General features: G+C 40.2%; 1 protein-coding gene across 3 annotated transcripts; it reads right to left on the bottom strand.

Annotated features, from left to right (window-relative positions):
* Positions 1–30,703: 30,703 nt before the first annotated feature.
* Positions 30,704–114,804, bottom strand: LIN54 (lin-54 DREAM MuvB core complex component; the record flags this gene model as incomplete). Of its 3 annotated transcripts, XM_080698102.1 has the most annotated exons (13): positions 30,704–30,905; positions 34,217–34,419; positions 49,365–49,502; positions 49,666–49,768; positions 51,153–51,224; positions 51,887–51,978; positions 52,668–52,865; positions 53,022–53,095; positions 59,887–60,103; positions 73,854–73,996; positions 81,630–81,753; positions 88,955–89,663; positions 114,668–114,804. In XM_080698102.1, 12 exons carry the CDS (start codon positions 89,630–89,632, stop codon positions 30,704–30,706), a joined length of 2,244 nt encoding a protein of 747 aa, XP_080554228.1. The 3 variants fall into 3 exon arrangements, with proteins under 3 accessions (XP_080554228.1, XP_080554230.1, XP_080554229.1); XM_080698104.1 differs by lacking the exon at positions 114,668–114,804 and having other exon boundaries at positions 89,612–89,632; XM_080698103.1 differs by lacking the exons at positions 73,854–73,996; positions 81,630–81,753; positions 114,668–114,804 and having other exon boundaries at positions 88,955–89,632.
* Positions 114,805–134,024: the final 19,220 nt, after the last annotated feature.

Here is a 134,024-nt window from a genome sequence, read left to right as displayed (position 1 = left end):
GTTTCAAAAATATAAAATAGGTCTGGGAGCGTAGCCCGGAGGTAGAAGGGCTTCCAGGAACCCCAGTACCACCAAAAAAAAAAAAAAAAAAAAAAAAAAGAGACATACAAAAATGAAGGCACAGATGCCAAGCTCCTAGCCTAGTTTTAGTTAACTCTTAAGGCAGCTGCTGGCTTAAGTCTACTTTAAGCCAGGCACAGTGTTGCACGCTTGAAATTCCAGCCATTTGGGAGGCTGCATCAGGAGGATTACAATTCGAAGACAGCCTCAGCTACTACTTAGTGAGGCCCTTTGCATCAGTAAGACCCCATTTCAAAATAAAGACTAAAAAAATAGGGCTTGGAGTGTAGCTTGGAGGTAGAATGCCCCTGGGTTCCATCCCCAGTACTGAAAAAAAAAAAAAAAAAAGAAGTCTGCTTTACTAAAGGCATCCTCTCTCCAAGTCCCGTTAGGCTTTCTTTCAATGTAGCAACTTTGGACTGACCATAATTCAAATTGACTGGGATTTCTTATTAATCTTTATTCAAGTGATTCTTTCTGTTCCTACTGTACTTTATTATTTTTTTTTTCTTTTTGGGGGTATTAGACATTGAACCCAGAGTCATTCTACTTCTAAGCTATACCCCCAGCCCAGCCCTATTTTTATTTTGAAACAAGGTTTCACTAAGTCTATGATAATCTCACTACTTGCTGAGACTGTCTTCAGAGCTATCCTCTCAACCTCCCAAGTACAGGGATTACAGCCATGCACCACCAATGTAGCTCCTACTGCAATTTAAACTAAGATTTTGAAGCTACTTTACCTTGTTTTTAATATTTACCAGACTTTTTCAGTATAGTACTTTTTCAATATACATTTTCATAATGCAACGTCCTGCCAGCCATGGTATAGACTATATTTGATTTGTGGTTGCAATTTTAAAATCCTCAACTCAGTTTAGCACTTTTTTGTCTTTGCTGCCCTATCAATGTTGTTAATTCCTTTTTTGTGGTACTGGTGATTGAACCAGGGGCATTCTTTCTCTGAGCTACATCCCATTCTTGCTTTTGTTTTTGAAACAGGGTTTCACAGGCTCCTGAGTGTCTCACTACAGAGCTGAGGGCTGACCTCAAGCCTGCAATCCTCTTCTCTCAACCTCCTAAATACTGTGAATATAGGCATGCTTCATCACACCCACCACCTTTGATTCCTTCTTTTGATAATGCATTTTTGCAAATAGTCAAAACCGTACTTTGCTATCCGTGCATGAACTGAATATGGCAACCAATAATCACCAGCAGATTTTGAAATAAGTGATATTGTTGGTTACTGATTATGAAGTACATCTCTTTGCATAATGATCTGTGAACTAAAGAATTAGGAGAGTTTATAAAACTATTCTCAGTTAATACTGTGATAACTGAAATTCTAACCTTGTTTTTGGGGGACTATATTGTTTAACTAAATGGTGGTAAATGGTACTCATGTGTATTGAAAAATTGCAAAGCAACAATTACCTAAAAACTCTTGGCAGGAAGACACTTTCAATCCCAGTACTTGGAACACTGGGCCAGGAGGATACCAATTTCTAGTAAAAAAAAATAAGGCTTGTGATATAGCTCAGAACCCCCCGTTTTAAAACTAGCATAATTTGAGAGAAGCTTTGTATTTATTTGATCTAAGACAAGCCTTCACCAAATAGCCAACTTTTAATCCATTTTGGTGGATAAGTACTAACCAAGCCTTGAATTACTCATTGAAGCTAGAAAAATGTTTGGAGACAATTTAATGAAGAATACTTCAAATTACAATTTGCAAGTAGTCCAAAACATTCTTTGCAGAATTCTGATTCCTCTTATTTCAGTTATCTTAAAGTCTCTAAAAAGTTCTAGACAAAATAACTATCACAGTGCACAAGATGGAATACTATGCCATTTGTTCCATAATAGCCAATATCATGCTTACTGCGCAAAACAGCATCGTGTGTGTGTGTGTGTGTGTGTGTGTGTGTGTGTGTGTGTGTTTTTTTTTTACTGGGGATTGAGCTACATCCCCAAACCTTTCTATTTTTTAATTTTGAAACACTCTTGAGAAGTTACTGTGCATGGCCTCGCAAATCTATAAACTTCCTATCTTAGCCTCAAAAATACTGGGATCACAGGCATGTGTGCATCACCATGCCCACTTAGTTTTACTTATTTTTAATGCATTTATTTCATACATTTCCTTCAGGCCTGTAAAAATGGTTACCAACTTTTAGGTTGGTATAAGTTTAAGAAATAGAAAATTAAGTCGACATAAGACTTTTTCCTTTTTTTCCAGGGTACATATATTCCTCAGATTTGAAAAATATATAACATGCCTAAATGACAGAAATGATAACAGATTTGAGATTCCCAGCTATCTACCACTTTCCTATCTATTGATGTCCATTGGCATTATCTATGATCACAGAATATCAAATAGTAAGCAAAACAAACAAACAAACAAACAAACAAAACAAACAAACAAACCTTTTGCTACTGGGATGGAAACCAGGGGCATTCTACCTCTGAGCAACCCCTTGCTCCTACCCTCTGCATTTTGATACTGGGGACTGAACTCAGAACCTTTCTATACTATACCTGCACTACACTCCCAGCCCCAATTTTGAAACAGGGTCTCACTAAGTTGCACAGGGCCTAAATTGCTGAGGCTGGCCACAAAGCTACAATCCTCCTAGCACTTGGGATTACCCCCCAGCCCTCTTTCTTGTGTGTGTGTGTATGTGTATGTATGATACTGAGGATTGAACCCAGAGGCATTCTACCTTTAAGCTACACCTCCAGGCTGATTTATTTGGAAACAGCCTCACTAGGTTGCTGAAAGTCTGTTTCCCGAGTCTGTCCTTAAATTATGATCCTTCTGACTCAGCCTCCCAATGACTAAGATGGCAAGTGTGCACCACCACATCTGACTTCAGTCATTTTTTTTTGGTGTGGTACCATGGATTGAACTCAGGGCTGTTCTACCTCCAGTCCTATTTTTTTTATTCTTTATTTTGAAACAGGGTCTAAGTTGTAGACGGCTTCACTAAGTAGCTGAGGCTGTCTGCGAACTGCAATCCTCCTATTGGGGTTATAAAGTGTGGGATTACAAGTGTGAGCCACCACGCTCCACTCCATTTTGTTTCCACAATGACTATTAAAGTCCTTCCTTCTGTTCCTTGTCATTTTAAAATATTATTTTTGGCCAGGTATAGTGGCGCATACTTGTAATCCCTGCGATTGGGAAGCGGAGACAGGAGGATAGTGCGGGTTTGAAGCCAGTCTCACTGGTTTAAGAGACCCTGTTTCCAAATAAATATAAAATAGGTCTGGGAGTATACCCCAGAGGTAGAAGGGTTCCACCCCCAGTACCACCAAAAAAAAAAAAAGAAAACTAAAATTAACAATGTTTAATTCAGTGTATCCATACAATGCTTAAATAAAGGTCAACTTTGTTTACACTTAAAACTCCCTACCTTATTATATGAATCTTATATGAATCTTCAAAATCTTATATGAATCTTCAAATTCTTGATCAAATGAATCTGACAAATATTGTTCTTTTAGAAAAAGACCCTTCAAGTTTCATCCTACAAAGAAAAACATTCAGACAGGCAAATCAAAGTACAGAAATTACATCACATACCTAAGTCTCGTTATGTTCTTTTTCTAATGTCCTCATCCACATACTTTAATCACAACGAATCATGATGTGAACAGCAGTGGGAAAAGTTTAATCATTGGACATTTATATTTCCTTATTTTTGAAACTGTATTCATATGGTTTTTTCATTGTTTAACCCTTTAAAAATACCTAACAATTATGTCAGTTCTCTAATATAGAACAGGTAAGACTTCCAACTTTATTGTGATTGAAAAAAACCTAGAATAAAGATTATTTTGATTATGTCATATTATCTTTGTACATGCTATTTCATGTTCCTTTGGAGATACCTTCAGCATTAAGCATGATTAAAGGGTAACTCTACCTTAATATATCCTAAAACTGTTTATTTTTTGCTTTATTGTAATGCTATGTTAGACAAGAATGTTTCCAACTATTACAAGAACTATACAGTAAAAGGGAAAGGATTGTTTCTAACAAGGAAGAACAGCAATGAAAGAGAAATATGCAAATAATTACAAATCCAAGGACCTAATTAATACTCTACTGATTAGAGATATTCTGGTTGCTTGCAGTGGTCTCTATTAAAACCGCCTTCACCCCTCCTCTTTTTATATAGCCTAGCACACAGTAATCATCAATAAGCATTTTCTGTTATTCTTTCTCAAGTGGCCAATTAACAAGATTCCCAATCATAAAAGGTAATCAAATTTCACAAAAACCTTTATAAATTCATTTATTTTCCTTTATTTTGAAACTGGGTCTGAGATGCAAAGAGCCTCACTAAGTAGATGAGACTGTCTACGAACTCGTGACCTCTGTTCTCAGCCTCCCAAATGCTGGGATGACAAGTGTGCGCCACCACACCCGGCCCGTAAATCCATTTTTTACTTGCACAATCCTCCATGTCTAAGTCACTGCTATAGTTCCAGGACTACTTAATACATTTAAAACAGAAAAAAAAAATTACCTTCCCTCTATTTTCAGAACTATTTTTCAAAATCCACACTTCTTTTCCTGACATCTCCAAGTGTAATTCCTGAAAAAGGCACATATATTTTACGTTATTCTGCAATGGTCAATGCCTTTTGCAATAACACTATCTTTAGTAAAACTTACATATCCTCATTTAAATATTCAATAATCACAACGGTTCATTATGTGAACAGCAGTGAAATAGTTTAATCACTGGATATGTAGTTATTAGAGAAAGCAAAACTATGATCAAATTAAGAACCTCAAAGTCATCAATAAAAGGCACAAAGAGTTATATGCCACTATCTCTACATCTTAAGATTATCTACAGCAGTAATCCCATCTGGCTTTGTAAAGTGAATTGGTTGTGTTTAATTAATGAAGCCTGTGACACTTACTGGCTCCCTCCCCAGCTGCATCTACTCCCTCCATGCTTTCAGTAGGTTCCACTATCTCTAAACCCATATTAGCCTAGAACTCCACTTCTATCCTTAGAGTCTCAGTGCCTACCAGCTAACTCCATGAATGCCTCCTATGGCCATCTCTCTTTAAAGTTACCTAAGATGGGAAAGGAAGGCATAAATAAAAGTACTCTTCAGGCAATACTGTTTTTCTAAGTGACTATAATTTGCATAGGCTTTTAGTCTACCATAACCTTATTTTTCTTATAACCCTTCTTTTTTTTTTTTTTTGGTGGTACTGGGGTTCCCGGAATCCCTTCTACCTCCGGGCTACACTCCCAGACCTATTTTATATTTTATTTGGAAACAGGGTCTCTTAAGCCAGTGAGGCTGGCTTCGAACCTGTGCGATCCTCCTGTCTCGGCCTCCCAAGCGCGGGGGTTACAAGCCTGCACCACGATGCCCAGCTAGCCCTTCTATTAAATGCATAATTTTACTGAACACATGTCCTTTTTTTAACCCAGGGACATATACCACATAGCCAGGGATTGAAAAATCACCTTAAAACTAATCTCTCTACTCAAACAACTTTCTTAGCAGGCTCCCTACAAACTTCTGAATCCTTAAAGGTGAAATATTACTTTACACTTAGAAAAATGTGGCAAAAATTGAACTGTCATCCTCTGCTAGTGGAAATGTAAAATGGTTTTTCTGAAAACAGTCTGGTCGTTCCTCAAGAAGTTAAATGTAGTTGCCACATGACCAAACATTTTCACTTTAGTTATAGTCATATGGAACAAAAACTTATGCATTAATGTTTACAGCAGTCATTTCATAAACCCTCCCCCAAAACCTGCTAACAACCCAAATGTACACTAACTGATAAATGGATTAAATCAAATGTGGGCTATCAATACAATAGAATTCAGTAATAACAATAAGTGCTGATATATATTATAATAATATAGATAACTGAAAATATTCTAAGAAGCCAGGCACAAAATGCAATGTATTAGTTTGTGATTACATTTGGGTCAAGTATACAGTACAGGTAAATCAATATACACAAAAAGTATATTAACTGTTTCTAGGGATTAGAGGGAGAGAAATACAGCTAATAAGAATAACGGTTTCCTTTTGGGGATGATGAAAATGTTCTGAAATTGGCCAGGCACAAGCACCTTGCACGCCAGGAAAGAGGATCCCTCGAGACCAGCCTGGTCAACATAACTAGACCTTTAGCAAGACCCTCAGTAACTTAGCAAGACCTTGTTTAAAAGTAAAAAATAGAGACAAGAGATTCAGCCTGGAAGTAAAATGCCCCTAAATTCAGTTCTCAGTACCACAGAACATATAAATAATAAGCCGGGTGCGGTGGCACACGCTTGTAATTCCAGCGCTTGGGAGGCCGAGACATGAGGATTGCACAAGTTCGGCCAGCCTGGGCTACATAGTGAAGCTCTCAGCAACTTAGACCCTGTTTCCAAATAAAGTATAAAAATAGGTCTGGCAGTTTAGCCCGAAGGTAGAAAAACGCCCCTAGGTTCCACTCCCAGTACCACACACACAAAATATATATATATATGTATAGTGCCAATTTTCCCAAAGTTCAGACTCCTCAGGACAGAGGCTTTTAACAAAATATAAGCAAAAAACTGTTAACTTCACTCATTTAAGATATAATCAAGCCAGGTGTGGTGGAGGCTGAGACAGGAGGATCGCGGTTCCAGGATAGATTCGGTTACTCAGTAAAGCCCTTTGCAACTCAGTGAGACCCTGTTCCAAAATAAAGTTTCAGCGGGGCGTGGTGGCGCACGCTTGTAATCTCCGCGCTTGGGAGGCAGACAGGAGGATCGCACAGGCTGGAAGCCAGCCGCGGGCGCTGGCTTAGGAGACCCTGTTTCCAAATTTTTAAAATGTAAAAATAGGTCTGGGAGTGTAGCCCGGAGGTAGAAGGGCTTCCAGGAACCCCAGTACCACAAAATAAATAAATAAATAAATAAATAAATAAATAAATAAATAAATAAATAAATAAATTCAAAAATAGGGTTGGGAGGTAGCTTAGAGGTAGAATGCCCCTGGGTTAAAAAAAAAACCATTTAAAAAAGACATAAGCATTTCATAATGGAAACTACGTGTGTATAATACCTGGATATGGATCTTTCTGGCTAGAATCTAAACAAAAAGAGGGGAGAGAGCCGGGCGTGGTGGCGCACACTTGTAATCCCAGCATTCGGGAGGCTGAGACGGGAGGATCGCGGTTCACGGACAGCCTCAGCTACTTAGTGAGGCCCTCTGCAACTCAGTAAGACCCGGTTTCAAAATAAAGAATAAAAAATAGGGCAGGGGGTGTAGCTCAGAGGTCAAATGCCCCTGGGTTCCATCCCCAGACCCGCAAAAAAAAAAAAAAAAAAAAGAGGGGGGAAACAATCTGTTAGGACTGGAGACTTGGATTTATGTGAGCTAAAGAGAAACGAAATTAAAAACTATGCCCTAAATTGGTCCGTTTTCTCTTCTATGAAAACGAAAATCTCACTCCGTAAATAATGAAGAGCTAACGTAAGACATTGTCCCCAAATCTTCTCAATCCTGAGGCTATCCGTGATGCCCTTTCCTGCCTCTATTACTAGTGAGTCCCCAGTGCAGCTTAGGCTTTCGAGAACCGCGAGGGCTTTACCTTATTTCCACACCGTGGCAGTCTTCCAGGAGAGGGTTCTCTGAAGTAAAATTCAGCGCATCCTCGAATCAGACGCTCACTGAAACCCCTCCGGACTCGCACACTAACCGCCAACCACGCCGACAGCTCTTCCATTCTCTCCGCATGAGAGCTACAAGATAAAATACAGAAAGTGACTCGCGTCTCGGCAAATCATTTGCTTTTGGCCTGACTTTTGTTTCAACATTTCTAGGGGTACTGCGTTTTATCCCTCCCCCCTTCGTGACCCTTCATCCCGATATCCCCCACTTCCAGGGCTCGTACCCGGATACTCATCCGTTTGCGTCGAGTTCGCCTCGATTTTGTTTTTTCTGCTTCGCATTCTCAGGCTCGACCTCACATAAAGGAGGATGGCGCCAGATTTCACCAGAGCACTAAACCCCGGAGGAAAACCACGCACAGACAGCTAAGCCATCAGCCACCCTGCAACCGAGAGGGAGGAGCGGCAAACAGCGCGTTTTACTGCCTCAGGCATTCCCGATTGGCTGCTGGTACAGGAAGTGGTCAATGATTGGCTAAAGCATCAAGCGCTGCGCCTCTAAAGCCCGCCTTCCGGAGTAAAGGGGAGGGGATCTTAGCCACAGGGGACAGGGGCGGAGCTAACTCTATCGCGACCCCCCCCAGCTGTCGCGAGAACCCCAGACGTGGCGCCCCACGTAACGAGAAGACTCGAAGTTGCTCCGCAGTGGGCTGCGGCACCCGGGACACCGTGCAGAGCCGGAGCGCGGCCTCTCCTTCCACCAGTGAGTGCGAGAGCAGCCCCGGAAACCCCGAGGGGGGCGGGGGCGCGGGGCCGGTGCACGTGACCTGCGCGGGGCGGGGGCGTGGAGCGGCTGAATTTCGGGTTCTTCCCGCGCCTCCTGCTGGTTCTTTGCCACTGCCTACCGCTTACCTAATGGCTTTGAATGAAGTTACTCCAAAGGAGTCCTGCTTGCTTTTGATGTATCTAAAATTGGGCGACCGCGGGGCGTGGTGGCGCACGCTTATAATCCCCGCGCTTGGGAGGCTGAGACCGGAGGATCGTACAGGTTCGAAGCCAGGCTCCGCTACTGAGTGAGGCTCTCAGCAACTTAGTGAGACCCTGTTTTCAAATAAAATATAAAATGGGTTTGGGAGTGTAGCCTGGAGGTAGACAGCCTCTGGGTTCCATCCCCAGTACCACCAAAAAAAAAAAAAAAAAAAAAGAAAGTTGGGCGACCGAAAGGAGGGCAGTTGGGAGGAGTGTTGTAAGCTGGCGCTCTCCCATTAGAGTGCATGGCTTCGTCGAGAGCAATAGTAACAGTTCAGTTTTCCCCTGTAATGCCGGAAATTGCGATTCGTTCTGTATTAGGCCTGCACGATTCAGGCTGGAGTTTCACTCGGCTCAAAAGTGGGGTCAGAGCCCTGCGCAGTGACGCATGCCTGTAATCCCAGTATTTGGGAGGCTGAGACAAGAGGATAGCAGGTTCAAGGCCAACCCCCGCAATTTAGCGAAATACTTCTTTTTAAAAATGTAAAAGAAGGGGCTGGAGGGTGTATTTTGGAGGTAGAATGTTCCTGGGTTCAATCCCCAGTGTCCCCTCCCCCAAAAGGGGGGCAGAATTTCAGACCAGCCTAATCCCAACTCACATTTAAAGTCCAGGTGGGTATAGGTTACTCAAATCAGTGTTACTGGCACTCTGGAAAGAGAAGACTTGTACCCCCCAAAGAGCTAGCCTTTTAAAATACTAATGAGATGTGCTGAGTTAAACAATAAAAAGTACTTTTAGGACATTAAAAGAAAAAAGCTTTATGGGTGGGAGTGGGAAATTTCTTCCTTTTTTTGTGTGTGGGTCCGGGGATGGAACCCAGGGGCATTCGAACCCCAAGGTACACCACCTGCCCTATTTTTTATTCTTTATTTTGAAACAAGGTCTCATTAAGTTGTAAAGGGCCTAAGTAGCTGAGACTGTCAGCTAACTGATCCTCAGCTCTCCTCTGAATGCTGGGATTACATGCATTGACCACCACTCTCAGATGGGAGCCGAAATTTCTAATGGTTCAAGGTAAATAATGGGCAGTACAGATAAAAAGCCTTTTGGTAACAATTACAAAACAATTGAACTGCCTTGTTTTGAAGTTTTGACTCTGTATGGTTTCTCTTTGTAGTCATTGTTTTCTCAATGGGACTGATTTCTTCACCAAATCTCTTTTGTGTCCTTTTCTGTGTGGTTAATTTTGATCTTCAGTTCTTTTTTTTTAATTAATTAATTTATTTTTTAAATTGGTGCATTGTAGTCATATATCAAACACATTGGAGTACAAGACTTGAGAGGATATACAAGCACACATCATCCAATTAGCCCTCATCCAGTCCCCATCCCATTCCCTCCCCCTCCCTCGATCCCATGCTTATTTGGTGATTAACTTTGATACATTTATGTACCTCCTGTTGTAAAGAGGCTTCCTCCTCCACTATTCCATACCCTCTGATTGGTCACATTAGTTGCTTCACTATAGGGCCCTTTCTATAGCTCAACCTCTTCCTATTGCCCCCTTTCTCCTAGTTATTGCTGATTAGGGGAAGCGTCTGATTTATATTTTCTGCGATATTTCTCTGTGCATGCTGCGTTGCAAGTACCGATCCCACTCTTGACAGCCCCAGTAGTGGCCTGGCTACTCAGTGGACTGATCCAGACCTCACTGGCTCAAGCAGCGGCCTTGCCTCATGGGAGGCCCCGGTTCTGGTCTCGCTGGCCCCCATACTGGCCTAACCCCTCAGCTGGCTTCCAACCCGGCCTCGGAGGCCGCAGTAGTGGCCTTGCCTCACGGCAGGCTCCGATGCTGGCCATTGGTCCCGGTACCGGCCTAACCCCTCGGCAGGCTCTTATCCTGGCCTTGAAGGCCCCAGTACCGGCCTTGCCTCACGGCAGACTCCAGTGCCAGCCTCGCTGGCCCCAGCACCGGCCTAACCCCTCGGCAGGCTCTGATCCCGGCCTCGGAGGCCCCAGCACCGGCCTTGCCTCACGGCAGGCTCCAATGCTGGCCCCAGCACCGGCCTAACCCCTCGGCAGACTCTTATCCTGGCCTCGGAGGCCCCAGCACTGGCCTTGCCTCACGGCAGGCTCCGATGCCGGCCTCGCTGGCCCCAGCATCGGTCTAACCCCTCAGCAGGCTCCGATCACGGCCTCGGAGGCCCCAGCACCGGCCTTGCCTCACAGCAGGCTCCGATGCCGGCCTCACTGGCCCCAGCATCGGTCTAACCCCTCGGCAGACTCCAATCCCTGCCTCGGATGCCTCAGTAGTGGCCTTGCCTCACGGCAAGCTCCGATGTCGGCCATTGGCCCCGCTACTCACCTAACCCCTCAGCAGGCTCTGATCACTGTCTCTGGGGTTATTATTTCAAAGGTTCCAGGTGTAATGTATCAGATCTCTGCCTCCCCTGAGTACTGGCCACTGCCATTACCACTGCCTCCACCATTTCAAATCCTTCCCAGGCTCTTTTTCCACTCTGAATGTTGTCCAGTGTTCCTAAGCATGCGTGACGGTAGCATTCAACATTTGGTGTAATTTCTCCAAAAGAATAAGGTTGGTAGGATCCGGTTTCTGCTTCTCCTGAATACAAGTTTCCATGGCCATCGCGGAGACCGCTTTCAACACCGCCTTTCTCCTTGGTCTCCGCTAAACTCTCTCCTTACAGGTGATGTCTGAGATTCTTAACAATATAGAGAAACAGCAGTCCTCCTTCACGGGGAATTTTTCCATAAATTCCAGTGCGTTTAGATAAGTTTTGTCTGCATCTCCAGTGTCCTGGCATCTGCAACGGCTTTCTTAACTTCCTCTCCGATATTTTTCTTTTTCTTTTTCTTTTCCTTTTTTTTTTTTTTTTTTTTTAATAAGAGAAGACAGTATATGTGGTTTGAGGAGGTAGTGGGATCAGGCACTCACTCAGTAGCACTGTAACCCGGTCGGTTTCCCCATGGGTCCAGAGTGCTCCGCACTACTCCGCCTGGGGCCCAGGGTCCCACGACCCGGGCCCCCGCTGGTGTGCCCTATGCGACCCCCACCCGGAACCCAGCGTACTGGGCGCGTTTCTCCAGCGGTCTGGCGTGCTACGCTTGTTCCGGCCCAGGGCCCAGAGTCCCGCGACCCGGGCCCCAGCTGGCGTGCACCTTGCTACCCCCACCCGGGACCCAGCGTCTTACTGGGCCCGGTTTCTCCAGGGGTCTGGCGTGCTACCTGATCTTCAGTTCTAAGATTGTGATCTGGTCCCTAGTTTCCTCTCCTGCCCATTTACGACCACCTCTACCCTTACTCCCTTTTCAATGTATAGGTTCCATATTAATTTCTTCAATACTTGACTAAACAATAATAACCAAGTAGTTACTTAGTCTCCCTGTATTTTTGCATTTGCTTTGCATAGTCACGATCTGCATGGCTAATTTTTTTTTTGGGGGGGTGGTACTGGGGATAGAACCCAGGGGCTTTTCTACCTTCATGCTATATTCCCAGACCTATTTTTTTAATATTTTTTATTTATTAATAGGGTCTCACTAAGTTGCTGAGAGCCTCACTAAGTAGCTGAGGCTGGCTTTGAACCTGTGCGACCCTCCTGTCTCAGCCTCCCAAGCGCAGAGATTACAAACATGTGCCACTACACCCCGCTTGCATGGCTAATTTCTATTAAAGCCTCAGTTCTAGCTTCATTATTTCCTCTGAGCCTTCCTCAGTTTCAGCACAATCACCAGAGTTTTGAAAGAAGTTACAAGGCAAAGAACCCTGACTTAAAGGTATGGAGACTATTGCAAGACCATTAGTGCTGTGTTAGGGCTGGGGTTGTAGCTTGGAGGTAGTACTGGTTCCATCCCCAGTATTGCAAAAAGACCACAACAACTAAAAATAAAAAACAAGAGTCATTGAATGTGAAGTGGGATTGGCAATTTAAAAAGCAAAGGGACTATTTCATTCACTTCTCCTTTGTGTCAGAAATTGAGAATTTCTTTTATACCAAAGAAATGCTTGTGTGATAACTGGAGGAATTGATTGCCTACATTTAAAAAATGTATTTTTAAATTTTAGTTTTGCAGTATTTCAAACATACTTACTGGGAGAAAGCGATATATATAACATCTTGTGTACCCATTAGTGGGATTAAACAAATGTTAATGTTTTACCTTGTTTCATTTTTTTCTCCCCTTTAGAATTGTTAGAGTAACAATTCAGCCTTACTCCTCAACCTTTCTCTCCTACCACAGAGATATCCACTGTAGAAGGGGTTAGCCACTCTTTTGGGAAATATTTGATGTTGAGGGGTCTAAAGGTAAATTTTTACAAGAAGTGTAAAAAAAATGCATAATCAACAGAAGGAAAAGTGGATTCTATTCAATTTTTAACCAATTCATTGTATATGTGAGATAATAATTGGTTTATGTTTTTCTTCCATCAGATGTGCTTTTATATTAGAAAGACATGAATTCCAATTTCAGCTGTTTGCAAGTGGCTGTACTTAGTCTTGAGTTTATCTTTTGTAAAAGGATAAAAACTTGCCTTGCAGAATTTTTTAAGACTAAATCTTTGAGACACAGACACACATACATAATATTGCAAAATAAATGCTTTTAATGTAGAATTAAGTATTGTTACCAATTTAATTTTGTTCAGAACTCAAACTAGTTAGTCCTGCTGAATAACAACAGTATATCCCAACTTTTCCACGATACTTTATGCATAGGAAGTACTTTTACAATACTTATGAGAGCAAACCTACAAAATTGTTTGGGGTTGGTCGGAGATAACTGCTCTGGGCTCTAAGTATCCCAAGCCACCCATGGCAGGATTGATAGCTGCACTTGCCAGGCCTACAGGTGAGAAGTTCCTTGCCATGCATCAGGCAGTAAGTCTAATAATATAACTTGGTAGACCAGCCAGGATGGTTCCTTTTATGGTTAGATTATACCAAATCTGTCGAAAAGCTGCAACACTAACAGGCACCATTAGTTAAGAATTGAATGAAAAGAAATAAGATTTCCTCACCTTATTAAAAAAAAATTTTCTGCTATTCTTTCTTCCTGGAATGGTAAAATGAAACTCCCCAAAATAGAATCAGTTGTTCCTAGAAAAGAATGAATTTTGAATAGTACCTTACAGTTTACAAAGTGCTTTTGAGTGCATTATAGTGCACAGAGAAGCCGGGTTTGGTGGCGCACACTTGTAGTCCCAGTACTTGGGAGGCTGAGACAGGAGGATCGCACAGGTTCAAAGCCAGCCTCAGCTACTTGGTGAGGCCCTGTTTCCAAATAAAATAGAAAATAGGTCTGGAAGTATAGCCCGGAGGTAGAAAGCCTCTGGGTTCCATCCCAGCACCACAATAAATAAATAAACAATAAATAAAATAGAGTACACAGAGACATATAGCTACTTATAAACCTCTCTCCAAGATAAGTCAAACAAAAGGGTACAGAAAGACTTGCTAAGGTAAGTACTATGTTGGGAGCTATTAAGGCTTCCCCTAGATTGGTGTCTTTGACTCAGCTGATTGTCTTTCGCCCAGAGTCAACAAGGTTTGGGGTTATGGAAAGTTCAAAGAGGTCTGAGAGAAGATCAGGTGGTGATGACACAAGGGTACTGCTTGACCTATCTGTAATGTGTGTGTTTTTTATTGGTCTGTATTGTATTCCGGTGGTGATAGCATGAGAATGTTGATTGACCTGTAGCTGTGTATAAATACCTCTGGAAAAAGAAGGTAGGAGGCATCGACCCAATAAAAACGAGATTGACCCAGAAGCTGCGTTGGCCAGGAGTGTCCGCGCAATAGAGAATACTGACCCAGGCATAGTCGCCGACCCATAGGAAATACTGACCCACAAACAGGGGTCGACCAGTAGAGATAGTAGGCTGGCGGCTCCCCCACGCCTCACTTCAGAACCCCTACTCTTGCCGGCAGGCTCCGGCAGTGCTATCACTGAGCTATGTCCCCAGCCTGCTTTCTCCTCACCTTGATCCCATGGCCATTCTACCTCTAAGTTATACCCCCAGCCCTTTTTATTTTTTTATTTTATTATTATTGGGGGTGGGGTGGTACTGGATTTCCTGGAAACCCTGCTACCTCCGGACTACACTCCCAGACCTGTTTTATATTTTTATTTGGAAACAGGGTCTCTTAAGCCAGCGAGGCTGGCTTCGAACCTGTGCGATCCTCCTGTCTCCATCTCCCAAGCGCGGGGATTACAAGCGTGTGCCACCACACCTGGCCCTTTTTATTTTAAGAGAGGTTTTCTCTAAGTTGCTAAGGCTGGTCTTGACCTTGCAATCCTCTTGTCTCAGCCTCCCAAGTACTGAGTCTACAGGTGCATGAGCCCACACTCCTGAACTTTTTTTTTGAGACAGTCTTGCTGAGTTGGACAGGCTTTTTTTGAATTTGTGACCATCCTACCTCAGCCTCTGGATTAGCTGGGATTATGGGTATTTGCCAATATACTGGGCTAGGTTTGTGGTTTTTAATCACATTAATTTTACAAGTTTCAAAATATAATTTGGCTAAGATTGAACTGCAGAAATGCAAGGTAATTTTTATACGCAAGACTAGAAAGTAGTGCCTTAAAAGGGATTAAGCATAGTAAATACGTTTTTCTACTGCTTTATAGCATGACCTCAAAATTCAGTGGAAGCATCTCACACATTGAGAATTAGAAATTGAGTAGATTAGCTGGATCCTCCTGTTTCAGCCTCCCAAATGCTGAGATTACAATTGGGTGCTACCACACCCATCTTATTTTTTATGACATTGAACTTCACAATTATTTCTTGGATGTAATAATGGCCTAAAGCCAGGCACAGTGTTACACTCCTATAATACCTGTAATGTAGTAAGACTCTCATCAACTTAGAGAAACCTGCTTCAAAATAAAAATAAAATAGGGATGGAGGTGCAGCTCGGGGTGGGGGTGGGGGGGACAATGCCTCTGGAGTTCAATCCCTGGTACCACACAGATACACACACAGCCTAGATGGCCCAAAATAAATAAATAAGTAAATAAATAAAAAAGATCAACTGTACTTCACCAAAATTTAAAATTTCTAGTTAGGCGTGGTGGCGCATGCTTGTAATCCCAGCATTTGGGAAGCTGAGACAGGAGGATCGCAGTTAGCAGCCTAACTACTTAGTGAGACCCTGTTTCAAAAAAAAAAAAAAAAATTGGGCAGGGGATGTAGCTCGGAGCTCGAATGCCCCTGGGTTCCATCCTCAGACCTGCCAAAAAAAAAAAAATTTAAAACTTCTGGCTGGATATGGTGGCCCATGCTTGTAATCCCAGTACTTGGGAGGCTGAGAGAGGAGGATCTGGGTTGGCGGCCAGCCTTAGCTACTCAGTGAGACCCTGTTTCAAAATAAAGGAAAAAAAAAATAGGGCTGGGCATAGTTTGAAGGTAGAATATCCCTGGGTTCAAACCCCAGTACTGAAAAAAAAAAAAGAAAGAAAGAAATCACACCAATTTTAATTTGCATTCCCTTCAACATGGTATTTTTAATTAACTAACAAATACTGAGTATTTTAGTTATGGAATATCTGGGTGGCTTAAAACTGCCTGGGAAAAATGTAGCCCTAGTTCCATAATGGTGAGTTGTCTTAAGTGGTTTTTTTTGTAAGACTATTTTAGGTCTTCCCACTATCTTTTTCAATATCAGTATAGAAAAAATTAAGACAGGTGTCTGATGAAGGAAAGCATAAAAAAAAGATAGATGACAATTAGGAACTAAGGAAGGAGATACCCCTAAGCCAAAAGTTCTTAGAAATTCAACATTGGGGTCTCATCTTCTGTTAAACATCTACTTGTTTTTCTTTTATTACAGAAGGAGAAAAAACTAAATGTTTGGATCATTAACATTTTTACATTTTAATTTTTGATGTCAAAAATAGTTTAAACATCCAAAAAGTAATCCACTTACGTTCTGAGGATGGAAGAGTGAGGCAGCTTAAGAATCTTTCTTACATAGTCATAGACTTTGCTACTACATAGGTAGAGCATGCGTGCAAATTGTTTCATTTCAGTTGAGTACCGGGCTGTTTCTCTCCAGTTATAGACTCCCACCTAAAATCTGTTAAGAATAATATCTATTTACTTGTATAATAAAAAATTGGATAGTAACATCTTCACAGTATTTGCATATAAAATGACTGGCCTTGAAAAGTAAAATACAAACACAGCTACATTTTAACTGATCTTGTTCAAAGATTACTGTTCACTTAGGTCCCCTTGGCCAATTTATCCTGTTCACTTTGGACCCTCCTTCTATAAGAGGGAAGAAAAAAATGTTTCAACTTGATCATATCTTATTAGTAACAGCCTAAAGATAAAATCACTGGATCATATTAAGCCTTTAGATTACGAGGACTTTTTGTTTTATTGTTTCCTGATTGCTATTTATCTGAGAGTAAAAATTTGATATGAGAGACATTTCTGGGAATTAGCATATTATTCAGATTCAACAGACCATCTTGCCTATCATTGAGAGAAAAAAAAAATCTATTCTTGTGGGGAAACTGCTATTTATCACCTCTGTTCCCTTCTTAGAAAAACAGAATATTCTTCCCCTTTTGAGATGCTTTTTTCTAAAAACAGAACATGCTTCTCTTTTCCAAGAATATAAACCCCAAATCTCTGTTGTTTTCAAAGAATAAGTTGGCAAATCTTATTTTGTCTCTCTTTCTGGATCATGTAGAAGACTCATTAGTCTTTCCATGTTTTTACATATATACTCTATAGAATATTTTAGAAAAAAATTGGAGCCTTATACAATTTCCAATCTCAAAGGGATTTTGCAAATTATTTAGTTCAACTCTACGACAAAGAGACTTTGGCAATAACTTACATTGCAAATAAAACTGCTTATAAAGAATCTGTAGTATCATGGGTCACAAGCTATTATAAAAAGTCAGAAGCTGGACAAGGTGGTATCAGCTGTAATCCCAGTATTTAGGAGCCTGAGACAGGAGGATCACAGGTTTGAAGCCAGCCTCAACAATTCAGTGAGACCCTGTTTCAAAATAAAGAATAAAAAGAGGGCTAGGGTATAGCATGGAGGTAGACTGTCCCTGGAGCTCAATCCCCAGTACCCCCCCCCCACACACACACATACACAGTAAGAAATACAGAAATCTATTTAAACCATATGACCTCATTTCTGGGTAGTGGGATTATGCTTTGTGTGTGGGGGGGGGGTACTGGGGATTAAAATCCAGGGGCATTCTACCTCCGAGCTACATGCCCAGCCTGGTTGGTGTGTGTGTGTGTGTGTGTGTGTGTGTGTGTGTGTGTGTGTTACTGGGGATCGAACCCAGGGGCATTCTATCTCCAAGCTATACCCCTACATTGCCCTGTAGATTGTACATTTTAAAAATTCAGAGCCAGGCATGGTGGTGCCCTTTGCAACTCAGTAAGACCCTGTTTCAAAATAAAAAATAAAAAAAAATACGGCTAGGGTGTAGCTCAGAGGTAGAATGCCACTGGACTCCATCCCCAGTACCGCCAAAATTAAATAAATAAATAAATAAATAAATAAATAAATAAATAAATATAAGGCTGGCAATATAGATCAGAGGTAGAATACCCCTGTGTTCAATTCCTAGTACCAAAATATATAAATAACATGTTGCATTATGTTTGCATCTTAAAATAGTATTTTGTTCCTCAGTTTCTCTGTTATTTCTCTAGTACTATTCTCAGTTTATTATTTTCTTGTAACTAAGCTTATGTTTTATATTTTTCACTTTTTCTGTTTTCTAGGTGGTTATCCAAATATAAACCCGGTCCAGGATTCAACAGCAACATTTTTTTCTTTTCTTCAACAAAGAGTAGAGAATGGAAACCAGCAATACAAGTATTGTTCACTGATAATGAAAGGTCTGTCTCTCAAGCAACAACGTCAGTGGGATCCCAGAAGGTACAGTTTACAAGGGTTTATGGACTTTGGTCTTGGAACACTTGATGCTGATGAAATACCACTTGCCTCAGAATCTATTTTATTAATGGCAGTGGGTATTTTTGGTCACTGGAGAACACCTCTTGGTTACTTTTTTGTAAACAGAGAATCTGGATACTTGCAAGCTCAGCTGCTTCGTCTGACTACTGGCAAACTGAGTGACATTGGGATCACAGTCTTGGCTGTTACATCTGATGCTACAGCAAACAGTGTTCAAATGGCGAAAACATTGGGGGTACACATTGACGGAGACAACATTAAATGTACATTTCAGCATCCTTCATCTTCTAGCCAGCAGATTGCATACTTCTTTGATTCTTGCCACTTGCTGAGATGAATAAGAAATGCATTTCAGAATTTTCAAAGCGTTCAGTTTCTTAATGGCTCAGCACGTTGGCAGCACCTTGTGGAGTTAGTGGCCTTGAAAGAACAGGAATTGTCAAGCATGAAGGAACCCCAAGTTAACCTACAAATTTGAAAAATCATGTACTGAAAATGAATTGTACTGCTCAAATCTTTAGTGAGAGCGTAGCCAGTGCGTTAGAATATTTGCTGTCATTAGGCTTGCCTTTTCAAAACTGTATTGGAGCCGGGTGTGGTGGTGCACACTTGTAATCCTCACGCTTGGGAGGCTGAGACAGGAGGATCGCGCAGGTTCGAAGCCAGCCTCAGCTACTTAGTGAGGAGGCTCTCAGCAACTTAGTGAGACCCTGTTTCCAAATAAAATGGTCTGGGAGTATAGCCTGGAGGTAGAAAACCTCTGGGTTCCACCCCCAGTACCACACACACAAAAAAAAAACTGTATTGGTACCATTGATTTTTTACGCTTAATTATCAGTCTGTTCGATGTTTTTAATAGTAGAAACTGTTATGGAAAGGGACTCAAAGGGCCTATGTTACCTGAAACTTAAAAAAAATAATAAATCACATACTAATTGAAGCCAAGACTATTTTTCTTACATTATCTGACAGTAACAAATCATTAAAGGTAAACGAAAATTAGGATTCCTGGGATTTTTGCTTAATGCAGAAAGCTTGAAATGGCTCTACCAAAATTATGTTTTCCCAAAAGTCATGCCTTTTCCATATCTTCTGACTTACCAATTCAATCAAAATCATATGGAATTATTTCTAAAGATGCTTAGACACTTAAAAGTAACCAGTTCTGGCTTTACCTGCATGGCATTCCAGAAAGCTTACCATAATTTGTTGACCAGATACAGATTTCAAGATGAAGTTTTTCTAAGTGAAGTCAGCATTTTTGACATTTCAATTGCTCAAAGAAAGGACTAGATAGGCCCTTTGGACAATTCAGCGTCAGCATGGTGTCAGCATTATAAAGTCTGTCTTTCAAAAAGAGGACATTTACCAAGGCTGGTCTAATTTAGGTGAGACATTACTAGACTTGTCTGATTGTAGGCGCAGTCTCACCTATTACACAGGTAATGTTGCCAGTAGGTTATCAACTCTTTTAACATGTGAAGACTGCATCAGTGCACTGTATGCATTGGATCTTAAAGCTTCTAAAATTGGGTCGCTATTATGTGTTAAAAAGAAGAATGGTTTGTATTTTCCCTCAGAAAGTCTATGTCGGGTCATAAACATTTGTGAGGGAGTTCTAAGAACCCATTCAAGAATGGCAATTTTTGAACTAGCTCCTAAAGAGAGGGAATTGTACCTTCAGGAGAAAATTTTTCATGAGCTTTCTGTGCATACTTACCTTCTTGCAGATACAGATGAGCATCTCTTCAGTGGAGAAGTTTGTGCCACCAATCACTTTGTAAAATTGCTAAAGAATAACATAATCTGTTTCCTAAATATCAGAGCTAAAGATGCATTTCAGTACTCCTTAAAACATTATTCAAAAAGAATAGAAATGAAAACCTTATCACTGAAACACTGTTCATCTTTACAAGATTACTAACATTCAAGTTCTGCTAAAATCAGTAAATTTAGGCATTTTCTAAGCAATGATGGATGTCTAGTCAAATGAGAGCCCTAAAATATATTAACATTTATGTTAAGAATAATTTGGTCAGCTTTTTTTTGCGGGGGGGGGGCTACTAGGGATTGAACCCAGAGCACTCTACTTCTGAGTTATACCCTAAACCTTGTTTATTTTGAAACAAGTCAAACTAAGTTGCTGAGGATGACCTAGAACCTGGCATCCTCCTATCTCAGCCTCTGAAGTGCTGCTATTATAGGCATATGCCACCATGCCTGGCTGGTCAACTTTTTTTTTTTTTTTTTTTTTTTTTTTTGGTAGTACTGGGGGTGGAACCAGGGGCTTTTCTACCTCTGGGTCATACTCCCAGACTTATTTTTTATACTTTATTTGGAAACAGGGTCTCACTAAGTTGCTGAGAGCCTCACTAAGTAGCTGAGACTGGCTTCGAACCTGTGCGATCCTCCTGTCTCAGCCTCCCAAGCGCTTGGATTACAAGCGTGCACTACCACACCTGGCTAACTTTTTAAGATCACTTTACCATATTTTGTAAATTGACCTTTCTACATAGTGGAAAGGTTTGCACTTATGACTTACTTCTTATCATAAACTGCTCATACTTAGATATGACCTGCAGCATTTAGCAGTTTTCCAAAATGTACAAAAGCTATAGGAATAGACCACTAATAAAGATACTGTCTTTGAAGTTACTCATACAAAACTGAGCAATTTAGCCGGGCCCACTTTTAACTTGTTCATAGATATAACAAGAGCCACCTAAGCACTGACTTTTCATAGACTACATTTCCTAAAAGTTTTGGTTTATGACTCTTAGAATGTTGACAAATTACCTATAAAACTTTCAATATAATTTTTACTTAAAAAGTTGTGATTTGAACAATAAGCTAAAGTAAGATAGCAAATTCCACAAAGATCCCCATGTCTCAGAGCACCCTAAAATAGAAACAAATTTTCAGGCAAAAGGTAAGTACATGCACCAACCATGAGATTGTTCCATGTGTACCAGCCAACCTGGAGAGTACATTCTGGGGAGAACAAAGGTGATGTGGTTTTCACTATCCAAGTCCACAGGCATTAGAGTTTTACATTTAAATGTAACAGAGTAGATGCTTAACTTGACTCTTGTTGAAAGCCCAGTAGTGCTCATCAGATAATGGGGAGAAGCCTTTATTTCAACTTCTGTTTTTTCTGGAATCTACCTGTGTTTGCAGGTAGGCTAAAATAATGAAAACATTCAGTACTGAATAAGAATATAGTTCCTTGTGTTTAATCGGAACAAGGTTAGGCAATGGATAGGAGAATTTTATCTCTGTGTGTGTGTGTGTGTGTGCGTGCGCGCGAGCCTGGGGATGAAACCCAGGGGCATTCGACCTCTTTTTATTCTTTACTTTGAAACAGGGTCTTATTGAATTGCAAGAGCCTCACTAAGTAGCTGAGGCTGTCCGCAAACCGCCATCCTCGATCCTCCTGTCTCAGCCTCCTGAATGCTGGGATTACAAGCATGTGTCACCACGCCCAGTTTAGGAGAATTTTATCTTAAGTTATATATAATAGGGCTCTTTTTTTTTTTTTCAAAAATTTAGAAGTTTACATTTGAAGGTAGAAGCATAATACTAAAGACAATTTTCCCCACTCTCACATCTACCTTTGAAAAGAATAGAAAAGCGAATGGGTACAATGGGTACATACACTCTCACAGATGGAGATAAGCTAATAGGCAAAACAAGAAACAGCATATTATTAACTCCTATTTGTAAAACATGTCCTTTTTTAATTGAATTGAGTGTTCACAAACTAGTTAATCCTAATATGAAACCTTAAGATTACAAAATATCAAGGCAAAAGTCATATATATATATATATCATACATACATGGAAATTCCCCTTAAAAAGTCTATTTTGATATTTTTTCTACCTCAAAGGCTTATAGTTTTAAATATATTCAAGTGTATTCAGTCCTTGTACTGTATTTTATATAAGACCTATTTATGTTCAGTATTTGAAGAAATTAGTATTTTGCATTATTCCCTTCAGTGCTGGATAAATTGGGCAAATGCTAGAGATAATATTTCTCCCTCCCCCACCGCGGGTTTGGGGATGGAACCTAGGGGCATTTGACCTCCGAGCTACACCCTCTGCCCTATTTTTTAATTCTTTACTTTGAAGCAGGGTCTCACTAAGTTGCGGAGGGCCTAAGTAGCTGAGGCTGTCCGCGAACCATGATCCTCCTGTTTCAGCCTCCCGAATGCTGGGATTACAAGCCTGCACCACCACGACCGGCTTGGAGATAATATTTCTGATATTGCCTGTAGCTCAATTATTTGTTCCCACACTTATGAAAGGGTTTGTAACTTTTTATCAGCTTTACCTGATGTGAGATTCTTTACACTGAAACATTCATATTTTATTAGGGTAACTGATTATATTTTCTACTTCATATCTTTTATTTTCTGTTCAAAGAAAAACATTCTCTTTAAAAATTTATTGCCAGGCATGGTGGCACACACCTATCATTCTAGTACTTGAGACAAGAGGATCTCAGGTTCAAAAACAACCTCAACAACAACGACATCCTAACAATATCGTTTCAAGATAAAAATAAAACAGGTCTGGGACTAAACCAGAGGTAAAATGCCCCTGGGCTCAATCCCAATCCCTAGTACCACAAAAATAAATAAAATAAAACACTTCTTTCAAGCAAAGTACTAGGACAGCTAGATGTCCACATGTAAAAGAATTAACTCAAAATTAAACCTAAATGTAAGAAAATTGAGTAAATCATTGAGGCTTGGATTAGGTGTTAGTTTCCTAGTTAAGATAAAGCAACAAAAGAAAATAAATTGGTCTTCATCAAAATTAAAACCATGTGCTTCAGAGGGATGCCATGGAAAATGAAAGAAACTACTGAATGAAAGAGAAAGTTTTAGTAATCATTTTAAAAGAGTTGATTCAAGAATATACAAATAACTATTACAACATAATGGACAAATAGTTATTTTTATTTTTATTTATTTATTTATTTTTGGTGGTACTTGGGTGGAACCCAGAGGCCTCCTACCTCCGGGCTATACTCCCAGACCTATTTTCTATTTTATATGGAAACAGGGTCTCACTAAGTTGCTGAGAGCCTCACTAAGTAGCTAAGGCTGGCTTTGAACCTGTGCGATCCTCCTGTCTCAGCCTCCCAAGCGCGGGGATTACAAGCGTGCGCCACCACGCCTGGCCTGACAAATAGTTTTTAAATGGGTAAATATTATAGACATCACCAAAGGAGATAATCAGATGGCCACAAAACATTAACTATACATTCATCCCATTAGTCCCAGAAACGCAAGTCAAATCACAGTAAGATGTCTCTTCAAACCAACTAACAAGGCTCTAATAAAGAAGGCAACAAATGCTGGCAAGAATGGAGAGCTTGCAGCCCTCCTTTACCATTGGTGAGAATGTAAAATAGTAACAGCCTGGCTGGCCAGTTCTCAAAAGATTAGAAACAATTGCCTGAGAGCCAGAAGTGCTTAAAAGAAATTAAAAGAAATTAAAATGTCCACACAAAAATTGGTACACAAACTTCACAAGAGCCAAAAATGGAAAGAAAAATTAAATGTTTATGAGGAAGTAAATAAAAATGCTACAACTTTACTAGAGTGATGGTATTTTAGACTCAATGTATTAAAGTTCCAGTGTCTGTACAGCCTTCCCAGCCCTTGGTATTGTCAGGTTTGTTTTACTTTGGTATAGTGATTTGAAGTTCATACTTTTACTTACTTTTTTGATACTGGGAATTGAGCCCAGGGACATTACCTCTGAGCTATACTCCCAGCCCTATTTTTTTTTTTTTTTTTTTAATTTTGAAACAGTTTCACTAAGTTGCTGAGGGCAATTTAGTTGCTAATTTGCTCTGGCTGACCTAGAACCTGTACTCCCCTCCCCTCAGCCTCCCAAGTACTGGAATTTATGTTTATTTTGCCATACTGGAGGTTGGACTCAGGCTAGGCAAGCACTCTACCACTGATCTACCCACCTAGCCCTTCTTATTTTGAGACAGGGTCTCAGTAAATTTCCCAGGTTGGCATTGAACTTGTGATCTTCCTCCTTTAGCTAGGATTATAGGGTTTTTTTCCAGTGAGCTACCTTTGCACCTTGTAAAAATTTGACAGTATATGTATGTGTGTCTTATTTGTGCACTGTATTCTGTTCCATTGATACCTGGACTGTCACTTCAACACCAGTCTTGATTCCTCTGGCCTTACATAAATCTCTAAATCAGGTGAGAGTCCTCCAGCTTTATTGTTTTCAAAGATGTCTATGCTATTCTGTTTTTTCCATGTAGATTTTTATAATCAGCTTGTTTACATCTACAAGAATTCCTGTAGGGATTTTGATCAGAGTTCTGCTGAATCTAAATTATTAATTTGGGGAGAGTTACATCTTAATATTGAATCTTCTGATTCAAGAACAAGGCATAAAATAATTTATGTCTTTGATTTTTACCCATATTTTCTATTTTCCAGCATGCAAACTTTATACCATGGAGAGGGGTCATGATTTTAGGTGCTATTATAAATGATAATTTTAAAATTCTAGTTTCTAGCCGGGTGTGATGTTGCACGCTTGTAATCTCAGCACTTGGGAGGCGGAGACAGGAAGATCACACAGATTTGAAGCCAGCCTCAGCAACTTAGTGAGACCCTGTTTCCAAATAAAATATAAAATAGGTCTGGGAGTATAGCCAGGAAGTAGAAAAGCCCCTGGATTCCACCCCCTGTACAAAAAAAAAAAAAAAAAAATTCAGAATATTAAAATAAAATCCTAGTTCCTCAGCCAGGTATGGTGACATACGTTTGTAATCCCAGTACTTGGTAGGCTGAGATAGCAGGATCACAGGTTTGTGGCCAGCCTCAGCTACTCAGGCTCTCCACAACTTATTAAGACCTTGTTTCAAAATAAAGAATTTAAAAATAGGACTGGGAGCTGGGTGTGGTGGCGCACATTTGTAATCCCAGCATTTTGGAGGCTGAGACAGGAGGATCGCAGGTTCACAGACAGCCTCAGCTACTTAGGCCCTTTGCAACTCAGTGAGACTCTGTTTCAAAGTAAAGAATCAAAATTAGGGCTGGGAGCTAGGTGTGGTGGCACACGCTTGTAATCCCTGCGCTTGGGAGGCTGACACAGGACAGGTTCAAAGCCAGCCTCAGCTACTTAGGCTGTCAGCAACTTACACCCTGTTTCCAAATAAAATATAAAAATAGGGCCGGGCGTGGTGGCACACGCTTGTAATCCCAGCATTTGGGAGGCTGAGACCGGAGGATTGCGGTTTGTGGACAGCCTCAGCTACTTAGGCCCTTTGCAACTCTGTGAGACCCGGTTTCAAAATAAAAATTAGGGCAGGGGGTGTAGCTCGGAAGTCAAATGCCCCTGGGTTCCATCCTCAGTACCACCAAAAAAAAAAAAAATTATATGTGTGTGTGTGTGTGTGTGTGTGTGTGTGTGTGTATATGGCTGGGGGTTTAGCTCAGAGGTAGAATGTCTCTGGGTTCCATCCCCAGTACTGCAAAAATAAAAAATAAATAGGACTGGGGGTGCAAATTGGAGGTAGAATGCCCCTGGGTTCAATCCCCAGTACTGAAAAATTTAAAAATAAAGTTTCAGTGCCGGGTGTGGTGGCACACACTTGTAATCCCTGCATTCAGGAAGCTGAAAGAGGAGAATCTTGTTTCACAGACAGCCTCAGCTACATAGGCCCTTTGCAACTCAGTGAGACCCTGTTTCAAAATAAAAAATAAAAAATAGGGCTGGAGGTATAGCGGAGGTAAAATGCCCCTGGATCCCATCCCTAGTACCACACACAAAAAAATAAAGTTCCAGTTTCTCAATGTACAGTTGACTTGCATACTGACCTTGCTAAACTCACTTGTTAGTGTAGTACCTTTAATTCTTTGTTTATTCTATATAGGCAACCACATTATTTAGAAATATAATCTTTTTCATTTCTAATCTGTGGGCACTTATCCCAGTATTGAATTAAGAATGTTCTGTTCCCAGTCTTAGAAAACATTTTAGTATTCACTACTTGTATGATACTAACACTTTAGGGTTTTTTTTTTAATATTTTATCAGCCGGGGATATTGGTGAATGCTTGTAATCCTAGTACTTGGGAGGCTGAGACAGAAATATCATGGGTTTGAGGACACCCTCAGCAAGTAGTGAGAGTAGTGAGATTCTTGTCAACCTAGGGGCACCCTACTTCCAAATAAAAGTAAAAAATAGGGCTTGAGGTGTAGCTTGGAGGTAGAATGCCCCTGGGCTCAATTTCCAGTGCCACAAAAAAAAGTAAAAATTAAACAAAAAAATTTTAATGTTATCAATTTTATTCTTAATTTTCTACACCTTTAATTTCTTCTTTATTTTCATACTATAAAGTAAACTCAGGGGCATTCTACCTTTGAGCTATATCCAAACCTTTGTTCTGAAAAGGTCTTGCTAGGTTATCAAGAATCTTGCTTTGTACACTGAGGCTGTCTAACCTGCAATCCTCCTGTCTCCGCCTCCCCAGTATTGGGATTACAGGTGTGTGCCACATGACCAGTTTTTCTGCACCTTTTGGGAAACTTTTTCAGTAGTGGGGATGGAACCCAGGGTTCTTGAGTTGCAAAGGGCCTCACTAAGTAGCTGAGGCTGTCTGAACACCGCAATCCTCCTGTCTCAGCCTCCCAAATGCTGGGATTACAAGCGTGTGCCATCATGCCCTGCTTGGGAAAAATTTTTGAGATATAATTCACATTTCACAATATTCATCCTTTCAGAAGTTTTTCTGTATGTGCAAAGTTGTTTTCTACATTTGAAATGACCATTTAGCTTTTCTCTGGTCACTGATTCAGTGAATTACATTGTTTTTGCATGTGGGATCAATCTTTTATTCCTGAGGTAGATGCCACTTGGTTGTAAAGTATTTTTATATACTGTCAGATTTCACTTCCTAATATAAGTTATAAAGTCCCTGTGACCCTACAATAAATAGTTCCTTGAATATAATTTTCTTATTGCTTTTAAGTAGAAACCATGAATGTTTTAAATGCTCTTCCAAAACTTAACATTTAAGAAGGAAATATTTAATTTTTCTAAAAGCCATGATAGGCTTCATCCTATAAAGTGCTTTGGATAGGGCTGGGGTTGGTTGAGTCGTAGTGGCTCGCCTAGTATTATGCAAGGCTATGAATTCCATTCCCAGCACAGGGCAGGGGAGGAAGGGGTGGACACTGGTTATGTTTTCTCTACAGATTATGATAGTATATTAAAGAAGCCTTAAGGAAAAAAAGCTTTAAGTAATTTATATAATAGGAAATAAGTCCCAATAGTTTAGACTTTAGCAGATTAGCTTTCCCTTGGCTCTGAGTGGCTATTCCAGAGTTCCTATGTAAAAATGCTTGAGGAAAGCACTATGACCACAGATAGGGCTGGAGATCCTGGCTTGAAGTTTCAATTACATAACAAATACTCATTTTCTTATTAGTGTAACAGAAAAATAAAAATAGAAAAGTTTTCCGAAAGTATTTTATTCACATTTTACATAAAATTGAGAAAATGTCAGTCACCAAATATGAAAAAAATGGGGATGCTAAAGCAGCACACTCCTCCCCAATTGCTCTGCTTACTTTAGTACCTGGAACATTAAGGTCTGTTTCCCAGATATAAGACCTACAGATGGTTAGTTCTTCAGAGACAAGGAAACAAAGAAAGGTAGTCATTCTAAGAACATTATTAAAAAAGAAACAAAGTAGATGGAGTTTCTGCTCTTAGAAAAGAACAGAAAAGGGAGAAGACACATTCTCATTTTAAAGCAATTTATGTTCATGATAACTGGGCCAAGTGATTTTTTTTTTCTAGTTGTGTTTTCAGAATATCAAATTTACTTGAAAATCAGGTCATTTAAAAGGTTTCTTGCATGTTAACTGGTTAAAAGTGGTGTTATTAAAGAAAAAATGCAAAACCTTTTTTTTACAGAATAGTATAAATGTTTATTTTCTGTATGATTTACTTTCCTATCCTGTTTTTACAATATAGAAAAGTGAATTTGAATAGCTCTAGTAAATATAAATTTAATCTTTCTACTTTGGGATGTAAATAGAGCTAGAAAATTATATGCCCAACCCTCCCCAAATAGTCTTTTAAAATTGTTGAATTAATGTGGCTATTAATTTTGTTCAGCAATTTGATGCAAATGCCTAAATACAAAAAAGTTGTTTAGTAAGTACTACACAGGAAGAAAAAGGCTTAATACTTTAGATAGCTTCTTAAAAATCAAAAACTAGTAGCATTTGATTGCACCTTCAAATTTATACAAGCAAAACATTCTTAAGCAATGCCATCATACATAATCTACAATTGTAATCAAAATTTCACAAACATTTTCTGCACACTGTATATAAATACACATCACAATGGTGCAATTAGAATTAACACAGAATATATACAAAATGAACAAAGTTTAGGTTTAGACCAAAAACTTATTGCAATCTTTTGAAAAATAACTTGATTAGATATTATTTTATCCTCTTACACTAATTTACATTTATACAAATTTTAATTAGACATACTAGATTGAGGTGCTAAGAATGTCTGCACTATCTACATTTAAAGTTACTGTACTATAGTTTTATAAATCCAAATTTCAAAAGGAGGATACTTTCATGAATAACGGAATCCTCTTTTAGATTACTTAATTTCTATTGCCTATATCTTGCATGTTCTTATGAACATATATACACACTTAATACATACAACTATAGAGTCCTTGGAAACGTAATAATCATATGCTAATAATTACTGAGGATTAAGGTACCAAACAAAATGCCTGAATTCCAACATGGTTTTTTCTTGTCATAAAATCAAGAGTCCTATTAAAATAGGCTCTTAAATTCATAGTTTTTTTTTAACAATTGAAAATGATTTATTTTAGCAATTATATGAAAACACACATACCTTCAGCTTACCAAATCACTGGCTAAAAATAATGCCATATTAAACTTCCTTTATAAAAAGAAATCCCACTACAATTTTGAAAGCTTCGTTAGGGAGCCCATTTCAGTAAATCAAGTAAGAGTCAAGTATTGGTTTGAAACGTTCAAAAGCCTACAAAGACAACTATGTAGATGAAAACTCTTCCCCTAAATTCATTTTTTATTGCTTTGATATTCCTTATTTCTCTATCCAAGCCAAATTTTATACTTGATAATTATGTGAAATCCTATATTATTACCACATGTTTACTTCAATTCACACATACCTCTTTTTAATAGTACCCAGTAATCACTTTGACAATTTATTATTTTAAATACATACCACTTCTTTGAAGGAAAATGGAGATATCCTGAGCATTTGTTAGCCATTCCTCATAGAAACAAAGCCCATCCTCTGAACATTACTTTTAATGTCCCTTAATATTTTGTTTTTTGAAAGAGAACTTTTAATTTTAAAAGTGTGCCTGGGGATTGCTTCCCCTCCTGATATTTCCAATGTGACAACAGGATATTATTTCAGAATCCACCCTAAAAACGCTGATTTTTTTTTTAGAAAGATAGTGCTTTTCTAAACACAAAATGTCATTTGAGTATGTTTCATAAGAATTTGTTTATGTAGACATTCTATCTATCTGCGTATATTCTAGACCTAGAACCAAAGAATGACTATGTAATAATACCAACGCTGCTTTGGCTTTTTCTACTGAACAAAGTCATACAACGCCATATATTATAAATTACAGCAATTTATAAATGTTCTTTGTCAATAGAATCAGAAGGATAGAACATCTAATTCTTAAGAAACCCAAGCAAATTAAAAATCTATAATACAATAAAGAAATTTTTAAAAAGTAAATTTAGAGGGGTATAAGGAGAATTAACTATTTAAAATGTATTAATTTCCTTATTTAAAATTTCTTCTCTTTCAGTATTATAATTTCAGGTCTCTTAAAACAAGAACTGAATTAAAATACAGTAATTGTTAAACTATCTTCCAGAAAATCAAGTATTCTTCAATTTTCTGCACAGTTCCATTTATCAGTCTTTTCTGTAAGAATTAGCAATTCATGGCACAAGGGTCACTTTTTGCTTTTCCTGCAGAGTTGATGACACTCATCAAACATCGTCCGAATTCTTCAAGTATCATCCGTTCTGCTGCTGCTTTTGATTTTCCTTTCTTGTCTGCCTGCTCTGCCTGGGCGAGAAGGCAGTTACATGTGGCTTCAGCTACTTCTTTAGTTACAAATGTAAATGGCAATCTGAAAGGGTTTGGGGGAGAAAGAGAGAATGATGGGATTGAATAACAATAAAAGTAGCAACAAAGCCAGGCATGATGGTACATGCTTGTAATCCCAGCATTGGGGAGGCTGAGATAGGAGGATCTTGGTTCCAGGACAGACTCAGCTACTTAGTGAGGCCCTTTGCAACTCACTGAGACCCAGTCTCAAAGAATAAAATATAGGGCTGGGGGTGTAACCTGGAGGTAGAATGCCCCTGGGTTCCATCCCCAGTGCCGCAATCAATCAATAAATAAATAAATAAATAATAAAAGTAGGCAACATCCTTTCATCTGGGATCTCTACTGACTCTTTCATGATCCACCAGCAACAATGAACATCGCAATTTGTACAACCAGCACAAGCACAGCCTAAAGAGCTTTAGTTGGACTTAGGGTTATCGTTGGGTGTATTAAAAAATACTGTTTAGGAAACAGCATTCAACATAAAACATGTGATTTAGTAACTAAAATCCTCCCAATTCATGAATGTCAGCTCTCTGAGTGCAGTCTTTATTTACTGCTATTTCTCCAGGGCCCAGACCAGTTCCTGATGCCCAGAGACAGTTCCATGAATATTTGCTAAATGAATGAATTAATAATACTGGGATTGAGTGCACTTATCTTTTAGACAGCTTGAAAATAAAGTACGTTATCACATTCCCTCAGATTGCTAAACTAATAAAAAGCAAAAAATCATAACAAAATTCTGTGTTGTCTTCCAACAAAACAAAGGGAAAACCAAGTGCTATTCTGTATAGTTTCTTTCATTAAGACCTAAACTACTGAGCAGTCCATCCTGAGGCTGGCCACACTGTAGCCAAGTCTTAAACCTGATATTAAATCAGGCAACCTAATCTAACCACTAACTCAACAACCTGGAAGTATGCAGTTATGAATAGGACATTCCAAGACTAAATAAACGTCTGAAATTAAGGCCCACCATGACAGGTTGCCACAAAACTGAACAGGAATCTTTAATGTACAAAAGAGCATTTTAAAATATACTAATATAAAAGTAACCTAGTATAATTAGTAATACTATGTAATAAAATGCACATTATAAAATATTAAAGAAAAAAGAATCTCAGTTTTTGTTTGTAGTACTGGGGACAGAACCCTGGGGCATTCTACCTCCGATCTACACCCCCAGCCCTATTTTTGATTATTTTTTTTTGCGGGTCTGAGAATGGAACCCAGGGGCATTCGACCTCCAAGCTATACCCCCTGCCCTATTTTTTATTCTTTACTTTGAAACAGGGTCTCACTAAGTTACAGAGTGCCTCACTAAATAGCCGAGGCTGTCCACGAACCATGATTCTCCAGTCTCAGCCTCCCAAATGCTGGGATTACAAGCGTGTGCTACCACGGCCGGCTCTGATTCTTTATTTTAAAACGGTCTCACTGAGTTGCAAAAGGCCTCAGTAAGTAGCTGAGTCTGTCTGCGAACCGTGATCCTCCTGTCTCAGACTTCCAAGTACTGGGATTAAAAGTGTCCGCTACCACACTCAGCAGCTTGACCTGTTTTTAAAAAGCATATTCTTTCAATTAATTGTATCTCATTAAAATAAAAAGGAACACTTTCTTTTTATTTTATTTTTTATTTTATTTATATGAATATATATCATTAAAATAAAAAGGAACACCTTCCTTTTTGTTTTATTTTATTTTATTTATATGGGGTCTTGCTACGCTACCCAGGCTGGCCTTGAACTCTTGGGCTCAAGTGATCCTCCTGCCTCAGACCTGAACTGCTGGAACTATAGGTGAGCTCCTCTGCACCCAGCTGCCTAAACTAGGGTCAGGCGTTTCTACTCCAGAGCTCAATAGTGTAGTCAAAGAGATAACAAACAATATTATAGTGTGATGAGTGGCCTGATAGAATGTAAAAGTGCTCCAAGAAGCCGGGTGTGGTGGCGCACGCTTGTAATCCTCGCGCTTGGGAGGCTGAGACAGGAGGATTGCGCAGGTTCGAAGCCAGCCTGAGCTATTTAGTGAGGCTCTCAGCAACTTAGTGAGACCCTGTTTCCAAATAAAATATAAAATAGGTCTGGGAGTATAGCCCGGAGGTAGAAAGCCTCTGCCCCCCCCCACCAGTACCACCAAAAAAAAGAAAAAGTGCTCCAAGAACATGGAAAAGGCAAAAGAGAATAAGAAAATGCAAAAATTGAGTAACTATACTCTGTGAAAGAGGTATTAAAAAGTTTGGTTTTCAGCCAGGCGTGGTGGCTCACACTTGTAAACCCAGCGCTTGGGAGGCTGAGACAGGAAGATCGCACAGGTTCAAAGGCAGCCTCAGCTACTTAGGCTCTCAGCAACTTAGTGAAACCCTGTTTCCAAACAAAATATAAAATAGGGCTGGGGGTGTAGCCCGGAGGTAGAAAGCCCCTGGGTTCTACCCTCCTAGTACCACAAAAAAAAATTTTTTAAAGAAGTTTGGTTTTCTTAGGGGTTTTTAAAACTACATACTTTACTTCATCTTAATAGGGAAGAATCCTATTAAATTAAGAACACCAATCTAAAACATTACTGTGCATTTTAGAATTACACAATATATTTGACAGTGATTTTCCCTTTAAATGCCTTTAAAAGCAAATGTAGATGGAAAGAAAATAGAAAATTCAAGTTTGTAACAACCAAAATAGTGAACTCAATTTTGCCCTTCCATAAAGAAGCTTCACCAAAAGTGAATATTCAAGAACCACTACAGCCAAGTACAGCGATGCACACCTGTAATCCTAGTACTTGGGAATAAACAGAATGATCTCACATTCGAGGTCAGCCTCTACAAGTTAGTGAGACCCTGTTTCAAAATAAAAAGGGTCGGTCTGGGTGTGGTGGTGTACACTGTAATCCCAGCATTTGGGAGGCAGAGACTGGGGGATCGCGATTTGCGGACAGATTCAGCTATTTAGTGAGACCTTTCGCAATTCAATGAGACCCTGTTTCAAAAAATAAAAAGACTAAAAAATAGGGCTGGGGCTGTAGCCCGGAGGTGCAATGCCCCTGGGTTCCATCCCCAGTACTTCAATTAAGAAAATAAGTAAATAATAAAATAAAAGGGTTGACCTGGGCAGATGGTACACACCTGTCCAATTCTTGGGAGGATAAGACAGGAGAATCACAGGTTTGAGGCCAGCCTCAGCAATTAGGAAAACCCTTAGCAACTTATGGAAACACTATATCAAAATAAAACATATAGGTCTGGGGGAATAGCTCAGAGGTAGAATGCTCCTGAGTTCAATCTCAAGTATAAAAACAAAACAATGTAAAAAGATAAAAGTATTGACTTACTTTCCTCCTCCACTATTCAAAGCTGGTGTTGGCCTTGTAAGCAGGTCTGAAATCTGAGATGATAACTTGGTCTTAGCTGCTGTTTGTTGCTGTACCCTTACTTCAGCTGCATCTGCCAAGTGCATCAATGTTTTTCTTTCTGGGCTTTCTTCAAAATTTTTACAGCCAATACATTTGCATATTGAGGAACACATTATTTTTGCCTAAAAAGATTTACAAAAGAAAAGTTTCCAAATCAAAACAAAAAATCATTAAATAAGTAGATTCCACAATCAATCAACAATAAGAGCCCAACCTGGTCAACAGAAATAAGATTAGATAGAAGCATCTTTTACAGAGACTAAATGGGCTAACTGCATGTGGATAGTCAGATATTCTAAAGTCTAAAAGTGGCCCAACAATGTTTGTGTTCAAGCCCTTTCATGTCACTTTTCTCCTGCTATGAATATAGATTTTCCTTCTGATATGAACAGCACATATTCTTCACAAATAATATGAAAGAGTGGACACAGTGGGCACATGCCTGTAATGCAGAGTATTTGGGAGGCTGAGACAGGAAGATCACAGGTTCCACAAGCTCAAGACCGGCCTCAGCAACCTAGCAACACTCTCACCAATCTAGAGAACCTATTTTGAAACAACAACAACAAAATGCTAGGGGAGCCAAGCCTGGTGGCACACACATGTAATCCCAGTTCTTGGGAGGCTCAGGCAGGAGGATTGCATATTTGAAGCCAGCTGCAGCCATTTAGCAAGACTCACAACAACCTAATAAGACTCTGTTCAAAACTAAGAAATTAAAAAAAAAAAAAAAACAACTAGGGGTATAGCCTGGAGTTAGATTATTCCTGGGTTCAATCCCCAATACTACCAAAAAGAAGGGATGGGGGTATAGCTCAGAGGCAGAATGCTTCAGGGTTCAATCCCTAGTAGCACGTGTACATACACATGCAAAGAGTGTATCAGTGATATGGTACAATATTAAGAATAAAAATCATGCAAAATCCAACCACCCCAATCAAATCACTGTTAAACTTTACAGTGACCCCACATTTACATAAACATACAACACATCTTACATTAAAGGGACTGCATGCATGCTGATTTTTGTTTTTGTTTTTTGCCAGTACTAGGGATTGAACCCAGACTGGCCTCAAATTTGAGATCCTCCTGCCTCAGCTTCTCACGTAGCCAGGATTACGGGCATGTACCACCACTCTGGCCATAAATGCTATTTTTATTTTATATTTATTTATTTTATATTTATTTATTTATTTATTGCAGTACTGGGTGTGGAACCCAGGGGCATTGTACCTCCCAGCTACACCACCAGCCCTATTTTTTATTCCTTATTTTGAAATAGGGTCTTACTGAATTGCAGAGTGCCTCACTAAGTAGCTGAGGTTGTCCATGAACTGCGATCCTCTGGTTTCAGCCTCCCGCATTACTGGGATTACAAGTATGCGCCACCATGCCCAGCAGCTATTTTTATTTTTTATTTATTTTTTTGCAGTACTGGGGATGAAACCCAGGGGCATTCTACCTCTGAGCTCCATTCCAAGCCCTATTTTTTATTCTTTATTTTGAAACAGGGTCTCACTGACTCGCAAAGGGCCTCACCAAGTAGCTGAGGTTGTGTGCATACCTTGATCCTCCTGTCTCAGCCTTCCAAATGCTGGAATTACAAGTGTGTGCCACCACGCCCACCTTGCTATTTTTAATTTTTATTTTTTATTGGTGCACTGTATTCAAACATCATAGTGGGATACAAACTTTTGTAGACATACATGCACACATCGCCCAGTCAGCCCCCACCCGATCCCCACCCCATTCTCTCCCCATCCCTCCTTCCCATGCTTGGCTTAGTGGTTGACATCTAGTATTATAGCAATTTATCCAAAATTAAAAATGATAATTTCACATAACAGTTTCATTTGTCTGATACCAAGCTTTTGATGACTTAAAGATAACATTTCAATATTTCTTTTTGCTTTCTTTCTTACCAGAGAATATTTTTTTTCTATTTTTTAGGTGAAACTATCATATATTTATATATTTATTTTTCAGAAAAAAATCTATCCTAATATGGAAAATGGACTCTAGATACCTAAAACGATCTTGAAAAAAAACAAAGCTAGAAGATATATATTTTCTGATTTCAAACCATATAAAGCTACAATAATTGAAACAGTGTAGTACTGTTCTAAAGGCAGATATATAAAGCATTGAAGTTAAATAAAAGCCTAGAGCTAAATTCTTCCCTATATTATCAAGTTATTTTTGGCAAGGTTTCCACGAACATTTGGTGGTGGAAATAATAATCTTTTAACTAAATATTGTTGAAAAATAATACTTACATGGAAAAGAATAAAATTGGACCCTTAACTAATCCCATATACAAATATTAACTAAAAATAGATAAAATATTAACTCAAAATAGATAAATATTAACTCAAAATAGAAAACAGATTATATTATAGTCTTAAATCTTAAGACTATAAACTTTTAGAAGAAAATCTGGGTCATAAAACCTCACAACATTGAAATTGGCAGTGATTTCTTGGATATGATTTCAATGGCACAGGCAACAGAAGAGTATACAAACTCCCTAAAAAATAAAAAAATATTGTATATCCAAAGACAATGTAAACAGAATTAAAAGTTACTAATAGAATGGGATAAAATATTTCCAAATGCTATATCTGAAGGTATATTAATATTCCAACTAGACATCCTAAAAATTAGCAACAATAAAGGCAAACAATACCATTTAGAGATAGGTAAAAGACTAACATAAATAATGAATCTCCACAGATAACCAATCTTAGTTGTCTGTTGGATGGAAAATCTTGTTTCTCTGGTTCTGGTGTGTGTTACCTATTTCTTCTTTGTAGTTAATCTCTTTGAGTATTTTCTCTAGCGCTGGTTTTGAAGACATAAATTCCTTCAGTTTCTGTTTGTCATGGAAGCTTCTTATTTCTCCATCTAATTTGATAGAAAGTTTTGCTGGGTAGGAAATTTTTGGCTGGAAGTTGTTTTCTTTCAGAGTTTGGAATATGTTACTCCAAGCCCTTCTGGCTCTCATGACTTGGTTTGGGAAGTCTGGAGTGATTCTAATTGGTTTGCCTCTGAATGTCACTTGGCCCTTTGTTTTTGTTGCCTTTAAGATTCTCTGCTTGGCTTCCACATTGGTCATTTTGACAATTATGTGGCGTGGGCATCCTCTTCTCCGATCCTGTCTAAAGGGAGTTCTATAAGTTTCCTGGACCTGTGTATGAACCTCTTGCTCTATGGTTGGAAAATTTTCTGCTATTACTTCCTTGAAGAGATTGTTGATCCCTTTGGTTTCACTTTCTTTTCCCTCCTCTATTCCAGTTATTCTTAGGTTAGCTCTCTTAAAATAGGCCCATATTTTTCAAAGTCAGATTCCTGCTGTTGGATATTTTTTTCTAGATGAGAAACTATGCGTTCATTTTTGGATTGCTCATTTTCTAAGAGTGAGATTCTGTTCTCCATGTGGTCTAATCGGTTGTTTGTGCTTTGAATTGAGGCCTTTACTTCATTAATTGCATCCTTTATCTCTTTTTGGCTCTCTGAATTCTTTTCGAAGCACCTCTATTATTTCTACAGTTATTTTCCTGATTTGATCTTCTAGAAATCTCTGATTTTCTGTTTTATCGGGTTCTGATGTTGTAGGGTTGTGAGCATTCATTGCTCCAGTATTATTCCTCTTTCCCATGATTTCGGAAGTTTGTGCCTTCTCTAGCTTCTTCCCTTGGGTCACTATGACTTCCCTTAAGGTGCTCTGGATCTCGAGTCTGTAGTATCTCAGACCCCACTGCTCCTTTACTGGGTTGTATCACAGAGTCTCCGACCCAGAGAGTCGATAGAGGCTGCTTTAGACTATGGGGGGTGCTAGGTTGCACGTTCTCCTATGGTGTGATATCTCTGCCACCGCCACTCCCCCACTGGGTCAAGTCCCAGGGAGTACAGTACTGGGATTTCTCCTCTGTGGCCCGCAATTTGACTCACTGTTCTTGAGTACGCAGATGTAGCTGTACTGGACTCAGTGAATTCACTGATGCTGCTGCCGGTGGCAATATGGTGCCACTGCCACGCCCTCGGCCGTGAGGCTGGCGTATTTTTTCTTCTCTGGTTTTGAATTCCACTCTGAGTCCCTGTAGCGTGTGCTGAGCTCAGCCACTGGGAGCTTTAGATGTTCCCTGCGCCAAAAGATCCCGCCTGGCTGTTCCGCAGCTGCTCACCTCGGCTTGCTGTAGCAGTCCGGTGAATTTGCCGCTGCCGCCGGCAGTATGGCGCTGCTGCCGCGTCCTCGGGCGTGAGGCCGGTTATCTCCTCTGTGGCTCTGAGATCTGTTCTCAGTCCGCTTTCTCTCTGGAGCCTGGTGATTTTTTTGTTTCTCTGGTGGTGATGTTTTCTGGCTATGAAAGGCGCTGATTTTGTGGTAATGGAGATTGGTTGTTAGCGGGGCTTTTAAGCCCCACTTTTCTCGGTCGCCATCTTCCCGGAAGTCGCCTCGCTATTTTTATTTTTGATGCTTCACCAAACTCCCTTTCCTCTTCAGATTTCACAAACCTTTCAATAACCCATGAATCCATAAACTATTATGTCCTTCCATGTAAAAATATAAAATATATTTATATGAAAACACAGACCTATATAAACATACCAACTAACAAATACAGAATTTTCTCTGTTTTTTTTTTTTTTTTTAGTTTACAAAATCAAATTCATACTGTAACAAGTGGTGAGATACCTCCCTCCCAGTCATCTGGCATAGCTGGAATTCATTTAAATTACTGTTACTGGCTGGGTAGTAATGTCTGGTATGATATGCCACATTTTATTGGGCATTCATTCCCTTATGGATGGATGTTTGTTTTGTTTACAGTTCTTCAGGAACCAAGCAAAGCATACAAAAATGGGAGGGGTTGTAAAAAGTATGCTTTTATTTCTCTGAGCTAGATATCTAAAATGGAGCTCAATGGCCAAAGGTGTGTATATTTTAATTTTAAAAGAAGCTAGATTGCTTTTTTCCAGGTATAGCACCTCACATCTCATCAGCAATGTAAAAATGAAGGCTTTCCTACATTTTCCTCAATATGGCTATTTTAACTCTTCTTAGTGTCTTCCAATCTGACTGGGGAGAACAGAACATGAAATCACATTGTTCTTTATGTTTCTCTGACTCCCAGTGAACTTGAATTATCTTTCTTCAGCTGCATTTTCTTTAAGAAACCCATGTTAATTTAAACAAATAGGACTATGGCCCCTTTTCTCTGTAATGCCTAGTAAGATAACACATTATAAACACATTTACTCTACTCCTGTTTTATAATACACTAATAAGTTCAATTTACCAAAAGAATAATTGACATACATTTGGATTAACGAGGGTACTCCCAATTAATGGGACTATCTGAGAATCCACTGAAAGTGGTACTTAGTAATGATCTAATCGGGAAAGAAAATCCCTGATCTTGGAGCAGGGAAAACATATTAATGATAATTTGGATTATGTTTTAAGAACCATAGACAAATTAATAATACTAACAAGAGCTCAAAGAGAGAAGTAAAAATGGCAAGGCATCCACTTAGCTTTGTTAATTCAACTTCCCCAGTAGCCAAAAGGGTGGGAGGGTGATAAGAAAAGATGCAACCATTCAAATAATGTAGACAGCAACTCTTCTGGTTAACCAAACCTCAAGGCTTGTGAAAGGAACATGAATGTGTTGTCTGGATGCAAACCAAGTGGAACGAAAAGCCAATTCAATGAAATATCAAACAGTCAACAAATACTAAGACAATTTCAGACAAAATTCTGACAATACAAACTGCCAGACAGCATCACAACATCACTAATTCACAGTGAGCCAACTAGCCACTGCTGTGTGAATGACAGATGAGTTGCCTGTTCTTACAGTTTCGTTAGAATAGATAAGGCATGCCTGGTGTGGTGGTGCAGGCTTGTAATCCCAGTACACAGGAGGCTGAGACAGGAGGATTGCAAATTCAAGGACAGCCTTAGCAAGTAGTGAGACTCATCAACGAAGTGAGACCCTGGGTTCAATCACCAGTACTACAAAAAATTAGAATAAAAAGAATAGATAAGGCACATTTCTCTAATACTTTTCAATCATCCCACTACCTTTTCTACTTCTATTAATTCAGATTTATTAAACCCTTCAATTAGATAACTAGTTTGTGTATATTTGAATTTCACATGACCAGCATGTATTGATTGTTCAATGTCATACACATAAAAGGATTTTGCTCTTCTGACACATCTTCTTTCTTTTTGTAGACTTGGTTTGATAGCTCCCCCCAAAAAATTATCTTTTGTATCATGTGGATTATAAACACAAGACAACTATTTTTACCAGGTATTCAAATAAAACAAAGAGTCAAAAACTTCCAACAGTGGATGAGAAACTGGCTTGTTGGACTTTAAAAGACTTAGAAAAATAATTATTTAAAAGACTTAGAAAAATAATCTTTTTTGTGTATGTGGTACTGAGGATTGAACCCAGAAGCTATTTACCTCTAAGCTTTATCTCTACCCTTTATTATTTTTTATATTAAAACAGAGTCTTATTAGGTTACTGAGAGTCTCACTACATTGTTGATGCTGTCCTCAAACCTGTCATCCACCTGTCTCAGCCACCCAAGTACTGGAGTTACAGCCATGTGATAACATGTTCAGCTTCAAAAGTAAACTTGACATCATGTACTTTTTACTCATATTGACTATAGAACTAAACAAGATGCTGCCCTACTACCTTACTTTACTTCTTAAAAGAAGTACTTCACCTTGTAAATATTAAGTTCACAAAGAACTAATATAGGATGCTGTACATAAAATCTTTACTTTGATACATTTTGTATGGGAGAGAGCATTGAACCACAAGACATACCTTAGGCAAGGCAGAGTGTAGCTACTGGTGGTATTTACCAAGTGTAAGGTTAGGCTTTCTGCCAAAACTAAAAAAAAAAAAAAAAAAAAGTCTCCCTCTGAAAATGACATTTGAAAGAATGAAAATATAATGGATGAGAAAAAACAACTGTAGGAATAATTCAACCTAAAAGATTATCAATAAAGAGTTTCAAGCATACCAAGAAACCAATTATAGTAAACCAAGGGTTAATCTCAGGCATAACTAGATTGTTGTATTTAAGATTTAAAAATAGAGACTTCCAGGAAGAAAGCAACCGAGAAAAGCAGTGTTTCTGAGTCCTGCTAACAACTGATCTCTATTGCCACAAAATCAGTGCTTTACATAGCCAGAAAACACTATCAGCAGAAAAATAAAAGTTATAAATACAAGGGACAAAGAAAAAGAACACCTGAAGAACAGCCAAAGAACAGAAAAGAAACCAGCCCACATTGTGGCAGCGGACACCGTGCCAGCACCATCTTGCCTCACAGCACCAGGCTCCAGAGAGTAAAGGTAAACAAGGAGCTGAAGTGAACAGCTGTGCATAATTCGGGTGTAACTCAGCAGTTCTGTCAGCGCAATGACCGTCTAAAACTTCCAGCAGCCAAGCTCATCACACACTTCAGAGATTCATAGGAAAGATCAAAAACAGAAAAGAAATACACCATACTCATGGCCGAGAGCGTGGCAAAGGCACCATATTGCCAGAAGCAGCAGAGAATTAACCACGCCCGCAACAGCTCCAGATCAGGGTTCACAAAAACCGTAAGTGAAATTGCGGCCCCTACAGGAGAAATCCCAGCACTGCACCCCCAGGGACTTGCACAGCTTTGATAAACTCCCTGGGCCTGAGATCTTGTAGACCAACCCAGTGAAGGAGTAGCAGTGGCAGAGATTCCCACACACTAGTCACAGCTCCTCGTGGGAAAACGCCTACCCTGGGGTCCCCAAGATCTCACTCAACCTCGACTAACTCCCTGGGTCTGAGACATTGCGATACAACCCAATAAAGGACTACAGGCGGCTGAGATTACCACAAAATCCAGAGATCCAGAGCACCATAAGTGAAGTCGAGGTGACCTGGAGAAGAACTGAGAAAGCACAAACTTCTGAAATCATGGGAAGAAGGTACAACAATGGAGCAATGATCTCCCACAAACCCACAATTTCAGAACCTGATAACACAAAAATACAGAGATCCCCAGAAAATCAAATCAGGAATGTAACTGTAGAAATAATACAAGACTTTCTAAAAGAATTTAGAAAGAGTCTGAAAGAAATAAAGGATGCAATCATTGAAGTAAAGACATCAATTCAACCTATAAACAATCGATTAGACCACATGGAAAATAGAATCTTGCTCCTAGAAGATGATCACTCCAAAAACAAACGCATTGTTTATAACTTAGAAAAAACAACTCGACAGCAGTAATTAGACACTGAAGAAATATTGGCCCATTTTAAGAGAGCTAACCCTAAGAATAATCGGAATAGAGGTGGGAAAGAAGGAGAAACCAAAGAGATCAATAATCTTCAAAGAAGAAATAGCAGAAAATTTTCCAAACTTAGAGCAAGAGGTCGATACACAGGTGCAGGAAACTTATAAAACTCCCTTTACACAAGATCAGAGGTTCCACACACCACATAATTGTAAAAATGAACAATATGTAATCCAAGGAGAATGTTAAAGGCAACAAAATCAATAGGCCAAGTGACATTCAGAGGCAAGCCAATTAGAATCACTCCAGACTTCCAAACCAAGTCATGAAAGCCAAAAGGGCTTGGAGTAACATATTCCCAACTCTGAAAGAAAACAACTTCCAGCCAAAAATTTCCTACCCAGCACAACTATCTATCAAATTAGATGGGGAAGTAAGAAGCTTCCATGACAAAAAGAAACTGAAGGAATTTATGTCTTCAAAACCAGCCCTAGAGAAAATACTCAAAGAGATTAATTACAAGGAAGAAATAGGTAATATACACCAGAACCAGACAAACAAGATTTTCCATCCAGCAGACAACTAAGCAAAGAAGAATAAACAGTATTTCAAAGAGAAATAAAATCTTAACATGTTAGGAATTAAAAATCATCTCTCAATAATCACACTGAATATAAATGGATTTAGCTCCCCAATAAAAAGACATAAAGTGGCAAAATGGATTAAAACCCAGAACCCATCCATCTGCTGCTTACAAGAAACATACCTTAGAAGTAAAGATAGTAACAATTTAAGGTAAAGGGATGGAGCAAGGTAATCCATGCTAATGGAACTCAAAGGCAAGCAAGAGTAGCAACTATATCAGACAAGTTAAACTTCAAGCCCAAGCGAATTAGAAGAGACAAAGGTCATTTTTTACTGTTAAAAGGAACAATCCAGCAAGAGGAAATAACAAAAATCAACATCTATGCCCCAAACATAGGTGCAGCTATTTTCATAAAAAAATTTTTTTTTTTTTTTTGGTGGTACTGGGGTACTAGGGTTCCTGGAAGCCTTTCTACATCCGGGCTATTTTATACTTTTTTATTTTGGGAAACAGGGTCTCCTAAGCCAGCGCAGCTGGCTTCGAACCTGCACGACCTTCCTGTCTCTGTCTCCCAAGCACGGGAATTATAAACATGCGCCACCACGCCCGGCTAAACAAACTTTTTATGACATTAAGTCACACAAAAATCCCAATATAATAATACTGGGAGACTTCAACACCCCTCCCACATCATTAGACCGATCTTCCAGACAAAAGGTCAGTAAAGATGCCTCAGACCTAACGAACACCATTAATCAAATGGACCTGTTGGATACATATAGAATATTTCACCGAACTACAGCGGAGTTCACATTTTTTCTCAGCTGCTCATGGAACCTTCTCCAAAATAGATCATATCCTGGACCACAAAATGAGCACTAGCAAATTCAAAAAATGTTACATACTTCCCTTTGTCATTTCAGACCATAATGGAATGAAACTTGAAATCAACTATAAGAAGACCCAGAGAAATCACATAAACATGTGGAGACTGAACACCACACTTCTGAATGAACAATGGGTCATAGAAGACGTAAGAGGTGAAATCAAGAAATTTCTAGAAACAAACAAAATAGAGATACAACATATCAAAACCTCTGGGACCAGCCAGGCGTGGTGGTGCACCCTTATAATCCCAGCAATCGGGAGGCTGAGACTGGAGGATCGCGATTCACGGACAGCCTCAGCTACTAAGTGAGGCTCTGTGCAGCTCAGTGAGAACTGGTTTCAAAATAAAGAATAAAATATAGGGCAGGGGCTGTAGCTCAGAGGTCGAATGCCCCTGGGTTCCATCCCCAGACCCGCAAAAGAAAAAAAACAAAACAAAAAAAACCTCTGGGACACTTTGAAGGCAGTATTAAGAGGAAAATTTATAGCACTGAGTGCTCACATAAGAAAAACAGAAAATCATTAAATAAATATCCTAATGATACACCTCAAAGCCCTTGAAAAACAGAAACAATCTAACCCCAAAGCCAGTAAAAGACAGTAAATTATTAAAATCAGAGCAGAAATGAACGAAGTAGAAAATAAAAATACAGAAAATCAACAAAACCAAAAGCTGGTTTATTGAAAAAATTAACAAGATAGATAAACCACTAGCCAACCTAACTAAAAAAAAAAAAGGAGAGAATCAACCCAAAGTAGATGGTAAGAGATAAAAAAGGAGACATTACTACTGACAGTGTAGAATTCCAGAGGATTATCAGAAACTACTTTGAAAAACTATACTACAACAAAATGGAAAATCTGGAGGAAACTGACAACTTTCTAGATAAATTCAACCTTCCTAAACTGAGTCGGGAACATATAGAAAATTTAAACCAACCAATAGCAATCAAGGAAATTTCAACAGCAATAAAGAGCTTACCATCAAAGGAAAAGCCCAGGACCAGATGGTTTTCCAAGTGAATTCTATAAAACCTTTATAGAACAGCTAACCCCAATACTCCTCAAACTATTTTGTGATATAGAAAAAAGTGGGACTCTCCCAAATACATTCTATGATGCCAACATCACACTAATACCAAAACCAAATAAATAGTTCAAGGAAGGAAAACTACAGGCCTATATCTTTGATGAACTTGGATGCAAAAATACTAAACAAAATACTAGCAACACACTTTTAAAACCACATAAAGAAAATCATACACCATGACCCAGAGATGCAAGGCTGGTTCAACATATGAATATCAATCCATGTAATTTATCATATAAACAGAATCAAAGACAAAAATCACATGATCGTTTCAATAGACGCTAAAAAAACATTTGATAAAATCCAACATCCACTTACGATAAAAACATTGCAGAGAATTGGAATAGAAGGAACATATCTCAACATCATAAAGGCAATCTACAACAAGCCCACAGCCAACATCATATTAAAAGGGAAAAAACTTCGAGGATTCCCCCTAAAAAAAGAAACAAGACAAGGATGTCCTTTATCACCACTCCCCTTCAATATAGTACTAGAGACTCTAGCCAAAGCAATAAGGCAAGAAAAGGAAATCAAAGGGGTACAAATAGGAAAAGAAGAACTCAAACTTTCACTATTTGCAGATAACATGATACGATATTTAGACAACCAAACAAACTCAACCAAAAGGCTAATAGAACTGATCAACAAATTCAGCAAAGTGTCTGGATACAAAAATCAATCTTAAAAAATCAGAAGTTTTTCTGTACACCAACCATAAATCCACTGAAAAAGAAATTCAGAAAATGCTTCCACTCAGGATCTCCCACAAAAAAATAAATACTTAGGAATAAACTTAACCAAGGAGGTAAAAGATGTCTACAAAGAAAATTATAAAACATTGAAAAAAGAAATTGAAGAAGATCTTAGAAGATGGAAAGATCTGCCATGTTCATGGATAAGCAGAATAAATATCATTAAAATGGCCATCCTTCCAAAAGTGATCTACAGATTCAACGCAATGCCCAATAAACTACTAAGATCATTCCTCACAGACATAGAAAAATCAGTCCTTAAATTTATTTAGAATAACAAAAAGCCCAGAATAGCCAAAGTAGTTCTCAGCAACAAAAACCATGTAGGAGGAATCACAATACCTGACTTTAAACTATACTACAAAGCCACTGTAATAAAAACAGCATGGTACTGGCACAAAAACAGATACAGAGACCAATGGAACAGAATAGAAGACCCAAAAACAAGTCCACACACTTACAGCCAATTGATTTTTGACAAAGGGGCCAAAAACATCCATTGGAAAAAAGATAGCCTGGTTCAACTAATGGTGTTGGTTGTTACCACTAAGGGAAAAGTGGAAGATATTGAAGAGAAAAACAAGGAACTTTGCAAAGAAAACCAGGAGCTGAAGGATAGTCTTGCCAGCCTCCAGAAGCAGAACTCAGGCATGCAGGCGGAGCTCCAGAGGAAGCAGGTATGGCTGCTGATCAGGGTGAACCTGGAGCATGGAGACCAAAACTGGACGATGCTTCTCTTTTGAAAAAAATTGACATATTATAATTGTACATAAGCCGAGCGTGGTGGCACACACTTGTAAGCCCAGCATTTGGGAGACTGAGACCGGAGGATCACGGTTTGTGGACAGCCTCAGCTACTTAGTGAGGCCCTCCCCAACTTAGTGAGACCCTGTTTCAAAATAAGGAATATAAAAAAAAAAATATATATATATATATATATATATATATATATATGTATATATATATATATATATATATATATATGGCAGGGGGTATAACTTGTGGGTCAAATGCCCTGGGTTCTATCCCCAGACCCGAAAAAGAAAAAAGAAAAAAACTTTCTCAACAAGACCCAAAAGGTACAACAAATTAAAAGGTGAATAAACACGTGGGATTACATGAAACTGAAGAGCTTCTTTTCACCAAAGGAAACTGTCAGGAACCTCAATCGAGGGCCAACAGAATGGAAGAAGATTTTTGCCACCTACACCTCTGATAGAGGACTAATATCTAAATTATAGAGAGAACTCAAGAAATTTAACACTAAAAAAAATAATCCAATCAAAAATTGGGCAAGCGAACTAAATAAACACTTAACGAAAGAAGAAATTCAAATAGCCAATAAATGCATGAAAAAATGCTCAACATCACTGGCAATCAGAGAGATGCAAATCAAAACTACCCTGAGATTTCACCTAACTCCAACTAGAATGGCAATCATTCAAAATACAAACAACAAAAAATGCTGGTGAGGGTGCAGAGAAGTGGGAACTCTAAAACAGTGTTGGTGGGACTGCAAATTACTGCAACCGCTTTGGAAAACAGTATGGAGAATCCTCAGAAGAATGGGAACAAATCTACCATTTGATCTAGCAATACCACTTCTGGGTATCTACCCAAAAGATAGGAAACCAAACTACCAAACTAATGCATGTGTATCTATGTTCATAGCTGCACAATTCACCATAGCTAAACTATGGAACCAGCCAAGACCTCCATCAACAGATGACTGGATTACAAACTGTGGGATATGTACAAAATGGAATTTTACTCAGCCATTAAAAAAAAAATTATATATCATTTTCAGGGAAATGGATGGAACTGGAGGACATTATGCTAAGCCAGATTATTCAGTCATAAAAAATAAGAAATCGGATGCTTTCCCTAATATGTGAAAGCTAAGGAGAAATGGGCCATAGGAGGAATGCTAGATGAAAAAGGAAATCCTTTAGAGGAGCAAACAAGACAACCTAAATGAGGGGATGGGAGGGGGGAAGAAGGAAATTCTCTAAACCACACAATGTACTTAAACATATCAAAGTCAACCACTAAGCCAAGCATGGGAAATAGGGATGGGGAGGGAATGGGGTGGGAATTGGGTAGGGCTAAATGGGCAATGTGTACATGTATGTCCACATAAGTTTTTTACCCTAATATGATGTATGAATACAATGCACCAATAAAACATTTTAAAAAAGATTTAAAAATAAAAACAATAAACTGTGTAATATTCTGTTTGAAGTAAGAAGGGGAGGATTTACTTGGCATCTGTCAACTCCATCCTCCAGAGAAGATGGCTCACTCATCAACAAGTGAGCTGCGTGTGACAAAGAAACTATGAAAATGGACATCATCAGCACCCAGGAACGCCAGATGGTCTTCTTCAAATATGGGCCTCAGACTAACTGGGTATTTTCAAACTGTAATGGTAAAGTGATTTTTTTTTTTTGGCGGTACTAGGGTTCCTGGAAACCCTCTACCTTCGGGCTACACTCCCAGACCTGTTTATATTTATTTTTTTATTTAGAAACAGGGTCTCTTAAGCCAGTGAGGATGGTTTTGAACCTGCACAATCCTCCTGTCTCTGCCTCCCAAGCGCGGGGATTACAAGCATGTGCCACCATGCCCAGCAATATATATTCCTATTTTAACACTCATGAAGCAAACTGCTTCAAATAATTTATTTTTCCATAGAGCAGTGTTTTTTTTGTTGTTTGTTTGTTTTGTTTTTGGTGGTACTTGGCTTCCTGGAAACCCTTCTACCTCCAGGCTACACTCCAAGACCTATTTTTATACTTTTTATTTGACAATAGGGTCTCTTAAGCCAGCGCAACTGGCTTTGAACCTGCGCGATACTCCTGTCTCCACGTCCCAAGTGCAGGGATTACAAGCGTGCGCCACCCCCCCCCAGCGTCTAGAGCAGTGTTTTTCAAGGTGACACTACTAGAATTTTGGTCAAGATAACCTTTTTAGGACCACACACTGGAATACAGGTTATTTTGTATCCATATACATTTCTGAAAAGACCTTGGAGAACAGTAGAAAGTACTGTCCCTCAGTGTACTGTAGTTTCTAAACCATTTTAAAGTAACTATTTCTATTTTTTAAAAAATCAATATTTTGGTGCTCTGATGTGCATACTTTCAGGTGTGTGTGTGTGTGTGTGTGTGTGATTTTGATCAATTAGTTATGAACTAGTATATCAGCTAATGAGAGCCCAACCTATAAAGAGAAGTCCAAGGTATTATTCCTCCAGAGCCCTGCTTGGAACGCCAGATGGTCTTCTTCAAATATGGGCCTCAGACTAACTGGGTATTTTCAAACTGTAATGGTAAAGTGATTTACCATTTATTCAAGTAAACTTTTGCCAGTATGTCCTTCCTAAGACTGTTTTCAAAAGATGGTTAGATTATTTTCCCTAACCACCATCTCACCTCATAGCATTCACAGTAGTTTTTAAGACATCCCGATCGTTTGCAATTACATCCTTTGCTATGACGTCGGTCAGATTCTCCCTCCTTTCCTTTCCCTATTTTAGGCTTAAAAGCTTCTGGATTTCTGTCAAGGCATGCCTATCAAAACAAGACCACATATCAATTGAAGTTGAAATCATAGTAGATTAAATGTTAGCAATGCAAAGATAATTAATATTTTTCTTTTAAGACAACTGAAGTTTTTAAAAAAAACAAGTGAAACTGGAGATTTTTGTCAGTTAAATAAAATAGAAATAATCACCTTTATTGCTTTTTGCCTTTCGTTTTCATGTTCCAAATTGTTGTAACAATTAGTACAATTACAGTTGTTGCAAAATTCACCATTTGCAAAGCAATCACAGTATCTGGAAGGTAAAAATATCAGTATACAATAAAATGTCATTATCAAAGAAACCTAGTCATTATCTGATTATGTGGTAAAAGTGTGGTAAAGCATTTTAGAGATGTATTCAGAGCTATCTAGTTAGAGTTAACCACATGTATGGATTGTCTACCACATACTGAGGTTCAAATTTTAAGTCAACAACTCCTAGAATTTCAGCCTAGAAACTGAGTCCAACTATTGACTGCTGTCAACACAAGAGGTATATGATTTTATGTCCCCCCAACATTATGTCAAAATCCTGAGAAAAAGGGAAAATTCTATTAATGGAATCTACTCACTTATACTAAAGTAGTGATTCTTTGGATTCTATGAACCAATGCTTTGCACTGTACTATTTCATGTCAAACCTGTTAGTTTAATGCTAATAAGCAAATTAATCATGCAGAATTTTTAAAACTACTCCAAGTATCACCTCACTTAGGAAAACAAACGCAAAATTCATAAATACAATCAAATTTATTATTGTTGGGGGAGGTAACAGGATTGAAAAAGGGGGGATTCTGCCTCAGGTCGACACTCCTAGCCCTTCTTTTATTTTTTATTTTGAAACAGGGTCTTTCTAAGTTACTGTGCACTGGCCTGAAACCTGTGATCTTCCTGTCTTTTTTTTTTGTGTGTGTGGTACTGGGGTTTCTGGAAGCCCTTCTACCGCTGGGCTACACTCCCAGACCTATTTTTATATTTTTATTTGGAAACAGGGTCCCATAAGCCAGCGCAGCTGGCTTCGAACCTGCGTGATCCTCGCCTCTCAAGCGCGGGGATTACAAGCTTGCGCCACCACGCCCGGCTGATCTTCCTGTCTCAACCTCCCAAGTAGTGGGGCTTGTGGACATGTACCACTGAGACCAACTTTAAACTTTTAATAAGAACATAAACTATGTCTGTCTCATGCTTCTGTGTCCCTTTATCCCTACCCCATTTGTGTATGGCAAAGACTCTAAAATTATTTCCTTCTGAATCAATGAAAGATTAATTTTGTACTGCTATTTGTGCTCACTCATTTATATTATTTATATTGCTTAGACTTATGCAATTGGCCTATTAATTTTTTTTTTCAGTACTGGTAATGGAACCTAGGGGCATTATACCTCAGAGCTACACCCACAGCCCCATGTTTTAGTCTTTTTATTTCTTGAAACAGGGTCTCACTGAGTTGCGAAGGGCCTCACTAAGTAGCTGAGGCTGTCCCACCACGATGCTCCAGACTCAGCCTCCTGAATGCTGGGATTACAAGCGTGCGCCACCATGCCCGACTGGCCTGTTAAAAATTTTTAATCGGCTCCATTTATTTTTAAGAAAATTTCTAGATTTATCAAGTAATAGGCAATAACAAAAACACTTACAATTTCAAACACAGTGATTTTGTACAATTGCAGGGCTTCCTGGGCCGACTGGCAGACTCTGATGGGATTATGCTATACAGATACAAAAATATATATTTTTAATCAATTAATGATAACTATATAAAACTAAAAAAGTATCCAATCTATAAATTCCACCTAAAATAAAGCCTTAACAAATATACACATCTCTAATTTATATATATATACATACATATATATATATAATTTTTTTTTTTGCGGGCCTGGGGATGGAACCCAGGGGCATTTGACCTCCAAGCTACAACCCCTGCCCTGTTTTATTCTTTATTTTGAAACAGGGTCTCACAAAGTTGCAGAGGACCTCACTAAGTAGCTGAGGCTATCCAAGAACTGCGATAATCCAGTCTCAGCCTCCCAAATGCTGGGATTACAAGCATGCACCACCATCCCTGGAACATATATATATATATATATATATATATAGGTATAGTCTTCTGGCATCATTTTAAAAACATATTTAGAATGAAAGAGAAAGAAAATAATAATGTGGCAAAATCAGAGAATTTTGTGTAAAGAAAATTTGGCAATTCTTTGACTATTTTTGTAACCTGTTCATTTCAAAAGAGAAAGCACTTAAGAGGAAGGCTTATGGTTTTAAGGAGGAAAATCGAATGGGATATATTTTAGAATAATGTATTTAATTTTCCATTTAAGTTACTCAAACAACTTAACTTACATATTATCAAAATACTCACCCATTAAATGGTAGCCTTGCCTGGGTCTGGATACTAGTTGTTCCAGTAAAGTTAGAGTTGCTTGCTATAGACACATATGAAGACTGCTGTAACTACACGTAAAGAAAAGTAAGTTTAGTCAGATATATATTTCCAAAAATGGACAAGGATTTGTAGCAGATATGAGTATCAGTAAGAAGCACAAATTTATTTACTAAAACAGAAAAAACATAATGGAGAATTTCATAAAAACACCTGCCTTTTAGAGAACCAAACCAATACTAACGGTAAAAATAGCCTAAGTGTTTTACAGTACTACATACTACAAATATAAGAGGTTATTTCATAAAGGAGTACATCAAACTTATAGGAAATTCTAGGTGAATACCCTGAAAGTACTAAAATAACCTGTACTGCCTAGAAAAATGCAATGTGCCTACTTATAAATAAAACAGGTACTATACTGGTCATTTATCATATTTTAAATCATAGTGAAAAAGAAGTTACATGGATAATTGAGTTTGTATTTTACACTGATTTCTTAGACTCAATTATAATTTTGTGTGTGTATGTGCTAGGGATTGAGCCCAGAGGCCTTATACCTCTGAACTACATCCCCAGACCTTTTTATTTTTTATTTTGAGACAGCATCTCAAAGTTGCTAATGGACTTGCTAAGTTCTGAAATTAGCCTCCATCATCTTGCCTCGTTCTCCCAAGTACTGGGATTCCAGGAATATGCCACCACTCCTGCTGCTCAATTATCATTTTTCAAACACAATGACTTCATTTTCCCCACATACCTGAGTAACGTACTGAGCTGGAAGCACTGCATAACCCACATTCCCTGTTCCTGGAGCCGGTGCCAAGACAGTACCTGGTGGCAGGTTAGTGAGGTTGGGCTGGATCTGTGGCAGTGGTGTGGCAGGCATGATAAGCCGTTGCTGTGGTTGGCTAGTAGTTACTATTTGTGAAGTTGGATTGATTGGTTTTGGAACAACCTAAAAAAAGAGGAAGGCTTGTTATCAGTGATTACAAAAATAAATTTTACAACTTCTAATTCTGTGTCAGTCTCTTGTGCCAAAATCTTAACTTTGAATTTAAAAAGAAAATTGTCATTTGGGAGAAACAGAGAAAAGAAGTTATGTGATACTCACTTGTTTGACAGTCTGAGCTTGGACAAATGGAACTGACATCCTCACTGGGGTTGTATTAACAACCACTGGCTTTGCTTGTTAAAAGAAAAAAAAAATGAACAATTTATTTACAGAAAAAAGCACACATAATTTTTGAGAATACTTAGCTCTCCCAAGTATCACATGAATAATTTAAATAATCTTTAATCAAGACCTTTCAAAATTGCTTACTTCATTGAGCAGAAGACTTTTATCTAAGGTGGCTGTAGTTTATATATTTTATGAGGGAATATTTGTAGGCTTGAGATATTCTCTTGAAAATATTTCAATACATACTGCTTTAAATCCAGTCAAATAAAATGTCGTGTAAATAAAAGAATGGTCATTCATAAGCCTGGGTAATAGCACTCTTGTACATACTAATTGCTGTGTTTCTATTAAAACTAGGGAAAATATTATTCTTGTACAATTCAGTATTTACAGTATAAATAATACTAAGGCAGCATGGCAAAAAGATTAAGAATATGGGCTCTAAAGTCTTAAGACTAAGAAGGTTTAAACCTCAGTTCTGACACCTTCTACCTACTTTGAACTCTCTTGGCCTATATAGCCTCATCTGTAATACTAGGAATATCTACTTATGGGATAAAGAAATAAGTTAACCCATGAAAACTGAGTGTAATAATCTAACAAACAATAAGTGCTCAATAAATGCTAGTTTCCCTTATTGTTATTACTGTATCCATTGCTCCTATATAAATGGCATCATGGCCAGTATTCTAGGAAACTAAAGAGTATCTTCAAGGATATTACATTCTAGTAGAATAGATTAGGCAAATACCCAACTTATTTAAATAAATACTGTTAAAGAAAAGCAAACTGCCATGAGAGATTTTTTTTTTTCTTTTTCGGAAGTGGGAATTGAAACTAGGGACATTCTACCTCTGAGCTACATCCCAAAACCTTTTATTTATTTATTTATTTATTTATTTATTTATTTATTTATTTGCCAGCCTGTGGTTGGAATCCAGGGGCATACGACCTCCGAGCTACACCCCCAGCCCTATTTTGTATTCTTTATTTTGAAACAGGGTCTCACTAAGTTGCAGAGGGCCTCACTAAATAGCTGAGGCTGTCTGCGAACCACGATCCTCCTGTCTCAGCCTCCCAAATGCTGTGATTACAAGCATGTGCCACCATGCCCGGCTTATTTTTTATTCTTTATTTTGAAACAGGGTCTCACTGAGTAGCTAAGGCTGGCCTTGAACCTGAGATCTGCTTGTCTCAGCCTCCCAAGTACTGGGATTACAAGTATGCACCACCATGCCCAGTGTGCACCACTATGCCAGGCTTGTCATGAGATTTCAAAGAAAAGAGAATATACATCTTACTGGCAGAAAATAGGAGTATGGAAAGTGCATGGAGGACATGATATTGAGATGGAACTCATCAATGAGCAGATGGCAGAGAGGCCACACAGCCTGAAACTAGGTATTCCATGCCAACTGAAACGTGAACAGTGGAGCTTTGATCCCGGGACGCTACAGAACACATTCTTAACACACTGATGAACAGACCAGGTTGGCTAGATCCTAGAGTTACAGTAGATAAACACATGCAAAAAGGCAGACTTTTAGACATTGTGATGATGACCTTGAATGTTGAAGTTGGTTTTTTTTGTTTGTTTGTTTTTGCAGTACTGGGGATGGAACCCAAGGGCATTCTACCTCCAAGTTACACCCCCAGCCCTATTTTTTGTTCTTTATTTTGAAACAGGGTCTCAATGAGTTGCAAAGGGTCTCACTAAGTAGTAGCTGAGGCTGCCCGCAAACCGTGATCCTCCTGTCTCAGCCTCCCTGCTAGGATTGTAAATCCTGCTAGGATTACAAGCGTGCGCCACACATCCAGCTGAAAAAAAAAAAATTTTTTTTGGTAGTACTGGGGATGGAACCCTTCTACCTCTGAGATACACTCCCAGACCTATTTTATATTTTATTTGGAAATAGGGTCTCTTAAGCCAGCAAGGCTGGCTTTGAACCTGCTGATCCACCTGTCTTCGCCTCCCAAGCGCAGGGATTACAAGCGTGCGCCACCAACGTCCAGCAGCCCAATTCTTTTCTTCCATTATCTCCTTAACCTATTCCAATCAGGCTTTAACTCTCGAGTTTCATCAAAATAGCTCGTTAAGGTCACCAATGGCCTTCATATGACTAATGCCAATGGTTAACCTTCACTCCTCATCAACAACATATCTGGTAATTTGTTCTTTGGGGGGGGGGGTTCGGGGAATGAGAAGTTTTTGAGGATTTATAAGTAAAGAAATATTATTGAAATAGCATAAGAGGAAACAATATTTGGTGGCAATGTTTAAAACTTGTTGCAAGAGAGCTGGGCGTGGTAGTGCATGCTTGTAATCCCAGCATTTGTGAGGCTGAGACGGGAGGATCCAGGTTCGCAGCCAGCCTCAGCTACGTAGGCCCTTTGTGAACTCAGTGAGAGCCTGTTTCCAAATAAAGAATAAAAAATAAGGCTGGAGGTATAGTTTGGAGGTAGAATGCCCCTGGGTTCCATCCCCAGTACTGAAGGGAAAAAAAAAAAAAAAAGAAAAAGAAAACTAAAAACTTGCTGCAAGAAACAAGGTAGAAGAGTGAAAAAAATGAGGGTCTGGAGTGACAGTACTGGATGACAAAGGAACCACAGACGTAGGGGGCCTGGTGGAGGTGAAAGGACTTGACTCACCAGCCACCAAATGGAAGGAACTGCAGGTGCAAGGGAAGAAAAAGAGACTTCAAAAGAACAGAAAAGGCTGGGCGTGGTGGCACACACTTGTAATCCCAGTACTTAGGAGGCAGAGACAGGAGGATTGCAGGTTCAGGGCCAATCTCAGCTAATTAGTGAGGCCCTCTGAAACTTAATGAGACCATTTCAAATAAAAGAATAAAAAACAGGGCTAGGACTGTAGCTTAGAAGTACAATACCCCTGAGTTCAATTTTCAGTACTGCAAAAAAAAAAAAGGACCAGATACTATACTATAGGTATTAGAACTAAATAGGTATTAGTTCTAATACTATACATATTAGAACTAAAAATTCGAGGATGTGCTGATTTGGAGGGGGGATGAAACCTGACATGGAGAAATTATGTGATGAAACTCAGGAAAGCGGTTCACACTAGACCAAAGAGTAGGATCAAACCAAAACCAAAGACTGTACTGCCATGACCACAGTCTGAAAGAGGCATTTAAGAAGATAGAAAATAAACCCCTTTGGTTTAATTTATGCAAAAGTAAGGCCTGGAGCCTGGTTGTAAAGAGAGATTGAGATAATAGGATACAAACTACTCTGAACAATAAATGAAAAAGAATAAGCTTCATTGGCTAGAGAGACTATTATAGTAGTAACCGTTTTTGTTTTTTTTTAACTTTTGGTGGCAACTGGAAGGCTGATGGCTAAAATCAAAATATAAAATGAAATAAAATAAAATTTGCCGGGCGTGGTGGCGCACGGTTGTCATCCCAGTGCTTGGGAGGCTGAGACAGGAGGATCACACGGGTTCGAAGCCAGCCTCAGCTACTTAGTGAGACCCTGTTTCCAAATAAAAGTATAAAATAGGTCTGGGAGTGTAGCCTAGAGGGAGAAAAGCCCCTAGGTTCCATCCCTAGTACCACAAAATAAGAAAATAAATAAATAAATAAATAAATAAATAAAATAATATGTGAGAGCTCTGGAAGAGAACTTTAAAGAGATCTTAACTAAAAGAGAGCAAGCCACTGCAGCAAGGTGACCAGCTAAGCAGAAGGGGGAGGGAGGGAGACTCCCAGAAAGTGTATGATCAGCGGTGACGGGTACACAACTCTGAGCATATACTAAGATCCAGTAAACTGTATGTTTAAAGAAGTCAATTTTATACTACAAAAACTGTATCTCACAGAGTTTTACAAGGAGTGCCTGGCTATGAAATAAAGAAAGAGTGGCATCTGATAATCCATATAAATTTACTCCTGTGCTGACTGGATCCTCCTCAGTAACACTAAAGCATTAGTGGAGTGATAACAGCCATTATAGATTGGACTCAGCAATCTAAAAGAAATTACAAACTGAGTTTGAGTACGTGCTTGGGACACAGGAGAGCAGACATCCTCCACTGCCTACTCCTTGGAGAGGGCACGATGGTCACTGTTTCATGAGCACACAGAGCGACTGTAAAGCCAGATCCAGTAAGGATCTGACCTGCCCAGCCACATCAGATAGGGGGCTGACCTTGCCCTTCCCCACGGACATGCATGTGCACACAAGTGCACACACACACACCCCTAGGAAACAGAAGCAGTCACGTTTACAAAGGTTTAGGACCTGCATAATGAGTTTTAACTGAATCCTGGGGAATAAAAACAATACAAAATGAAGAGGTCTGAAAATAGAACACTATAAGACACTCAGAGAAGAAGATATAATTAAGTGAATAAAATAGAGTTTGTCGTCTCCTCCCCCTTACCTTGGAGTACATTACTAATTACTACTGCACTCTTCATAAAAGCTGGCAATTTGGGGGCAAGAGGGTACTGGGGATTGAACCCCAGGGCATTTCTACCACTGAGCTATATCCTCAGCCTTATTTTTTTTTTTTTTTGAAACAAGACCTCATTAAGTTGCTGAGAGCCTGGCTAAGTTGCTGAGGCTGGCCTCAAAGTTATAGTTCTCCTGTCTCAGCCTCCCAAGTTCTGTGATTACAATCAGGTGCCAACATGTCCACTTTGACATAATCTAGTTTTTAGTCTTTAACAGGAACTCTAAACAATCATTTGGAATAGCTTCCTTCCAAACTTGAGAAACCATACCAGCAAGTGTTTGAGGCTTTGTAATTTCTTAAATTGGTTTCTTCTCTCACCAAGATGAGGTGTTCCATCTGAAGAGGTTAGCCAAGCATTCCCCTGATGCCACACTGCCTGTCCCTGAGCCAGCAAATAACACAATGGGACCTTGGGATATTGACTTTTTGTAAAGCTTTCTGAGGGAAAATGTACGAGATGAACTTAATTCCCTTTGGTATTTAAGTAAATCCTTGATTAAAAATTAGACCCTTAGAGCCGGGGGTGGTGGTGCACACTTGTAATCCCAGTATTTGGGAGGCTGAGACAGGAGGATCGCGGTTCGAGGACAGCCTCAGCTACTTAGTGAGGCCCTCCGTAACTTAGTGAGACTTAGTGAGACCCTGTTTCAAAAAATAAAGAATAAAAGTAGAGCAGGGGCTGTAGCTTGGAAGTCTAATGCCCCTGGGTTCCATCCCCAGACCCGCAAAAAATAAATAAATTAATTAAATAAATAAAATTAAAATTAGACCCTTAGAACGACACACTAAAATATTTGAAGAACTATAGCAACTATTTAGTATATCTCTAATAAAATTTGTAAATTCAACTCATTAAGCCTGTAAAATAATATATACTATATATGCCCAGATCTTTCATGGCACAGGAGAAAAAGACAAAAGGAGAAAAAGTGGCTATCAATCATACAGATGGCTGTATATGTGAATGGGCTGGAGAGATGGAGAGAGGAAGATGAGAAGGCAGGGCAGAGCAAGGATGCAGCACCAACACTGCAGGTGGAATGCAAGCGGGAGAAGCCAGGCAGGCCGCCAGGAGGGTGAGAGGAAAAGGTAGAGGCACCAATCAGGCCTAACAGCAGAAAAGAGGGTACCACGTGACAACTATGAAATGTCCGACCTATCCCTCCGCCTCCCTGATCTTCAGCTCCCTTATTTAATTACACCAAAGGCTTATTCTTGCTGATGAGTAATCCCAGTACTGGGGAGGCTGAGACAGGAGGATCACGTAGGTTTGAAGCCAGCCTCAGCAGTTTAGTGAGGCTCTCAGTAACTTATTGAAACCCTGTTTCCAAATAAACTATAAAATAGGTCTGGGAGTATGGCCTGGAGGTAGAAAGCCCCTGGTTCCTCCCCAGTACCTTAAAAAAAAAAATGCTATTTATAAAGATGTTCTTTCAAAATCAGTTCAAAGAGAGATTACAAAGTATAACTGCATAATGGTGTTACTTAGTAGAACACATACTAAAACACTGCTTTTCTATTTGTTCTCTTCAGTAATTTGAAAAGAAATAGTATTTTTTTTCCTTCTATTTTCCTTCAGGTAAACTACCAGCAATAGGTAGCATCAAACTTCTGATCTCTTAATAAAAGAGAACTAACTAGTCTTTGATTCTTTTTGCTTCTGTGTCCTGCTTTTGCAGTGTTGGGGACTGAACACTAGGCCTTGGGCATGCTAGGCAAGCACTCCACAACTCTATTTACTTCTAATAAACAATTAATCATTCACTAGCCATCAACTGCTTTTGACACTGCTGGAATACAAAGCAGCCTTCTAAAGAAAAATTTAGGCCCTAAACTTTAAAATAATCTTTTCACATCTTTTGATACATATATATGTGTCTGTCCATGTGTATCAGTTGGTAGAAAGGTTTAAACAGAAACACAGAAAACAGAAAGGCAACAAAGAGGAATATATTCCAAGAAAATACAACCAAGCAAAAGAAAAGAACATTTTAATCATCACTTTTTATTAACAGTTATAGATTCAAAATAAGCACTACTCAAAATAAGAAAGCAATAATTAGTTCTTACTTATTTATATCTTGTCTACTTGTCATTTCAATGCTATCAGGAGACTGCATAGTTTCACAGCTCTAGCTACCAACTTCTTACAGAATGAAATACTACAGTTATATTTCACTGCCTTCTGCAGCAGCAGATTCAAACTGAAATGCCATATTAATCTAGATTTCAGCAAGGAAAGGAGCAATGTTCTTTTAGAATGTTAAAAGCATCCATCACTATTTATTAAAAAAAAAAAAAAAAGCAAATACTAACCTTGCTGAAGAGGCTGAGTGTTTGTACTGGAATTCTGACTAACTGGTTGTGTTGAGCTACTGGCTGTTGTGGCAGTAACAAGTCGGACATAATGAAACTTGCTTCCAGGCACTTGAATCTGCTGGACATTGGGAGCAGTTGCTAGAGGAATAATTGTCTTAAATTGTGATGTGCTCACTCCTCCAACAGTGATGGTCTGTACAGCTGATTTCACTGCCTATTAAACAATACAACACAAAATGGCTATCATTAAACTGGAATTCAACTTTCCTACTCTTTTTAATACATGACATTGCTCAACTTATAAAGCATGCTCTTGTGGTCCATCAAAATCTGTTAAAAGAGGCCAGGTGTGGTGGCGACACTTGTAATCTCAGCACTTGGGAGGCTAAGACAGGAGGTTCACACAGGTTCAAAGCCAGCCTCAGCTACTTAGTGAGGTTCTCAGCAACTTAGTGAGACCCTGTTTCCAAATAAAGTATAAAATAGGTCTGGGAGTATAGCCCTGAGGTAGAAAAGCCCCTGGGTTCCATCCCCAGTACCACCAAAAAAAAAAAAAAAAAATCTGTTAAAAGAACAACCTGTTAAAAAAAATGAAAAAATAGTAATGAATGTAGGAGTAAAACCAAAACTAATGAGTTCTACCCTCCATCTCTGGTAGTTAATTTCCTTAATACTCTAGGTCAATTTGCTATAAATAATTACTTAATTTTCAAGAACTTACACAATTTTGTTATTATCAAGTAAAATTTATAAGGACTATTTTTTTCAATTCCCAGAATTAAGTCTCATATTCAACAAAGAAAAGAAGATATAGATTTTCCACCAATATTAGCTATAACAAGTTTTATATTTAGATGTTTTAAAGGAGAAAGAAACCCAAAAGAAAAGCCCATCTTGCAACCTTATTTAGTCTAGTCAGTTCTAAAGGGCATATAATCCTCCCACCCTATACATAAGTACCCACGAGCATATGGACAGGATGATAAATTCAGTCAAGAGAAACTAACCAGTTTTGGATTAATCAAATCTAAATCAATACAATCATTTTAACTCTTTCATCAGTTAGACAGAAAGAAATGAGACTTGCCCAAAAGATAAACAAAATATCAAAGGCAAAGGGAGCTAGTCTAAGCTGGGCATGGTGGCACATACTTGTGATCCTAGTATTTCAGAGGCTGAGACAGGAGGATCACGGGTTCAAAGCCAGCCTCAGCAACCTGTGAGGAGCTCGCAACTTAGTGAGACCTTGTTTTAAAATAAAAAATAAAGTAGGGCTGAGGGCTGAGGATGTAGCTCAGAGGTAGAATAAAAGTCTCTGGGTTTTTCTAGAGACAGAGACAGACAGACAGACAGAGAGAGAGGGAGGGAGGGAGGGAGGGAGGGAGGGAGGGGAGGGGAGGGGAGAGGAGAGGAGAGGAGAGGAGAGGAGAGGTAGGGAGGGAGGGAGGGAGGGAGAGAGAGAGAGAGAGAGAGAGAGAACGAACTAGTCTTTTGAGATGTCCCTAATTTACATACAACTAATGAATACCACACTTGTCATCCAAAGCAAAGGTCCAAAAAAGGCTAAGTATATAGTATTATTATCATTGTTTTATGTGTGTGGTACTAGGGGTGGAACCCAGGGGCTTTTCTACCTCCGAGCTATACTCCCAGACCTATTTTATACTTAGAAACAGGGTCTCACTAAGTTGCTGAGTCTCAGTAGCTGAGGCTGGCTTCAAATCTGTGCGATCCTCCTGTCTCAGCCTCCCAAGTGCTGAAATCACAAGCATTCACAACCAAGCCCGGCTCAGAATCACTTGTTTTCTCTCTTCTGTCAGTAGTCAGTATACCTGCTTTCTCCGTGGTTTTGTGAAGTAGGGCTAGAGGTGTAGCTTGGAGGTAGAATGCCCCTGGGTTCCATCCCCAGTATGACAAAAAGAAAAGAGAGGAGAGAGGAGAGAGGAGAGAGAGGAGAGAGAGGAGAGAGGAGAGAGAGAGAGAGAGAGAGAGAGAGAGAGAGAGAGAGAGAGAGTGTCAGAGATAACTGTCTGTAATGGGCCCACCAGTATACTTTATGCCACTGAGAAAACAATCAAGAAACTTAAAAAACTTAAACTTAAAAACTTAAAAAGATTGTTTTCTCTTTTTAAGTTAAAGAGTTAAACTTAAAAAGAGAAAACAATCAAGAAACTCAAAAAGATACATCATACATCAGTAGAAATTATACAAGCCGGGAGTGGTGGCACACGCTTGTAATCCTAGTACTTGGGAGGGTGAGACAGGAGGATCTCAGATTCAACACCAAACTCTGAAATTTAGGGAGGTTCTCAGCAACCTAGTGAGACCCTATTTCCAAATAAGAAATCAAATTGGTTTGGGGTTATAGGTTGGAGGTAGAATGCCTCTAAGTTCAATCCCTAATACCAAAAAAAAAAAAAAAAAAAAAGATTATCCAAAGTGAAAAGCAAAAATTAAAATAAGGGAGGGATAGAGAATAGAGCATCCAAGAGCTGTGGAATTATCTTAAAATGTGTAACATCTTTGAAATTGGTATTTAAGCCCATTTTGGTAGTGGATGACTGTGATCCCAGCTATACCAGGAGGTTGAGGCAAGAGGATCACAAGTTTGAAGCCAGCCTGAGGAACATAACAAGATTTATAGAGAATAAAACTTATAAAAAGGGTCTGGGGATATAGTTTGGTGGTAGAGTGCTTGCCTAGTATGTGTGAGGCCTTGTATTCAATCCCCAGTACAACCAAAAGAAAAAAGAAAAAGAAAAAATAAAGAAAGAAGGAAAGAAAAAGAAGGGATGGAGGGAGAAATTGGTGTCCCCAATTAAGAACAAGGCAGAGAAAATATTTCACTAACAGCCAGGTATGGGGCACACCTGTAGTCCCAGTACCTGGCAGGCTAAAACAGAAGTATCAAAGGTTCAAGGCCAGCCTCAGCAATTTGGTGAGGCCCTCACGAAACATAGTAAGCCCTCGGCAACATACTGGAAAACCAATACCACAAAACAAAATAAAATTAAATATTACAATGTACTTCTTGTCATACAATTCAGAAGGCAATGGAGTGACACTGTTAAAATCTATGTGTGGAGCTGGGCATGGTGGTACATCCCAGTATTTGGGAGGCTGAGACAGGAGGATCGTGGTTCGTGAACAGCCACAGCTACTTAGTGAGGTACTTTGCAACTCAGTAAGACCCTATTTCAAAATAAAGAATAAAAAATAGGGCTGAGGTATACCTTGGGACATAGAATGCCCTGGGTTCCATCCCTAGTACCACACACACACAAAAAAAAATCTATGTATGTGCAGTTAGGGAGAAGCATATACAGACAACTATGGGACAGAATGTCAACCCAGAATTCTTTGAAAAGCCAGTGAAATAATCCTTTTTAAAAAAAATAATAATGTTTCAAAGAAAAAGTGGGAAAATCTACCATCAAAACTGCTTCATTAAAAGAAATATTAAAGCTGGGTGTGGTGGCGCATGCTTGTAATCCCAGCATCTCGGAGGCTGAGACAGGAGGATCATGGTTCACAGACAGCCTCAGCTACTTAGGCCCTTTGCAACTCAGTGAGACCCTGTGTTCAAAATAAATAATAAAAAAAAACAGGGTGGGGGTACAGCTTAGAGGTAGAATGCCCCTGGGTTCAATCCACAGTACTGCAAAAAGAGAGTGTGTGTGTGTGTGTGTGTGTGTGTGTGTGTGTGTGTGTGTGTGTAAAAGTTCTTTAGAAAAGAGTTTGATTCTAGTCTGAGATTTTTTTAAACCCATACAAAAAAAAGAAACCAAGTCCAGGGTGATAGTACGCATGTTTAGTCCCAATACTTGAAACACTGAGACAGGATTGCAAGTTTAAGGCCAGCCTCAGCAACTTAGCAAGACCCTATTTCAAAAAAATAGCTCATAGGTAAGGTTCAATCCCCACTATAAAGGGAAAGAAGAAAGGAAGAAAAAAGAAAGGAGGGAAAGAAGGAAAAAATGAAAATTAAAGGAGCTGTTTTTCCTAATCACTTTAAAAAATAATTTTGTTTAGCCGGGCGTGGTGGCGCACGCTTGTAATCCCAGCATTCGGGAGGCTGAGACCTGGAGGATGGCGGTTCGCGGACAGCCTCAGCTACTTAGTGAGGCCCCCTGCAACTCAGTGAGGCCCGGTTTCAAAATAAAGAATAAAAAATAGGGCAAGGGTGTAGCTCGGAGGTCAAATGCCCCTGGGCTCCACCCCCAGACCCGCAAAATAATAATAATAATAATAATAATAATAATAATAATAATAATAATTTTGTTTTATAAAATAAAAACAGGACAGCCAGGCATGGTGGCAAACACTTGTAATTCCAGTATTTGAGAGGCTGAGACAGGAGGATTGAGGTTTCAAATCCAGCCTCAGCAAATTAGTGAGACCCTGTTTCTAAATATAAAATAGGTCTGGGGGGTATAACCTGGAGGTAGAAGACCCCTGGGTTCCATCCTCAGTACAAAAAAAAAAAAAAAAAAAATACAGTGGATTATAGATTTTCTAACAGTGTAAAAGTAAAATGTTTAACATCTATAGCACAAAAGATGGAAAGAGGAATTAGGAATAGTCTATAAAAGTTTTTAACCTAGATGAAATCATACAAATCCGAAAGTGGACTATGAGTAGACAAAAATATATGTCTCAGCCAGGTGTGATGGTGCATGCCTCTAATTGCAGTACTTGGAAGGCTGAGACAGAGGATCACAGGTCTGAAGAAAGCCTCAACAATGCAGTGAGACTCTCAGCATCTTAGTGAGACCCTTTTCAAAACAAAAATAAGAAAAGGACTGAAGACACAGCTCAGAGGGTTTAATCCCCAGCAGCAAACACCAAAAAAAAAAGTATATCTCACTTGAGCAACCACTAAAAAGAAATTTTAACTATAACAAGCCAATAGTTGAAATTGAATACCATAAAAATATCCAACTAACTTCCCAAAAAAGGCAGAAAGAGTTAAGAACAAAGTACAGAGAGTTGTCTACAAAGAAAACTAGTAAAATGGAATTTTAAATACAAGCATACCATCAATTATATTAAATATAAATGGCCAAGAAAATGGCTATACATAAAATCACCTTGCTAAGTTTATACCTTAATTCTAATAAATAGCAATTTTTAAATAGTACATGTATATAGTTATGTAATATTGTAAATGTGACGGTTTTTTAATTTCTTTTGAAGCCCCACATATTTTTTTACTTGTCTTTTATTAACTGCAAGAGAATAAAATAAACATTGAAAGTGTGTATCCCTACTCAACATTGCACCATTACATGAAGTTCTTTTATTCTCCCTGTTAAATATGAGTGTCCTTCAAGTTTTGTTGCAAGTTTTTTGTTTATTTGTTAAATGCTACTGGGGATTGAACCCAGGGACATTCTACCTCCAAGCTACACCCCAAGCGCTTTTTATTTTTTATTTTGAGACGAGGTCTCACTAAGTTACTGAGAGTCTAACTACATTGGTGAGGCTCCTCCTGTTTCAGCTTCCAAGTATGCGTGGCTTGTTTTAATTATTTTTTAACCAAAATGGAAGTTGGCCATTATCAGGATTTTCATGCATTTACTAGAATTGTCATTAAATTATTTTCTTTTATTCTCCCAATATTATGAATTAGATAGATAGGGGGTTTTTTTGCATTGTTAAGGCACAATGTATTTCTAAAATTTATTCAAACATAGCATGAATAAGATAATGCTAAAAGGAAAGAATAAGATTATAGAACAAAAGTTAAAGGCCAGCCTGGTGTGGTGGCGCACACTTGGAATCCCAGTACTTGGGAGGCTGAGACAGGAGTATTGCACAGGGTTGAAGCCAGGCTTAGCTACTTAATGAGGCTCTCAGCAACTTAGTGAGACTCTGTTTACAATAAAATAGAAAATAGGTCTGGGAGTGTAGTCTGGAGGTAGAAAGTCTCTGAGTTCCATCCCCAGGACTACACACACACACAGACAAGTTAAAGAAACCAAGTCCAGGGTGATGGTACACGCAGGTAACAGTGCTAAAATCTAAAGCAAAAAAAAAAAAAAAAAAAAAAAAAACATACCAAGCAGAAATAAATTTTAATTACACATCTAATAAATATTTAGGAAAAATTCAATATTACTCTTTTTAAGTTTGTTTTGTTGTATTGTGTGATGCTAGGGATGGAACTCAGGGCTTTATGTATGCTAAGTAAGTGCTCTACCACCAAATCACTTGCCCAGCCCTTAACATTACTTTAGAAAATAAATATAAGCCAGGCATGGTAGCACACACTTGTAACTCCAGCATTTCGGAGGCTGAAGCTTCAGCAACAAAGCAAGACTCTTAGCAACCTAGTGAGATCTTGTTTCAAACCAAAAAATAAAAAGGACCTAAGCTGGGCCATGTGCACACTTGTAAAACCAGTACTTGAGAGGCTGAGACAGCAGGATCATGGTTTTCATACAGCCTCAGCTACTTTGTGAGGCCCTTTGTAACTCAGCGAGACCCTGTTTCAAAATAAAGAATAAAAAATAGGGCTGGGGGTGTAGCTTAGAGGTAGACTGTCCCTGGGTTTCATCCCCAGTGCCAAGAAAGAAAGAAAAGAAAAGGAAAAAAAAGAAAATAAAAGAAAGAGAAAGGAAGAGAGAGGGGGAGGGAGGGAGGGAGGGAGGGAAAGAAAGAGAGAGAGAGAGAAATATAGCAAAATAAGTCTGTACCACAATAAAAGATGACTATAATTTCAGGAAATTGAGAAAACCTTGGACATGCTTGATTTCCCAATGAATGTGGTAACATAAAATTAATAGAGGGTGAGAATGGTCTGAAATTGTAATGAGAAGCAAGAAAATCACCTATCCTTCTACCTCCCCTCCCAGTCCTGACAGCATAAGGGTTGAAAGAGAAAAACAGCTATCACTTAGAGATCTAGAGGGAAAGGAGTATCCACAGAGAGTCAGGTATCTATTCAGGCAAAAAGAGAAAAGGGCCTTTTTCAATAAAAAGGCTAAGGATATAGGTCTTTTTTTTTTTTTTTTCAGTACTAGAGATTGAACCAAGAGGCATCCTCCAAGCTATACTCCCAGCCCTATTTTTTATTCTTTATTTTGAGACAGGGCCTCATTAAGTTGCAGAGGGCCTAAGTAGCTGAGGCTGACTGCGAACCTGTGATCTTCCTGTCACAGCCTCTCAAGTACTGGGATTACAAGTGTGCACGTGGCCCAGCTTAGGTCCTATTTTATGGGATTCTTTTGATTATGAACTCCAGATAGGGCACATTAGAAGAAGGATTTCAAGAGAGAAATAGATAGAAAAGGGGACACAACACACTAAGAACCTTTAGGGTATTAGATGAGGAACTGAAAATCTAGAATTAGGCATGGAGATGGCACCCAATATAAACAGAGATAAATAATAAAAAGTTCTGGCAGATTCAAGGCAACCAGGGATTAGGTTGTGAGTATAAGCAAAAGGTAAGAATGAATGCCTGGGATTTCTTTGGACTTCTTCAAAATCCTTTCACTTTTTAAATTCTTTATTTCTCAGCCGGGCATGGTGGCGCACGCTTGTAATCCCAGCTTTCAGGAGGCTGAGACCGGAGGATTGCCATTCGCGGACAGCCTCAGCTACTTAGTGAGCCAGCCCCAGCTACACCTCCAGTCCTATTTTACTTTTTATTTTGAAACAGTATCTCACGAAATTGCTGAGGCTGGCTGCAAACCTGCAATCATCCTGTCTCAGCCTTCCAAGTACTGGGATTACAAGTGTATACCACCATACCCAGCCAATTGTCTCCTTCCTTCCTTCCTTCCCTCCCGTGTGTGTGTGTGTGTGTGTGTGTGTGTGTGTGTGTGTGTGTGTTTTACTTTTTATTTTGAAATAGAATCTCACTAAATTGCTGAGGCTGGCTGCAAACCTGCAATCATCCTGTCTCAGCCTTCTACGTACTGGGATTACAAGTGCATACCACCATATCCAGCCCTCCCCTCCCTCCCTCCTTCGGGTGTGTGTGTGTGTGTGTGTGTGTGCGCGCGTGAGCGTGCTGAACCCAGGAGCATTCTACCTCAGAGATACTCTTCCAACCCCTTTTTAATTTTATTTTTATTTTATTGAAACAGGGTCTTGCTAGGTTGCTGAGAGTCTCACTAAGTTGCTGAGGCTAGTCTCATACCTGCGATCTTCCTGTCTCAGCCTCCCAACTACTGTGATTACAGGCATGTGCTCCAGCTACCTGGCTCCAGCTGTCTTTTTCTTAATTGACTCTTCTATTTGAAGTTGTGGCCATTACGTTCTTGAAATATCTTTCCCTTCACTTTTTTTTTGGTACTGGGACTTGAACCCAGGAGTATCTACCTCCAAGCTAAACCCCCTATCCCTTTTTACTTTGAAATAAGGTCTTACTAAGTTGCTGAGGTAGACCTCCAACTTCGCTCCTCCTGTCTCAGCTTGCCAAGTACTGGGATTACAGGAGTACACCACCATACCAGGCTCCTTCACACTCTTCAGTTTCTCCTACTACCTCTCTTATTACTCACTGTCTTCATTAGGTCTTTTCTTCTTCCTCCTTAGTATCTGTCCTATTTCCCTCTTTACTCTACATACAACCTAATGATCCCAAAGTGATCCCATCCATATCCACAGTGAGTCACAGCCTCCACTCAGCTTCCCAATGGACAATCTCCTCTATGATTCCAATGACAGAGAACTAAACAGCTTTTTGCCCATGCCAGCAATTCCTTCTATATTCCCTCTCTAGAATAAGAAATAAGTATGGGATGTTTCCTTCTGTCTCCGCATATGGCTGAAGTGAGGCCCCAGAGCTGAAAACTACAAACCATAAATTTCTATATACTCTAGAAGGAATGGCATGGCACCCATAATAGCTAAGACAGCATTCCTATCACCTACTCTTATTAATAAAAATTTAGAAATAGAAGAGAATTCATAAGCATACAAAATGGTAGAAAGGGCTTTATAAATCCAGAACAAAGGCAGGGGTTCTGCAAGAAAACCTCTAGGATAAACTGGTAACTACCGAGAGGGGACAGTGAGGAACCGTGGCTAGAAACTTACTAAGATAAAGAAACTGTGTGTGTCAGGGAGGAGAGGTGACCAGGGTTGAACCCAGGTGCACACTACCTCTGAGCTACACTCCCAATCCTTTTATTTTTTGTTTTGAAACAAGGTCACATTAGCTTGCTGAGAGCCTCACTACACTGCTGAAGCTGTCTTCGAACTTGCGATCCTCCTGTCTCAGCCTCCCAAGTACTGGGATTACAGGTATGTGCCACCACAACCAGCTAGGATAAGGACACTCCTAGCCTATCTTGGTCTAACCACTCAAACTAACTGTAGTGAGAGTCCTAAAAAGGACCTAACACATATCCTCAGTAGTTCAGGGGCTACATGAACACAGAAACTGGGTTCTCAGCCTGGAAAAGTCTGCAGAAACAAAGATGTTGGAGCTGTCACAGGGAGACAGGGAGATTAAGCAGGTAGCACACATTCTTCTACCACTGGGTTCTACAAGTTTTGTTCTTGCCAAGTAGTGCTACAAAAGGACTAACGCATCTTTGCAGGACCCTGACCAAAGCAGGTGCTTTCTAGAGTTAAACATGCTGTAACAGACTGTAGAGTGGACCCCAGAAGGCAAAAGCTAAAGGGAGACTGCAAAAGGTGTCTGGAGTACATGTCATTTCCTAAAAGGGAACTGGGTAATGTGAACATACCCTGAGGGGACCTTGAAAATAACATCCTGCCTGCACCTCCCTCTAAGTCCCCACCTGGACACCTGCCACACAGATGGCACTCGCATCTGGATTACAACGCTGTCCTTTCTCTTCTAATCTTCCTCCTAAGCAAAAGCCGAAAGTATCAAGAAAGTAGAAGAGTGAAGGAACACATCACACTCTTCTTCTCCACTACAGATCCCTGAGCCAAAAGCAGGCTAAGTTGAAAGGAAGAGAAGCTTTAAACTGAATGTAAGCTTCTGACTAGATTTTCCATAAATTGAATCTTGATCAAAATAAGGTTTGTTGTTATGTTAAAAGTGGACTCTTCTCTTTCTGCGCTTGGCTAATCTCACTTAACATAATGTTCTCCAGGTCTTTCCATCTTCTTGCGAATGACGTGATTTTGTTCTTCTTTATAGCTAAGTAGAATTCCACTGTGTGTATTTCCCATAATTTTGCCTCCCAAGCACTGGGATTACAGGCTTATGTCACCATGCCCAGCTCACTTTGGAATTCGAACCCAGGGCTATTTTACCTCTAAGTTATTTCACCCCCAGTTTTTTTTTTTTTCTTGTTGCTGTTTTGTTTTGTTTTGAAACAGGGTCTCAGTAGGTTGCTGAAGCTCTCACTAAGTTGTTGAAGTTGACCTTAAACCTGCAATTCTCCTGTCTCCACCTCCCAAGTACTATAATTACAGATGTGCACCACTTGGCTGCATCCCGGATTCTGATTTCAATGGACCTCAGGCAGAGGTCAACCATTTGTTTCTTCAGGAGGATCCCAGGTGCTCCTAAAGTATAGCCAAGGTTAAGAACTCCTTAAGAACTGGTCTCTCCCAGAATCCAGGTTTACCTTTCCCCAATCATCTTTCTCAATGTAACAAAAATCTTCTTTTTGAAAATACAAATTTCAGCCCAGCATGGTAGCACACACCTATAATCCCAGGATTTGGGAGGAGACAGGAGGATCACAGGTTCAAAGCCAGTCTCAGCAACTTAATGTGGCTCTCAGTAACTTAGGGAGACCCTATTTCCAAATTAAAAAATAAGGCTATGTGTGCAGCTTAGAGATATAATGCCCCAAGTTTAACCTCCAGCACTACAAAACTAAATAAATGTTTTAAAAATATAAATCTCAGCCAGGAGTGGTAGTGCATGTTTGTAATCCCAGTACTTGGAAGGCTAAGACAGGAAGTTCACGACAGCCTCAACTACTTAGTGAGGCCCCTTTGCAACTTAGTGAGACTCTTTTACCTCAAAATAAAGAATTAAAACTAGAGCTAGGGATGTAGCTCAGAGGTAGAATGCCCTGTTCAATCCCCAGTACCACACAAAACAAAACAAAAATCTCATAGTATTTAGAGCAGTGGCTCTCAATCTAGGCTACCATTAGACTCTCTCAGGAAGCTTTAAAATAAATCCTGATATCAGGAACTGGGCACGGTGGCACATACATGTAATCCTAGTACTTGGGAGGCTGAGACAAGAGGATCACAGATTCAAGGCCAGCCTCAGCAACTTAGTGAGACCCTCTACAACTTAATGAGACCCTATTTAAAAATAAAAATAAAAATAGGGATGGGAGTGTAGCTCAGAGGTAGCAATGCCTCTGGGTTCAATTCACAGTAGTGTGCGAGCACACACACACACACACACACACACACACACACACACACACACACTCACATTAGGCCAAACTCCAGACAGAATGAAATGGAATCTCTGGGAATGAGAACTAGGCATCAGTACTTATTAAAATTTCCCATGTGATTCCATGTGCAGCCAAGGCAAGAACCCTGTCCTAAACACAATGGCAAGCCAAAGAAAGACTTTACATCAAGAAAAATCCAAACTCCCCTGAAGACAGCAAGCTTTTCCATCTAACCTTAGCACTCTCGGCTCTCACACTATCAAGTATTGACTCAATCCAGAAAGTCCCCTGTATTTGTTCAATTCACATCTAAGTCTCACTCACCATTAAAGTTAAGATCTTTTGACAACAGCCTTGTGTAAGGCCCCCTCCCCACACGCACACACACGAAATCTGTGATTCTTATCATTCTGTGGGTTGATTTTCATGTTTCAGACTAATTCCTGATTATCTCCAGTGCTGATCAGCACGCATAGTTCACAGTAAGTACTCAGATATCTGCTGAATTCACTCCATGACAAAAAAAAAGTGCCTATGTTATTAGGCAGGTATATGCCCATTTTTATAAACTTTAAATTTAATAAACATTATATTCAAGTCTCATTAAAACAGAATTTAACAGCTGAACTATTAAAAATGGAAGGTAAATGTTTAATGTTTGTTCTATTTATAAGTAGCTACAAATGAAGGTACAAAGGGCAGTAGGTTACCAGCGTCAGAGGGTGGGATGTTACAGAATCACAATGCTGGCTTTGCACTCGAATGACTTTTAAAATAAACCTTAATTAACCTTTTGATATACTGGTACAATGACATCTGTATGTTTCAGGAAAATGAGTTCGACTATTTAAAGTAAACTAATAGACTTTGTCTCCTCAAAATGAAAGCTTTTGAATGCTTTGAATAAAATGTGCTTAAACTTCAAAAACACTAGTATTATGGTTACCAGCATCTAATAGTGATTTCTACTACTCTGGGTCCTGTTAGCCAACAAAAGTTCAAATCTCCATAAAAGTTACTTTAACACTTATATATATATATATATATATATATATATATATATATATATATATATATATATATATGTATATATGTATATATATATATATATGTGTGTGTATATATATATATATATATATATTTTTTTTTTTTTTTTTTTTTTGTTTCCCTTGCGGGTCTGGGGATGGTACCCAGGGGCATTTGACCTCCGAGTTACACCCCCTGCCCTATTTTTATTCTTTATTTTGAAACAGGGTCTCACTAAGTTGCAGAAGGCCTCACTAAGTAGCTGAGGCTGGCCGAGAACCATGATCCTCCTGTCTCAGCCTCCCAAGTGCTGGGATTATAAGCATGTGCCACCATGCCCGGCAACACTTTATATTTAAGTAGTCACCATATATGTGCCTTACTCAAAGACAATTTTGCTAAATATTAACTGAAGAGGAACTAAGCACTTATATAGCATACTTAATTCAAAAGATCTGTGTGTGTGTGTGTGTGTGTGTGTGTGTGTACGTACGTACTAGGGATGAAACCCAGGGCATTCTACCTCTGAGCTACACCCTCAGCTATATGTTTTTATTTTATTTATTTATTTGTGATACTGCAGATGGAACCCAGGGGCTTTTCTACCTCCAGGCTATACTCCCAGACCTATTTTATATTTTATTTGGAAATATGGTCTCACTAAGTGGCTGAGAGACTCACTAAGTAGCTAAGGCTGGCTTTGAACCTGTGCCATCCTCCTATCTCAGCCTCCCATTTATTCTTTATTTTTGAAACAAGGTCTCACTGAGTTGCAAAGGGCCTCACTAAGTAGCTGAGGCTGTCCATGAACTGCGATCTTCCTGTCTCAGCCTCACGAATGTTGGGATTACAAGCGTATGCCACTATGTCCAGCTTCAAAAGACTGCTGTACCCATATGGGCCATGGACATCATCTTAACATGCAAAATGATCACTATTTTACCATGTGTTTAAATAAGTTTTTTTGGTATGGTACTGGTAATTTAACATGGGCATGCTACCTCTGAGCTATATCCATAGCCTTTTTAATTTTTTTTTTTCAAACAGACTTGCTAGGTTACTGAGAGTCTTGCTACACTGTTGAGACTGGTCTTGAACCTGCAATCAGCCTGTCTCAGACTCCCTGGGATTACAGGCGTGTTCCAACATATAAAGCGTAAATAAATTTTTATCTGTCAAAAGTTGTTTACTAAGCCGGGGGTGGTGGTGCACACTTGTAATCCTAGCATTCAGGAGACTGAGACTGGAGGATCACAGTTCACGGACAGCCTCAGCTACTTAGCAAGGCCCTTAGCAACTCAGTGAGACCCTGTTTCAAAATAAAGAATTAAAAAATATAGGGCAAGGGGTGTAGCTCGGAGGTCGAAAGCCCCTGGGTTACATCCCCAGACTCGCAAAATAAATAAATTAATTAATTAACTAATTAAATAATAAAGAGTTGTTTACTAAATTAATCCAGTATTCAGTGAATGCCTATTACCTGCTTGGGAATATATGAAAACGGAAATAACTGAATTGACTAGTAAGAAAATAAAGGTATAAACCACAATATTTGGCATTTGTAGATTTTTTTTTTACCTTATTTGGTGATTTCAAAGGTGAGATGGCTATTTTATTTGGTGTCTGTGTTGTAGAATTTAAAGTTGATCCAATCACACCACTTTCAGAAAATGTTATGGTCTTTGATGGAGTTCCAGGGGTAGACTGTGAAAGAACCCTACCTGCAAATGAGAGGCAGCAAATCAGTTTAACTGCTTTCAATATCACAATAAAAATGTATGTGAAGCTGATGTACACTCACGAGGATTTCAGTATATGTTAACCCCTTCATATGTAATCAACACCTTAAATACATCCCTTAATCCCTAATAAACTATGGTAAACCTAGGCAGAAACAAACAAAACAATGCTTCTTAGTAATACTTAATACCTATTTACATTAACAGTATACAAAAACAGTTCCACTCATAGTCTCATCAATATTGTTAAATTAGAGCCATCAAAAATCAAGCTCAAGACAAGTAAGCAGCTTGCCCTATGTGATGCAGCTACCCAAAGTCTTAAAACTTCAATCTCTGTATGTCACTATCCATAGCTGTCTTCTACTTGAACTTCAATCAGGAGTGTACAATATTGTGAGGAGGGGGATGTAGGGAGCTAAACTCAAGGATGGGTGTTCTAACATTAAGCTATACCCCCAGCCCCCGATTTTTAAAATAATTTGAAGCAGGGGATCACTAAGTTACCACAGGTTGGCCTGAAACCTGTAATCCTCCTGCTACAGCCTCCTATGGCTTGAGATAACAGGCAGGCATGCACCATCATGCCTAACAATGATTATACATTTTTTATTTTTATTTTTATTGGCAGTACTGGGGATTGAGCCCACGGGTAGTCTACCTCCATGCTACATCCCCAGCCTTGTTTTTATTCTTTATTTTGAAACGGGGGCTCATTAAGTTGCAGAGGGCATAAGTAGCTGAAGCTGGCCATAAACCTGTGATCCTCCTATCTCAGCCTCCCAAGTACTGGGGTTACACAATTGTGCTCTAGCACACCCCGCTTGAATATACAATTTAAATCCACAGTTGTAAAACAATTGTTAAACTAACTTAAACACTGTCAGGTTAGATACTGTTTTAGACTGCTAAAAGGGAGAAAAAGTTCCTTCTAGCTACCCTGCCAGACTCCATACTGTGTTCCCATCTGGACAATACCCCTCAGAAACAACACTGAAAACTAGTGTGTCTGGATTGGGATTCGAAATATTATAGTAACATGAAACATCAGGACTTTTTATCCTAGGGAAGAAAGGAATACAAAGACAGGACAGAGTTCCAAATTCTAGAAAGGCTGTGTGCTGGTTATTATTGCCATTCACCATGTATTCTGGTTCTCCTTAATCCTGGGCACATGGTAGAATTGTACTTACTCTTCCAATCTAACCCTCCTACAGTTCTGTAGTTAAGTTAGGATCATATGACTACTTCTGGTCAATAAGTTTGGGTAAAAGTAACATGTGTCATTTGTGGGCCAGAGAATTTGCTGCCTATGCAAAACACTCAAAGCTCTCTGCCATATCTGAATGGTGGCTCCTATCAGCCTTTGTCCCTTCGTGACTCTGAAGAGAAGAGCTTCCTTTTGAACCCACAATGAACATGTAGATAATCTTGACTATGAATAAAAGAGTTAACACTTCAGGGTTTTATATTTAAGGGATTTTTTTTTTTTTTTTTTTTTTTTTTTTGGTGGTACTGGAGGTGGAACCCAGAGGCTTTCTACCTCCAGGCTATACTCCCAGACCCATTTTTTTTTTTTTTTTTTTTTTTGGTGGTACTGGGGTTCCTGGAAGCCCTGCTACCTCCAGGCTACACTCCCAGACCTATTTTTACATTTTTATTTGGAAACAGGGTCTCTTAAGCCAGTGCGCGCAGCTGGCTTCGAACCTGCACGATCCTCCTGTCTCTGCCTCCCAAGCGCGGGGCTTACAAGCGTGCGCCACCACGCCCGGCCCCAGACCCATTTTATACTTTGTTTGGAAACAGGGTCTCACTTAAGTTGCTGAGAGCCTCACTAAGTAGCTGAGGCTGGCTTCGAACTTACGTGATCCTCCTGTCTCAGCCTCCCAAGCGCGGGGATTACAAGCGTGCGCCACCACGCCCAGCTTATTTAAGAGATTTTGGCCAAAAAAAAAAAAAAAAAAAAAAAAAACACAAGATTATCATGACTGATCCAGGCTGTCAGGCTAAAACTTGGAATCAATCTATATTACATCAAATGCATAGAAACAGGAAATCACTTCTTCTTAGTAGTAAAAAAAAAAAGGACTTCAAATTTCCAATTAAAATGAGCTTCAGCCAGGCATGGTGGCACATGCTTATAATCCCAGGAGATAGGAGGATCACAGGAAAACTATGGTAGCCTCAGCTACTTAATGAGTGCAGCCCCACACAACTTAGTAAGACCTTGTTTCAAAATAAAAAACAAAAAAATAGAGCTGGGAAGCCAGGCGTGGTGGTGCACGCTTGTAATCCCAGCATTCGGGAGGCTGAGACAGGAGGATCGCGGTTCGCGGACAGCCTCAGCTACTTAGTGAGACTCTCTGCAACTTAGTGAGACCCTGTTTCAAAATAAATAAAAAACAGGGCAGGGGATGTAGCTCGGAGGTCAAATGCCCCTGGGTTCCATCCCCAGACCCGCAAAAAAAAAAAAAAAAAAAAAAATAGAGCTGGGGGTGTAACTCAGAAGTAGAATGCCCCTTGGTTCAATCCCTAGTAATGGAATAAAAAAAAAAAAGACAATTTCAACCCAACTCAGTCCCACCCAAGTGAAGGCTGGATAATCAAATCCACTAACTACAGAGGGAAATTAAGCATCTAAGTAGTGGCAAAGGTAGATAATAAGTTATCTCTAAAATCTAAAATATATAGAATAGGTTCTATCGGATCACACTACCTCCTTTTTTACATATTCATTCAATAATATACATTCACTGAACCACATCTAATTTCCAGAAAGTGTGCTAGGTATTGGCGAGACCGAGAGAAAGGAAAAGAATCACACAAAAAAGAACTAACATCAATATGGTACATACATATAGTGTAACATTATTCTGCCTTAAAAAGGCTCGAAATCCTGGCAACATGCCACAATATGTATGGGTGCTCTTTTATGCCAGTCATAGAAGAGCAAGCGTTGTATGATGCCACTTGTATGAGGCATAAAGAACGGTCAAAGCCAGAGGCAGAGAGTAGAAAGTGGTTGCTATGACTGGGATAAGGGAGGAATATGGAATTGTTGTTTAATAAGAAAGGATTGCAGCTGCACACAAAGAAAAAAGTGTGGAGATGGACAGGAATGATGGCTGTACAACAATGTGAATACACTTAAAGCCACTGAACTGTATTAAATGGCAAAATTTTAAAGTAAAGTAATTCATTAAAAAGAACTACATGGCAAACAAAAAACTACCATTAAGAACCATCATAAATGCTATACGGGAGACAGACTTTTCTTGTCTGTCCACGTACTACAGTGTGGCTAATGAACAAGTTAAGAGCCAGTGTGAAGTTTAATAAAAGTTTAATTGAAGTATTTGATAGGCAAAATCAAGTTTTACAAGAACACACAGAAAATGGTAAAAAGATGAGTACCTGACTAAACTTAGGCATCAGGAACTTCCTAATCTAGAAGATAAAATGAGTGAGTTAGCTGTTGCAAAGAAAAGCATTCCAGGTAAAAAGAATAGTGACCTCCTAAAATAAGTTCAATGAGTAGGTTGGAGCTGACAGAGAGTAAAAATGAAAAAGGTAGACCTTAAATCATAAATGTCTTTAATGCTATGAAAACACTGGCATTTGAACTTAATCCTTATGGATGAAGACTAAGAAATGAATAAGGCCAAGAAAAGTTTAAACAAGGGTGTGACAAGATAAGATTTGTATTTTAGAAAAATTGTTTATATGCAAATAAAAGTTTACTTTGATTGATAGGAAAAAAAAAACATTTTTAGCTGGGTGTGGTGGCGTGCACGCTTGAAATGCCAGCACTTGGGAGGCTGAAGAAAGAGGATCACGCAGGTTCAAAGCCAGCCTCAGCTACTTAGTTAGGCTTTCAGCAACTTAGTAAGACCCTACTTAGTAAGGCTTTCAGCAACTTAGTGAGACCCTGTTTCCAAATAAAATATAAAATAATAGGTCTGAGAGTAAAGCTCAGAGGTAGAAGGCCCTGGGTTTCATCCCCAGTACCACAAAAAAAAAAAAAAAAAAAAAAACATTTTCAATGAGAAGCTCAAAACTCATTAAAAGACAATCTCAGTGTACTTTGAAAGAGCACTGGCTGTCATATAAGAATTATAGAATCTGCTACTTATAAGACAATTCAACAGGACAGCTACTCTGGTGGTTTAAAATTTGACTTATATAGGCGAGTGTGGTGGTGCATGCTTGTAATCCCAGCATTCGGGAGGCTGAGACTGGAGGATTGCGGTTCTCGGACAGCCTCAGCTACTTAGTGAGGCCCTCTGCCACTTAGTGAGACCCTGTTTCAAAATAAAGAATAAAAAATAGGGCAGGAGGTGTAGCATGGAGATTGAATGTCCCTGGGTTTCATCCGTAGACCCACAAAAAATAAAAAGTAAAAATAAAATGTGGCTTATATGAATTTTAAAAGGTTATACATGTAATCCCAGCATTCGGAGGCTGACACAGGAGGATCATAGTTCACGGCCAGCCTCAGCTACTTAGTGAGGCACTCCACAACTAAAAAGAATAAAAATAAATAAATAAACAAGGCTAGGGATATAGCTTGGATGTAGAATGCTCCTAGGTTCCATCCCTGGTACTGAAAAAAAAAAAAAAAAAAAAAAAAGTTATACAAAGCCAGAGTGTTAGCACACACCTGTAATCCCAGTATTGGGAGGCTGAGTCAGGAGGATTACAAGTTCAAAGTCAGCCTCGGCAACATAATGAGACTCTCAACAACCTAGTAATGCCCTGTTTCAAAAAGTAAAAATAAAAAGGGTTAGGGTAGTATACCTTAGAGTTAGAATGCCCCTCAGCCCTATTCCCAGTACCACCCCCAAACCAAAAAAAAAAAAAAAATTGTTATACAGAACAGAAAGCCAAGCATAGTGGTACATGCCTGTAATTCTACTACCTGGGAGGTTGAGACAAGAGGATTGGGACTGAAGGCTCAGCCAGGTTCAGTAAGTCAATGAGACTCTCTACAACCTAGTGAGAACTTGTTGCCAAATACAAAATCAAAACAGGGCTAGGGGTATAGCTTGGAGGTAGAATGCTTCTGGGTTCAATCTCCAATACCAACAAAAGAAAAAAATAAAAGTTATACAGAACCAGTTAAAAAAATGATCCCTCCAAACCAAACATCATGCCAACAATTCTAGTTAAATTTAATAGAAGTACATCTCTATGCATGTTGATAGGGCTACTAAGTCTTTCTGCTATTAAAAGATAAAGCAACACATTAAAATTCATCTGCAATACATTAAAAGCAATGCGAAGACCAAGCATTGACATCCATGACAGTCAAGGTAAACTGTTAATATAGCCAAAGAGTCTTTGGACACTTTTGCAATCTTTCATAAATGTTTGGCATATAATCCCCAAACATAAAATAAAAACTTTAAGGAACTCTCTCCAACTCAAAACAGTGAAGAACATTGCACTGAGACATTCTTTTTGGTTAACTCCCTCAATCTACCCCAAATCCCCCAAGGGACTGGTAGCCCCTTTTTCATCAATACTTCTAATTCTTGTTTACTTTAGCTGATCATAGCCTTCTTTCTAAACCAGCTCTAAATCCAAACAATGTTGCTCCTGAAGCCATATCTCCTTCCTATGACAGCCCTCAAGGCCCCAGCCTCCTATACTCTCACAAACCTCTCCAGAGAGCCAAAGGAAAGAGAACACACCCAATGCTGCCTCACATTAACATCTCTCCATTCTGAGAAGCTTCCTTACATGCAATTCAAACCTAGAGGGAATGACAACTCACTGACATTCACTTCAGAGCTGTCCATCACTGAGTGTGCACTTAACTAAAGATAGCAGCAAGTGGTTTGGGTGTTTGTTTTGGCTCTTTTTTTCCTTTTATTCTTTGTCCCTAGATACACACACACACACACACACACACACACACACACACACACACGCACGCATGCTAGATATGATTAGTTTAGCATTTGGAGTATCGCCATAGAGAATATACATTCTGGAATTCTAGAGATGGGTAATTAGCATTTCAAAGTCTCTAGTCAAAAGTCTACCATTCAGCCAAGCCTGGTGATGCACGCCTGTAATCCCAGTACCTGGGAGGCTGAGACAGGAAGATCACAAGTTCAAGGCTAACTTCAGCAAGTAGTGAAACTCTCATCAACCTAGCAAGACCCTGTTTCCAGACCAAAAAAAAAAAAACAGGGCTAGGCTGTAACCCCAGAGGTAGAGTGCCTCTGGGTTCCATCTCTAACACCACACACACAAAAAAAAGTCTACCATTCCGAGATACTTCCATATATGCCTTCAGCACAAAGAAAGTTAAAAATAACATTATAGCTGGTAAAAAAGAGTAATATTGGTATAGTTCTAAATTAATGACCAGTCACCCACCATAGCTGTATAGTTTTTTTCTAGATGAACTGAGCTGCTTGCCAGGCAAAGAGGAAGAGAGCTGGTCTTAACCACGCCATTATAGAAAGACAGGGAAGACAAAATCAATGCACTTACAAAGGAGCAAAAATGATAGATCATAGACTTCAGGTTGAGTAAGGAAGAATTTGAAGACCAAAAAGTGGTGGTTATTAAAGAGAGAGTAAAAGAAACAATAAATCAGAGAGCTCAAAGTCCAAAAAAGTTACTGGATTGAAAGTAGGAAAGCAGGCAGACTGAAGAATAAGAGAACAGAACCCTTGAAGCCCAGATTTCTGGGGCAGCAGAGCTACTGGTGATGACAAATTTTAAAGTATGTAACAAAAGAGTTCTGGACCACATTAAGGAATACGCTGGTAAAAGTAATATAGCTAAAATTCTATTTTTCATTACATAATTACTATCATTTTCTGTTTGTAAAGAATTGCATATAAAGTATATTAAAATATAGAAACCAAAAATTCAAACAGAAACTAAAAAATACTATGCTCCCATGGGTATTAAATGATATCTATTAGACTCAGTCCATGCTCTAGAGACAAAATGCTTTGCTTTGAAATCCCAGCTCGGCTATTTACTAGCTGAGTGCCTCTGTATCCACACTAGCAAAACAGATGCATTAGGACAGCACGGGATTGCCAGGGAACTATGCAAGTAGCTAAATGTACAAAGCTAAGAGGGACACATAGTAAACACTATATAAATGTGACTAGAATTACTAAAGATTTAAGATTTTGCTATTTCCATAGTAAAATCCCACCAAACACTACAGGGGCTAAAGTAATAGACTGATTTCAAGACAGGACATTTTGCTTGAAGCACTCAAAGTGTAACCTTTCAAACCGGGCGTGGTGGCGCACGCTTGTAATCCCAGCATTCGGGAGACTGAGACTGGAGGATCGCGGTTAGCGGACAACCTCAGCTACTTAGTGAGGCCCTCTGCAACTTAGCGAGACCCTGTTTCAAAATAAAGAATAAAAAATAGGGCAGGGGATGTAGCTCGGAGGTCAAATGCCCCTGGGTTCCATCCCCAGACACGCAAAAAAAAAAAAGCATAACCTTTCTTATTAACTACTTTGGTTTATAATAATGAGCTACACTTGATACACTAAAACATTTTAAGGTGGCAGAACAGCTTGTTTTCAACCTAAAAGTACATATAACTTAATAAACTATAAGGAAATATAACCTGCAATGACTGGTGGTGATACTTGAGTTGTCTGTCCTGTGACTGCTTTACTGTTAATTGGTTTTGCAAAGATCAGCTTCGTGATTACTGGACCAGAGGTTGGTGTTCGAGGCTTCTTAGCAATCTGAAATATACAAATAACTATGAAGATATTTATTTCCATAAAATACCTATTCAATCAAAATTAGACAAAAGACTCATAAACAATAGTACATGTAAAATCAGCCCATTTAACAAATTGTATTTATATAATGTTAAAATGTTTAAAACCAATTCATCAAAATATTGATATCATATCCATAAACCCATATATTCTAATACTTTTGCATTTTTATAAATTTTTTAGTCTTTTGAATATATGCATATGATGAAAATCAATTCATGTTTAATATTACTGTTTGATAATAAAATAATATGCACAAAAAATATTTTTGAAGTAAATTATTCAATAATAACAAGGTAGAAGCCTGGCGTGGTGGCACACGCTTCTAATCCCCGCGCTTGGGAGGCTAAGACAGGAGGATCGTGCAGGTTCGAAGCCAGCCTCAGCTGACTTAAGAGACCCTGTCTCCAAATAAAATATAAAATAGGTCTAAAAGTGTAGTGCAGAAGTAGAGGGCCCCTGGGTTCCATTCCCAGTACCACCACCCCCCAAAAATAATAATAGTAATAATAATAATAAGGTAGTAGAATAAGAAACTATAATGCAAATGAAGCCACATACACATATAATTATATTGGCCCTTAGATGCAAAATGTAAAAATATACTAAAGATAGGCTTATGGTTAGATTTTCAACTTTAGACCTTTATGTCAAGAGTACATAAAGGAAGAACTAAACAAATTAAAGTTCCAGGATACAAAGAGAAAAGTTTAGGAGAAGGAAAGACCATTCATTAAAAAGACAATGGCTCTGAAATATATATATCTCATATATATATTTTTATATAATTCAGATGCATATAATATATAACATATAATTCAGATATATATTTCAGCTATATATACATTTTTTATTATTATTATTATTATTACTATTATTATTATTTGTTTTGGTACATGGGATTGAACCCAGGGACATTCTACTTCCAAGTTAAACCTCTAATAGTGTGTGTGTGTGTGTGTGTGTGTGTGTGTGTGTGTGTGTGTGTGTGGTATTGGGAGTTGAATCCAGGGGCTTTCTACCTCTGGACTATACTCTCAGACTTATTTTACATTTTATTTGTTTTGTTGTTTTGTTTTGTGGTAGTGGGAACCCAGGGGCATTCTACTTCTGAGCTACACCCCAGCCCTATTTTTTATTCTTTATTTTTTGAAACAAAGTCTCACTGAATTCAAAGGGTCTAAATAAATAAGGCCGTCTGTGAACGGCGATCCTCCTGTCTCAGTCTCCCAAATGCTAGGATTACAATCGTGTGCCTCTACTTTTGGCTCTATATTTTATTTGGAAACAGGGTCACACTAAGCTGCTGAGAGCCTCTCACTAAGTAGCTGAGGCTGGCTTCGAACCTGCACAATCCTCATATCTCCGCCTCTCAAGTACTGGGACTACAAGTGTGCGCCACCATGCCCAGCTCTACTTTTTTTTATTTTATTTTGAAACAGGATCTCTCTAGGTTACTGAGGACGACCACAATCCTCCTGTCTCAGCCTCCCAAATACTAAGATTACATAGGCATGTACCAACATACCAGGCTTGAAGTTTTTCCCCCCCATGGTATTAGGAATTGAATCCAGGGGTATTCCACCTCCAAACTATAGCCCCAGCCTATTTTATTTATTTATCTATTTATCTATGTATTTAAGTTTGTTTTGCAGAACTGGGGATTGAAGCCAGGAGTATTTTTTCTCTGAGCTATACTAGCCCTATTTTTTTTTTTTTTTTTTGGTGGTGGTACTGGAGGTAAAACCCAGAGGCTTTCTACCTCCAGGCTATACTCCCAGACCCATTTTATATTTTATTTGGAAACAGGGTCTCACTAAGTTGCTGAGAGCCTCACTAAGTAGCTGAGGCTGGCTTCGAACCCGTGCGATCCTCCTGTCTCAGCCTCCCAAGCGCAGGGATTACAAGCATGCGCCACCATGCCCGGCCTATACTAGCCCTATTTTTTATTCTTTATTTTGAAACAGGGTGTCACTAAATTGCAGAGGGCCTCACTAAGTAGCAGAAAGCTAGCCACAATCCTGCAATTCTCCTGTCTCAGCCTCCCAAGTATTAGAATTACAAATGCGTGCCACCTTGCCTAGCTTATATTTATTTTGAACCAGGGTCTTGCTATGCTGATGAAAGTCTCACTACTTGCTGTGGTTGTCCTCAAACCTGAGATCTTCCTGTCTCAGACTCCCAAATACTGGGATTACAAGTGTGTGCTACCACACCCAGATTGAAATATTATTTATTAAAATGCTGTTTGCTAGCTGGGTGTGGTGGCACACACTTGTAATCCCAATACTTGGGAGGCTGAGACAGGAGGATCACAGGTTTGTGGCCAACCTCAGCTACTTAGTGAGGCCCTCTGCAGCTTAGTGAGACTCTGTTTCAAAATAAAGAATAAAAACACAGGGTTGGGGGTGAAGCTCAGAGGTAGAATGCCCCAGAGTTCAATCCCCAGTATTGAAAAATAATAACAGTAATAATAAAAATCTTGTTTGCTATACTCAAAATTCCTTCAAAGGGAGGTCCCAAATTAATTCATCTCTGGTCTGGAGTTACAACATAGTTGACTTAAACTAGAATTCTCCACAAATCAAGTACAATAGAAGTACCAATGTTTTTATATTTAAATTATCAGCATATGCAAAAACATGGTTTCTTCTAAAGACAGAGGCAGAAACTTGCTTAAGAAAAAGTTCATGACAATTTAGTGTATGAAGGACATTAAATATTAATTTTAAGGCCGGGCGTGGTGGCGCACGCTTGTAATCCCCGCGCTTGGGAGGCTGAGACAGGAGGATCGCAAAGGTTCGAAGCCAGCCTCAGCTACTTAGTGAGGCTCTCAGCAACTTAGTGAGACCCTGTTTCCAAATAAAATATAAAAAAGGTCTGGGAGTATAGCCTGGAGGTAGAAAGCCTCTGGGTTCCACCCCCAGTACCACAAAAAAAAAATATATATATATATATATATTGTATATATATATATATATATTAACTTTATCTTTTGGCAGATAAGAATATTGAGACTCTGAAAATAGTATTTATTTTGGAAATCATTGCTCAAGTGAATAAACATAATCAACTGGAATAATAGAAATATCAAAAAGTTGTAGCATATCATAGAACTAAATATCAGATCTTTATGCTCAAATTAAAAATTAAACAACACAATCTTATACTCAGAATAATTTCTTTCTTACTAGAAGACCATATTACTGACACAAAATGTATATAAAATACAAATCAATTCTAAAAAGAAAAAAGGTGATTCATTAAAATATAGCCAGCTTGCAAAACAATGACATATCCAAATAAATCCACAAATGTACCTCAGAAAGTTGAAAAAATTCTAGAGAAACATACAGGGAAAATATTTCCCAAATGTGTTTATAGACTAAAAAGCTCTAAAATAGAATTTCATGTATATACAGTATTAATGATTTTGAGAGACAGAGATACTGATATTCTTGACATATCTAGCAATAAATAACTGTAGCTATAAAAATTAAAAGCTTAAGTACTTCTCCCTTTTTATCTGATTTTCACAATCATTGACAATAATACTTACCAATAAGAAAAAAGTATATACCATACAATAAAAATACATTAATTATTCAAATGATAATCTTATCTTGTCCATATGATTTTATTTCTTTAGTGGAACACTGCTGAAAATATCGATTTCCAGTTTCCATAAAAACTAAAAATTTCCATCATTTTTTAGGCATTCTAAGCTACATTTTTATTAAATAAATAGAAACATATAGGATCATTTTTACCAAATTTATCTAATCAGCAGGTTAGGACAAAGATAAAAAAAAAAAGAATACAAAGAATGAAGCCAAATAATTTGTCATCAAATAAGCCAAGGAAGTAATTTTCAGCACTGTGCTGGTCAGTGTCAGGAGACAGCTAGTTATTTACACTCGTGTATACTATGCACACAAAACATGGGGCAGCGTTCAGATATACGTAACTGAGTATGACTATACCTCTTGCACTGCCTCTGGCCTCAACTGAGACCTCCTTCATTTTTGAAGATGGGCTCTTTGTCTTCCATTCTGACCTGCTGTCCCTACCCTAACAGCCTCAACACTCATTAAACCTAAGACAATACTAAGGACTGTCTAGGGGGAAAAAAAAAAATAGAGAATAGTGTATACCATGGAATAAAGCAAATACTGTGGTTTTTTAAATGAAAAATATAGCTGGGCGTGGTGGCGCATGCTTGTAATCCCAGAGCTTGGGAGGCAGAGACAGGAGGATCACCCAGGTTCAAAGCCAGCCTTGCTGGCTCAAGAGACCCTGTTTCCAAATTAAAAAAAAATAAAAATAGGTCTGGGAATGTAGCCTGGAAGTAGAAGGGCTTCCAGGAACCCCAGTACCACCAAAAAATAAGAATAAAAATTCATAGGTTTTTATTTTTTAAAGTGCTTCAGAGCTTTGTAGATGATTTCTGAGGCAAAAAGATTTGATATGCCTAAAAGTAAGTGGATAAGTAAAACAATAATCTAAATAGTTTTTTCTGTTATCTTTAAAAATTATTTCTGCTAGCAGGGTATGGTGGCACAGGCCTATAATCCTAGTACTTGGGAGGCTGAGACAGGAGGATCGCATGTTCAAGGACAACCTCAGCGAGACTCCAAGACTCTGTTTTCAAATAAAAAATAAGTCTGGGGAAATAGCTCCAAGGCAGAATGCCCCTGGGTTTAACCCCAATACCAAAAAATAATAATTTCTCCTTTTTTTTTTTTTTTTTGCAGTACTGGGGATGAAACCCAGGGGTATCCTACCTCCAAGTGACATTCCCAGCCCTATTTTTTTTTTATTCTTTATTTAATTTGAAACTGGGTCTGAGGTGCAAAGGGCCTAAGTAGCTGAAGCTGTCCCTAAACATGGCTCCTCCTGTCTCAGCCTCCCAAATGCTGGGATTACAAACATGTGCCACCACGCCCAGCTTCTATTATTTTTAATTTTTTTTTTTTTTTTTTTTTTTTTGCAGTAGTGGGGATGGAAGCCAGGGACAGTCTACCTCCGAGCTACACCCCAGCACTATTTTTTATTCTTTATTTTGAAACAAATCTCACTGAGTTGCAAAGAGCCTCAGTAAGTAGCTGAGGCTATCCGCAAACCCAGATCCTCCTGTCTCAGCCTCCCGAATGCTGGGATTACAAGCATGCGCCACCCTGCCTGGCACTAAATAGTTTTTTCTGGGGGTGAGGGGGATATGAGTGGTACTGGGGGTAGAACCCAGGGGCTTTCTACCTCTGGGCTATACTCCCAGACCTATATTAGATTTTATTTGGAAACAGAATCTCACTAAGTTGCTGAGAGCCTCACTAAGTAGCTGAGGCTGGCTTCAAATCTATGCAATCCTCCTGTCTCAGACTCCCAAACACGAGAATTAGAAGCATGCGCCACCACACCTGCCTTCTAAATAGTTCTTTTTAATAGAATCAGGTTTTATGAAAGTAACCACAATAAAACAAGTTATAAGAATTAGACTTAAGTCTTTGTTTTTATTGTCAGTAGTTGGGAAAATATAGTAGAAAACTAGTGGATACATTCATACCAGTTATTGAAATGATACACACACACACACACACACACACACACACACACAGCTCTCATAAGTGAATGGCGTTCTGATTTATGTCATCAGTTTCTTGTGAACATGATCATGATCCACATTGCAACAGCCAGATAAACTCTGGTAAAACAATAAAAACAAGTTTTAAAATTTAGGACAAGATGCTTGATGGTGATAGGCTATTTCATTCAAGAAATCCTAGGCAAAAATAAGAAGTTAAAAGACAGATGACAGTGAACAAGAAAAAAAGAGCACAATATATTTAACAGTGACAGAAAGGACATGGGCAAATTACAAGGTTCAAGAAATCTTATGTTTGTGGAGGGAGACTGGGAATTGAACTCACAACTCTCTGAAATGCAAAGCCCATTAAAAGTTAAGCTTCTAATTCTTTATCAACATAGTAACTAAAACATTACTCCTAAGTATCTGCTAAAAGGGGCTACTTCTCCCAAGCCTTCTTGCTTCTTTACATATTTCCTTAATTCATGCCTTTTCCTTTCCTCTAAGAGGCAACTCTTTTTTTTTGGGGGGGGGGGTGGTACTAGGAGTGGAACCCAGAGGCTTTCTACCTCCGGGCTACACTCCCAGACCTTTTTTATATTTTATTTGGAAACAGGGTCTCACTAAGTTGCTGAAAGCCTCACTAAGTAGCTGAGGCTGGTTTTGAACCCATGCGATCCTCCTGTCTCAGCCTCCCAAGCGCAGGGATTACAAGCGTGAGCCACCATGCCCGGCTAAGAAGCAACTCTTTGAAACAGAGATTTCGTTTTGTTTTGTTTTCTGATCATAAGTGGATTATTTATGATTATATTTATTTAGGACCTATTTAGGATTGTATTCATACTAATAGGTGCCATTTTGAGGGCTCATCAATGCTTTGAGAACTATACAAAACTATATATATTTTTTATGGTCAAATAGCCATTTTATGCTAATGTGCAAAGTCAGAAAAGTAACCTACTCAAACAAATGTTCCACAGCAGGTGGGTGGGTAAGAGGGTAACTCAAGCCTAAAGCCTGTCTGCTGCCCTCCACCATACATCACTGTCTTTCCTGTACTGCAAACATGCGTGATAGCAATGGACAATAAACTCCAAACAGCAGACACATGTTGTCCAGCACACACACACTACTGCCGGCTCCAAGGGTTTCTCAGAGCTGTAAAGCTTTCCTAACCTTTGGACATCTGTTAACTGGGGGAAAAAAGTTTTTGCTTTGTTTTGTTTTTGTCTAAATGATTTGATAGCCTTGCAGTAAATCCAGCATCTTTACACCAGTAAAACATCCTTGTAACCAAACTACCACTAAGAAAAAAAATGCATTTTAAGTGAATAAAAGGTTATAAACACACTAGTTTGAAACTTAATCAAAATTTAGTTTGTTCCAAGTTCTCTGGCAAAAAATTTTCATAAGCATTAGACATATCAAACTTAAAAACAACAAAATCCACACAATTACTTACAGCAATATTTAAGAGTTCAGTAACAGCTATGCAATTAATAGCCCTACACAAACACAACTATGAATCAGTTTAATTTCTTTAACATGCATTTTTATTAATATGCCCCCTTTTTTTACCTGTACTGTTTTTAACTGTTGGGTCTGTAACACAGAGGGCTGAGTTGTAGTATTAATCAGTTGACTTCCTGGGGTCAGTGCTGAGACACCAATGACAGGTTTCACCTCTGGCCTCCCTCCAATGGTAACTACTTTAATTTGCTGCGGTGGTAACTTAGCATCTCCTGCCTGGGCCTGAGTTGTAACTTTCTGAGCCTGGGGTAGTTGGCTATGGGGTAGTGCTAAAACAATTGGTGAACCAGACTTGCCCAAAGTTGTGAAAATTAACTTCTGTCCATCTGGTTTAAGGGTCTGATTGCCAAGTTTAAGATCAGATGTCTGTTTGTTTAAAATAATCTGATTGGCTGAGATAGTCACAGGAGTCTGAGCACCAAGTTTTTGAAGGCCACTTGGAAAAGCTGGTTTCACTGTGGTATTAGAATCTGCTTTAGTAATTGTGGTATTCACTGCAACTTGGTTAGTGTGGTTACTGTACACTGTGATTGGTTCCGTGGAAATGGGCGTGGCTGTAGAGTCACCAGTAGAATTTATGTTGACAATTTCTTCCAGTTCTGTCTCCATAGGAATTGGGGATGAAACAATAACAGCCTCAATACTATCATCATCCACTAAAGTTATACCAGTGTCCATTATCTCCTCTGGAAGCAAACTATTCACCTCAGCTGGCACCACCTCCATGATCGTTCTCCTGCCAGAAGGTGATCAGGCGCTGTAATAAAAGTTGAAAAATGATTAAGTTACTAGGTTTCAAAACAGACTTAAGAGAAGAAAATTTTTTAAAATTGCAAATGACAAAATAAGCATTTTTAAAATTGATGTATAATGAAGGATATCGTGATACTTATTTGGGTTAAATCATCTTAACATTGCCTTAGCCTTCAAGAATCTAAGTCTGCAAAACTAGAAGCAAACATTCTTACTCACCATGTGTCAATTCAAAAGTAATCCTGTATTCAGGCAACAATAAGTAACATAATCATACCAAGCACCTTTGTCAATGCCCTCGCATAACTTTTAATCTTTGATGTGCTTAATCATCTTATTTCTTCCCACTTTCCTGTTTTCTCATTGGCAGACTTGAAAATTGCTGATTCAGACAAAAAGCAACAATTTAAATATTAACAAATAGTAAAATATCTTCAAATCTCCAATGAGCTAGGTACTATAATGCCCTATAAGGGCACTGAACTGTTTATATAAGTCAATTAAATGACCAAATTAATGTTCAAGGAGTTTCTGGGATAATCCATCTCAGCAAATCCAGATCAAATGACTTATGGCCCAAGTCTGATCAATTAGCTCCATACTAAGAAAACTTTTATTTGGAAAGAAGATTCTTAAATCCTCCTCAGCCAGTTAAGAGTGTCAAAAGTAGAAATATTTTATTTGAAATTTCAAAAGTGGAACCAAGATCTTTGCAGCTACTCTTCTGAGAGGACTCATATGTAGAATATACAAAGAGCTTTAAAAACTTAACACTAAGAAAACAAATAACCCAACTTAAAAATGGATAATCAAACTGACTAGACACTTCTCAAAAGAAGAAAAACAAATGGCCAGCCAGGTGGCACAAGCCTGTATTCTCTGTATTTGGGAGGCTGATACAGGAAGACTGCAAGTAGGAGACCAGCCTCAGTGACTTTGTGAGACCCTTAGCAATCTAGTGAGGTCTTACTTCAAAACAAAAAAATAAAAAGAGCTGGAAGTGTAGCTCAGAGGTGGAATGCTCCTAAATCCAATCCCTAGTACCACCAAAAAAATAAGGGAGGGAGGGAGGGAATATAAATGGCCAATAAACACATGAAAAAAATGTTCAACATTACTAGCAATGAGGGGAAATGCAAATCAAAACTACACTGAGATTTCATCTAACTCCAGTTAGATGGCAATCATCAAGAACACAATAAATGCTGGCAAGTTTGTGGGGAAATAGAACTCTAATACAGTGTTGGTGGGACTACAAACTAGTACAGAAACTATGGTGATCAGTGTAGCGGTTTTCAGAAGACTAGGAATGAGACCATCATATGATCCAGCAATAGTCCTGGGCATATTTCCAAAGGAACTGAAGTCAGAATATTATAGTGATATATGTATATCTCTGTTTATAGCAACACAATTCACAAATAGCCAATTATGGAACCAGCCTATGTGTCCATCGACAGATGAATAGATCACAAAACTGTGGCATATACTCAGAATGGAATTAATTTTTTTTTTTTTTTTTTTTTTTTTTTGGTGGTGCTAGGGATGAAATCAAGGGGCCTTCTACCTCCAGGCTGTTGCACTCCCAGACTTATATTTTATTTGGAAACATGGTCACACTAAGTGACCTATATGAGCCTCACTAAGTAGCTGAGGCTGGCTTCGAACCTGCGCCATCCTCCTGTCTCAGCCTCCCAAGTACTGGGATTACAAGCATGCGCCACCACACCAGGCTCTTGAGAATGGAATTTTACTCAGCCATAGAGAAGAATAAAATTATGTCATTTACAGAAAAAGGGATGAAACTTGAGAATATTTTGCTAAGCAAGATTAGTCAGTCTCAAAAACCAAACAGTGGTATGCTTTCTCTCATATGTAGAAGCTAGATAGAAATTGGAAACAAAAAGCCCTCAGAGGAGCAGAGACTCCAAAGGCGTGATGGAGGGGCCTTAGGGGAGGAAGGAGAGGGGACAGAGGCATAAGAAAGTCACAGCTGAAGCATGCTATATACATATAGGAAATTAACATTGCCAATCTCAGCGACACATACAGGGAAGGGCATGGGAGTAGAAACTGGAGGAAAATGTGCTGAGTGATGCATACATGTGTGTGTGTGTGTGTGTGTGTGTGTGTGTGTGTGTGTGTGTGTGTGTGTGTTGTGGAGAATAAAACTTGGGAAAATTCTACTTCTGGGCTGCACCCTCAGCCCTATTTTAATTTTCATTGGAAAACTGGGTCTCACTAAGTCAATGAGAGGCTCCCTAAACTGCCCAGGCTGGTTTGGAACCTATAATCCTCCTGTCTCAGCCTCCCAAATGCTGGGATTACAGAAGTGTACCACCAAGCCCAGTTTAGCACCTTTCTTTTCTTTCATTTTTTAAATATAAAAATGCAGTGCCGGGCGTGGTGGCGCACACTTGTAATCCCCGCGCTTGGGAGGCAGAGACAGGAGGATCGCACAGGTTCGAGGCCAGTCACGCACGCTGGCTTAGGAGACCCTGTTTCCAAATTAAAAAAATATAAAAATAGGTCCGGGAGTGTAGCCCGGAGATAGAAGGGCTTCCAGGAACCCCAGTACCACCAAAAAAATTAATAATAATAAAATAAATAAATAAATAAATAAATATAAAAATGCAATACCTATTTGATATTAACACATACAAATATCAAATTATACTTACTAGCATAATACCCCTGTTTCAAACAAAAACATCACTATTAAGCACTTACTGTGTGGCAGTAATGGCATAATTTAACTTATCTTAGCCACAACTCTGATATAAGTGCCATTGACACCCCCATTTTATAGATGAGAAAACTTAGGCTAAGTACCTTGACCAAGCTAGTGAAAACAATTTTAGTGAATGGTATAGCCAAGACTCAAACTAGGGTTTTCTTTTTCTTTTCTTTCTTCTTTTTTCTTTTTTCTTTTTATTGGAGATACTTGAACCCAGGACCTTGCACACACTAAGCAAGTGTTCTACAAATGAGCTTGTTTATTTGTAATTGTTGTCGTTGCCTTCTGTTGTTTGGGGCGTGGGGTTACTAAGGAATAAACCTGCAATACTCTACTTCTGATCTACATCCACAGCCTTTTTATTTTGAGACAGGGTTTTGCTAAGTTGCCCAAGCTTGGCTTCAAACTTGTGATATTCCTGTCTCAGCCTCCATAGTTGCCGGGACTACAGACTTGAGCCACCATGCCCAGCCACTCTCAGGTTTTTAGTTGTTGGTTTTTGGTTTTTTTTTTTTTTTTTTGGGGGGGGGGGTTGGTTGGTTTTTTTTGTGGTGCTGGGAATTGAACCCAGGAACATTCTATCTCCGAGCTACACCCCAGCCCTATTTTTTATTCTTTATTTTGAAACAGGGTCTCACTGAGTTGCAGAGGGTCTCACTAAGTAGCTGAGGCTGGCTGTGAACCTGCAATCCTCCTGTCTCAGCTACCCAAGTGCTGGGATTACAAGTGTGTGCCACAACGCTCGGCTCAAAGTTAAAAAAAATTTTTTTTGTGGTCCTGGGGATGGAACCCATAGGCATTCTACCTCTACGGAATACCCCCAGCCCTAATTTTTGTTCTTTTTTTTTTTTTTTTTTTTGATACTGGGGTTCTTCTACCTCCAGGCTACACTCCCAGACCTATTTTATACTTTATTTGGAAACAGGGTCTCACTAAGTTGCTAAGAGCCTCACTCAGTAGCTGAGGCTGGCTTTGAACCTATGCGATCCTCCTGTCTCAAGTCTCTCAAGCGTTGGATTACAAGCGTGCGCCCGGCAGAACTAGTATTTTAAAAGAAAGAAAAAACAAGTCTTCTCTTTTATAGTCAATTCACTGTCCTGAAATCCCAACCTATGTAACTACTGACCTATCACTATAGACTATTTTTTCCTTTTTGCTCATACTAGAACGTCATATAAATAGAATCATATAGGGGATATTTCTCAACTTGTGATCAGCTTATGTCCCAATAAATTTAACAGAAACTGAAAATATACTGTAAATCAAAAATGCATTTAAAGCCAGGTGCATTGGTATATGCCTGTAATCCCAGTATTTGAGAGGCTGACATAGGAGGATCTCAGGTTCACAGGCAGACTCAGCAACTTAGTAAGAACCTATTTCAAAATAAAAAATTATTTGAGTTGAGGGTATAACTCAGAAGTAGAATACCCCTGGTTTTAATACCCAGTATCTTCTCCAAAAATATGCATTTAATAACCTAACCTACCAAACATCATGGCTTAGCAACACATTACACTGTATATCAGTTATTTCCCCTGGAGATAATAATGCATGGCTGACTGGGACTGTGGCTTGCTACTGCTGCCCAACATCATAACAGAGTATTTAAACACTAGCCTGAGAAAAAACAACATTCAAAGCATAGTTTCTATTGAGCATATATCACTTGTGTGCCATCATAAAGAAAAAAAATATTAAGTGGAACTATTAAGTTGGGGACTATCTTATATATTCAAAACAAAGAAATCACATAGTAAGAGCTTTCTCTCTAACTTTTTTTTTTGGGGGGGGGGGTACTGAGGATTGAACCCAGGGGCATTCTACCTCTGAGCAATAACCCACAACATTGCTGAGGCTGTCCTTGAGCCTGCAATCTTCCTATCTCAGCCTCCCAAACTGGGATTACAGGCATGCACCACCATGTCCAGCCTCAGCATGTTTTCTGAGATTATCTTTATTGTTACATTTATTAGTTCTGTTCTCTTTATACTAAGTAATATTTCCATGCAGGAATCTACCACAATTTGCATATGCAGTCACCTGATAATGGATATCTGGACTGTTTCTGGTTTGAAACTATTATGAATACTGCTATGGACAGTTAAGTTCAAGTTTTTATGGCTATATGTATGCTTTTTGTTGGCAGTGCTAGCAATGGAGCCCAGGGTCTCATGCACACTACACAAGGACCCTACTGCTGAGCTACACTCCCAGTTCTTCATTTCTTTTGAATAAATACCTACAAGTAGAACTGCTGGGTCAAAGTAAGCTTCCCCCCTCTCTCAAGTGCTAGGGATAGAATCCAGGGCTTTATACATGCTAAGCAAACACTCGCCACTGAACTGTACCCCAGCCCAATAAGTATATTTTTAATTTTGCATGCAACTCCCAAACTATTTCTTAATTGTATAACTTTACATACCTACCAGCAACATGAGAGTTCCAGATGCTCCATGTCCCCACCAACAATTAATATTGTCGGTCTTTTTTTAATCTTTTTTTTATTTTTAGCACTCTAATGAGTGAGGGGTGGTATTTCAGTGTGTGTGTGTGTGTGTGTGTGTGTGTGTGTGTGTGTGTGTGTTTATTTGTTTTGGTGGGCTCAATTTTGGATTTTAGGAATCAAATCCAGGGCCTCATGCATGCTAGGCAAGCACTGGATCATAGCCACAAGCCCAATAGTCCCCAGATGACTAATGATGTTGAGTATGGTTTCATATGCCTATCATTTATTTGTATACCTTCTTTTTACAAGTGCCTATTAAGTCAGGTATGGTGGTGCACACCTGGAATCCCAGTTTGGGAAGCTGAGACAGGAGGATTTCGAGTTCCAAGAAAGCCTCAGCAATGCAGTGTGGCTCTCAGAGACCTGGCAAGACTATTTGAAGACATAAAATAAAAAGGGCTGGTTGTGCAGCTTGGAGGTAGAATGCTCCTGGCTTTAATTCCCAGTACAAAAGGAAAGAAAGAAGAAAAGGAGGGAGGGCTATTAAAGGTTTCACCTTTAAAAAAATAAAAGATGTGTATGTATAATTGGGGCACTCTACCAATAATCTATATCCCCAGCCCTTTTTATAGTTTATTTTTAAGAAGTTGCTGAGTGACCCTCCCGTCTCAGTCTCCCAAGTACTAGAATTATAGGAATGCACCACCATGCCTGACTAATACCAGGCTTTTAACACTTGGCAAAATGATACATACTTGTAATCTCAGCTCCTTGGGAGACTGAGGCAGGAGTACTACAAGTTTGAGGCAAGCCTGGGTGACTTATAGAAAATCTATCTCAAAATAAAAAATAAAAATAGCTGGGGGTGTGCTCCAGTGATAAAACACCACTGTTTGAATCATTAGTGCTACATGCATGAAGATATAAGTAAAACAGAGGTTTTTATCTTCTTATTGAGCTGAAAGAGCACTTTGCAAATACTGTGAAACTGTCGTGTATGGCAGTTTATGCCTGTGAGCCCAGTGACCCAGGAGGTTCCAGCAAAAGGACTGCTGGTCAGATCAGCCTGGCCAAGCACAATGTCATACTTTCTTCCCCTGCTAGTCCTTGTCAAAACTCCCAGCATACAAATCTGAATCTCCAGCTTTCCTGAAAGAGACAGTATGACAACCTGGATGCTTGTATCTAACAGAACAAAGAAGCCTGACTCCTTCTTCTCCCTCAAGTTCTCCCAGCATATTTAGACACAGGGGTATGGCCTTTGGTCCTCCTTAGGGACAGAGATACCTACCCCTATTCATCTTTCTTCTTAAAGTACCTGAAGTCAGGGAGTTGGAGGTGGGAGGGGTCAGAACATGGAGGGAGATAGTGACTCCACACCAATAAGCAAAGCCTTGTATTCCTTTGAATTTCAAGCACCCACCCTTGCAGCTTAAACAAACTAAGATCTTCAGTCCACCCTGAGTTCTATATCCTCACTACTAACACCACTTTCTCAGCTGTGAGGGCTCCTTAAATCAGCAGCTGCAACCACATTGCCTTTCAGCAGCAGGGGACATGGAGCTGAATTTCCTAGGCACAACAACCAAAGCATCATCCAGGTAGCTTGTTTCAATCCCACCTTTCAGCTAACCCAGTAATATTCACTTAGAAAAGTGGATTCTTTCTCTTCCCCAACTGTTTTTGCCCACTTCCTCAGTGAGACCATTTGTTGCCAGGTGCCAAAGAGTCTTTTCATATCTTTTATGTAAGTGCATAAGGCCCTCACCCTTTCTCTTTCAGAAAGGCATCCCTTTATCAGCACTCTATTCTCATGGCCAAAACTATCAAGAACCAAGAGAGGCCTGAGATTTTATACCTTCCTTGCAGGCTAACAAAGTAGCCAGTTGCTGTTTCATAGATACTGGCAGAAGACACAGTAGCCCTGGAGAAGAGACAGAGGACTTTGCACTCACAGCACAGGAAAGAACAAAGACATCATGGGGAACACATGGAAGGGTCCAAATAGATGCTACATATGCAGTGGGTTTGCATCACAACTGAAGAACCCTGAGCATGTGGACCTAAATCTTTTATAATGGGCTAAAACAAACCTGCCCTATTCCCAGAGGAAGACATCTTTATTATACTGGAAAATAAGAAAATTTGCCCTTTGCCGAAGTAGAAAACACTCTATCAACCAAGGCTGTTTACTATACAAGGATTCTTAAAAAGATAATTTAAAACAAAAGGGCAGCCAGTAATAGTGGCACATGCTTGTAATCCCAGTACTTGGGAGGCTGAAACAGGAGGATCACAGGTTCACCAGCAGCTTCAGCATCTTAGTGAGGTCCTCTGCAATTTAGTGAGACCCTGTTTCAAAGCAAAATAATAAAACAGAGCTGGGGGTGTAGCTCAGAGGTAGAATGCCCCTGGGTTCAATTTCAGTACCAAATATAAAATAAAAATAAAACAAAAGATCCGTCACTGCCTAACTTTCAACAGGCACAGAAATGCAAAGACACATGCAGAATTGCCTCTCAACAGTATTTCATTTTATCTCAGCACTGTTGTGAGCGTGAACATATTTTGTTAAATCTATCCCTAGGTATTTCATGTTTTTATGCTATTATAAATGGCCTTGCTTTCCACTTACCAGCTGTTTCTCATTAGTATACAGAAATGCAATTCACTTTTGTACACTGTCCAGGTGTCAACTGATATATACTACCTAAACTCAGTGGGGTTTTTTTGTTTGTTTGTTTGTTTGTTTGTTTTGGTGGTACTAGGGGTGAATCCAGAGGCTTTCTACCTCCGGGCTATACTCCCAGACCTATTTTATATTTTACTTGGAAACAGGGTCTCATTAAGTTGCTGAGAGCCTAAGTAGCTGAGGCTGGCTTCGAACCTGTGTGATCCTCCTGTCTCAGCCTCCCAAGCGTGGGGATTACAAGCGTGTGCCACCACGCCCAGTGATTCCTTAATATTCCTTAATATTTTTAACAATCTATGTTGTCTGCAAGTAACATCTGTATTTCTTCCTTTACAATTTGAATGTCTTTTACAAAAGTCTTATATACCTGCTAGGGCTTCCAGTAAAATGCTGACTTAAAAGTGCCCTGGGTATTATGGTGCATACCTATAATCCCAGTACTTAAGAGGCTGAGACAGGAGGATCACAAGTTCTAAGCCAGGCTCAAAGATTTAGGGAAAACTCAGCAACTTAGTGAGATCCTATTTCAAATTTTAAAATATAATGATAAAGCCAGGCATGGTGGTGCATGCTTGTAATCCCAGCATTTGGGAGGCTTAAACTGGAAAATCGTGGTTTGCGGACAGCCTCAGCTACTTAGTGAGGTCCTTTGCAACTCAGTGAGACCCTGTTTCAAAATAAAGACTAAAAAATAGGGCAGGGGCTGTAGCTCAGAGGTAGAATGCCCCTGGGTTCCATCACCAGACCTTCAAAAATAAAAATAAAATAAAATAATAAAATATAATGATAAGAGGGGCTGAGAGGTGTAGCTTGGAGGTAAAATACCCTTGGGTTCAACCCCCCCAGTATTAAAAGAAGTGGCCTGGAGATTTGGCAAAATGGTAAAGCACTTGCCTAGCATAAGGGAAACCCTGGGTTCAATTCCCAGCACAGGGGTCGGGGGAGAGGGCTTTAAAAGTGATGAGAACAGACATTCTTAACCGGGCATGGTGGTGCACACTTGTAATCCCAACATTTGAGAGGCTGAGGCAGGAGGATCGTGGTTTAAGGGCAGCCTCAGCCACTTAGGCCCTTTACAACTCAGTGAGACCCTGTTTCAAAATAAAGAATTAAAAACATAGGGCTGGAGGTGTAGCTTGGAGGTAGAATACTCCTGAGTTCAATCTCCACTACTGCATATATATATTGCTAGCTGCAGATTTCTCAAATTGCTTTACAAAACTGAGATGGTTAAAAAAAAAATGCCCCTGGGTTTCATCCCTAGATCCGCCAAAAAAATAAATAAATAAATTGAAATCGTTAACTTCTATTCTCAATTTGTTGTTTTAAAAATCATAAATGAATATTCAATCGTTTTATGCTTTTTCTATTACTAAGATAATTTTTTGATCTGTGAATTTTATTTTTATTATATTATTTTAATTTCAATACTCAAATGAACTCAGGGCTCCATGCATGTTAGACAAGTGCTCTACCACTGAACTATATCCCAGCCCTTTTTTTTTTTTTTATAAGTGGGACATATTGAAAGTGGTGCACATTTAGATTGTGCTTCATGCCCTTCCCTCTCCATTCCCCTTCCCCCTCTCCCAATAGAGAGTGTCCAGGTTAACCATGTTGTATTTATGCTATTACACATATTCGTATGTAGCTCCTCCATTGAACAACCTCAGCTTTCTTCCTCTCCTATCCTTCCGTTCAAGCTTTGCTGAGATTTCCCCTCCATCATCTGGAGTTCCTCTGGTATTACCACTACTCCCTAGCTTGGGCATATTAGAGAAAACATATGTCCCTTCTCTTTCTGTGCTTGACTAATCTCACTTAACATAATGTTCTCTAGTTCCTTCCATCTTCTTGCAAATGCTATTATTTTATTCTTCTTTATAGCTAAATAGAATTCCATTGTGTGTATTTCCCATAATTTTGCGATCCATTCATCTGTTGATGGAGATCTAGGTTGGTTCCATATTTTGGCTATTACAAACTGTGCTGCTATGAACATGGGTATGCATATGTTAATGTAGTTCTCTGATTTCAACCCCTTTGGAAAGATACCCAGGAGTGGTATAGCCGGTTCAAATGGTGGATCTATTCCCAGTTTTCTAAGGAATCTCCATACTGTTCTCCATAGTGGCTGAACTACTTTGCACTCCCACCAACAGTGTAAAAGAGTTCCTCTTTCCCCACATCCTCGCCAGCAATTGTTGTTGTTTGATTTCTTTATGTTTGCCACTCTGATTGGGGTTAGATGGAATCTCAGCGTAGTTTTGATTTGCCCAGCCCTTTTTTAAATTTTTTATTGAGTGAGAGTCTCACTATATTGTCCAAACTGGCCTCAAGCTTGTAATCATCCTGCCTCAGCCTCCTCAGCAGCTGGAATTATAGGCATGTGCCATCAAACCAGGTTGATTCTTATTATCATTAAGCCAATTTTGCATTCCTGAAATAAACAACTTGATTATAGTGTATTATACTTTGTATGTATTGTCAAATTCTATTCTGTTAATATTTTGTTAAGAATTTTTGTCCATGTTCATAAAGGATATTGTATGCAGTTTCCTTGTAGTGTCTGTCTGAGAATAATGTCAACCTAATAAAATAAATTAGGGTATGTTCTTTCCTCTTCAATTTCTGGGAGAAGTTTACACAGAATTACTTTTCTTTCTTTCTTAAATGTTCGCTAAAATTCACCAGTGACCCTGTCTAGACAACCTTTTTTATGAGAAGATTTGTTTTTGTTCATTTGCTTGTGTGTGTGCGCGTGCATCCGTGCATGTGTATGTTTTACTGAGGATGGAAACCAGGGGCCTTCTATCTCCAGGTTATACCTCAGACCTATTTTTATTTATTTGGAAACACTCTAAGTTGCTGAAAGCCTCTTAACTAAGTTACTTAGGCTGGCTTCAAACCTGTGATCCTCCTGTCTCAGCCTCCCAAATACTAGGATTACAAGCATGTGCCACCATGCCCAACTCATTTGCTTGCTTTGAGATGGAGTCTTGCTTTGCTGCCCAGCTAGCCTCAAACTCCTGGGCTCAAAGGATCCTTCTCCCTCAGCCTCCCAAGTAGCTGGGACTATAGGTGTTCACCTTTGTGCCTCACTTACAGGGAGGCTTTTAAACTATAGATTCAAATTCTTTAATAGATGTAGGGCCATTCAGGTTAGCTCTTTCTTTTTGAGTGACCTTTAACATTTTACAGTCTGTGCCTTTTCAGGAATTTGTCTATTTCTTCTGAGTTGCCAAACTTACTAACATAATTGTGTGTGTGTGTGTGTGTGTGTGTGTGTGTGTGTGTGTGTTACTGGGAATGGAACCCAAGGGCTTTCTACCTCTGGGCTATACTCCCAGACCTATTTTATATTTTATTTGGAAATAAGGTCTCACTAAGTTGCTGAGAGCCTCATTAGGTAACTAAGGCTGGCTTCGAACCTGTGCAACCCTCCTATTTCAGCCTACCAAAAGCAGGGATTACAAGCATGTGCCACCACACCCGGCTTATTCTTTTATTTTATCGTCTGTACTGTACTATCAGTAGGAATTTCCTCTGATCAATCCTCACACTGGCAATTTGCCTTTTTTTTTAATTACTCTGGCTGGATTTTTATTGATTTTATCAACCTTTCCAAACAGCTGTTTTGGGCTTTGTTGGTTTTGTAAGTTGTACTTTTTTCTTTTTCTTTTTGTGGTACTGGGGATAGAACCTCAAGGTATTCTACCTCCAAGCTACACTCCCAACCCTATTTTTTATTCTTTATTTTGAAACAGGATCACACTGAGTTGCAAAGGGCTTCACTAAGTAGGATCCTCCTGTCTCAGCCTCCCAAATGCTGGGATTATAAGCGTGGGCTGCCACACCCAGCTGTCCTTATTATTTTTTTAAACTTAATTGACAATTATCTTTATCTCCTTCCCTTTGCTTACTTAGGTTTAATTTGTTTTTCTGTTCTAGAATCTTAAGATGAAAATATAAGTCAGAGTTCAGCAAACTCTAGTCTGTAGGCCAAATCACACTCATGGCCTGTTAATGTATTGCTCCCCATTGAAAATTGGGGGGGGGAGACAAGATACAACAGACATATATAGCCTGAAAAGCCTGAAAAATAAATTTTTCTTTAAGCCAGGCGTGGTGGCGCAGGCTTGTAATCCCAGCGCTTGGGAGGCTGAGACAGGAGGATCGCACAGGTTCAAAGCCAGACTCAGCTACTTAGTGAGGCTCTCAGCAACTTAGTGAGACCCTGTTTCCAAATAAAGTATAAAATAGTGCTGAGAGTATAGCCCAGAGGTAGAAAAGCCCCTGGGTTCCACCCGCAGTAACACACACACACACACACACACACACACACACACACACACACACACGACATATATATATATATATATATATATATATATTTTTTTTTTTTTTTTTTGGTAGCGCTGGGGATTGAACTCAAAGACAGTGCACCTCTGAGCTAAATCGCCAGCTGATTACTTATTTATTTTGCAGTACTGAAGAAAGGCATTCTACCTCTGAGCTACATCTCCAGCACTATTTTTTAATCTCTTATTTTGAAACAGGGTCTCATTAAATTGCAGAGGGCCTCACAGCTTCAAACTTGGGATCCTTCTGTCTCAGCCTCCAGAATACTGGGATTACAGTGATTTGCCACCATGCCCAGCTTTAAGATATTTTCTATCTGGCCCTCTCCAGAAAAAGTTTATCAATCTCTGGCTTAGACCACTGATTTTAACCCTTTCATTTCTACAGTAAGGCTTTAAAATAAGAAATTCCCCCAAGCCGAGTGTAGTGGTGCACACTTGTAAACCCCGCGCTTCAGAGGCTGAGACAGGAGGATCACACAGGTTTGAAGCCAGCCTCAGCTACTTAGTGAGGCTCTCAGCAACTTAGTGAGACCCTGTTTCTAAATAAAATATAAAATAGGTCTGGGAGTATATCCCAGAGGTAGAAAGCCTCTGGGTTCTACCCCCAGTACCACCAAAAAAAAAAAAAAAAAAAAAAAATTTTTAATTAGAAAAGCCAGGTGTGGTGGCACGTGCTTGTAATCCCAGCATTTGGGAGGCTGAGACAGGAGGATTGGGGTTGGCAGACAGCCTTAGCTACTTAGTGAAGCCCTTTGCAACTCAGTGAGACCCTGTTCCAAAATAAAGAATAAAAAAGAGAACTGGGGGTGTAGCTTGGAGGTGGAATGCCCCTGGGTTCCATCCCCAGTACCGCAAAACACAAAAATTTTTTAAATGTTAATTAGACTAACTTGGTTGATAGTTTTTCAGAATCTAATTTTTTACTGTTCTATCAACTACTAGGAGAGGGTGTTAAAATTTCCAAATATGTCCAGGCAAAGTGGCACACACCTGTAATCCTAGCAACTCCCGACACTGAGGCAGGAGGATCACAAGTTGGAGGTCAGCTGGGACAATCCAGGAAGACCTTGTCCCAAAGTAAAAATATACAGTGTAGTGGACATAGCTCAAAGACTACATCCTGGGTTTAGTCCTCACTACTGTAAAAATAAAATAAAAGCCCAAATATGATGGTGGTTTGGTTTTGTCTATTTCTCCAACCTCTATACATTATTCTTCACACACACACACTTTTTTGGGCAGTATTGCAGATTGAACCCAGGGGCTTATTACCTCTGAGCTACATCCCCATCCCGATTGTATTCTTTATTTTAAAACCAGGTCTCATGAAGCTGTGGAGGGCCTCACTAAATAGCTGAGGCTGGCTGTGAACCCGGATCCTCTTGTTTCGGCCTTCCAAGTACTGGGATTACAAGCATGCGTCACCACGCCCAAATGCTTCATATATTTTAAAGCTCTGTCATTAAATGTGTGTGTGTGTGTGTGTGTGTGTGTGTGTGTGTGTGTGTGTTTTATTTGCCTTATTAAAAGAGACAAGGAGTTACAGAGTAGAAGTTTCACTTTGAACTATGAGCAAAGTTCAAACTTCTAAGTAGAAAGGTCTGATTGGTTTGGGCAGTGTTTATTTAATATAGTTCCAGAGCTGGGATACCCCACAAGCCACTGAGCAGAACAGATGATTGCCCGTGATTACACATCCTTATCTGTTTTAGTAAGGGGTCACATAAAGGGCAGGCATGGTGGCCTATGGGAAAAGAACTCAAAAGGAGCTTGTGGGCAAGGCAGGAAAAGGGCTTAGCCATCTAGTTACATGAATCATCATCCTAATTTTATCCCTTAGGAATGAAAGCTATGTACTAACACATGTGTCCTCATCATCACTGTGTTGAGGACCACTCCAAGAAAAAAGAGAGTCTTCATAGGCCAAGAGAGCTAAAGAGCTTTAGTTCACTTCACCTGTATAAAGAGTTGCCTGTGAAGACATGGTAGGGGAAGACTCCAGAACGTACAATACAAACTCCATACCTCTAATATTTTTAGTTCACAACCTGAAAGTTCTAAAGGCAAAGTACATCCCTGGAAACCAATGGAATGAGTTTTTATCCCTTGCAGTTGAATATGGTTGAATGAGTTAAGTCCAATGAGAGTTAAAAAATCATTTACTTACTATGAAAAGTCTAATAATTTCTAAATTTGTCTCAACTGTATTAAAAGTCCTATCAAAATAGCACACCTAGCCAGGAGTGGTGGCACACGCTTATAAACCCAGTACTTGGGAGGCTGAGATAGAGGATCATGGAGCCTTAGCTCCTTAGTGAGACCCTCCACAATTTAGTGAGACCCTGTTTCAAAATAAAAAATAAAAAACCGGGCCAGGGGTAGAGCTTGGAGGCAGAATGCCCAATGCCCCTGGGTTCAATCCCCAGTACTGCAAAAAAAGAGCACACCTATCCTCATGTCCATGGTCTAGGCACTCAATTCTACTATGCTGATATTTCCAGCACACCATCTATGGCCATCAGAAAGTTATCTTTATTAGTTTATAACCTAACTATCCCTCCCCAATTTCTTTGGAATGCAAGCCAGATGAGGACAGGGACTTGTTGGCTTTTATCACCACCATACCCCTATGCCCAGTGTCTAGAAGAAAGTTGGCATATAATCTCTCAGTATAAATATCAAGAATAAATAGTCATGGAGAAGGGGCATCATCTACTCTAGAATACGCTGGGCTTCCTTTGAAACTAACTTTTCTTTGAGTAGGACAGGTTTATACAATGTCCTGGGACTTCACAATACTGTGTGTGTGTGTGTGTGTGTGTGTGTGTGTGTGTGTGTGTGTGTGTGTGTGTTACTGGGGATGGAACCCAAGGGCCTTCTACCTCTGGGCTATACTCCCAGACCTATTTTATATTTTATTTGGAAACAGGGTCTCTTAAGCCAGCTAAGGCTGGCTTCAAACCTGCGTGATCCTCCTGTCTCAGCCTCCCAAGCGCGGGGATTACAAGTGTGAGCCACCACGCCGGCTTCACAATACTTTAAATAAAATAAACACACAACACCATAAGGCTGAGAAGTTTTTCAAGTTTTCAATACTCAGATTTAGCGTTTGAACAACATCCTCTGCAATGACATTTCATCTAAAAATTATAAGGTTCCCTTAATTTCTAACTAGTTTATAACTTTTATAAAATTAAATTATTAAATACTGCTTCCCAACTTTGTGGAAGCCTGGAAAATTAATGAGATCTTAACCTGAAATAGCTTAGAAATCAATAGAAAAGTGATATGATCACAGCTATACTTTGGGAGAATTAAACTCACCTCGATATATTTTTGTACTATATTGAAGGCAAAGAGACAGTTGGAAGGCTATTATGCAAACAGTCCAAAAAGAGATGGTCAGATTTAAGATGGAGACAATGAAAAAATAAATAGAAAAAATAAGATATAAATGACAAATACTCTATGCTTTTATTTATTTATTTATTTTTATTTTTGGTGGTACTGGGGTTCCTGGAAACCCTTCTACCTACAGGCTACACTCCTATACCTATTTTATATTTTTATTTGGAAACAGGGTCTCTTAAGCCAGCGAGGCTGGCTTCGAACCTGCGCGATCCTCCTGTCTCCGCCTTCCAAGCCCAGGTATTACAAGCGTGCGCCACCACACTGGGCTCAATGCTTTTACTTTTTTTGGTTGGTATTGGGGATTTAACCCAGGGGCATTCTACCTCTGAGCTATACCCCCAGCCCTATTTTTTATTCTTTATTTTGAAACGGGGTCTCACTAAGTTGTGGAGGGTCTCACGAAGTAGCTGAGGCTGGTGGCGAACCTGCGATCCCCCTGTCTCAGCCTCCCAATCTTTTACATTTTCTAAAAGAGTTTCTAATAGAATATTACCATTGTGGAAACACTGTTCTTAGGTATAGGAGAATAATCTAGGTGGACATCTGTTTTTATTCTTGTGCATAATATGAAGCAGTGACCTATCACTGTATTATACAAGAACAAGTAATTTGTGAGATGTTTGAACAGAAAGAAGCTTGAGTGTTTAAGGACTATACTATCTAGCCAAGTATGGTAGCACATATCTATAATCCCAGTACTTGAAAGGCTGAGACAGGATTATTGCGGGTTTGAGGACAGCCTCAGCAACATAGCAAGACAGCAACCTAGCAAGATCCTGTTTCAAAACAAAACATAAAAAAGGCTGGGGGTATAGCTCAGATGTAGAATGCCATCTCTAGTACCAACAAAAACAAACACACACACACACACACAAGACTATACTTTTGTACCACCAGCATTAAATGGTAACTATATCTACCTTTTAGATTTTAGCTTTGATTTCCAAATCAAGCACTGAAAATTCAAAACTCACCTGGGAGCAGTGGACTGTAAGCCAAGAATTCTGATGCAGATTTGAAAGTCTGCATTTTCATTTTGATAATATGCTTTTTAAAAATATATTCTGGGTCATCTGGATAACCACCCCATATCCAAAATCAATGCTAGGAGTATTAGGGCAGGCTAAAGAAAGAGGCACAGATGGGACTTACAAGGTCAATAACATTTATGCCAAATGAAAGCCAAACCACTTAACCTGTTATTTAAAGGAGAAAAGCTAAGCAGCATTCACACACGGAAAATTGAGTCATCATAGGATAAACAATACACAGAACACTGCACACACCTGTGTCAAGACAAACATCAGCATGTTCACCATGCAAAGAAAGATTGGAGATTCAGCTTAATAACACTGCCCATCAGCCTTCTTAATTTATTTTATTGGTTTTATAGTTTTTATTTTTATTTTATTTTTTTGCTGTACTGGGGATGGAACCCAGGGGCATTCTACCTCCGAGCTATACTCCCAGCCCTTTTTTTTTTATTCTTTAAAAAAAAAACAGGGTCTCACTGAGTTAGAGGGCCTCACTAAGTAGCTGAGGCTGTCTGAGAACTGTGATCCTCCTGTCTCAGCCTCCCAAATGCAGGGATTTACAAGCATGCGCCACCACGCCCAGCTTTATAGTTTTGTTTATAAATTTACTACTGTTTGCGGGTCTAGGGCTGGAACCCAGAGGCATTTGACCTCTGAGCTACAACCCCTGCCCAATTTTTTATTCTTTCTTTTGAATCAAGGTCTCACTGAGTTGCGAAGGGCCTCACTAAGTAGCTGAGGTTGTCTGCGAACCGAGATCCTCCCGATCCTCCCGTCTCAGCCTCCCAAATGCTGGGATTACAAGAGTGCGTCACCACGCCCGGCTTTATTCTTTTCTTTTTTTTTTTTTTTCTTTTTTTTGGTGGTACTGGGGTTCCTGGAAGCCCTTCTACCTCCAGGATACACTCCCACGGGCTACACTCCCAGACATATCTTTTAACTTTTTTATGTGGAAACAAGGTCTCTTAAGCCAGGGAGGCTGGCTCCGAACCAGCACGATCCTCCAGTCTCCGCCTCCCAAGCGCAGGGATTACAAGCGTGCGCCACCACACCCAGCCTTTTATTCTTTATTTTCTAGCAAGGTCTTACTCAGTTGCAAAAGGCCTAAGTAGCAGAGGCTGGCCACGAACCGAACCGTGATCCCCCTGTCTCAGCCTCCCAAACGTTGGGATTAAAAGTGTGTACCACAATAGCCAGCTAAAAAATTCAATATCTTAATGAAATAATTAAGACCAATTCTGAGGAATCATGATTTTTTTTTTTAAAGGAAATTGTATGTCATCCCAATACTTGGGAGCTGAGACAGGAGGATTGCAGGTTCCTGACCAGCCTCAGCTACTTAGTGAGGCCCTTTGCAACTCAGTGAAACCCTGTTTTTAAATAAAAAATAAGGCTGGTGGGGGGGGGGGTGTCACTCAGAGGTAGAATGCACCTAGGTTTCATCCCCAGTACCACACAAAAATAAAAATAAAAAAATAAAATAAAGAATGAAAAATAGGACTACAAGTGTAGCTCAGAGATAGAATGCTCATGGGCTCAATTCTCAGTTCCACAAAATGAATGAATGAACAAATAAATAAATAGGAATTGCCTACTATTTGTTTAATTTTAACACATGGGGGCGGGGGGACTGGAAGACTCAAATCTGAAGGACACATTTCCAAATCCTGGATGTCCTAGTTGCTTATCAAGTACTCTCCGGCAGTATCTCTGAGTCTCAATTTACTTATAGGGTCACTGTGGAGGTAGTTATAAGGTATACTGTAACTCAAAGTTCTTTTCCTATTTCTCTTAACTAAATTAACTTGCCCTGATCTATTTTTCTATGGTTGGTCAATAATCTTCAACGTGACTTTGTCACCTTCATGTCTCTCCATAGAAATATTAATCTGATTATAGATCATGCAGATTACAATGACTCTATCCCACTGCAACCAACAGGATCCAAATCTCCGAAGTCTGGAGCCTACTGTAGTTTTACCCCCATCTTCTCTTACAGTATATCCTACCTAAAACCTACTAGATTACCAGACATTACGGTGCACACCTATAATTCCAGTACATGGGCTGAGACAGGAGGACCACAGGCTCAAGGCCAGTCTTAGCAACTTAGCAAGATCCTCTGCAACTTTGCAAGACCCTATTTCAAAATTTAAAAAAATAAAGGGATGGGGGATATAACTGTGTAACTTCAAGGTTCAATCCCCAGTACATTAAAAAAAAAAAAAAAAAAAAAAAAACCCTACCAGCTTTATCTTCCTGGGTGCATTTCTAAGGCTACTCCTCTCCTGCTCAAAAATATTCTGTAACACTCAAAGCCTTTTCCAGTGAGGCCCCAATCAACCTACCCTTCCCACTTTATGTCCAATGACTTTCTTTTATTTTCTTTGTGTGTAGGGGGAGATGACTTTACCTCCAATTATTTTATTTCTCTCTTATCTATGTGTATGGGGGTTGGGGGAGTACTGGAAGTTGAACCAGGCCCTTAGTCGTGCTAGGTAAGTTTTCTTCCACTGAGCAACATCACCAGCCCTCCAATGACTCTTAAACTGAAAGCTCCTTGAGGCAATGATACTGAAAGGTGACTTTACCACTAGCATAATATATGATCCATGTAACAGATACATAATACAGGTTGAAGATTCTTTATTAAAAATGCTTGGGAAGAGCCAAGCATAGTGGAGAATGTAATCCCAGCATTCCGAGGCTGAGACAGGAGGTTCATGGCATGTGGCCAGCCTCAGCTACTTAGTAAGGCTCTTTGCAACTCTCAGCGAGACCTTGTTTCAAAATAAAAAATAGGGCTAGGGTGTAGCTTGAAGGTAGAAGACCCCTGGGTTCCAGCCCCAGTACTCAAAAAAAAAAAAAAAAAAAATGCTTGGGACCAGAAAGGTTTCAGATTTCAAATTTTTCAGATTTGGGAATATTTCCATGGACTTTACTAGTTGAGGATCCCTCATCCAAAAATCCAAAATGTTCCAAAATCTGAAACTTTTTGAGTAAAGTATTTTGGGAGCATTTTACATTTCAGATTTTGGGGTTAGAAACGCTGGACCTGTAAAAATGTTTTTAAAACATTAATGAAACCAGGAATGGTGGCACGTGCTTATATTCCTAGTACTTGGGAGGCTGAGACAGGAGGATAGCAGGTGTGAGAACAGCCTCAGCAATTTAGTGAGGCTCTCAGCAACCCAGTGAGACTCTGATTCCAAATAAGAAATAAGATCAGTCTAGGGGTATAGCTCGGAGATAGAATGCCTCTAGATTCAATTTCCAGTACCACAAAAAAAATAACAAAAACCTGTAATGCTCCTCTCAAAAAAAAAAGTACTGAACTATCTCTAGGAGCAAAACTTCCTTCATCCCTTTCTAAAAGTCTTTAATTTTTTGTGTGTGTGGTACTGGGAGCAGAACCCAGGGGCTTTTCTACCTCTGGGCTATACTTCCAGACCTATTTTATATTTTATTTGGAAACAGGGTCTCACTAAGTTGCTGAGAGCCTCACTAAGTAGCTGAGGCTGGCTTCGAACCTGTGCAATCCTCCTGTCTCAGCCTCCCAAGTGCTGGGATTACAAGCATACACCACCACGTTCAGCAAACGTTTTTAATTATTAATAGACAAGTTATTCCTACAATAATAATTAGAAAACTGGCCTTTAACGAGAATCACAAAGAATCGCAAGACAGCCTTCTGTAATTAAAAGAATTAAAAATAAAACAGCATTTTAATCTTCCTTTTTTTTTTTTTTGCGGATTTGGGGATGGAATCCAGGGGCATTCGACTTCCGAGATACACCCCCTGCCCTATTTTTTATTCTTTATTTTGAAACAGGGTCTCACTAAGTTGCAGAGGGCCTCACGTAGTAGCTGAGGCTGTCCGCAAACCGTGATCCTCCAGTCCCAGCCTCCCATATGCTGGGATTACAAGCAGGTGCCACCACACCTGGCTATTTAATTTAATTTATTTATTTTATTTTTTTTATTTTTTTATTTTTATTTTTTTGGTGGTACTGGGGTTCCTGGAAACCCTTCTACCTCCGGGCTACACTCCCAGACCTATTTTTATATTTTTTTTATTTGGAAACAGGGTCACTTAAGCCAGCACAGCTGGCTTCGAACTTGCGCGATCCTCCTGTCTCCGCTTCCCAAGCGTGGAGATTACAAGCGGTGTGCCACCACGCCTGACAATTTTAATTATTTTTAAAGTTCTTAGTCTCCACTACTAGGTAGCTAGGTTTGCTCAAACCAAATAATTGCAACATAAAAGCTATATTTTACAAAAAAAAAAAAACCAAATTCCTTGGATAATATAAGATCAATTTTTTTTTTTTTTTTTTTTGTGGGTCTGGGTATGGAACCCAGGGGCATTCGACCTCCGAGCTACACCCCCTGCCCTAGTTTTTATTCTTTATTTTGAAACTGGGTCTCACTGAGTTGCAGAGGGCCTCACTGAGGAGCTGAGGCTGTCCGCGAACTGTGATCCTCCAGGTTTCAGCCTCCCGAATGCTGGGATTACAAGCGTGCGCCACCACGCCCGGCTTTCAAATTATTTTTAATTACAATAATAATTATCTACATCTTCGAAGTCTCTCTCAGGTATTTCTTCTTTTTTTTTTTTTTTGTCCTTTATTCTTCTACTGAGTGAAGGACAAATGTCCTAACCATATTCATACATGTAGTCACACAAGATATTTCTCCTCTAAACATACAATATAATGTATGATGTATGACACATATGTTTTTGTAAACATGAATAAAGAAATTTATTGCTAAGCATTAGTACTTCTAAGTGAGCATTTCTTAAATATTAACCTCTCTGGATAATCTCATAGATTCAGTGTTACTGACCCAATCTTCTGTTACTAAAGCTGGGGCTAAAAGGAGCCCCAAATTAATATACAAAAAATGAATTTACATGTTATTTTTCAGTAACATTACTGTTTTATGGAAGGAGACAGACTGCTTTAAGTTTTCTGCAGCACAACCTAAAATATACAAGAATGAGCTGGATATGGTGGTGCATGCTTGTAATCCCAGCATTTGGGAGGCTGAGACTGGAGAATCGCGGTTCACAGATAGCCTCAGCTACTTAGTGAGGCCCTCTGCAACTCAGTGAGGCCCTGTTTCAAAATAAAGAATAAAAAATAGGGCAGGGAGTATAGCTCAGAGGTCGAATGCCCCTGGGTTCCATCCCCAGACCCGAAAAAAAAAAAAAAAAAAAAAAAAGAACAACAAAAAATAGGGCTGGGGGTGCCACTCGGGGGTAGAATGCCCCTGGGTTCCATTCCCAGTATTGCTATATATATATATTAATCTTTACATAATCTCACAGATGTAAACTATGGCCATCATAAAGTCAACCAGTCTCTCATTCTAAACAAAGGGCAGAAACCCAGCATTTAGAATATGACAGAGGCTCAATTTATATTTACCAGCTTAATGTACTCATAATCAATGCCTGCATCAAGCCATCACAACTCTCCTTAGCAATGAAGGTAAAACTCATGATCAAAATAGAGCTCCCAGAGATGTATTTCACTTGGATTATAAAATCTACTGTAAAATCTTCCATAACTTCACTCTCTGGGCTCATGAAATTGGATGGGACAGAGAAGAACCTCCCTGAAAAGCATGAGTATATTAAAAAACACTGACAGTATCTCAATTGTTACTTGCCAAATGGCAGGAGCAAATGGGTTACTTTATAGATGACAGAGCCATAAAAAAGATTTTTTTTTGATTGCTACAAAACTGGTCTGTATGCTCAAAAAAATGTAAGCATCCACACACCAACAAGTTATAGACTCTGATGTAGAAGACAGACTCAAATGTAAAAGAAAATGCCAATGCTCTGCCTGCCTCCCTAAAGAAACACACCCGGGTAAACTGCTCAACACTATCAAACCAACACCCACCAGAGTATATATTTTAAATATTCTATCAGGAAATCATGGTAAGTAGTAGCGGTTCCTCTAGGCCTCGGCAGCAGCCTTAGGTAGAAGAGCAAACTCGAGCTCTCTTTACACTCAAAGAATAAATGTTGATGTCATTACAGGGCTACTGATTCTTTGCACTCCGGACAAGTCATTCCTTGATCCCCAACGCAATTTCCCCCTCACCCATCCACATCCCCCCAAATAAAGGGCTCTCCAGACACCGGCGCCCTGGGCTAGGTACCCTTCCTCCTCTACCTCCAGCGGCGGCCGCTTTCTCCTCCCTCGGGCTCCGGGGTGGGGGCTCCAGAAGGTCCCGGGCAATCCCGAGCCGGGGCGCAGCCCGCTGCCGGCGCCGGCCGCTCCGCCCGCCGCTCCCCTGCCCCGGCTGCGCGCACCGGAGCGCGGCGGGGGCCCCGGGGGGCGAGGAGGGAGCCGGGGTGGCGACGTCGCCGCTGCCGCCGCCTCTGGTATGTCAGGGGCCGGGATTGTATTTCGAAAGATCCGCCATTTTCACCTCGTCATCACCATCACAGCTCAGCAGCTTCCCGACAGCCGAGCCGGGCCGCCGCCGCCGCCGCCGCCAGCACCTCCCCCTTCCTCCGCCTCCCGCCGGCCCGCCCTCCGAGCCGCGCACACCCACATATCCGGGAGCCTCCCGCGGCCCCGCCACCTTCAAACGCGCCCGGGCCGCTGCGGGCTGCGGGGCCGGGACCTGTACCCCAGCCCGCCACCTGCAGGGTCCCGCGTCCGGCAGAGCTGGCTGGGAAGAGCAGAAGCCATGCGGAAGGAAGGCATTAAGGACAATAAGGAATCCCAACTCTTTCATTTTCAGAAAAGCACTTAAGAGAGAGGGGGGCTGCGTTATCCTGCGCTGTGTCCATCTCCCACGCAGAAAACACCGACCAGAGCTGCTTTGATGTCACTTACCAACTTTGACATTTTACTCTTCCCGCGGAACTACTTTGACAGGATGAACTACTTCCATGTTGTCTGACCTCTCCGACGCCTTTGTAAATTGCAGGCGCCAGTCCTTGCGCAGATACAGCGGTCGAATCTTTAATTTTTTTTTTTTAAATAGAGCTCTGAACTGTTTTCCTTTCCACTTAATTTTCTCTGATCATTTCAGGTCATGAACACTGGGACTTCCAACTTGTCACTGGCTTGAGACGTCAAAGCACTACTTGACTTTAAATGTATTGATGAGATTGTGTTAACACTCATGAATGATCAGCTTCTAAAATAGAGCTGTAAGCTAAAATCCTTGGCCAAATATTTTTAAATCTAAGTCACCAAATTAAAAAGCATCTGTCGCTGATACATTTGTTCAATGCAGTAAAAATAAGTAGATTGCTTTAGAACAAGAAAGCCCCAGAATTACTCACCCACCTCTACCAGCTCTCTCATCATTCAGCTTAGTAACTAAAAAAGAGCATAGGTTAATCACTAAGGAATAAGAAATCATAAGCTGCAAGGTTTCTGATGAGATCAGCATGAAAAAAGTAGCCAACGCTGTTAATTTTAGAAAAACTTCTATACCATTCAACAATAGCATAAGCTCTAAAAGACCTATTTGAAATGAGCGAAATGAATTCCAACACTGAGAATAGGGTCACACAGTGTCCCTTTTAAAAGTTAGTATAAGCGTAAGATAGAAGTTGAAGAAGGCAATTCATTCCCCTACCTTGTTTGAATGACAACTCCATATAAAAGTTGGTAGGCTCAGGCTTAAACAAGTGCTGTCTACCAGCCACTCTGCCCCGCGATGCTATAAGCTGCCTGCTAGACGACGCGAGTACCACGCGTCCCTAATTTCTTCATCTTTAAACTATTTCCCCACCGACACCCGCACTCCGATGGTTGTTTACCGTTGCTTGGCCAAGCAGGGTGGCAGCCCGCTCCCTTCCCCGTGCACCGCGGGAACATTATGACATTAGGCTGGTGGGCTTCGCGAGGAAAACGGACACAGACCGAGAAGAGCTCACACACAAAGGGGCGTAGGAAGGACGCGGCGGCGGGCAGCAGCGAAAGGAGGGGCTGGTCCAAAGTGACACAGCCGCAGAACCGGTTCCCAGAGCCCCGGGGCCCACTCGGCAGCGCTCCGGCCGCTCGGGTGCTTGTCAACAGCCGCGGAGCCTCCTCCAGCCCCGGGCGGGCGGCGGGCGGAGCGCCGGGCCACCGAGTGACAGCGCCGCCCGGGCGGGCGCGCAGGGGCCGAGCCCGGGGACCCGCCCGCAGGTTCCCGCTCGCCGCCGCCCGGCCCACCGGCCCAGCGCCCGGAGGGAGCGGTCCGCCGCTCTCCGCCCGCGCCGCAGCGCGCAGCGGGGGCCGGCGCCCCTGCCCGCCCGCCCGCCGCCGCGAAACCCCATCTCGGGGGCTGACACTCACCAAAGCCGGCGGCGCCGCCGCCTCCTTCTCGCGCGGCGCTCCCCGGGCTCCCAGCAGCCGCGGCGGCGGCGGCGCCTCCGAGACACAGACCCGGGTTTGTTCAAAATCACGCGCCCAGCGCCATTCCACCGATGCATCCCATAATACGCTGGGCCCGCCCCGCCCGCGCGCCCGCGCGGCCCGCCCCTCCGCCGCGCCCCGCCCCGCCCCGCCCGCCGGCTTCCTTCGCCCCGCCCCTTCCGCGGCGCCTGGCCCCGCCCCCTGGCAACCCCAGTGGCGTCATTCCGCAAGGCTCCGCGAGGACGCGCGGCCCCACGTGACCGCGAGCCGGCGCGCTGTCAAAGCTCCGGCACGGAATGTTCCACTGGGCAGAGCTGGCGGGGGTGGGGAGAAGCGGTTCGCGCCTGCGGATGGGGAGCTGCCTCTTCGCGGGTCTAGCTTCCCTTTTTATGAAGTCTGCGTTGGAGGTGCGGTTTCCAGCGTCCTCCCCGCACCGTGCTTTTTAATGTGCTTGGGTGAGGAGGTGATCGATATTCACAAGTACTACAGGTCTTCGGGTTTTAGACACTGATTTCGTAAGGGTCGCTGAGAAAGCCCCGGGAAGACTACACTGAGTGAAACTTATTTCCAAAAGGACTTTTTGCTTTTTTTTTTTTTTTGCAATACAGTATTCGCCTAAAACTAACACAATAGAAATTCTTTGTATATCGACACCTGAATCTACATGTAGAGTCGGATATAAAGGCATTGAGATTATTCAGTCAACTGCTCTGTGAAGCAAGAGCTACTCAGATGAAACAATAGTAAATATACAAGAGCCGGGCATGGTGGTGCAAGCTTGTAATCCCAGTATTTGAGAGGCTGAGACTGGAGGATCGCAGGTTCGCGGCCAGCCTCAGCTATTTAGGCCCTGTTTCAAAATAAAGAATAAAAATAGGGTTGAGTCTGTAGCTCAGAAGTAGAATGCCCCTGGGTTCAATCCCCAGTACCACAAAACAAATTAATAATTAATAATAATAATAATACAGAAGAGCATAAATATAAAACAATACGGTGCAGTTTACAATTGCTAATGAAGAGTAGAGGACATAGGAGTCAACAAAAGACTAGCTGGGGAACACAACAGAAAAGGTGAGACTTAGGTTGAAATTGAGGCAGCAATCTCTTTGGAATCCAGCAGTCCTGGTTGTAAATTCTGGTACCTCCATTTAGTAGTGTATAAAGTTGAAGTTTCATTTGTCATCTACAAAATAAGAACAACATAAAACCGGGCGTGGTGGTGCAGGCTTGTAATCCCAGGGCTTGGGAGGTGGAGACAGGAGGATCGCACAGGTTTGAAGCCAGCCTCAGTAACTGAGTAAGGATCTCAGCAATTTAGTGAGACCCTGTTTCCAAATAATGTATAAAATAAGTCTGGGAGTATAGCCCAGAGGTAGAAAAGCCCCTGGGTTCCACCCCCACCTTTTAGTACCACCTAAATAAATAAATAAGAACAACATAAATTACCAGGATGTGTGTGTGTGTGTGTGTGTGTGTGTGTGTGTATGTGTGGTATATGTGTGTGTGTTTTGGTACTGAGGGTGGAACCTAGGAACAGTCTACCTCTGAGCTAAATCTCCAACCCTTTTATTTTTTATTTTTATTTATTTATGTTTGTGGTACTGAGGGTTGAACTCAAGGGCATTCTAACTCTGAGCTATAGCCCAAGCTCCATACTTATTTATTTGTTTGTTTGTTTGTTTGTTTGTTTTGCGGTACTGGGGATGGAACCAGGGGCATTCTACCTCTGAGTTACACACCCAGCCCTCTATTTATTCTTTATTTTGAAACAGGGTCTCACTGAGTTGCAAAAAGCCTCATTAAGTAGCTGAGGCTGTCCACAAACCATGATCCTCCCTTCTCAGCCTCCCAATTGCTGGGATTACAAGCATGCGACACTCTGCCTGGCTTATTTTTTATTTTGAAACAGGGTCTCACTAAATTGTAAAGGGGCTCCCGTCTCAGCCTCCCAAGTACTAGGATTACAAGCATGGACCACTATACCCAACTTATTTTTTATTTTGAAACAGGGTCTCACTAAGTTGCTAAGGCTGGCCTCTTACCTTCTATTGAGAAGACAGAAAGAAATAGGCATATAGAGTGGGAGGGTCATGGTGGGAAGACTTAATTTCCTGAGAGACAAACAAATGCTAAGTTCCAAAACTCCTGAGAAGACCAGACCTCCTGAATGTCAAGTGCTAATGGAGAGGAGAAACAAAAAGAACACTTAAGTCCCAGGATATCCCCTGGGGGACCCCAACTGGGAAAGGAACCGAAAAGAAGCATATAAACCCCTGAACAAGCCACTCCAAGAAAGCAGTGTGTAATTGACAGCATTCAACAGACCAATTCCCGTGTAGTGACCACAAGATGGCCACTGGACATCAAATCTGACCAAGGCCCCTGGGAGTGACCTGCTACTCTCTTCAGTAGCTCTTGGGCTACTCCCAAGTAGTGTCCAGAAGGCAGCTACTGCCCACAAGGGTGATTTGCTTCTTTTTTTCTTTTTCCTCATTCTTTTTAAATAAACTTCTTGCTCACCTTTCTGTTGTCTGCAAGTATCATTCTTTGTACTTCATAGATAAGAACCCTGGTTAAAAAAAAAAAATGTCCATTTCACTCTCCTCAGTTTCAGCCTCCCAAGTACTGGAATTACATGAAAGGTCCAGGGAAGGAGACAGGAGATGGCTCTAACACAGTATAAGCTGTATTAGATAAAACCTACAAAAAGGGTGTCCGGGAAAGGACGGAGCCCATGACTTTTACTAACTAGAAGCTCATGTAGGTTAAGGGGCGATTCCACGGGTCAAGGGGGGACAGTGGCTAGTCATTGCTAGGTGGGGTATTAGCAGGAGTTAGTTGAGTTGTTCGAGCTGAGTTAAGCAAGACAATGGGAATCTTCAATAAGCAGAGGGATGCACTAAGCAAAGGGCTTGTCAGCCACATCCAAGATGAAACAATGGGGACATTTTGGTAAGAAGGGGGAAGGTGTATTTGAGCAAGGCTTGGGAATTTCTGTTCAGCAAAGAGACCTGAAAAATGACCCATCTGGACAAAATGGAGTCACTTCCGTTACAGATTCTAATATTACAGGTGTGTGTACCACCATGCCCGGCAACTTCTCATGATTCTGAAGGCCAGAGAAAATGAGAAGTGTCAAGCAACTACACAGTCTGCATCAAATGTTAATTCTGTTGGGCCATTTTATGCCTTTGGGATTGGATTTTTTTTTTTTCAGGTCTGGAGATGGAACCCAGGGCATTCGACCTCCAAGCTACATCCCCTGCCCTATTTTTTTTTTAATTCTTTATTTTGAAACAGGGTCTCACTGAGTTGCAGAGGGCCTCACTAAGTAGCTGAGGCTGTCCACGAACCGCGATCCTCCAGTCTCAAGCCTCTAGAATGCTGGGATTACAAGCGTGGGCCACCACGCCCTGCAAAGGGATTGGATTATTAATCAAAATATATAACACAAGTTAAAAAAAAAAAACTTGGGTTATATTAAAAAGTGATGCCAGGATTTGGGAGGCTGAGACAGGAGGATCGTGGTTTACAGATAGCCTCAGCTACTACTTAGTGAGGCCCTTTGCAACTCAGTGAGATCCTGTTTCAAAACAAAGAATACAAATTTGGGCTAGGGTGTAGCTTGGAGGTAGAATGCCCCTGGATTCTACCCCCAGTGTTGCAAAAAAGAAGAGGAGGAAGAGGAGGAGGAAGAACAGGAGGAGGAGGAGGAGGAGGAGGAAGAACAGGAGGAGGAGGAGGGTCATCCTTGGTTTACATTTGCACAGAAGCAAAAAACTACGAATATTCAGCAAATAGCTACTTGATCATCTCCTGGATCCCAAGTAATGTGCAAGGCAGTAGGAACAAAGTGGTCAACTCAACAGAGCAGCTGTGTCCAGTGAAGCCTTCCGGCAGTGGAAACTGTTCAGCTCTGCCTGATAGGGCAGCCACGAGCCACGTGTGGCTATCAAGTCAGCTGAGGCTGGCTCCACGCCCATGATCCTCCTGTCTCTGCCTCTTATGTTCTGGGGTTGCAGATGTCTGCCACCACACCTGTCTCCATTAATTTAAACTGAAATAGCCACATGTGGAGAGCAATCACAGGAAGTGGGAAAAGTGAAAACAATTATTAGAGCTATTTTAAATAAACAGGGGTTCTGAAGAAAATACCAATTAAAAAACCCCAAAAAATACAAGTATGGTGTTAAAAGATGGGTAGAGTCGAGCCTGGTGGTGCACATTTGTAATTCCAATTTATGGGAGTCTGAGACAGGAGGTTTAACAGATTTGTGGTCAGCCTCGGCTACTTGGTGAGACCCTGTTTCAAATAAAAGAATAGAAAATAGGACTGGGGCTGTAATTCGGAGATACAATGCCCCTGAGTTCAATCCCAAGTACTTGAAAAGAAAAACGAGTGGCATCAGGCATGGTTGCACATGACTGTAATCCAAGTACTTGCGAGGATTGCAGCTTCAAGGACAGCCACAGTAGGTAGTGAGATGCTCAACCTACCAAGACCCTGTGTTCACATGAAAATAAAACAGGGCTGGGAGTGTAGCTTAGAGATAAGATGCCCCTGGGTTCAATCCTCAGTACCGCCCCCCTAAAAAAGTAAAAGATGGGTAGAATTATTACAAACAAAACAAAACATCTCACTGGGTCCCTATTATGTGTAAAATACTGCTAGGTACAAAATATACACTAGGTAATAAAATTTTCTTAAAATGGGTTAGTGGAGGCTGAGACAGGAGGATCACAGTTCAAGGACAGCCTCAGCTAATTAGTGAGGACTTTTGCAACTTAGTGAGACCTTGTTTCAAAATTTAAAAAAAATTTAAAAAACAGGGCTGGGGTTGTAGCTTGGAGGTAGAATATCACTGGGTTACTTTCCCAAAAAATATTCAGAAATTCCTTTGTCCTTGAATTCATTTGTCAGAAGTTTGGGATGTTTGGATTCAAGCAATCAGCATATTTTTTTCATTATCATATAATATTGTGGGTGTGTAGTACTGGAGATTAAACCCAGGGACATTCCACCTCTGAGATACACTGCCAACATTATTTTATTTTTATTTTGAAACAGATTCTCCCTAGGTTGATAAGAATCTCACTACTTGCTGAGGCTATCCTCAAACCTGTGATCCTTCTGTCCCAGCCTCCTAAGTACTGGGATTACAGCATACACCACCACCCCTGCTATCATATAACAATTTCTACATTAGGCTCATTGATTGCTCACAAAAGATTTCCTTCCTTCCTTCCTTCCTTCCTTCCTTCCTTCCTTCCTCCCTCCCTCCCTCCTTCCTTCCTTCCTTCCTTCCTTCCTCCCTTTCTTTCTTTCTTCCTTTTATTTATTTATTTTTATCTGTTGTTGTTGTACTGGGGATGGAGCCCAGGAGCTTTCTACCTCTGGACTATTCCCCCATGCATATTTTATTTATTTGGAAACAGGATGCTTGCTAAGTTGCTGAAAGCCTCACTAAGTTGCTGAGGCTGGCTTTGAATCTGTGATCCTCCTGTCTCAGCCTCCCAAGTACTAGGATTACAAGTATGCACCACCACGCCTGCCTGCCTATTTATGAAAAATTTCAAAATCCATGTGCTTTGAAAACTGAAAGGTTTCTCAAAGCATATGACAAACTCATTTAGTAGGAAACCTGGCCCAAAATGACATAAGGTATTAATAGTCTTTATTTATGCCATTTAATGGCAATGCTGTATATGTAAGTATAAAAATATTAATGTGTTTAATTATGGGGTTATTATTCTTGTACTAGGGGATGGAACCCATGGACATTCTACCTCCAAGCTATACTCCCAGCTGTATTTTTTTTTTTAATTTTGAAACAAGGTCTCAATAAATTACTGAAGCTTACCTCAAACCTGTGATCCTCCTGCCTCAGTCTCCCAAGTACTGGAATTACAGGCATGTGCCACCATGCCCTGATAATTTTGGGGTTTGAGCCTGACCAACGGGATTGGAATGTATGTATGTATGTATGTATGTATGTATGTATGTATTTATTTTTCTGTACTGGGGATTGAACCCAGGAGTGTTCTTCCTCTGAGCTACACTTCCAGCTTTATTTTTTATTCTTTATTTCTTAACAGGGTCTCACTAAGTTGCAGAAGGCATCACTTAAGTAGCTGAGGCTGACTGCAAACCTGTGATCTTCCTGTCTCTGCCTTTCAAGTACTGGAATTACAAGCATGCGCTATCATGCCTGGCTTGGAAGGAAATTTCATTTTTTATTTCTATTTATTTAGTCAGTTAGTTTACAGAACTGGGGATGGAACCCAGGATAATTCTAACTCTGAGCTCTATTCCCAGCCCTAGTTTTATTTTTTATTTTGAAACAGGGTCTCACTAAGTAGCTGAGGCTGTCCAAGAACCACCATCCTCCTGTCTCAGCCTCCCAAGTACTGGGATTACAGGCGTGAGGCACCACGCCTGCTAGAAGAAAATTTTAGAAGTTATAGAAATAGGAACTTCCGGGAAGATGGCGACCGAGAAAAGCGGGGCTTAAGAGTCCCGCTAACAACCAATCTCCATTACCACAAAAAGAGCGCCTTTCATAGCCAGAAAACACCATCACCAGAAAAACAAAAAAACCCACCAGGCTCCAGAGAGAAAGCGGACTGAGAACAGAGCTCAGGGCCACAGAGGAGACACACGCGCCCGAGGACGCGGCAGCAGCACCATACTGCCGGCGGCAGCGGCGAACTCAACGGACGGCTACAGCAAGCCAGGAGAGCCGCTGCGGAACAGCCAGGCGGGATCTTTCGGCGCAGACAGCATTTAAAGCTCCCAGTGGCTGAGCTCAGCACACGCTGCAGGGATTCAGAGTGGAAATCAAAACCAGAAAAGAAAAAACACGCCAGCCTCATGGCCGAGGGCGTGGCAGAGGCGCCATATTGCCACCGGCGGCGGCAGCAGCAGTGAATTCACCGAGTCCAGTACAGCTACATCTGCGTACTCAAGAACAGTGAGTCAAATTGCGGGCCACAGAGGAGAAATCGCAGTATTGGGCCTCCTGGGACTTGACCCAGTGAGGGAGTGGCGGTGGCAGAGATATCACACCATAGGAGAACGTGCAACCTGGCACCCCCCATAGTTTAAAGCAGCCTCTATCGACTCCCTGGGTCGGAGACTCTGTGATACAACCCAGTAAAGAAGTAGTGGGGTCTGAGATAATACAGACTCGAGATCCAGAGCACCTTAAGTGAAGCCATAGTGACCCAAGGGAAGAACCCAGAGAAGGCACAAACCTCCGAAATCATGGGAAAGAGGAATAACACTGGAGTAATGAATGTGCACAACCCCACAACATCAGAACCCGATAAAACAGAAAATCAGAGATTTCTAGAAGATCAAATCAGGAAAATAACTGTAGAAATAATAGAGGTGCTTCGAAAAGAACTCAGAGAGAGCCAAAAAGAGATAAAGGATGCAATTAATGAAGTAAAGGCCTCAATTCAAAGCACAAACAACCGATTAGACCACATGGGGAACAGAATCTCGCTCTTAGAAGATGAGCAATCCAAAAATGAATGCATAGTTTCTAATCTAGAAAAAAATATCCAACAGCAGGAATCTGACATTGAAGAAATATGGGCCCATCTTAAGAGAGCTAACCTAAGAATAATTGGAATAGAGGAGGGAAAAGAAAGTGATACCAAAGGGATCAACAATCTCTTCAAGGAAGTAATAGCAGAAAATTTTCCAAATATAGAGCAACAGGTTGATACACAGATCCAGGAAACTTATAGAACTCCCTTTAGACAGGATCGGAGAAGAGGATCCCCACGCCACATAATTGTCAAAATGACCAATGTGGAAGCCAAGCAGAGAATCTTAAAGGCAACAAAAACAAAGGGCCAACTGACATTCAGAGGCAAACCAATTAGAATCACTCCAGACTTCCCAAACCAAGTCATGAGAGCCAGAAGGGCTTGGAGTAACATATTCCAAACTCTGAAAGAAAACAACTTCCAGCCAAAAATTTCCTATCCAGCAAAACTTTCTATCAAATTAGATGGAGAAATAAGAAGCTTCCATGACAAACAGAAACTGAAGGAATTTATGTCTTCAAAACCAGCGCTAGAGAAAATACTCAAAGAGATTAACTACAAAGAAGAAATAGGTAACACTCACCAGAACCAGAGAAACAAGAGTTTCCATCCAACAGACAACTAAGATTGGTTATCTGTGGAGATTCATTATTTATGTTAGTCTTTTACCTATCTCTAAGTTGTATTGTTTGCCTTTATTGTTGTTAATTTTTAGGATTTCTAGTTGGAATATTAATATACCTTCAGATATAGCATTTGGAAATATTTTATCCAATTCTATTAGTAACTTTTAACTCTGTTTACATTGTCTTTGGATATACAATATTTTCTTTTATTTTTTAGGGAGTTTGTATATTCTTCTGTTGCCTGTGCCATTGAAATCATATCCAAGAAATCACGGCCAATTTCAATGTTGTGAGGTTTTATGACCCAGATTTTCTCCTAAAAGTTTATAGTCTTAAGATTTATATTTAGGTCTTTTATCTATTTTGAGTTAATACTTGTATATGGGATTAGGTAAAGGTCCAATTTTATTCTTTTCCATGTAATTATTATTTTTCAACAATATTTAGTTAAAAGATTATTATTTCCACCACCAAATGTTCGTGGAAACCTTGTCAAAAATAACTTGACAATATAGGGAAGAATTTAGCTCTAGGCTTTTATTTAACTCCAATGGTTTATATATCTGCCTTTAGAACAGTACTACACTGTTTCAATTATTGTAGCTTTATATGGTTTGAAATCAGAAAATATATATCTGCTAGCTTTGTTCTTTTTCAAGATCGTTTTGGGTATCTAGAATTCATATTCCATATTAGGATAGATTTTTTTTCTGAAAAATAAATATATAAATATATGATAGTTTCACCTAAAAAAAACAGAAAAAAATATGCTCTAGTAAGAAAGAAAGCAAAAAGAAATATTGAAATGCTATCTTTAAATCATCAAACGCTTGGTATCAGACAAATGAAACTGTTATGTGAGATTACCATTTTTAATTTTGGATAAATTGCTATAATACTAGATGTCAACCACTAAGCCAAGCATGGGAAGGAGGGATGGGGAGAGAATGGGGTGGGGATCGGGTGGGGGCTGACTGGGCGATGTGTGCATGTATGTCTACAAAAGTTTGTATCCCACTATGATGTATGAATACAGTGCACCAATAAAATAAAATTAAAAAAAAAGAAGTTATAGAAATATTCTTTTCTTTTTCTTTTTCTCTCTCTTTCTTTCTTTCTTTCTTTCTTTCTTTCTTTCTTTCTTTCTTTTTTGAAACAGGATCTTGCCTGCTGATCTTGAGCTCTTGGGCTCAAGTGGTCCACCTGTCTCCACCTCCTGAGTAACTGGAACTACAAGCCCTCACAAGTCATCTGGGGTGGAACCCTGGGGCATTCTACTTCTGGGCTACACCCCCAGACCTATTTTATATTTTATTTGGAAACACGGTCTCACTAAGTTGCTGAGAGCCTCACTAAGCTGCTGAGGCTGGCTTCTAACCTGTTATCCTCCTGTCTCAGCCTCCCAAGTACTGGGATTACAAGCGTGCATCACCATGCCCAGCTTCTTCCCCATCTGATGGGAATGGTTGTGACTTTGACTATAGTGATGGTTGCACAAGGCCTAAACTCATTCTATAAAATTGACATAGACTCATTTTATTTTATGTAAAGTACTACATTAAAGTTGGTTTTAGCCAGGTGTGGTGATGTACTTGCGAGGCTGTGACAGAAGGATTGAAGGTTTGAAGCCAACCTCAGCAATATAGTGAGGCCCTCTGTTTTGTTTTGCTTTGTTTTGTTTCTGTAGTACTGAGGATTGAACCCAGGGTATTTCTATCTCCAACCTACACCCCCAGCCCTATTTTTTATTCTTTATTTTGAAACAGGGTCTCACTGGGTTGCAAGAGGGTCTCACTAAGTAGACCCTGAGGCTGACCGCAAATCATGATCCTCCTATCTCAGCCTCCCAAATGCGGGGATTACAAGTGTGTACTACCACGCCTGGCTTAGTGAGGCTCTCTGCAACGTAGTAAGATCCTGGTTTTTTTTTTTTGTTGTTTGTTTGTTTGTTTGTTTGTTTGGTTGGTTGATTGAGGGTTTTTTGTGTGTGGGAGGGGTGGGTCTGGGGATGGAACCTAGGAGCATTCGACCTCTAAGCTACACCCTCTGCCCTAATTTTTTATTCTTTATTTTGAAACAGGGTGTCTCTCACTCACTAAGTTGCAAAGGGCCTCGCTAAGTGGCTGAGGCTGTCCGTGAACCGATATCCTCCGTTCTCAGCCTCCTGAATGCTGGGATTACAAGCGTGGGCCACCACACCAGGCAAAAGACCCTGTTTGAAAGAAAAAAAAAATAGGTCTGGGGGTATAGCTCAGAGATAGAATGTCCCTGGGTTCAATCCTTAGCAAAAAGAGAGAGAGAATGAATAAATATGCAGGCCATCTCCAGAGTGAGAGACACCCACATACTTTATTAATTATTATTCTTAGCCAGGCATGGTGGTGCATGCTTCTAATCCCAGTACTTGCGAGGCTGAAGGAGGATCATAGGTTCTCGGGCAGCCTCAGCTACTTTGTAAAGCCCTCTGCAACTTAGTGAGTTTCAAAATAAAGAATAAAAAAATAGGATTGGGGGTGTGGGGGTGTAGCTCAGAGCAGGGGATTGAACCCAGGGGACCTCTACCACTGAACTGCATCCCCAGCCCTTTTTAAGATAAGGTCTTACTAAATTACTGGGGACTTGCCTTGAACTTGTGATCCTCCTGCCTCAGCCTTCCAAGTCACTGGAATTAGAGGAGCCGCCATGCCTGACTTGTGCACAGTGTGTGTGTATGTGTGTGTGTTATTATTATCAGGGATTAAATCAAGAGGCATTCTACCTCTGAGCTATACCTCCAGCCCTATTTTATTTTTTATTTTGAAACAGGGTCTAAGTTGTAGAGAACCTCACAAGGTTGCTGAGGTTGATTAGGCATCTGTGATCCTCCTGTCTTAGCCTCCCAAGTACTATGATTATAGGCACAAATAGTCTTTAAAATCCAAAATACCTTCAGTTATTAGATATTATAATTATTATATATTAATATATTACATATATTATATTATATTATATTATGTATTATATTATATACCTTCAGGGTGTGGTGGTGAACACCTATAATCCTATACTTTAGAAGTATATATCGCAGTTTCAGGGCCAGCCTTAGCAACTTAGGCCTTCCAAAAATTAGTGAGACCCAGTTTTAAAATAAAAAAATAAAAATAGGGCTAGGGATGTAGCTCAGAGGCAGAATGCCCCTGTGCTCAATCCCCAGTACCATAAAACAAACAAACAATAATTTTTAAAAACTCAGTTCTAGGTGTTGGCAAAACTGATTAACCATATGCAGAAAAAATGGTAATAAATCCTACTTTCTCATCTTGCACAAAAGTCAATTCAAGATGGATCAAAGACTTGGAAATTAAACCAGACACCTTGAAGCTCCTTGAAGAGGGCATAGGTCCAACACTGTAACACATAGGCACAGACAAAAACTTTCTCAATAAGACCCCAAAAGGCACAAGGAACTAAAAGGCAAATCAATTTGTGGGATTGTATGAAACTGAAGAGCTTCTGTACAGCAAAGAAACCATCAAGAGCCAGGCATGGTGGCAGATGCTTGTAATCCCAGTATTTGAGAGGTTGAGACAGAGGATCTCAGTTCACAGACAGCCTCAGCTACTTAGTGAGGCCCTCCGCAACTTAGTGAGACCCTGTTTCAAAATTTAAAAATAGGGCAGGGGTTGTAGCTCGGAGGTCAAATGCCCCTGGATTCCATCCCCAGACCTGCAAAAAAAAAAAAAAAAATTCAAATTTGCAAACTAAAAAAAAATTCAGTTCTAAAACTCATTTGGACCCAAAGTTTTTGTATAAAGAATGCAGACTGCTATCACTTTTTTTTTTTTTTTTTTTTGGTACTGGGGATGGAACCCAGGGACATTTTACCTCCGAGCTTCACCCCCAGCCCTATATTTTATTCTTTATTTTAAAACAAGATCTCACAGAGTTGCAAAGGGCCTCACTATATAGTAGCTGAGGCTATCTGCGAACCGTGATCCTCGTCTCAGCCTCCCAAATGCTGGTATCACTTTTTAATATAATCCAAGTTCTTTTAACTTGTGTTATATATTTTGATTAATAATCCAGTTCCTAAGCAGGTCGTGGTGGTACACACTTGTAACCCCAGCATTTGGGAGGCTGACACAGGAGGATCACAGTTTGCAGACAGCCTCAGCTGCTTAGTGAGGCCCTCTGCAACTCAGAGACCCTGTTTCAAAATAAAGAATAAAAAAGGGGGTGTAACTCAGAAGTAGAATGCCCCTGGGTTCCATCCCCAGTATCACACACAAAAAATCCAATCCCAAAAATACAATAAAATTAATCACAGAAATCTTCTTTAGTTGCAGGAGAATTAATTTACTCGTTTTCTGGCAATAAGATTTCCCTCCTCTATAACATTTATTTTTGTTTGTTTCTCTAGTGAAAAGGATGAAAGTAGAGGCTGCTTTATAATGTTCTGATGTGCTAATCCTGTTAGGGATATAACCATGATGTGGTTAGGAAGGGGGTTTCTAGGGTGAAGGAAGTAGATAATACTAATAATGGCAGTCTTCCTGAGAAAAGGCGTGTCTTGAGACAGGATAAGGGAGTTTGACTGAAGGGCTCAGACTGACAGAGGGGTAATGTTTCCTCTCTCTAGGTCTTGTTGATTTAGACCAAAGCATAAATTGTTTCAAGGACTGTGCCCATCTTTTTTGTTGTTGTTTTGTTTGGATAATTTTTATGATGCTAGGGACTGAACCTAGGGATATTCAACCCCAACCCAATCTTATTTTTTAACTGGAAACTGGATCTTGCTCGGTTGGTGAAAGCCTTGCTAAATTTCTGAGGCTGGTCATAAACCTACAATCCTCCTGTCTCAGCCTCCCAAGTACAGGGATTACAGCCGTGTGCTACCACACCTAACTGAGTGTGCCCATCTTTGCCTCTAATAGAAGGCATCTGTTCCTAGAAAGATCGGCAACTAAGCAGAATTTTTATTACAAAGCATTTTAAAATTCTTTATGGTTACCCAGGTGGGGTGGCACACACCTCTAATCCCAGTAGTTGGGAGGCTGACACACAAGGATCACAGGTTTGAGACCAGCTTCAGCAATTTAGAGAGACCCTATTTCAAAATAAAAACAAAATAGAGCTCAGAAATAGAATGCCCCTAGGTTCAATTTCTAGTACAAACAAAAAACAACAAACAAACAAAAAATTCATGGCTTGTAAAGGCAGGCATTTGAGCCGGGCGTGGTGGCGCATGCTTGTAATCCCAGCATTCGGGAGTCTGAGACAGGAGGATCTCGGTTCGTGGACAGCCTCAGCTACTTAGTGAGGCCCTCTGCAACTTAGTGAGACCTTGTTTCAAAATAAAGAATAAAAAAATAAGGCAGGGTATGTATCTTGGAGGTCAAATGCCCCTGGGTTCCATCCCCAGACCCGCAAAAAAAAAAAAAAAAAAAAGGGCAGGCATTTGTTTTCTCATGAATTGGCTGAGCTCACATATCTATGCTGGGTTCAGCTAGTTCACATTAGAATACAAGCTACGATTGAGTTATGTTCTATCTTTTTTTTTTTTTTTTTTTTTTTTTTTTTTAGTACTGGGGGTTGAACCCAGGGGTATTATAACACCAAGCTACACTCCAGCCCTTTTTACTTTTCGTTTGGAAACAGGTATCTCACTAAGTTGCTGAGGCTGATCTTGAACATGTAATCCTTGTGTCTTTGCCTCCCAAGTACTGGGATCACAGACATTTGCCACCACACCTGGCCTACTCCATATTTCTTAATTTGCGGGCTAAAGCTGACAGAATTATCTCTTTTTCTAGTAGATCAAAGGAACACCACGGGATTGAGTGGAATCATGATGTCTGTCCTTTTTACCCCATCCCCAGCCTCTGGCGCACCGTCACCTCTGCCCACATTACACAAACCCAAACAAGTCTATGGTGTGTACACTAGTTTCTCACCACTGTAACAAAATGCCTGTGAAAAATAACCTAAAAGAGGAAAGATTTATTCTGGGTCACGGTTTCAGTCCAGGGTGGGCTTTGGGTCTGAGGTGAGGCAGAATGTCAGGATGGAAGGTCGTGGCAGAGGAAAGCGACTTGACTCCTGATGGGCAGGAAAGAGAAGAGGAAGGAGCCAGGGATGAGATACAAGCCCCACAGCATCCCTCAAGGTGCCATTCCCTTCAACTAAGGCCCACTTTGTACAGTTTCCTCTATTCCCTAAGATGCCATCAGCCCTGAAGCCATGAGTGGATGAAGAGGTCAGAACCTTCGGCATCCACTCACTTTCCTGAGCCTCTGAAAGTTGCTGTGTTGGGAGCTGAATCAGCAACACAAGAGCCTTGGGGAAATTCTGAATTCAAACTATAACATATGGCCAAACCCAATATTAAGAGGTGGAAGAAACATATTCTTTCTATTTTAGTGAAAGATATTACAAAGATACATAGCACAGAGTATAGAGATAATATCTTTCAGGATTTTTTGTTTTTTTGGGGGGGAGAAGGTAATATTGGGAATTGAACTCAGAGGTGATCTACCTCTGTTTTGTTTTGTTCTTTGCAGTACTGGGGATGGAACCCAGGGACATTCTTCCTCCGAGGTATACCCCCAACCCTATTTTCTATTCGTTATTTTGAAACAGGGTCTCACTAAGTTGCAGAGGGCCTCACTAAGTAGCTGAGGCTGGCCTCGAAAAGCGATCCTCCCATCTTATCTTCCCAAATGCTGGGATTACAAGGGTGCGCCACCATGCCTGGCTGGTGATCTACCTCTGAGGTATACCCCAAGCCCAATTTTTTATGTTTTTTAGACAGGAATGTTGTTGTTTGTTTTGCCAGATTAAGGCTGGAATCCAGGACCTCATGCATGCTAAGGAAGTGCTCTACCACCAGGATCCACTCCATCCCCTATTTTTTATTTATTTGAAACAGGATCTCACTAAGTTGCTGAGGGTCTTGTAGTTGCTGAGTCTGGCCTTGAATCTGTGATGCTCCCGTCTCAGCCTCCCAAGTACTGAGATTAGAGGTGTTAGAAACATATTTTAGAAAAGCCACAAATAAAAACTTAGGGAACTCAAAGAACTCAGCAAGACAATTTACTTTTGTGCAGAAGGGTGTGAAGCCATGATAAAACCCATAGTCCACCCAGTCTTTTATCCCCCGAACGATATGCCACTGTGCCCGCTCGCCATTGACTGGGATATGGCTTCACAATCTAATCCAATTGGCTAATTCCCACTGGGCAGATTTTTTTTTTTTTAACAGGGTTATCCCATGAACCAGCACATCTGGAAGTGAAATGTACAGAAACTACAAGTTATAAAATGGATACCTAAGCTACATTTACAAAATGGAAGCCTGCCAGTGTCTGTGTGATCTTGTAAATTCAATAGAAAAGATCGCTTTCCTTTCTTACAGTGGCATGGGCCAACGTGCCTGGCTCAGAGGTATATTTCTAATACAGAACTGGAATAAGGAGTTGGGACTAATCATCCAAACTACCACAAGAAAGAAGCCTTTCTTTCTTGTGAAGAAGCCTTTCTCCCGGGCCTGTACAATTGCAGCATGGTAGAAGCTTGGCACACTTTGGTAATGCATAATCTTCATGAAAATACCTCTTTCCATGCCACCACCCTCGAAACACATCAGACAGAAGGAAAAATGACTCTCAGATTCACGTAAATTTTTGTTTGTTTGTTTTTTGTGGGTCTGGGGATGGGACCCAGGGGCATTCGACCTCCGAGATACACTCCCTGCCCAATTTTTTATTCTTTATTTTGAAACAGGGTCTCACTGAATTATGGAGGGCCTCACTAAGTAGCTGAGGCTGTCTGCGAACCCTGATCCTCCGGTCTCAGCCTCCCGAATGCTGGGATTTCAAGTGTGAGCCACCATGCCCGGCAGATTCACGTAAATTGTTATGTCCACACAGCAGTTGCCTCCTATCCAAGCCTAGAGCCTTGATCCCCAGGAAGCAAAATTGGGGGATGGTAGAAAGTTTGGGACATGAGACCTATGGAAGGTCCTTAAATTGCTGCTCATTGTTCTTCCAATGAGAAAATTCTAGAGCTGAAATGGCCGGGTGTGGTAATGCATGTCTGTAATCCAGTACTTGGGAGACAGAGATAGGAGTGCAGGTTCCAGACAGTCTCAGCAGCTTAATGAAACTACCTTCCTTTCTTCCTAATTGGTGGTACTGGGGATTGAACTCAGGGGCATTCTACCGCTGAGCTATACCTCCAATCCTATTTTACTTTTGATTTTGAAACAGGATCTCACTAAGTGGCTGAGAGTCTCACAAAGTTGCTGAGACTAGCCTCAAACCCGCAATCCTTCTGTCTCAGCCCCCAAGTACTGGGAGTATAGGTATGTGCCACCAGAGCTGACACAAGACCCTGTTTCAAAATTTAAAAAAATGAAGCCGGGCGTGGTGGCGCACGCTTGTAATCCCCACGCTCGGGAGGCGGAGACAGGAGGATCTTGCAGTTTCAAAGCCAACCTCGCTGGCTTAAGAGACCCTGTTTCCAAATAAAAAAATATATATATATATATATACAAAGTAGGTCTGGGAGTGTAACCCAGAGGTAGAAGGGTTTCCAGGAACCCCAGTACCACCAAAAAAAAAAAAAAAAAAAAAAAATTAAAAAGTGCTGGAGGAAGGTATGTGGTTTGGAGGTAAAAATGCCCTTGGGTTCAAGCCCCAGTACCAAACCAAACCAAGTTCTGAAGCTGCACACTCTGATGGTGTCTGTGAACTCACAAAGCTGCTCATAAAGCTACTGGCTAGCCAGGCATGGTGGCATACACTTGTAATCCCAGCATTTGTAACCCTTCTTGAGACAGGAGGATTGAGGTTCATGGACAGCCTCAGCTACTTAGTGAGGCCTTTTGCAACTTAGACCTTGTTTCAAAATAAAAGATAAAAAATAGGGCTGTGGGTTTAGCTCAGAGTTAGAATGCCCCTGGATTCCATCCTCAGTACCAAAAGAAAAAAAAAAAAAAAAAAGCTACTGGCTATGTAGTTGTAATTTATTATCTGTATTAACTGGGCTGCTTCCAACTTCAAGTCACAGAAAACTCAAGTAAACCTATCTTATATATCTCATAATTCTCTTTATATCTTACTAAAAATAGTATAAAAGAGTATATTTTTCTGTTCTTATTTTATATCATAGCTTTTGTAGGATAATTCTACAAAGATGTCATCAAAGACATTGGCTAGTGTAATGGTACATGCCTGTAATCCCAGTACTTAGGGAGGCTGAGACAGGAGGATCTCAGGTTCAAGACTAGCCTCAGCAACTTACTGAGACCTTCAGCAGTTTAGTGAGATTCTATTTCAAAATTTAAAAATATGAGCCGGGCGTGGTGGCGCACACTTGTAATCCCCGTGCTTGGGAGGCTGAGGCAGGAGGATTGCACGGGTTTGAAGTCAGCCTCAGCTACTTTGTGAGGCTTTCAGCATCTTAGTGAGACCCAGTTTCAAAATAAAATAAAATAAATTAAAATTATGTCAGATGTGGTGTACATGCCTGTAATCCAGTACTTGAGAGTCTGAGACAGGAGGATACTGCAGGTTCAAGTCTCAGCAAGCGGGGTTTGGTGGCACACGCTTGTAATCCCAACATTTGGGAGGCTGAGAAAGTAGGATCATGGTTCAAGGACAGCCTCAGCTATTTAGTGAGGCCATTTGCAACTCAGTGAGATCCTGTTTCAAAATAAAGAATAAAAAATAGATCTAGGGGTATAGCTCGGAGATAGAATGTCCCTGGGTTCTATCTTTAGTACTGCAAAAAACAAAAACAAAACAAAGCAAAACAAAAAGCAATCTCAGCAACTTAGTGAGGCCCTCAGCAACTTAGCAAAACTCTGTTTTCAAATAAAAAATCCTCACTGGGGTCAAGTGGTTACAGGAGAGCCGGGCATGGTAGCACACACCTGAGTTGCAAAGGACTTCACTAAGTAGCTGAGGATGGCCACGAATCTGAATCCTCCTGTGTGCACCACCATGCCCAGCTTTGATATTTAAAGAGTTTCACTAAATTGAAGAGTAACTTGCTAAATTGCTGAGTCTGAAAACCTGTGGTGCTCTTTATTTCAGACTCCCAAGTACTGGGATTATAAGCATATTGTTAAGTTGGGTCCTGCACTCATGTGACTTTGTGTCACATGACCTCTGCAGGGCAAGGGAGGGGCTGAAACCCCCGCGAGAATTGGACATTCCCGCGAGTAAACCCCCATCTCGCGAGATGCATGCCTTTAAAAGGAGAGCCCGCGTCCTCTAGCTTCGGACAGGCGCGCGGGCCCCACGGTGCCTCGCCCTGATCCCCGGGAGAGCCGTGCCATTAAAACTTTACATGCCACGTGTACCGGACCTCTCTCGTGTTTTTCACACCCCGTCGTACGCACATTATTTTTATTTTACTCGCATTTAATTTTTTATTTTACTTATCATTTGGTGCCGAACCGGGAGAACTCTTGGGTCCCTCCCCATTTTTTTTCCTTTTTTTTTTTTCTGTTTTCTCTTTTTATTTTTACTCTCTTTTTGAGCCCCGGACTCTCCAACCCGCCAGCAGCTCGACTGCGAGGTCCCACAGCAGCGCTCTGCTTGCAGGCGTTGCTCCCACCGCTGCCGCCGCTGCCGCCCCGTGCCTGCGTGGACTACCTCCTGCACGGGCCAGGACCTCTGCCTGCCGCTTGGACCTCCTAAAACCGCCGTTCCCGCCTGCCCACGCTGCCCGCCGCTGGAATGGGACCGCGCTGCCCGCAGACTGCGCCACACTGCGCGCCTATGTCTTCTCCGCGCCTGGCGTTGCTTAGACCCGCCTGCCGGGGCCACCTGCCTCCTCCATCTAGGCGGCCGCCACTCTGCTAAACAGCCCCCAGCCCGCCAAGTCCAGCCCGCGCTCCAGCTGGTTCCTCCACTCGGACTCGCGCCCTGGCGCCCTTCACCCTGTGCCTGCCCACCCCTGCTGCCTGGGCCTGGCCATTCCGGTAAGCAGCCACATGGAATTACTGGGTGGGGGGGTCGCCAGCTTTGGCCCGCCATCTTGGACACGTGGAATCACTGGGGGGCCGCCATCTTGGCCCCACCATCTTTAACCCCTCCCACCTCATGGCCTCACTGGAGGCCTCGCCA

Source organism: Muscardinus avellanarius, assembly GCF_963383645.1.
Source record: "Muscardinus avellanarius genome assembly, chromosome: 6".
Classification (NCBI taxonomy): domain Eukaryota; kingdom Metazoa; phylum Chordata; class Mammalia; order Rodentia; family Gliridae; genus Muscardinus; species Muscardinus avellanarius.
The sequence above is the reverse complement of the archived record's forward strand: the minus strand, read 5'-3'. Positions and strand labels throughout refer to the sequence as shown.